The 121,680-nt window shown below is 34.5% G+C and overlaps 19 protein-coding genes across 26 annotated transcripts; 8 read left to right on the forward strand and 11 right to left on the reverse strand.

Moving 5' to 3' along the window:
* The first annotated feature begins 3,200 nt into the window (after nt 1-3,200).
* LOC117914006 (bZIP transcription factor 53-like) lies at nt 3,201-4,179 on the forward strand. Its single transcript, XM_034829154.1, has one exon. It carries the CDS (start codon nt 3,531-3,533, stop codon nt 3,993-3,995), a length of 465 nt encoding a protein of 154 aa, XP_034685045.1. The 5' UTR covers nt 3,201-3,530; the 3' UTR covers nt 3,996-4,179.
* Nucleotides 4,180-6,188: 2,009 nt separating this feature from the next.
* LOC117914109 (probable bifunctional TENA-E protein) lies at nt 6,189-8,611 on the reverse strand. Its single transcript, XM_034829303.1, has 3 exons — nt 8,363-8,611; nt 7,778-7,995; nt 6,189-6,773 (listed from the first exon to the last, which is right to left on the reverse strand). The coding sequence occupies exons 1-3, from the start codon at nt 8,495-8,497 to the stop codon at nt 6,458-6,460; spliced, it is 669 nt and encodes a 222-aa protein (XP_034685194.1). The 5' UTR covers nt 8,498-8,611; the 3' UTR covers nt 6,189-6,457.
* Nucleotides 8,612-10,740: 2,129 nt separating this feature from the next.
* LOC117914394 (ubiquitin-conjugating enzyme E2 32) lies at nt 10,741-14,488 on the forward strand. Of its 2 annotated transcripts, none has more exons than XM_034829732.1 (5): nt 10,741-10,940; nt 12,368-12,556; nt 12,750-12,834; nt 13,667-13,830; nt 13,908-14,488. In XM_034829732.1, the coding sequence occupies exons 1-5, from the start codon at nt 10,830-10,832 to the stop codon at nt 14,307-14,309; spliced, it is 951 nt and encodes a 316-aa protein (XP_034685623.1). In that variant the 5' UTR covers nt 10,741-10,829; the 3' UTR covers nt 14,310-14,488. The 2 variants fall into 2 exon arrangements, with proteins under 2 accessions (XP_034685623.1, XP_034685624.1); XM_034829733.1 differs by having other exon boundaries at nt 10,743-10,940; nt 12,368-12,499; nt 13,908-14,481.
* Nucleotides 14,489-14,622: 134 nt separating this feature from the next.
* LOC117914392 (cysteine-rich receptor-like protein kinase 2) lies at nt 14,623-17,983 on the forward strand. Of its 3 annotated transcripts, none has more exons than XM_034829729.1 (7): nt 14,623-15,927; nt 16,181-16,294; nt 16,386-16,525; nt 16,613-16,823; nt 16,897-17,131; nt 17,220-17,373; nt 17,459-17,983. In XM_034829729.1, the coding sequence occupies exons 1-7, from the start codon at nt 15,075-15,077 to the stop codon at nt 17,789-17,791; spliced, it is 2,040 nt and encodes a 679-aa protein (XP_034685620.1). In that variant the 5' UTR covers nt 14,623-15,074; the 3' UTR covers nt 17,792-17,983. The 3 variants fall into 3 exon arrangements, with proteins under 3 accessions (XP_034685620.1, XP_034685621.1, XP_034685622.1); XM_034829730.1 differs by having other exon boundaries at nt 16,181-16,282; XM_034829731.1 differs by lacking the exon at nt 16,181-16,294.
* Nucleotides 17,984-21,535: 3,552 nt separating this feature from the next.
* On the reverse strand, nt 21,536-27,167 carry LOC117913847. Its single transcript, XM_034828921.1, has 7 exons — nt 26,941-27,167; nt 24,151-24,762; nt 22,926-23,481; nt 22,694-22,794; nt 22,226-22,312; nt 21,991-22,118; nt 21,536-21,875 (listed from the first exon to the last, which is right to left on the reverse strand). The coding sequence occupies exons 2-7, from the start codon at nt 24,661-24,663 to the stop codon at nt 21,731-21,733; spliced, it is 1,530 nt and encodes a 509-aa protein (XP_034684812.1). The 5' UTR covers nt 24,664-24,762; nt 26,941-27,167; the 3' UTR covers nt 21,536-21,730.
* A 3,505-nt stretch (nt 27,168-30,672) lies between these two features.
* Nucleotides 30,673-31,497, reverse strand: LOC117914436 (pectinesterase inhibitor 10-like). Its single transcript, XM_034829782.1, has one exon. It carries the CDS (start codon nt 31,495-31,497, stop codon nt 30,673-30,675), a length of 825 nt encoding a protein of 274 aa, XP_034685673.1.
* Nucleotides 31,498-33,915: 2,418 nt separating this feature from the next.
* On the reverse strand, nt 33,916-36,027 carry LOC117915095 (universal stress protein PHOS32). Its single transcript, XM_034830661.1, has 4 exons — nt 35,742-36,027; nt 35,153-35,260; nt 34,834-34,954; nt 33,916-34,273 (listed from the first exon to the last, which is right to left on the reverse strand). The coding sequence occupies exons 1-4, from the start codon at nt 35,917-35,919 to the stop codon at nt 34,183-34,185; spliced, it is 498 nt and encodes a 165-aa protein (XP_034686552.1). The 5' UTR covers nt 35,920-36,027; the 3' UTR covers nt 33,916-34,182.
* Nucleotides 36,028-36,634: 607 nt separating this feature from the next.
* LOC117915094 (UPF0481 protein At3g47200-like) lies at nt 36,635-39,512 on the reverse strand. Its single transcript, XM_034830660.1, has 2 exons — nt 39,258-39,512; nt 36,635-38,144 (listed from the first exon to the last, which is right to left on the reverse strand). Exon 2 carries the CDS (start codon nt 38,108-38,110, stop codon nt 36,833-36,835), a length of 1,278 nt encoding a protein of 425 aa, XP_034686551.1. The 5' UTR covers nt 38,111-38,144; nt 39,258-39,512; the 3' UTR covers nt 36,635-36,832.
* Nucleotides 39,513-42,653: 3,141 nt separating this feature from the next.
* LOC117914660 (aldehyde dehydrogenase 22A1) lies at nt 42,654-51,875 on the forward strand. Of its 2 annotated transcripts, none has more exons than XM_034830085.1 (14): nt 42,654-42,945; nt 43,381-43,421; nt 44,671-44,766; nt 45,294-45,421; nt 46,339-46,461; nt 47,102-47,255; nt 48,141-48,244; nt 48,326-48,404; nt 49,692-49,787; nt 49,954-50,091; nt 50,425-50,640; nt 50,899-51,090; nt 51,207-51,350; nt 51,446-51,875. In XM_034830085.1, exons 1-14 carry the CDS (start codon nt 42,834-42,836, stop codon nt 51,602-51,604), a joined length of 1,782 nt encoding a protein of 593 aa, XP_034685976.1. In that variant the 5' UTR covers nt 42,654-42,833; the 3' UTR covers nt 51,605-51,875. The 2 variants fall into 2 exon arrangements, with proteins under 2 accessions (XP_034685976.1, XP_034685977.1); XM_034830086.1 differs by lacking the exon at nt 42,654-42,945 and adding an exon at nt 43,074-43,254.
* Nucleotides 51,876-51,995: 120 nt separating this feature from the next.
* LOC117914659 lies at nt 51,996-60,570 on the reverse strand. Its single transcript, XM_034830084.1, has 13 exons — nt 60,056-60,570; nt 59,479-59,665; nt 58,804-58,876; nt 57,936-58,083; nt 56,938-57,047; nt 56,538-56,678; nt 56,321-56,462; nt 56,111-56,254; nt 55,217-55,377; nt 55,029-55,103; nt 54,624-54,759; nt 53,493-53,759; nt 51,996-52,416 (listed from the first exon to the last, which is right to left on the reverse strand). Exons 1-13 carry the CDS (start codon nt 60,329-60,331, stop codon nt 52,261-52,263), a joined length of 2,016 nt encoding a protein of 671 aa, XP_034685975.1. The 5' UTR covers nt 60,332-60,570; the 3' UTR covers nt 51,996-52,260.
* Nucleotides 60,571-61,388: 818 nt separating this feature from the next.
* Nucleotides 61,389-65,859, reverse strand: LOC117915112 (peptidyl-prolyl cis-trans isomerase CYP21-4). Its single transcript, XM_034830682.1, has 9 exons — nt 65,657-65,859; nt 64,996-65,056; nt 64,686-64,887; nt 64,144-64,183; nt 63,874-63,924; nt 63,284-63,369; nt 62,903-63,040; nt 62,650-62,800; nt 61,389-61,881 (listed from the first exon to the last, which is right to left on the reverse strand). Exons 3-9 carry the CDS (start codon nt 64,835-64,837, stop codon nt 61,795-61,797), a joined length of 705 nt encoding a protein of 234 aa, XP_034686573.1. The 5' UTR covers nt 64,838-64,887; nt 64,996-65,056; nt 65,657-65,859; the 3' UTR covers nt 61,389-61,794.
* A 6,556-nt stretch (nt 65,860-72,415) lies between these two features.
* On the forward strand, nt 72,416-73,807 carry LOC117914111. Its single transcript, XM_034829306.1, has 3 exons — nt 72,416-72,645; nt 72,991-73,035; nt 73,125-73,807. The coding sequence occupies exons 1-3, from the start codon at nt 72,547-72,549 to the stop codon at nt 73,422-73,424; spliced, it is 444 nt and encodes a 147-aa protein (XP_034685197.1). The 5' UTR covers nt 72,416-72,546; the 3' UTR covers nt 73,425-73,807.
* A 2,694-nt stretch (nt 73,808-76,501) lies between these two features.
* On the forward strand, nt 76,502-78,508 carry LOC117915045 (probable N-acetyltransferase HLS1-like). Its single transcript, XM_034830596.1, has 3 exons — nt 76,502-76,754; nt 76,920-77,053; nt 77,356-78,508. Exons 1-3 carry the CDS (start codon nt 76,569-76,571, stop codon nt 78,245-78,247), a joined length of 1,212 nt encoding a protein of 403 aa, XP_034686487.1. The 5' UTR covers nt 76,502-76,568; the 3' UTR covers nt 78,248-78,508.
* Nucleotides 78,509-80,658: 2,150 nt separating this feature from the next.
* LOC117915370 (protein high chlorophyll fluorescent 107) lies at nt 80,659-85,635 on the reverse strand. Of its 2 annotated transcripts, none has more exons than XM_034830933.1 (8): nt 85,093-85,633; nt 84,867-85,010; nt 83,174-83,479; nt 82,998-83,057; nt 82,524-82,769; nt 82,119-82,229; nt 81,538-81,714; nt 80,659-81,369 (listed from the first exon to the last, which is right to left on the reverse strand). In XM_034830933.1, the coding sequence occupies exons 1-8, from the start codon at nt 85,600-85,602 to the stop codon at nt 80,968-80,970; spliced, it is 1,956 nt and encodes a 651-aa protein (XP_034686824.1). In that variant the 5' UTR covers nt 85,603-85,633; the 3' UTR covers nt 80,659-80,967. The 2 variants fall into 2 exon arrangements, with proteins under 2 accessions (XP_034686824.1, XP_034686825.1); XM_034830934.1 differs by having other exon boundaries at nt 81,340-81,431; nt 85,093-85,635.
* Nucleotides 85,636-86,385: 750 nt separating this feature from the next.
* Nucleotides 86,386-97,067, reverse strand: LOC117914131 (FIP1[III]-like protein). 2 transcript variants are annotated; one of them, XM_034829337.1, is made up of 9 exons: nt 96,473-97,067; nt 95,195-95,412; nt 94,754-94,880; nt 94,297-94,374; nt 94,099-94,203; nt 93,848-93,949; nt 93,577-93,761; nt 90,591-92,724; nt 86,386-87,379 (listed from the first exon to the last, which is right to left on the reverse strand). In XM_034829337.1, the coding sequence occupies exons 1-9, from the start codon at nt 96,884-96,886 to the stop codon at nt 86,828-86,830; spliced, it is 3,915 nt and encodes a 1,304-aa protein (XP_034685228.1). In that variant the 5' UTR covers nt 96,887-97,067; the 3' UTR covers nt 86,386-86,827. The 2 variants fall into 2 exon arrangements, with proteins under 2 accessions (XP_034685228.1, XP_034685229.1); XM_034829338.1 differs by lacking the exons at nt 94,754-94,880; nt 96,473-97,067 and having other exon boundaries at nt 95,195-95,276.
* A 1,443-nt stretch (nt 97,068-98,510) lies between these two features.
* On the reverse strand, nt 98,511-99,949 carry LOC117915007 (LEAF RUST 10 DISEASE-RESISTANCE LOCUS RECEPTOR-LIKE PROTEIN KINASE-like 1.2). The gene is made up of 3 exons (XM_034830547.1): nt 99,184-99,949; nt 98,864-98,908; nt 98,511-98,762 (listed from the first exon to the last, which is right to left on the reverse strand). The coding sequence occupies exons 1-3, from the start codon at nt 99,932-99,934 to the stop codon at nt 98,662-98,664; spliced, it is 897 nt and encodes a 298-aa protein (XP_034686438.1). The 5' UTR covers nt 99,935-99,949; the 3' UTR covers nt 98,511-98,661.
* Nucleotides 99,950-104,656: 4,707 nt separating this feature from the next.
* On the forward strand, nt 104,657-105,897 carry LOC117915363 (TPD1 protein homolog 1-like). The gene is made up of 3 exons (XM_034830927.1): nt 104,657-104,969; nt 105,096-105,209; nt 105,335-105,897. The coding sequence occupies exons 1-3, from the start codon at nt 104,891-104,893 to the stop codon at nt 105,634-105,636; spliced, it is 495 nt and encodes a 164-aa protein (XP_034686818.1). The 5' UTR covers nt 104,657-104,890; the 3' UTR covers nt 105,637-105,897.
* A 1,154-nt stretch (nt 105,898-107,051) lies between these two features.
* LOC117914258 (receptor-like protein kinase ANXUR1) lies at nt 107,052-110,094 on the reverse strand. The gene has a single exon (XM_034829511.1). It carries the CDS (start codon nt 109,743-109,745, stop codon nt 107,166-107,168), a length of 2,580 nt encoding a protein of 859 aa, XP_034685402.1. The 5' UTR covers nt 109,746-110,094; the 3' UTR covers nt 107,052-107,165.
* Nucleotides 110,095-111,042: 948 nt separating this feature from the next.
* On the forward strand, nt 111,043-113,739 carry LOC117914953. Of its 2 annotated transcripts, XM_034830481.1 has the most exons (9): nt 111,043-111,133; nt 111,208-111,353; nt 111,446-111,493; nt 111,570-111,716; nt 112,408-112,544; nt 112,632-112,701; nt 112,859-112,949; nt 113,050-113,119; nt 113,247-113,739. In XM_034830481.1, exons 2-8 carry the CDS (start codon nt 111,335-111,337, stop codon nt 113,075-113,077), a joined length of 540 nt encoding a protein of 179 aa, XP_034686372.1. In that variant the 5' UTR covers nt 111,043-111,133; nt 111,208-111,334; the 3' UTR covers nt 113,078-113,119; nt 113,247-113,739. The 2 variants fall into 2 exon arrangements, with proteins under 2 accessions (XP_034686372.1, XP_034686373.1); XM_034830482.1 differs by lacking the exons at nt 111,446-111,493; nt 113,247-113,739 and having other exon boundaries at nt 113,054-113,206.
* Nucleotides 113,740-121,680: the final 7,941 nt, after the last annotated feature.

The following is a 121,680-nucleotide window of genomic DNA, read 5'->3' on the forward strand; positions in this document are numbered from 1 at the left end:
AGTAATCGTGCCCAACAGATGCTGATGCATGCATGTAGACACTGAGCAACAGCCATTGTATATGAATTAATGTTAGGCTGTAGTCCATTGTTCTAAAAGAGTTTTAGGTCAAGAGCCGGCCACCAAGTCTACCTCCAACACTTGGTTCCCGTCCTGATCCGGCGGCCTAGTTTAAAATAAGAAATATTATGAAGCAAATAAATTAAATATTCATGGTGTGTGGTCGAGTTGATTTGATCATCTACTTATCATATATGGAGATCACACACGAAAAATTCTCAACATGTATGTTTTACCATGGCAAATTTTACAATTTTTTTTATTTAAATACGAGGTAAATTATTTTTTTTTTATATAGAAATTTTTAGTTTTTAAAATAAAAAATAAAAAATGTTAATTGTTATTTCAAATGACTTCTTACATGACTTTAAATAAAAATAAAATATAAGCATATGAAAAAAAATTAGTTTACTTTTATTTTGTCTTTTTTTTTTCTTAAGTCTTTTTTTTTGGACTTCCTCAATCATTTTAACATTAAAAAAAATTGTAATATACCTTTAGTAATAAACCCGTCTCCTATTCCATATATCCAAGTATAAAAAAGATATATCTATATCTATTAATTTAAATTATATACATATTTTTAATAACTTAAATTCAGAATTCAACTAATATCGATTCAATACGAAACCTTATTATATTAAAATTTTGTGATAAATCTTTATAATAATCCGTTATATAACGTACCAAATAAAATTATGACATATATCTAACCATCTTAATCAATTTTTTATATTTTAACCATATTATTTGTACCATTAATCATAATTTTCTATACTCCACATGTAATTGAGCCGTGGACGACACTAGGCCACAGGCCATAGTTCCAATTTACTTTGCTTAAAGAAGCAAATAATTTAACATAACATTTTCCGTAAGTTCTCAAGACCTAATAATTCTTATAGCCGCTAGAATCAAAAGGCAATCAACACTATGGCTTAGCGTAGACGTAAACTACCTTCCATCTCATTAAAAAAACAAAAGACAAAAAGCAAAACAAAACGACGTCGCTATTAGCTTTTAGATGGCCGTCTAATACGATAAATATAATTATAGAAGTTATATTCAGAGTGATGGCAACATGTCCCCCTCCTAGTCCTTTAATCGAAGACAAAGGAAAAAGGCGAAGCACAAGTTGAACACTAGACAACAGTGGGAGATAAAGACAACTATGGAATACGTGACGGACCAGACTTTGAAATTCCAAGGTTTCTATATATATATCTGTAAATGGTGGCGAGGCGACAAGTTGATGTCAGATGTCAATTCGTCTATGTCTATCCTTGTTCTGAATTAATTACATAGTCGGTATTGAATTGATCTGGACTTCTCTTTATGGGATGCATTTTTTTCCCTCTTCCTTTATTTTTGTCTGTCTGAGTGATAAGTTGACACTGAATAAGAAGTGTGGAGCCTACTTCAAAACTTAAAGGCCTGTTTGGTGACCTATTCGAAAACAGTTTAGGAGAAAATAAGAGGTGTTTGATACCTGCTTTTAAAAATAGTTTTTTGTTATTAGACGGCCAGCTTTGGGCCGTTTGGGGACCTATGAAAACAATTTTAGAGAAAATAAGGGTATGCTTGAAAATTATTTTTGAGAATAAATTTTTGTTATCTAAAATAAAAAATACAAAAAAATACATTTAAGAATCAAAAATTATTTTTTATTTTTAAATGATATATTTTAATTATTTTTTATTGTTTATTTTTTTATATCTTTTTTACTTGTTTTTTAAGGATTGTTTTAAGAACTAATTATACAAACACGTAAAATAATTAAAAATAAAATATTAGATAAATAAATTATTTTTTAAAAATATTAAAAATAGATTAAAAATATTTTAAGTTTTCAAACAAACTTTTGTTTTATAAAATTTAAAGAATAATTTTCAAAAACTATTTTTAAAATTCATTTTTTAGAATTATTTTCTAAAACAATAATTAAACAAGCTCTATAATTAAAAATAAAAAATTATAATTTAAATTGGAAACCACATTTAACAATTTTTTAATAAACAAGAACTTTTTGAGAATTTATTATGAGAATAATTAATTTGAATGATTATTTAAAAAAATAATTATATAAATATAAGGAATAATTAAAAATAAAATGGTGTATGTAAAAGTTAATTTTTAAAAATAAGTTGATAGCATTTTAAATAAATAGAAAGTTCACAAACAAACTTTAATTTAAAAAAATAATTTTTAAAGTAAAAACCTATTTGAAAATTTAGAATATTTTTAATTCATTTTCAATATTTTCAACAATTTTTTAGATATTTTCATATTTATATAATTATTTTTCCTTAAAAACAAATAGAAACAATATAATATAATTGAAATATATTATAATGGGTCTGGAATATTTTCTAGACTTCTCTTATGGTTTGATTTTTCCTTTATTTTTATGTATTTGAGATATGATGAAGTGCAAACGTTGTTGCAAAAAGTGTACAATGAAAATTCTATATAGAGTGAATTGCTTCCTTGTCTAGTCAATATAAATATTTGAAGTATTTATTTCTATAAAACTGTTAATGCATGGTTAGCATGAATTTTTCTATTTTAATTAAATCATCTTCAAGTTTCCACTACAAAGTATTTTAATCATTTTTTTTAAATCTATTATTTAAATTATTCTCTAAAATTTTAAAAACAATTTTCAAAAACATATAAAGAAACAAAGTGTTTTGAAACCGCTACTAGTAAAGGAAGCCAACCCTTTAAAAGGGAGAAAATATCTTAATATATTTATAAATAAGAAATTAGAGTAATTAAGAGGAATATAATATTAAAGGAATGGCAAATGAAATACTAAATAAAGAAGGAATATAAATTTTATTTTATTTTGTTGAAAAGGAAGTCACGAATATCCAAAACTGGTGTTTTTTTTTTCTTTTCATATTTATCCAAACAGTAAAAATAAAAACAAAAATAAGAAAAGAATCTACAAATGTCAAAGATTTAGCAAATTTGCCACATTTTTCTTATGAAGTTCTCTTACTTTCTTTAATTTCAATTGGAAATAATATTTTATTTGGTAAGTCCACTCACTAAGAAGTTTCCTTGAAAGATTCAAGATTTTAGGGTGTCCACCAAACCATTGGATATCTGGAAGGCCTTATCCTCTATAAAGAGCATATTTCAGAACTCCCAAAACTTCCCCACCTCTCTTCTGGTTTCACCCTGTTCAATCATCAGTTTCGTTTCTGTTTTTCCTTTTTTTTTTGTTTTCTGTTTTTGATTGGTTTCTAAGCTTCTGATCATGAATCCACGTCTGTAGGACTGTGATATGAACTACACAATCCTCCTGCGTCGGTTTCTTCTCCTCCCGTCCTTCTCTGTGATGTTTCTTTACTGGTTCTACACATTTTCAGTATTGTGATTTGTTTCGTTTCATTTCGTTTCGTGCTTCTGTAAATTCTAAACGCGGCGTTTTGATTGATCTGAGATTCTGAAACATTGAGAAAATGTTGTCTGCGCAATACGGAAGCGCAGGGTTGAAAGAGAACTCACCGTGCGGAGCGGTTGATGAGAAGAAGAGGAAGAGGATGATCTCGAACCGAGAGTCCGCAAGGCGGTCGAGGATGAGGAAGCAGCAGCATTTGGACGATCTGATAAAGCGCAAGAGTGAATTGGAGAATCAAAGGCTTGAGATCAAACGAAGGATCGATATGTACCAGAAACTGTGGGAAGCGACTGTGGGGGAGAACAATGCGTTGGAGGCTCTCAAGGAAGAACTCACCAAAGAATTGGAGTCCGCCAAATCTTGTGTCAGTGATTTCAATGCGATTGAGAGGTTGGAGACGAATTTCGCTGGAAATCGGATGCTGAAGCCATTGATGGATGTCTCTGGAGCTCGAGAGATTGTTCTACAACCATGGCAGCTTGGGCGCTCATCACAGCCGATCGCTGCTACCATGTTTCAGTTTTAGTACTGACTTAATTTACCGAATCGGTTTAATTTTTAGATTTCTCTCTTAATCCGACTGACTTCAGTGAATTGGTTTCAGTGAATTGCAGATATCCTCTGCAATCTGCTTCTTCACTGAATTTTGTCTGTACCCGAGTTATAACTTATAACTGGTTTTACAATAAAGCAAAAATCACAATCATCAACTCCTTCTTCCAATTCGAAGATTACACATGCGATTAATTGGTTGGTATATTTACCACCCACTGACACACTTGCACTCTTATATCAAGAAGCCACTGTTAGAAGTTTGTTTTGAAGGGTGAGTATGCTTGTAAAAATATACTTTTTCGGTACCCTAATCCATTATCGATTGAATATATACAAAGTGAAATTGTGATGTGAACATGAGTATATAAAGATAAAATTAAAGTTAAAGGTAATATGAAAAATATGATCAAGATAACGAAGAGAGAAGAACATTAAAAAGAGAATTTTATTTTGTTATCTTTGTAATAGCGTATAGATTATATATTTTGATTAAGTTGTGCTATGTTTTAGTGGGGAGTTTGATTTTCTTGTTTTCTTTATGCGTCTTGTATTTCCATCCCACCATGTTTTGTTTGGCACCTTTGATCATATTTTACTTGTATATATAAAAAAAAGAAATTAAAATCCCAATCTCAATATACACACACGGGTTTGACTATATTTTCGAAAAGGCACTGCCAAGGATGTCATATGCTCACACCTTAATCCCATTGTTTTTTGCTTGCTTTATGCGTGGTCTTATTACCACTAGTCTTTATTGAATGCTTTATGATGTGATCTCATTGATTTTTTACTTTAATTTTATTTACATATTTGCTTATATTCTTATTCAATATCTAAATTTTATAAATTTGGATCATGATGTTAATATCATATCACTACCATAAAATTTTCATATATATATATAAGGATTATCTTTTGAAATGCCCAAAAATCCTTATTGGTTCGGATTAAAGTCATTAATACAACTATAAATACAAAAACTATTTTCTTTTCCATGACACAAGTCTCAAGGAAGGTTTAACAATAAAGCAAAAACCACAATCATCAACTCCTTCTTTGAAGATTACATATGCGATTAATTGGTTGGTATATTTACCACCCACTTACACACTTGCACTCTTATATCAAAAAGCCACTGTTAGAAGTTTGTTTTGAAGGGAGAGTATGCTTGTAAAAATATACTTTTTCGGTACCCTAATCCATTATCGATTGAACATATACATAGTGAGATTGTGATGTGAACATGGGTATATAAAGATAATTAAAGTTAAAGGTAGTATGAAAAATATGATCAAGATACCGAAGAAAGAAGAACATTAAAAAGAGAATTTTATTTTGTTCTTTTTGTAATAGTGTGTAGTGTATTGATAGTATATTTTGATTAAGTTGTGCTATGTTTTAGTGGGGAGTTTGGTTTTCTTATTTTCTTTATGCCTCTTGTATTTCCATTCCACCATGTTTTGTTTGGCACCTTTAATCATATTCTACTTGCATATGTAAAAATAAGAAAATAAAACCCCAATCTCAATATATACACACGGGTTTGACTATATTTTAGAAAAAGGCACCACCAATCCCATTGGTTTTTTGCTTTATACGTGGTCTTATTACCACTGGACTGTATGGAATGCTTTATGATGTGATCTCATTGATTTTTTGCTTTAATTTATTTAGTTGTATCAAATCCATACTTGTTCATATTCTTATTCAATATCTAAATTTTATCGTACATTTTTTTACCAGAATTGCCGATTTTAGTCTCATATCACTACCATAATTTTTTCATATATATATATATATATATATTACTTTTGAAATGCCCAAGAATCCTTATTGGTTATACTTTAAGTCATTAATAGAACTATGAGTACAAAAACTATTTTTTTTCCTCAGCACAAGAGTCTTGAGGAGGGTTATATATATATATATTATATATCCTCAGTGATGATAGTCCAGCCAAGTCCTCTCCTCTGGTTCGTGAGATTGAAGTTTCAGTGATTTGGGGAGGAAAAAGAATGAACAAATCCCAGTGGAGATTGACCAGAGAAGTCATCACAATAGGATGCATAGAGATTCTTCAACAAATTTCCAAATTCCTTGAATCAATCAAGGGCATAGAAAGCTCCTCAAATTCTGATAAGAGATTAAGGAGTTCAAATCATACCCTTTAATATATCACACCAATCACCATTATTCAAGTCAATAAGATATAATACTTGATGAATCCTTTTTTATATCAGAAGCCATCCAACATGTAAAACTACTCCCTTTCATACACAAAGTCATAAACATGCCATTTTCATCAGCAGTTAAAAGAACTTCACTGCAAAAGCTCACTACGGAGAGACTAGAGGCAAGCATATATATATATACTTAAGAGCACAAGTGCAATCGGATCTATACCATGTCTTTGGCACAAAGACAAAGTACTCAGGTTTTGCCTTGACTCATGTTCCAAAATTCAACTTCAAGTTCGAGAATCTGTAGTAAAGCCACTTCAGCTCTTGCTACTACATCTGGCGGGGCCTTCCCTAGATGCCTGTTTGCAATGTTTTGGAGAGAACGACAATATTGACCGAAGCCATCGTTGCCCCATCTTTGGCAAGTCTCTTTTAGTTCAGGGGGAGTTTTGGAGCCATCTTGCAAGCAGAGGGCAAAGCCCTCTTGATAAACAGCTTCAATGGCCCAAAAGGCTGTGATGGCTACTGTGTACTCGACCTGCGGGCTCATCAGGCTCTCCAGAAATCTGTAGCACCGTGCATACCATTCAATGACCTAAATTGTAGTAGTCAAGCATGTGTTGAACAAATTTCTAATGGTGGATACAATTCTTTCCAGTGGTTTGCTTCATATGTTTGTTTTGGAGAACAAAGTGACCATGAACATGTTATCCTAAGCTTTCAAGCTCAACTCAATTCTTCTCTTTTAAGCTCCTAAATGTTATGCATTTGATTTTTAAGAAGGCGCCTACATCATAAATCTATTTTTTATTTTTCTTTATTTTTTTCTTTCTTTCTATCTTTCCTTTCTTATTCTATTTTCCTTAGACTATGTTTAGTTCTGAAAAACTTGATAGAAAATATAAGAGAAAGAAAATAGGGAGAAAAAATCGAAGGAAATAAAAAATGAAAGAAAAATAAAAAATAAATTTAAAGTCAATAAATTATTTTTATATACTTCTTCAAACTTATTGCATTTATTTTTTTCTATTATATAAAGATTAAATAATTTTAAAATACATAAATTTAAAACTAATTTTAATTATATTTTATTTTCTTTTGTATTTTAGAAAACTATTTTTCTTAATATTTTTTTTCTTTCCTTACTTTCCATTAACCAAACCTTATACATTTGATTCTTAAGAAGCACGGGTGCTCACATCTTAAATCTGTTTTTTATTTTCCTTTATTTGTTCTTTCTTTCTACTTTTCCTCTCTATTTAATTTTCTGAAAACCAAGTATAGCCTAAGAAGAACTCCCATAGTAACAGAGGAATCAACCAGTTCATACCTATTAGACCAGTTACAGTATGGAACATTCTCAATTGATTATTCTATTAAATGAGAGAATGTTTGTAGACCTTTCAACTCTTCAAAGACAAAAATAAACATGTATGAGAAACAGACATTCACAGCAATCACCATAATTCCATAGATCAGAGAGTAAATACCTCCAAAGTAAGGAAATTCAAAATACTGAAAGCTACATAAGATTGATATCCAGGTGTAGTGTTATGTCAAGAATTTGTACCTGCAATACTCCTGGTTGACCTTCTGAGGAACAATGGTAGATAGCTCAAGTCCCCACTTAGAGGCTTCTTTCTTGAACCAAGCAATCTCATCATTCAGAGAAGCCATACCACCCAATATGACTTCCATATCAGAACTATTATCCGACTCCTTACAAGCTTTAAGCAACACACTTGCGGAAAATGGAACAAATGCCCTAACAAATATGTAATCTTGTCCCTGCATTTCGAATTGTCCACGAGGTCAGTGTTCAATTTCTGGGTTAGGGTTTAGGTTGGTCTAATTACTCATCAGGCCCAAAATTGTTTCTGATACGATAAAATTGATGAAGGGAAAATCAATGAGAAAGAATATGAATCTCTATTGTTTGGTTGAAGGGAAAATGTGATAGAAAGTACAACCGAATACAAAATGATGGAAATTTATTCACTTCGAATCTCCCCACGGAATTTGGAAAAGAAGAGGGAAAAAGAAATTGTCGGAACAGATTCAAAATATGAATTCATCGGAATGAGACGTTGCAGTGACCTGAAATTTCTTAAACCCCAAATCCAGAAAAGCAATTACAGAGTAAAAGCGAGAATACCAGCCATCGCTTGAAGGATGAGAAGTCGATGGTTCCATCGCGAATGCTGAGAATCAAAGGGTGTTTGGTAGCGCGGATGTAAAGCATACGGTGCTTCCTCAGCCATGTCTCTATCACTCCGCCGCCTACCTCCATTTTCTTCGCCTATGTTCCTCTCACTTTCTCTTCAGCGCCAGCTCTCTGGAAATGGCGGCACAGGCTTTGAGGCTCACGCCTCTTTTCTAAGCTCAGACGTGGGCAGCATGCAAAATGAACGATTGGGGACTCCGAGATTCCGTTAAAAATAACCCATTTACCCGAACAAAAATATACGCTTTATCTTTCATTTAAAAAAAAAAAAATCAAATTAAAAAATTGCTTATCAAAACTATGATTTCAATACATATTTAAAAATAAAATTTGAAATTTTGATTTTTATATTTATATTAAGCCTATATTTGAGTAAAAAGTCAAACAAACTTTTTAACTTGAAAAAAAAATTTAAGTAAATTTTGTTTTTTAATTAAATAGAAAAAATTAAAATATTTAGTTGAATGGAAAAAAAATCAAAATATTTAGTTTTTTTTATTCAATTAAAAGTAACGTGTGTTGTTATCAACCAATATAATTAAAGAAAATTTATTATCAATGAATTCGATTTTATTATATTGATTGATATCAACATATTATTTTTATTTGAATAAAAAAAACTAAATATTTTGATATTTTTTATTTAGGTAAAAAATAAATACCACATTAATTTTCATATATTTTGAAATTATTGTTTAAATTATAAAATTAATTGATTTAAGAAAATAAAAAGATTTCATGTTTGTAAATCTAATCTCATCCATTTTTATTTAAAATACCCTTTAATATATTGATTATTTATATGTGTGTTTAACAAAAAAAGTTATTTCACAAGAGAAACGGAAAAATATGTTAAAAAATGTTTAATTTGTACGTTTATCATATTATCATAAATTCAATCGGTATAAACAATTGGAGAACCATGGTACTATACTTTGATGCTTATGCCGTACAACACCAAGAATAGTAGTTATACTATTGATATGTAGAATGTATCGAGCATGCATTGATTTGATTATACAAAAGGGATTTGGGTTTGCAGGTCTTAAGACAAGAAATCTAGTGATATTTTATCATTTCTTAACGACTCATTCAAGGGTTGGATCCAAAAGGCAGTGAAAGGGCCACAATCGATTTGAACTATTTTACGGAATTTCCGGTCAGAATCTGCTAAGAACTTCAGCCAATAATCAAACAGAAAAGATAAAAATAAAAACCAGTCTGTTTGACTGTTGAGAAAAACTAGAAATAGAAAATACACTAGAAAATTTTCAACCTTTGTATTATTCATTTTTGGGTTACGGAAAAAGAAAACAAAAACAAAAACCCACATTCAGTTACATCTATTCAATAGTGGATCCAAGAAAGAGGAATAAACGTACAGAGATATTTCAACAAGAATTATAAAGCATGAAGCTTGCTGATCACACTTAACACGTAATATTCAAATTTTAATCTCTTTTCTCTTTTTTTTTTTTTTTCAGTTTCTTAGCAACCAAACAAGGTGGTGAAAAGCAGGAAAGAGTTAAAGAAGAAAAATGACCCGGAAGCTGACATAAGTCACATAATTGATGATACAGACTCTTGTTTATTAATTTACAGAAAAAAAAATTATAAAGCTTTGAGAATGACCTTGGTTTTGTCTGCACATTGCATTTCTTCAACCCCGGTTCCCCTTTCTACAGTTCGTTCATGTTATTCTGGACGTGTTTCGCTGAGATGGGCCGGGCCCATCACAGGTCTAATGGGCTCAACTGATGTTGACCCATACCATGACAACTTGGGCGAGTTGGGTTCATAGTTGACCCAAGCATAACCAAATATGAAGCGCAATTGGCACACCATCCCAACCAACACAGCCCGATTTAACCCCCCCAACTGTTGAATCCAAGTCTCTCTCTCTATATATATAGATAAATTAAGTTGGACGAATCGAGTTGGGTTAGTTGAGCCTGAAACTCTTTTACAGTTCGTCCAAATTGACCTTCAGTTTCGCTGTGGTAGGCTGGTTCCTCAGTGGCCCAATGGGCTTCAACATCTCCCAATAGTAGGACTAACACGCGTTTCCTACACAATCAACCACTGGGCCCAAGGTCGGGCCCAACCCGTCAAAATGATTTCTGAGTCAATGCGGTGACTTAGTAAGTCACCGTTTGCTAAAAACCCAGAGGGAAAAAGTTACGGCCAAATCAACCCATTCCATGAACGCCACGTTGCAATTGGTACTTCGGATGACGTGTCAAGTCAATAACCGAGGTCGTGGTGTCGGGACTCCAGCGCTGTCCATAAAGCTCCTCGCTTTCCCCTCATTTCATTCCCGTATCTTATTGTGTGTGATCACTCACACATTCGCGCGCTGCGATTGAGCTGATCGGACGGCGGGGAACGGGTCATCGCCATGGCAGAGGACAAGTACAATCTGAAGAACCCAGGCGTGAAGAGAATTTTACAGGAAGTGAAGGAGATGCAATCGAATCCTTCCGATGATTTCATGAGCCTCCCTCTTGAGGTTCGCTTCCCAAACCCTAACTTCGATTTCGAAATTTTAAGATCTTTTCTTCTTCTGCTTCAATTTGGATAGAAATCATAGTTCTTTTGGCTGATTCTGCAACGACCCATTTTAAATTAGGGTTCCGTGATTTTATTTTGGTTATTTTAGGTATTTAGGAATAAGCCGCAATTGCTTGATTTTGTTTAATTTTATTCTGTGATTTATGCTTTTCATTAGCTATGCTTTCCTTTTATTTTCGTTGAGTCTTAGATATAAAAATGGACTGGTGGCTTCTTCCTAAATACCTAAAATAACCAAAAATAAAATCAAAATAAAATCACGGAACCCTAATTTAAAATGGGTCGTTGCAGTTTCTTTACTTTGTTTGATTTGGGGTGTTGAGTGGTTGTTGGTAGATGGGAAATGTGGAGTGTTTGGTTTTGATTTTTTATTTCGATGTGGCACGCAATTAGGGTTTTGATTCTTTGATTTCAACTCATTTATGTCGAAATCTGTGTTATTATATTTTTTTATTTATGAATTTGCCTAAATTTTAGATTACCAATTTTGCAATTCAACACAAATTTGTGAAGAAGCAAGAACGACGAAATCAATGAGACTGATATCTGGATTAGTATGAATTTTTGTGTTTAGTTGATGAGGGAGGATAAAAATTAAGGACATTGGGAGATTCAAAATGAGACTGCTTGAAGTCCCAGTTACTAGATCTAGGTTTAGATTTTCCCAGGCTGAGAATAGGGATTTATGTAACTAAACAAGCTGGGTGGAGACTGAGTGTTCATGTTGCTGACTGCGAATTGGTGGGATCAAGGGCTTTGTTGAGTGAGATGAGTTGATTTCTATGCAAATAAAATCATGGACTTGGTATTTTGATTGGATTCCATTGCAATGTGTATGAACATTTCATAAAACACCTGAATATCATGTATCAAACTTGTGAATACATTCTGTGGTAATGACTTTAACACGAATTAGTTTTTTTTAGAATGGATAAAGCGGTGACAAGGTTCTGATCTCTATTAATGATTCTGCTCTGTCTCTCAAAATCAACAACCATGCCAACTCTCATATATCACAAAATCCCTTGAAAACTTACCTGTAATCTCTAAAACTCTAATTCTCCCTAAATTTTCCACGTAACTACTCCAATCTCTTTTAATTGTGGGTGCACATATGCTGTGTACTGCCATCTTTAGTGTGTGTATCCTCACAAAGGGGAGCTTGATCTCTTTTGAGTGATTGCAGCTTGATGATCAATTGTGTGTTTCTTTTTGTTAGTTGATTTTACTCTTAATGGAAAGTTTTCATGATAGGGAACCATGTTTAATTGTTGAAATTTTTGTTTTGAATGTGAATTAATTTGATGCGCATAATATGATTATGTTCAATGTCTCTAATTGTATGCTTTTGGTTTATGTTTTCAGGAGAATATATTTGAATGGCAATTTGCAATCAGGGGACCCAGTGATACTGAATTTGAGGGAGGCATCTATCATGGACGGATCCAGTTGCCTGCAGAATATCCGTTTCAGCCTCCTTCATTTATGTTGTTGACCGTAAAATATCTTACCTTAGAAAACTCTATCATATTAACTTGCTTTTTCTTTGTTTTGGTACGTTCATATGTCATACTATTTATTTTTCTCTTAATATATTGCTATTTACCTATCAAAAAAATATTATATTATTTATTAATTTTTAGGATTGTATATGGGGTTTGGTTTGGTTTGTAAATTTTCATTTATATTTCACTTGAAACTTTACATTGTTGAGATTTTCTAATCAAGTTTTCCTGCCTTGTTTCAGCCAAATGGTCGTTTTGAAACCCAAACCAAGATATGTTTAAGCATATCAAATCATCATCCTGAGCACTGGCAGCCATCATGGAGCGGTAAATTCTTCTATTTCTCTTAATGCTTTCTGGTGACTAAAAATTATGTCTTGACATCATAGTATAACCATGATTTTGATTGGGGAGAACTATTGCCATGTTGCCTTCTTGGTTATTTAATGCAGCTGATTAAGGGTTTTTTATTTGAGAAACTACTAAAGCAATCAAAACAGCACAAATTGTACACATGTGAAGCAGGGTTGCCAAATGCATTCCTTTACTTGGATTGTGCTTTGGGCTTGGCTGTTCATGCTTGTTTAGGATTTTTGACTTGCTATAATCCTGTCCTGAGTTTTGGGAAACAACTGTCCCAGCTTTAAGTCACATAGGGCCTGTCTGGTCTCAATTTATGGTCCCTTCTTTTTGTGGATGGAAGCGAACACAGTTTGATAAACTTTGGAGTGGGCCAGTCTCAAAGAAGCCTTGTAATATCTTAGTGCCTCCACTTTTTAATGGTTTTGCCAACAGTTGGAACACATTTTTGTTCTTTTTTATTTACTATGGGGCCAGGAACTGAATAAATTATTATTTGGAATTATACTTGAAGAGAACAGCTGTAGTTTAATTGATTAGACGGAAAACTTTGAAACTAGTACCAGGACCTGTTCATGCTTTTGTTGTTTAGGGAAATAGGCTGCTTCTAGTCTTCTATCCTCTTGGAAAGCATGGGCAGGTCTTTGAAAAACTCCAGTTACTTAGCAAAGCTGTTAATTGTCATGATAAAATGAGCTTTGTATGCATCTAAGCATCTTTCATGATCATCTTCGGACTGGGTACTTGTAGTTTAATATGTAAGTCTGCTGTATGTGCTGTGTTGTGTTGTTGTTGGCAGTTCGGACTGCTTTGGTAGCATTAATTGCATTCATGCCTACCAGCCCAAATGGTGCATTGGGTTCATTAGATTATAAGAAGGAAGAGAGGCATGCTCTGGCCATCAAATCTCGTGAAGCAGCTCCAAAATTTGGGACTCCCGAACGTCAGAAGCTCATTGATGAGGTATGTTTTCACTTTTCACAATAATTCCTAAGTTATAGCATGTAAACCTTGCAATAAAAAATTCTTCAACAATGCAGATTCATGAATATATGTTAAGCAAGTCACCCCCAGTTCCTCAGCTCAACTCTTCGCAGGCTCCTGAAGAACCCTCCACCAACAGGGAGGGCGAAGGACAGACGAATCCTCCAAATGGCAGTGCCATAGCTGCTGCAGATGAGCTTTCAGATCCAAGAGTGGCTGACAGGATAGTTGAGGAGGAACCACCACAGGTTCCCTTGAATGCTAATCCCAGCCCTGTATCAAGACAGGCTTCAGCAGAGCGACTGCTGCAGAAGCCCGAGCCAAGGGTTCAAAGGCAGGCTGATGATCGCTTGCTTACATGGGCTGCCGTTGGACTTACCATTGCAATTATGGTTCTTCTGCTGAAGAAGTTTTTGAAATCCAGTGGGCATGGTGCCGTTTTCATGGATGAGTCCTAGTCTCCTAGATGCCATGTGGATTGTGAATGTTGGCTTGATGTTTCATGAAGCATATACAGACTCATAGTTTCTATGAAGTTTTTCATCCAACTGGGAACAACTTGTAGTATATTACCCAAGATTTTTCCTAATGATGGTAATAATAATAATATAAGCCGTAACCTTGTATGTTTCTTGCATTATTGAATAAAGACCTTCTATGGATGTTACAGGAAAACCCCTCTACCTCTTTATGTAAAGGTCAAACTCCTGTCGTCACAAACTGTCTGTAGTTCTCATTCTTTTCTCTAGTTTTTAGTAATGGAAGACACCAGGATCCCAATTTAGAAATTAATATTCAAATGACACCCAGCAATAAACTCAACCATTAGCCAACAACATTGACTACAGCCCAACAGAAACGTGTCCTCTCTTCCTTTTGAAAGTCGTATCATTTTCAAGTTCTCATTTTTGAAAATGAGAATTTTCTTGATGTGTTCACTTGAATCGCCATCCTTCGCCTCTCATCCAATTCCTGATCAACGCTCATTCAATTCATGGTGGCAGGTGGTCGGTATTGGGTGCTGTCTCTCTCTCTCTCTCTCTCTCTCTCTATAATGAAGGGAAAAATTGATGGGTGCTCCACCAATAAAACCAGCCAAAAAGAAATAAGAAAATGAGGCAATGAGACGAGGCTGAGAAAACAATATTTTGAAATTACAGTTGATGAAAAAGGCGAGGTGGCCCCCATCATTAGCCTCCAAAGTCATCTAACCTTCCCAGAGGATGTTTGAAAAAAAGAGGCTAAGACACGGAGCATATTTCATTCTACCCAAAAGCCTGAACTCCATTCTCATCCACTTTCTCAGACCATCTCCACAAATGGTCTCATCCATCTCCACCTTGGTCCTCCTCCTTGCCACCATTTCTTCGGTCACTGCCGCCACCGCAAATGACAATTACACCACCCTGCTCAGCCTCAACTGCAACGGTACTAGAGCTGTCAATACCCAATCATTCGATGTGAATTTTGTGGATGCCATGGAAATTATATCTCAGGAAATTGCCAGCTCCGGTTTTGGCATGGCGGAATCCGGTGAAAACGCTACGGACAAGGCTTATGGGCTCGGACAGTGCCTGAATTACCTCTCTAATGTAGATTGCAGGCTCTGTTATTCACAGAGTAGGGTCCAGCTTCCACTTTGCTTGCCATCAACTTCTGCCCGGGTTTACCTTAATGGTTGCTTCCTAAGGTATGGAAACTACAACTTCTCTGAAGAAGCCGTGGATGATTTGGATTCTGTGGCTTGTGGGTCTTCGGGGAATGTAACAGAGGTTGGATTCAGAGACGGGGCTAATGGGCTGATTCAGAATTTGACAAATGGTGCTTATGAAGATAAAGACTATTACAAAGAAGGGAATGCTACGATTTCTTTGGATGTCAAAATTTATGGAGTTGCTCAATGTTGGAAATCTCTGAATAGAAGTGGGTGCAGAGATTGTCTGGAAAAAGCAAGAGAGAAAATAGTTGGTTGTTTTCCTGCTTCTGAGGGAGCAGCTTTGAATGCTGGGTGTGTTGTTAGGTATTCAATGAATCCATTTTATGTGGCATCCTCACCCAGCAGTGGTTCTTCTTCAGGTAATTGATCGATTCTGGTCCTCAAATGAATCCATCTTCATTTGCTGTAATGCTTCCTCTTGATTTTACTTTGTCACCCCAAGTTGGGATTGGTTTATTTTCAGAGTAAGTTAAACAAGTGACCAGAAATTAAACCCAAGACTGAACAGCATGTTGCATTTATGGTTGTGGATAATACCCAGATAGGGTTTACAAAGACGGAATGATCTTTGACTCTAGGCTGAAACTGGTTGTGCCTTTTGTTTGGTTTCAGCAACTCGTCGTCGTGTGCTGGTTGCAACGTTATCGATTATTGCTGCAGTTTTGGTTATAGGGGCAGCTATTCTTTGGGGAAGAAGGCGACCTCCTACCAATGGTGATAGTGAAAGTAATTTTTACCAAGCAATTGAATGGGTTATACTGTTTATTGAGCAAAGGGTGCATTTGATTTCTTCCATTAACAAATCTCTTTCTTGCAGACCCTGATGGCAGCTCAGAAATCCTCAGATTGATTTCAGAATCCCATCTCAGTTTCAAGTATGATGACCTGAGAAAAGCAACAAAGGACTTTGATCTGGGAAACAAGATAGGCCAAGGGGGATATGGTTCAGTTTATAAGGTACAAATGCAATTGAAAACAAATTATCCTACACTTACGCTACATATTTATCATTTGAAACATAAGATTGAGGTGTGATTGATTCAGGGAACCCTACCTGATGGGAGGGAAATTGCGGTCAAGAGACTCTTCATCAATACAACACAATGGCTGGATCAGTTCTTCAATGAAGTAAATCTAATCAGCCAGGTTCAACACAAAAACCTTGTTAAACTTCTTGGCTGCAGTGTAGAAGGCCCTGAGAGCCTCTTGGTCTATGAATACCTCTGCAACACCAGCCTTGATCGCTTTCTATTCGGTACCTATTGATCTGTGAATTCACTATCTTTTTGAACTTAGTGTAGAGCCTCTTGATCTAACACTTCAATCAGATTCATTTAGGAAGAAAGCTTTGGATTGGGGGAAGAGGTCCGATATCCTTGTTGGTACAGCAGAAGGACTAGCTTACCTCCATGAAGCTTCTGAGGTCAGGATCATTCATAGAGATATCAAAGCTAGTAATATTCTTCTAGATGAAAGGCTGAAGCCAAAAATCGCAGATTTTGGGCTTGCAAGGTACTTTGCTGAGGGTCAGAGTCATCTCAGCACGGGTTTAGCCGGAACTCTGTAAGAACCTACAAACCCTTCTTCAGTTTCACCATCCAGATGGATATTTTCAATGACCCATTTCTGTAACTATGTTCTTTCTTAACAGGGGTTACATGGCTCCTGAATACGTCGTTCATGGGCAGTTAACAGAGAAGGCCGATGTCTACAGCTATGGAATACTTGTTCTGGAAGTACTCACAGGCAAGAAAAGTAATAGTTCCGTATCATCGTCTACTGAAAGCCAATCCCTCATTTCCCAGGTTCTAATTCACTCCCCTTCAGAATAGTATAGGAAAAAACCGTTTAGCAAGCGATCTTAATTTGATTTTGATTCTTTTGTGACAGGTATGGGGCCATTTCAATACGAAAACACTGATTCAAGTACTTGATCTTGATCTTCAAGACCAGTGTTCTGAAAAAGAAGCTATAAATGTGTTCCAAATAGGACTGCTCTGCACACAAGCATCCCCTAATCTTCGGCCACCAATGTGGAAGGTAGTTGAGATGCTGACAAGTAAATCTAAAGATCTTCCATCCCCCACACAGCCTCCTTTTGTAAACGTCAAGGGTATTGAACTCAGGAGCAGCGGCTCTGAGAGCTCGATGAAGGGCTCATCATCTTCAAAGTTCCCGGTTTCGATGAACCGGATGTCAATGAGTATTATGCAAGGAAGATGATCTTGAATAGGCAGCAGAATCCTAACTACAGATCTTGAGGCAATTGCCCTTTGAATTGGGGTTGGTTTTTGGCATACAGGAGAGAAAAAAGGCAGGTATTCCCTTTTTTACCACCTGTTTTGAGCAGCTGGGTACGAAACTACTAATAGCCAATTAATAATCAGATTCATTCATAGTTGAGTTTACTTGTCACACCTTGGTGGCGTTTGTGTGATATCCATGGTGCCCTCACTTGTATATAAGTTGTCAAACTTGTACAGGTATAAGAGTTCATTTGATAGTGATTTTAAAAAACACTTCTAACATTTCTAACACTTTGAAAAAAAATTTCTTTCATGTATTAGATTAAAAATATTTCCTAAAATCACTTTCAAATGCACTCTTAACTATAATAAGTTATCACTTATAAGTGTCAAGTGCCAAAAAATTTGAGTTGTCACTTATAACGGAAATTTTTTTTTTTTTTTAATGTATTAGATTAGAAATACTTCTTAAAATCACTTTCAAATACACTCTAACTGTAATAACTTATCACTTATAAGTGTTAAGTGTCAAAAAATTTGAGTTGTCACTTATAACGGGGAAAATAGTGTGGACTTGTGCCCTGATTTGATGGATTATGAGGTGCTTGAGTGATATAACTTGTTTGTATTTAAGTGCAATGAATCATTTCTTAATAAGGATCGAGACCTTTTCCTTCAAAAACTTCATACATTCCCACATGTGATGACTTGTGTGGGTATTGTAATGGATTATGTGGCATGACTTGTGTAAATATTGTAATGAGTAGTTGAGTGTTAAGTGGAAAACCATACGTTTAAGTTTAATGGAGATGTGAGTTGTTCTCTCAAAACCCTTTTACCCAATTAGAGTGCCCGAACCAAGGCTTTTTCTCCCAAATATGAGACATCATATTTGCCCTTAAACTTACCATCACATAGAGTCACAACCTATGTAGACGTTGTGCAACAAAGCGTAATGAGTTGTCGGGTGTTAGACTTCTCTCGAAGAAGTGAGATTCACCCTCAAACCTACCATCACACAAAGTCACAACTTATGTTGACCTACAATGAACTGTAATGAGTTAAGTGTTAAGACCTTTTCTCCAAAAGATGTAAGACAATGCATTTATCCCTAATTTAATCATCACAAATAGTCACAGCCAATGTAGACCTCATGTGCCCTTATGGTTTGGCACATGATGTATATGACTTTAAAATACTTTCACATATATTATATCAAAACCCTTAAGGCTATGTTTGGTTCCCAGAAAATTTGAGGGAAAATGCGAGGGAAAGAAAATACAAAGGAAAAGTAGAAGGAAAGAAAAAGTGAAGAAAAATAAAAAAAATAGATTAAAAGTTAATAAATTATTTTTTTTGTTACTTCAAACTCATTTTATTTATTTTAACTCATCAATATAAATATTAAATAATTTAAAAATACATAAATTTTTAATTAGTTTTAATTATATTTGATTTTCTTTAATATTTTTCATAGGACAACCAAACATGAGAAAATCATTTTCCTTAGCATTTTTTTTCTTTCCTTTGTACTTTCTGGGAACCAAACATAGCCTAAAAGTATTATGAACTTCTTCTTGATGTGGGATCTAACTTTCGCCCTCTATACAAACACATTATTCTTGTTGTATAGTTCATAGAGTTCATAAATCGTCCAAACTTGCATATTTTTTATTAAGCAGGTGTTTGATAAGCTAATTTTATAACTTAAAATAACTTGATAACTTAATTTAAATCATTAAATAAATTAAGTGTATTGGGTAATATATCTTAACAGTATGAGTTAAAGTAAAAAACAAAATAAATAAAAACAATTAGCTTATTGTTAAATCCATGTCTTCATTTTACCTTTTTACTCTATTTGCTTTAGTTACCTCCATGATTTCTTTTACTACATCATAACTTTCATTATTACTCGACCTCTTTTACTTTACTTATAATTTATGAGAATAAATATATTAATTTGATAATTTAAAATAAATTTTAAGTTAATTTTATCAAACAAGTGATAAGTTTTAAATCAACAACTTAATTATATTTTAATTTAAAATCAACTTAAATCATTAAATAATAAGTATTTAAGTTTTACCAAACATTCCCTAAAAATTGGCTTTAACATCAATCTTTACAACCTGTATAAATATATTAATATATTATCCACTTTGAACCAATGGTCCTCACAACCATAAAACATGTACACCTAAAACAACATTAATTCCAACAATAAGCACATATAGAGTAATGAGCTTTCCTCGAAAGGCCTTAGATGACGGGAAGGGTGTTAAAAACCCTTCCTAATGCTTGGAAGTGTATTTCTATAAAAATTAGGGGTTTAATGAATTTTTAAAAATTATTTTCATTTTGATAAATAATTCTTTCAAAATACATATTTTTTTTTTAGGATTTATATCCAAAGACTTCATAATTTTCTTTAAATCAGAATCACTTCCAAATGGACTCTTGGGAGGAAATAGCACGTTGATCTGCTGCAAATTCCATCTTAGATGGTGTTTGTTTTTTTGGCTTTTTACTGAAAACTATTTAGTTTTAGAATTTAGGTTGTTTGTTTTTTTACTTTTTTATAACTTATTATAAACTTTTTACTAAATAGAAAAAGCCAAAATATGTAGCTTTTTCTAAATAAAAAAAATAATACAATGGTTTTTTTTATTTTTTAATATTTAATAGAAATAAAATACTACAAAAACAAACAATCTAATATTTAATACTATTAAGTATTAAAGTTCTATTTAGAATTAAGTGAAAAAACAAACACCGCCTTAGTCTAAAACCACATTCTTAAGTCAATCATGATGTGCAGTCAATTCATTAATGTATTAATTATTGTTCTTGGTTATCAAAGTCCAATCCTCTCCTCTAATAATGATGCAAGAAAAAACCCCAGATTAGCCTCCCATAAAGCCCATTGTATTTAGAAAAATCTTGAAAAAAAAATTGACTTTCTGTTCCAAGCTTCATCATTCATTCCTCCGATCCTTCGACGGATTCCATCTATATTCTTGAACTGAGCTCACCAGGGTTGAATAATGCATCCAACTTTCTAGTCAAAGAAATACATAGTTTAGAAGGAGGGGAGGCCAATTCTGGTAGTCTAGAATGAGGGGAGGCCAATTCTGGCTTGTCAACAAGTTTGGCAAGCTTTTTGACGTCTTCTTCCCAAAATACTTTTCTAGAGGTCCTTCCCTGGACCGCATGCTCAATCTGATATCATGACTGCGGAGGGCTTGTCAACCAGGAACCTCCAAGAGTGTCATTGGACCTAATCATGTTTTCTACTCAAACCAATCTAATGACTTGACATCCTCAACAAAAACAACCAAAAATATCCTAAATTTTCAAAACAGATTCTTATAAAAACTATTTTCGGTCAACAGTATTCCAAATGCATTTTCAAAGTAAAAAAAAAAAACAATTTTCTCTTCTAGAAAACAGAAAACCGTTTTCACAAACAGCAACCAAGTAGGCCCATTAGTTTTGTTTTCACATTCTACTTCTTGTAGGGTTTGAAAGAGGTTTTATTTTGTTTGGCTAGGGACTAATGTGGGTGGATAATATGGCATGGAACCGCGTTTGTCTGGGCAATATAACAATGATTCATAACAAAGACGATGCCATAGTCCAACTCATGGCTAGGAAAAAAAGGGCGTTTTCAAACCTCTTTGAGGGAGACTAGGCTAATCACTTCACAGAAAGCATCACCTACAGCAATAAAGATTCTATTTGGAATCATCAATAAAGAGAATGCAAGAATACCTTTTCGACTTTCAATAGCCTGAATATCTTTTCGATTTTCAAATGATGAATACCTTCTTGGGAACAAATTAAGAGGTCTTTCTGGCATTCTCAAGTTACATGATGTATTGACAACAATCTGCAGATTAGCTTTGGAGGCACATTAGCAGGCAAGTAAAGGCCACACCTGTTCATGTATAGCCTTGTAACAGCGTAAGCTGCAGAGTGGAAGATTTGACTTGGAATCCCGATACTTGTATGCATTTGTACAATTTGGACCCACACATTTTTCACGTGGTGGTGGATAACTGATAATTCACACAATAAATTGCAAAGAATTCATCAAGACTCATACATGTATGATGAATTGCAGAGAATTCAAATGGTGTATTTGAATGGCAAGAAAAATATATGGATTCATACCTGGAGGGGACATGGTTGAATATATTAGGGAGACCAATATCTTCAGAAAATGTAACGGTTGTTCCAGTGGGACCCATGGTCCATCTGATGGTGTTGGATGCGAGTGCCACAGCGTTGGCAGCTCTCCCCTGCACATAAAAAAAAAAAAAAAAGGAAAACAAAACAAAATCAGAATGATGCTCAAAAGTTAGAAGCATGGGATATATCCACGACAATAATCACTTCTCTGGAACACCTGTGCTAATTCATCCCGCAGCTTCTTCTTCTCTTCCCTTTTCTTTCTAGCAGAATCTTGACCAAGTATTTTTCTGATTGCCCCAGCCTACAAAATAGAGAAATATAAGATTGTTTTCCCAAAAGCTATTTTTGGTTCTTAGAAAATACTAGAGAAAGAAAAAAATGGCAAGAAAAATTATTTTCCCAAGTCTGGTTTTACTATGGAAAATAGTAAAGAAAATAAAACATAATTAAAATTAGTTAAAAACTTACATATTTTTAAATCTTTATACAAAAGATTTAAAATAAATGAAATGGGTTTGAAATATCATATAAAAATAACTTACTGATTTTAATTTTTTTTAAAAAATTTCTTTCCTTTTACTTTTTCTCTGTATTTTCTTTCCTTTGTATTTTTCAGGAACCAAACATAATCTAAATGTCACCAAGAAAACTAATGAAAATAAAAGATGAAATAGTGGCATACCTCAGCCTCCCTAGCTGCCTTTTCTGACTGTATCCTACGTCTCTGAGCAGCCTCTGCTTTCTTCAGTTGCTGCTCCACTTCAGAGAGTTTCTCCTTTTGTTCTATTATCAAGCAATCAACAATTTAGAAAAATGTATAGCTAGATACAGGCACACATGCATATGCACAAGTTATCAAAATGGTAATCTCCAAAATGAATATGAAACAAAAAAAAAAAGGAAAAAAAACTTACTTTTGGATGAGGCAGGAGGCAAACCATTTGGTAGCTCAACAAGTCCTGCATCAGATCCTGAAAACGTATCTTTTCCAAATAGAAGGGCTTGTCTACGTGTTGTGAAAGTCATCTCCTTTCTTCCTTCTACAAGTGAGTCAAGAGATTCCTTTCTTGGCCTTTTCCTTTTAGCTTCAGGTTCATCATCTGATGTTAGTTCTTCATCTTCCATGTAGTCTCTATCTTCATATACTTTCCCTGATCTAGACTTCTTTTTACCATCTTTACCCAACCTTGGCGAATTATAAGCACCAATGTCATCTTTATCTTCCCCTTGATGATCTCCAGCAACCTTGGAGGCATTGAGCTTACCAAGGTATCGGATTTCCTCATCTTCATCATCATCATTAAATCCCACGTCCAACATGCGTCTCTTAGGAACCCGCTTACTCTTACGAACTGGCTCAGACTTGTGTGTTCCATTCACAGAAACACTTCTGGAGAAATCCTTCCAAGGGACCCCTTGCAAGCCTTTCCCCTTATCTAGAGCACTGGATTGGCTGCTATCAATGTTATCCTGCATCATTCATATTTATACAGAAGCTTCAGCATACTTGAAGAATTTATTATGTGATGACAATCACAGCACAATAAAGGTCATTATATAAAAAACATTAGCATTGTACCATCTTTCCCATGCAAATGGACGGAAGGACTCATTTATTATATAGGGAAAAAATTAAGTTTAAAAAAAATGTATTGAGACCAGCCCTGTATAGCACATATTTTTGGCAGCCCAGAATCCTTCCTGCTGCCAAAGTGCTTTCCAGTGTGTTTGACCACTTCTAGGCAAAAAAAAAGTGAAGGTAGAGTTAAGATGCTTTAGCACAGGAGATAGGGAGACAAGGTTTTGGAGCTTAAAAATGTTTTTCCTTTTTGGATGGTAACCTCTTCTCTGCATAGCTTTTCTCAAAAAAATAAATAGATAATAAAATATAAAAAAAATTTAAAAAGTCAAATAAAATCAAATAAGCACTTCACTAGAAGCTGCAGCAGGCCCACTCTTCCAAGAAGCCAAGGCAAGCGAGTTAATTAAGAGTATTTAAAAGAGTTTCCTTACCATAGTTGTAGAGCTCAAAAGCGTATATGTTAGAAATTGGATTGGTTGCATGACCATTATATTTTTTTTTTACAAGCTTTATAGAACTAGAACCATTCCATCCACATAATCATCTACAAAAAGTACCTGAAAACTCAGCTTCAGATGGGGCTGGCGAGCATCTGAAGAACGTGAGGTTTTTGTGGCAAAAGAGCCATCACTGAAGGCAAACTCTGATGCAGCATTGGTGTGAATTGTTCGAGTAACACCACCAAGCTTGAGCTTTACCTTTTTCAGCTTGTTCTCGCTTCCTATTCCATCAGAAACAACAGTTGACTCCCTTGAATTCCAATTATCACCATTCCTTCCTCGGCCTAAATGGGCACCATCATTACCCACTTTAAAATCTGACCCATTTTTCAAATGATCATTTCTCTCAAATGAATTGATATCTCCAAATCCTCCGTTGTCCTTCCTGCTCCTTTTAGGGGCAGTTTCACCTTCACTCCTGTTTAAAGGTGGTGTCAAGGACAATGGGAAAAGATTACTGCTCTCTGGAAATGTTTGTGACTCAGGGCGTGGCCGTCGAGATATGCTGCTCCTCTTCCTCCTTATAGTGCAGCCTGCAACAGTGAACCCAGAACCTCCAAAACATTCCATTGCTATACAAAATCTAACAGCAGGTTTGGAGCACCGATGCTTCTCAAGAATCAGAAATTGAGGGGATCACACTCAATAAACCCCATAACTGCAGCAGACCTGTAACGTTACACAAAGAAGCAATGGAACCAGCAATAATTTATAACCATCAGTCCCCATGTGTAAACCGGGCCATTATTAATCCCATAGCACCATAAATTGTGTAAACAACTATGAAAAGCAACCCAGTAAAATGGCCTGAAATTCACAAAAATGCTCCATGGGATGTAATTTTATGCTTACATCAAACAGTTATGTTTTGGTGATCCACTGGGCAAAACTAGAAAAGCAAAGGAATTAAATTTTTTTAATCTTGGATTTTTCATAATTTGGGACCAAAGAAAACAAAAACCCACTCAAAGGAGCCTAAAAATATTACACAATTAGTGGGTTTAACCAGCTCATCATTTGTAAGCATATGAACAAAAATGTACAAAACTTCATTTCTTCAGTTTTTCAGGCAATCAAACTGATAGTTAAGAAAAAATATATAAGTTGAATTCGAGAAATGTAACTATTAGGAGAATAAGTTAAGAGTAATAAACAGACCCCTCCCCATCCAAAATGCAATAATAAAATAAATTAAATTGAAATAAAACCAAGTGCACCAACCATACAAAGATATTGTTAACTTTAGTGATAGGCAAATCACCAAACCGTGCTTGTTTCCCCAGAAAATAGAAATTTCTACTTTTGGGGGGACACTTTGAGGAAAATCCAAACACTGGCTATAAAAGCTATTTCTAAAAGAGAGGAAAAAGCTTTATAGAGATAGGATAGGAAAAAGGAGTATGTTTCATAAAGAGTCATTTCCCTCTTGTTTCCTTGGTTCTGCTCTAACTTTTGGTGTAAACTCCAAAAACTTATTATGGGTTGGATGATTTTATCATGGTGCTGCAAGTGCACAAGGGACGTGTTGAAGGTAAGGTTGCCAATGGAGCAATGGTAGACGATCCTACAATTGGAGATGGATTTCTTGGCACTCAGGGAGGTAAGTTCTTGTGTTCTGCTCGTATCTCCCCACTAATTAGGCTTCTTTTTTTTCATGGTGATTGTTAGAATGCACAATACAAATTGTGGACCCAAATCTTACAAGTTTAAGCTTTAAGAAAAATTACTTGTTCAACATGATATCAAAGTCTTATCTGATGGGAGGTCATGTGTTCAAACTTCACGATCGTATGTTTATAAAAAATAGAGGGTGCATGAGGAAGGGTGCAGGAATGCATGATATACATTGTGGCCCAAATCCTACAAGCTTAAGCTTTTAGGAAAACTGGTTATTCAACGGTGATGTAACCTTGAAAAGGATGAACCATGTAAATTGCAAGTTTTGTTATTATGTAAATAGATTTGTTTACTTTTTTCCTAATTTCCTTAGTTTCACTCAGCAGATTCTAGGATACTTTTGCAGGTTGCAAAAACCCAATGCCTTGAAAACAGGAATGCCCAGATGGATTGCATGAACCTTCAATTAGGTAATAAGTTTTATAGCCCCGAAAATACTTATCGAGAAAAAAAATAAAATAAGCCCCGAAAACCATTTTCTTGCAAAAATAACCATATTTCAGCTGATCAACTGCCAGTCCACTTGACCAATTCTTGTTTTAAGAAATCCGACATATTTTTGAGTTCACAACAAAATCTCCGTGCAAAAGGATTCTTGTTCTAAGTCTAAAATTTTAGTATTGAGGTCAAGCTTGGACCATCACCCAACTGGGTCGAACCAGTGAAACAGGCGAGCCATGAACCATCCACTTCCACATTGCTATGCTTAAGAACTAGTTTTGTTTGAACACTCCATTTCCAGCAACTAGGCTCAACTTGGCAGGGCTTTCAGCGTGATAGAAGTTAATGCAAAGCACAAAACTAGAACTAAATTGCCAACCTCAAACCACAAATGACAACACATTACATCAACAAAATAACAAATAAATAAACTAATAATTTAAAAAGGTAAAACACCACTCATCATTCATCAATCCAAACAAGGAAAATTAATGAAAGCAGAAAAAGGATTAAATCGAGAGCCATCAACTAGCTTACAGAAACACAAAAAAGTCACAAACCCCAACATGCAAAACCAACTCAAACTCAAAAAATAAAATAAAATAACCAAACAAACAAAAGAGCAAAACCCACAAAAACCAGGAGACCCACCACATTTCAAAACTTCACCAAAATTATCATACCCATAACAGAGGAAAGAAAAAACAGAGATAAGGAGACTAGCATTACCTTGCCCAACAGGTCCAGAACCCTACGCCGCCGCAAAAAGAAGTTTCTAGAAGCAATATTGGGGTGAAAGAGAAAAGGGGTTTGAAGCTGGGTGTGTAGCATGGAAGCTAGGGTTAGAGTTTGAGGCTGAGTTTGGGCACTATGTGCCTGGTTTTGATAATGGTAAAGGTCATTTCTCATTTTCTCAATACCCATCTCCATTTATCCCTTTTGTATTAGTTTTTTTTTTTTTCTTTTCTTTTCTTTTTTCCTTCTTATTTATTATTCTTCCCTGTAAGAGTGACTCTGAGAGAGAAACCCACTTGTATGTTGCAGGGGTATATATCTAGAATTTTCCTATATCTAATATACTTGCAGGTCAACATACCAAGATATTGACATGCGTCACGTACCCATGCCTCTTTCTTAGTTCTCTACTTTCAATTATAATCGTTAATTTCATTGAGGGTGTTGAGATGTGAATTCTTATAGGCCACAACAGTACAGTGATTTCCATCAGGAAAACCAAAAAAAAAAAAAAAAAAAATGGAATGGGGTTGGAGGATTCATTTGTTTTCCTTTTGTAATTTAAACTGGGGTTTGAGAATTAATTTTTAAAATAAAAATATGGAATATTGTTGGAAAGGATGAATAACTTTAAATTTTTTAGTGCAACACTGAAAATTTTTGGATTATTTTTCAAAATAAAACAAAACTTCAGAGGTGACATTGATTTTTTCAAGAGCAATATTTTTCATATGTTTTGAAAATGTTTAATTTTTTATTTTTAATTTTGATTGTATTGTATTAAACCTTGACCAAGGTTACAATTTTTTTTAATTTATTTTTTTAGTTTAGTGTTTCAATAAAAAGTGATGCTAAAAATATTTTTAAACTTGCTCCTAAGTTTATAAAAGAAATTATATTAAACTTAATGTACAAGTAAATAGTTTTGGTCATTATATTATTATTATTATTATTAAAAAAAAATGAAAGAAAAACGAGTTGTATGACTTGTGTAATAAAATGTGTTCCGTTTTTGGTAAATTAAGGGTATTTTGTGATTATGATTTAAAAGTATTTTCAACATTTATAATATTTAGGTAAAAATTTTGAAGTGTTAAAAAAGTTAGATTTTTCAACAATAAAAGTGATTTTTTATATGTTTAAAAGTGTTTCTTAAAATTTGTCAAATACTTATTTTTTAAGGTTAAAAATATTTTCTATAATTACTGTCAAACAAATTTTAAGAATGCCTTTGAAAGTAATTCTAAAAAGCGTTTGTGGCATTTATAATGCTTAAATGATAAAAAAAATTAAATATTAAAAGTATTAAAAATATTTCATAAAATCACTATCAAATGGATTCTAATAATGTTTTTGACAATTATTTAAGAAGTGATTATAACTTTTGTAATACTTGAAATTTTTTATCTTTTAAATATTAAAAATATTAAAAATATTTTTTAAAATCACTACCAAACATATTTTAAGTGAGTTTGCAGTCAAGATAGTGCTATATAATATATTTTATTTTTTTGTTTAAAAGAGTGGTAAAAAATTATTATAAAAGTGATGCTTAAATCATTTATTCTTTATTCAAATAAACATTTTAATTATTTTTATATATACATAGACAAATTTTAATTAAATTAATCGAGAAAACAAGTTATATGCATTCAACAGAGGGATTGAACTCAATGTTGGTTATTTTCCAAAAAAAATAATAATAATAATAATTTAAAGCAAATTGAGAAGAATATGATTATTAGCAAATAAGCAAAAATAAGATATTGAGAGAAATGCAAACTCTTTCAACAAGGAAAGAAAAATAATTTAGCGGTTGAATGCAATGAGTTTCATCTCCATAAATGCTATTAAATACTTTAATGTATGGTTTTTCAGCTTCAAGTCTCCAAAACCATCAAAAAGGGTCTGAATGATCAAGTAATTTATAGTTCTTATGATTTTGAGTCATTAGGATAAGTTTGAGTTTTGAAAAGTACTAATTAAAATATTTTTTTTTTAAATATATATTTTTTCATATTTGGATGTCATGAAAAGTGTGAGAAAAAAATAGAAAAAAATTACAAGAAATAAATTAAAAATGAATTTAAACTCAATAAATTATTTTTCTTTGGTTTTTTTTTAAATTCATTTTACTTACTAACTCTTTTATATAAAGTTTTAAAGGTTTGAAAATCCATAATTTTTTATTAATTAAAATTATATTTTATTTTCTTTAGTACTTTTTATATGATAAACTGAACATAAAAAAATACATTTCCCTCAATGCTTCATTTTACTTACATTTGGTTTACTATGAAAATTATGATAAAAAATAAAAATATAATTAAAATTAATTAAAAACTCATATATTTTCAAATCATTGATCATTATATAAAAGAGTTAAAAGAAGTAAAATAAGTTTAAAGTAACATAAAAATAATTTATTATCTTTAAATATAATTTTTTATTTTTACTTTTTACTTTTTATTACCTTTTAACTTTTTTTCTTTCTATTTTTTTTTTTCATATTTTTCCTCAAATTTGTTGGGAGCCAAATATAACCTAACCTTTTTTTTTTCCTTTCCTCGATACTTTTCAATAACCAAAGCCTAAGAAAATGAAAATGAAAATTGATAGGATTTCCTCCCCGTAACCAATAATTTAATCTTTTTCCTCAATTTTTTCATAGACGAACTAAATAGAAGTTTTTTTTATCTTTCTTTTTTATTTTTTATTTTCTCAAACTTTCTTAAAACCAAACATAACATTAAGAATATAATATTTAGCTTGATTTTTTAAGTTATTTTACAAATCACTTAAATGTACGTTCAGATAATTTAATACCATCAAAGGAAATAATATCTTTTGAGTAGAAAATAGCTTAAGCCCTTCATTGGTCTACCACTCAGAGTAGGTGCCAAAGCGGTTCACCTTCTATAATAATCACCATTAATTAAAAAAAAAATTGTTTTAAAAAGGTAATTATAGATCTAAATATTTGCAATTACCTTTAATTATTTTTTAAGAATTTGTATCCTACCAAAAAAATTAAGGTAAATAAATCCTATTCCTACCAAGTATCACCTTAATCAAAGAGATATCTCTTATATTTTTTCCCACTCAATGATATTATCTTAAATATTTTAGTCATGTATGATTTATTAAGCAAAAAAAAAAAAAAAAAATGGTTTTTTTATATTTAATTTTACCGTGAAAAATATAAAATAATTAAGATTTATCTAAAATTTATATTTTTAAAATTATTTAATCTTTAGATAATAGAGGTGAATAAGTAGAATGAGTTTGAGAAAATATATAAAAATAATTTATTAAGTTTAAAACTATTTTTTTATCTTTTCTTTTTTTCTTTTCGTAGTTTCAACTTAGTGTTTAAATAATAATTGTTTTGAATACCGGACATTATCCACTATTTTGGACAGAGAAGAATTTCCCTTTTTTCATTCGGAATTATGATACAAAGCACTCTTATTCCTAGTAATCTCTCATTCTCCTAATGCAAAGCGAAGACGTTTTCATACACAGCAAGCAGAACCCCCCCCCCCCCCCCCCCCAAAAAAAAGAACAGACTTGCGAGAATTTATAAATATGATACAATATAACAGGCTAGAAGCCCAGATCCCAAACCTCAAACAGACCAAAATCAAAACCCAGAAAGCAAAGCGATCAAGAAATAGATACACAGAGAGTCTGAAATGGCAGGAAGAACCCATGTAAAATCTCCAATCAAGTGGCCAATGAAGCAATGGCCAGGCAATTGCTAGCCATCTGTCGAAGCTTGACTTCGTAGTGGAGCATCGGAGAACTCTTTCCCGGAAAGAGATCCTGGCAATCCGAAGCATCAGTCACCACTGCGCTCAGCATGCTATTAACTGCCCCAAAGTCACGAATGCCCAGGGCATCATTTGCTGCTTGCAGATTATCCAAAGCGTCACTGTAACTATCCTGGCAGTCGCTGAGGTTAGAGGCCGTGGTGGGGTTAGTGGAGGGCGCTTCCGCAATCTTCTGGGCCGTGTTCAGCGACAACTGGGCGTGTTGGGTGCAAGCCTTTATCGCAACATAAAGCATGGAAACGGGGTCGCTGTGTCCATCGAATAAAGGAGCTAGCGAGGAGAGGCAGAGATCGGAGTAATCGGTCTTCTTGCATATGTGGTTGAGGGCTCCATCCGAAGGGTCCGTCTTGCTGTCCAGAAAGGGTTTGAATGTGTTGGAGACGAATCCGGGTCCTCTCCCCATCAAACCAGTGTCGAACAACATCGTCCCGTCCGGAGAATCGGAGGGGGGATCTGACGGTGGTGGTGGCTGTGACGACGATGACGATGATGATGACGATGACGGCGACGAAGACTTGGGTGGCGGAGATGACGCTGACTTGGTCGGCGGCGAAGACGGCACCGGCTGCGGCTGTGGAGAGACCTCTGGAACTTGGTCTGGAGAATCCGCCTGTTTTGAGGCATGGCGAGGAACGCAGACGGATTCCGCATGGTTGAGCAAGAAGATGAGAGAAAAAAATGAGAAGATGAGGAGTGACTGATTGATCTTAAGCTCCATTATTTTATTTTGTGTTGGTTAATTAATTAAGGAGTAGAAGAGAGAAGAAAAAAATCGAGGGAATTACAGAGATATATTATGGGGAAGGTGATGAAAGGAGTTACAAGAGGGAGTGTTTGGGAGTCATCCAAGGAAAGAGGAGGAGGCGCGAGGATTAATAGCCGTTGTTTCTTCCACTTTTCTTGCATTTGTTCGCGGAGTGTGATAATGGTCTGGTTTTCTCCTCCGTTTCAACCTTTCCATCATCTTGGACTCGGTAAACGACATTTTAAATCGGTCAAAATGCTGTTAACTGACTCGCACTTCTATTTATAAATAAATACATAAAAACAAATAACACACGTTCTTTTTTTTTTTTTTTTTAATTTAAAATTCCACATTTTACTCCCAAACTTATTAAAAATCAATACTCTTCCTCTCTTTACATTAACAAACCATCCATAAAATTATAAAAAAATTGATATTTTTGGTACTCTAATTCAAATATTAGTTTGATATTAAGTAAAATCAATTTTAAAATAGTCATTTTATCATGGAATTTTTCATATTTTTTCAAAATATAGTAACTATTTGTTTTGATTTTTTATTTAAGAGAACATGAGGATGCAAGGATATATAAGATGTTTTCAAATAAGTCGGAACTTAAGAGTTAGTTTTAAAATCAATTTTTAATTATTTTTAAAAATTACAAAACTTAAATATAAAAAAAATAATTTTCGTAACCTATTTTATAGGTTATAAAAGTTCTAAAAGTATTCTTCATATTTTAATTATTTCTATATCTTATGAAAAACATTGAGAACCCTCAAATTTATTCTAAAAAATAATATGATTTTCAAAATAAATTCTTTAAAAATTGATTTGAACCAACAATTTGTCAAACATGGTTTCTAAGTTTAAAAAATGGAAAAAGGGTCCCAAACATGTTCTTAGTTTTTAATAATTTTTCAAAAATATTTCTTAATTATTTTAAAAATAAAATTCAATATAGAAATTCAAATGGATATGAAAAACATTTTTTCGATATCCTCTTCATAAATATATGATAAACTAATATATACAATATAAAAGTGCTCTACATATTCTTAATTGTTTTTTATAACACTTTATAAAAAAAACACTCTAAAATGTGTTAGATTTACGCTAAAAACTCATTTCCATTTTTGAACAAATCCTTCAAATGCTATTTTTAATTCAAAATTTATTAAAAACTATTTTAAAATTGAAAGATTATTCAAGATGAATACAAGTTTGTATATAAGAACAATTTCACCTAGATCAAGTCGATATTAGTTTAAAACTTTAAATTGGATCATTTGTATTCACTTGTGGAAGGATAACGAGTTTTGAAAACTTAGTTGGATGATATGTGATCTATCATCTATGTTTCGGTTTAGATGTTAAGGCTTTATTTGGTAATTATTTTTTAAAACAGTTCTAAAAAAATAATTTTTAAGAATAGTTTTTAAAAACTGTTCTATAATGTTTTATTAAATAAAAGTCTATTTAAGAATCTAAAATTGTTTTTAATATTTTTAAATATGTTTAAAAAATAATTTTTATGTTTATAACTTTATTTTTAATCATTATATATACTTGTATAATTATTCTTTAAAACAACTCTAAAAATACAACTGAAAACAATTAAAAAAAATTATTTGAAAACACCCTATTTTATATTTTTTGATAATAAAAAATAAAAAGAAAACCGTGTTTTTCAGTTTTTTTTATATTTTATTTTAAAAAACAAAAAACTGTTTTTCAAAACAATTGTCAAACCTAAACCTTTTCTATTTGTTTACTCGAATGCATCTCATTGTAGTAAAATTTGGCTAATTTAATAATAAATATCATTTCCTGATATGCTTTGTCATTCCCCCTTCTATCGTAGACTTAGTTGACGGCAATAGTTTTGAAAAACATTAATAAATCATTTTGAAAAATTAAAAATTTCAATATAAAAAATAGCTTTTGTGTTTTATTTTATATTTCAATTTTTTAGTTTCCGAAGGAACTAAATCATAACCCAGATTAGAGAGGTTGATAAGTACACTAGAAGATCACACTTCGACCTTGATTAAGGCATCATTTGGAAGTTCGGTTTTGGGAAAAACAGGAGTGACATGCTAATACTTAAAATCGTTTAAAATACCTTTTTCTCAAAAAGAAAAATTATTTTCAAATACTAATTAATTTTTTATATACTTGTTTCGTTTTCTAGTAAAACTACCAGCGACGGGCATAAATGCACTTCTAAGACGATGACTCCCAATCAGCCCTCTTAAGTTAAAAGCATATCACTCCAAACAGCCCCCAAATATGATAAAAGACAAAAGTCATGTGCAGTGTTGGGGTGGAAATGCAAGACAACACAACATGCAATTTCTTTGTCTTTGGATAAGCACGGCTTCCCCAATATCAGATCGAAGCCAATCTTGATTGGCATCAAAAGCTGGAAAAATATTCATTCCCTCTGAGAATATAACGCCACCATGGGCGATGGTTCAGCATACACAAACCTAATCCACATATAGAATGACGCATTCCCACTTCAACATTAATTAAAGTTGCAAACAACGAGATTTATTTAACAATCACCCATTCTACTGGATCCATGGGGATCCACTTCATTCAATCAAACACCATGCCACTTATTTCCAAGGTTCACTCTGAAGACACTAACCTTCATTTTCCACTTTCTTCCGCATTCTTCACCACTGTAACTGGACAAGAACCATTATTCACCACATAGTTGCTAACACTGCCCAATATTGCCCTGCAAAGAGTACAAAGAAAAGAATCATCAGCAGACAGTCGGTTCGGAAAGTTGATATTCATTCCAGCTTTTGCTGTGTTTCAACTTCACTTCAATAAATGCTTTTTATATAAGTTTTCAAACTCATTTCACTTTTTTCTTTCCCTAAACCAAACATAACCTATAAGTTTCCGGGATTTCCCTGAAGTTCTAGCTTATGAGTTATGAGTTTACTTGGTTTCCAAGCCAAGGCTTGAGCCAGAAAATTGCCCACATGATGAGTGCCATTTTCGGATGTTGAACACGGTGGAGAAGTTTCCAACCAAGTTTTTCAAGAGAGGTTTACTGGGTTTAAGCTGGCAATCACATGGACTCAAAGTCAATGAGACCCCAAATAAATCCTTGAAAAAAGAAAAACCAAGACTATGAACAACAAGCAAAACCCGACACCAATTCAGCATTGCAAATCCAGGAATCTAATAGCAGTATTGATTCTGTTGAAAGCAGGGTGTAATCAGCATTGCAAAGCCAGAAATTTAATAGTAGTATTGAAAGTGGGTATGATCGTGATCAAATCCTACCTCTTGATCTTGCCCAGCCCTCTGTTTCCAATGACAAGGCAACTTAGAGGAATATTGTCAATTGCTTCGCATATCTTCTCCCGAGCATCGCCCCAGTATACCTTCATCAGCACCACAATATCTTTCTGCTCATACGATTTACTTTAGTTCAGAATCTCAGCTCTTTTTTTTTTTTCTTTACCCAATCCATTTAGACCCAAGAAAGATCAAGGAAAAAGAAAAGTGGTGAAAATCCTTTCTTTTCCCTCATTTTCCCTGAGATCCAAACACAACTTTACAAAACTCTGAAAGGCATAGATCTTAAGAAGAAAATTTACATCTTTCTGCCTGGCAACACAATTGACAATGTCCAGCGTTTCTGCGTCGGGTTTCACCCCATACTTCTTCGATATAATCGGGTCAGAAAACTCACTCAAAGGAATTAATGCTGCCAAATCGATCAAACACATAATCAGCCAGAAAAAACACAATCTACATTACTAGATTGAGATCTAAGTATGAACATGACCTTTGGCTACTTAATCACTATCAAAAAGTTGTCAAATATCCATTTAGGTTCTTGTCATATCCTTCTTTGTACATGTTAATTCATTATAATCAAATGGTCATTTCTGAACTTCAGAAAAGAGAAGAGGGGAAAAAAAACTTTCTTTGGATCCAAACAGTAAAGTGACTGGGGATAAGCTTAACCTAGCACAATCAGATAGATGTCTACTTTAGATTAACCAAAACTCAGAGAATTTTCCATCTGTAAAAATAAAAAATAAAAGACAAAACCTAAACAGAAGGCAAAATAAAACAAAACAAATCAAAATCCGCTTCAATCTGAAAGTCTGCAAGCGTAGATCTTAAAAGCATAACCGAAATAGAAAACGAAGCGCGTAAGGAAAAGAAGGAAAGGAACGTACGAGAACCAGTGGTTTCCCAGAGCTGCATCTCGCCCTCTTCGTAGTGTCCTTCAGGGAGGACGCTAAGGATGATAAGGTGATCCCCGTCGCGGACAACGTTGTCCAAGGCCCATTTCAGGGCTTTCTTGCTGCATGCAGAGAAATCTACTGCCACCCCAACTCTTCTATCTACCTCCATTTTCTCTCCCTTTCTCTCTTCCCAAACACCCTCTTAGGAAATAAAAAGCGGTGCGAGAAACAGACGAAAGCTCTCTTGGCGAAGATGAGGATGAGAACAGAGACTGAGTTGATACTCACGAGGACCGCGATGTTAACGTGCAACAGATCAATTCTGATCGTACGATCGACCGCCTGATGATCGTCCAACGGTGGATGATCGTAATGTTGTGTCTGCCATATCAGTTGTCGGTCCCACCCATTATATAGCGGAGTGTTGAACTTTCTGTGTCTTTGCGTTGATGCCCCCCTTTTTTTTGCATATTGCAACCAGGCCCCTTTTTAATTCTAATTTTAAGGCATGTCAACTCCCAAGTCTTTTCGTGGAGGGAGCTACCATTTTTCCTTATTTTCTTATCATAAATAATTGAAACTTTAGTGGTTTATATATTTTTCAAAAAAGGTAATAGTCAAATGGGCTATCACAAATTCCGTCATCATTGAGTTTGAAATCTGTTCCGAAGACTTTTACGTGGAGCAAGTGGGCAGTAAAAGAACCGGAATTTGGATGAGTTTGAACGTTGAAGCAGCAAATGAAGCCACCAGTTCTGTCCTTTGACACCTCTCTTTCATTATTTAACATTATTTCCAGAACATTAGAGACCAACTTGTGTAGAGATTCTTTCTACAAAATGACCAAACCACATCCAATGTACAGTTGCTTTCAATACAAAGAATTGAAGTATGAAAGAATAGTTTATTGACACCCTCAGCTCATACTTTTGTGGGAACAAATGAGAGGTGAAGAAAGGAATCTCTGAATTTTTTCTAGGCAACCAATCAGCCCTTCAAATGAGTACAAAAAGGGGAAAAAAAATTACTCTGAAGAGTAAAACTGGTTAGAAAGGAAAGGAAAGAATGGCTGAATTTACTTTTTATTTTTGAAAACATGAGGGAAGGGTGAACCAAGTTGCACTCTTATATTCATTCACTTGTTCACATAGCCCGTCAAAATAGAACTGGTTCATTTCCACCTCCTTGGACAGCTTCTTGAACAGCTCAGAAATGTCATTATCTTTCTCCAAACTACTGATGAGGATCTTCTTTTGCCTCAGAAATTTTGCGTCTTTGGGTGAACTGATGAGCTTACTCAAGAGAAAAACATAAGACGTTACGTGCACAAAATTATCGCAATTACACTCCTCCCCAGCAATGAGATTCCTGAAGAGAGTCTCGGTATACTGATGAATTTTCACCTCCGGGATGGACAGAAGCCCATTTTCAAACGCTATGTCCAGTACGACTCCTTCGTTGACCTTCCTCAACTTGATTCCAGACTCATGGAGCTTCGAAGCACTTTTCAGCTTTTCTCTCGCCGGAAGCTGATCTTTCTGTGGTTCGCTTGGTTGCTTTTCTGGCTTCGGTTTCTCAGCAGCGGGATGCACTTCTGAGAATGTGGGGAGGAAGCAGTTGTGGATCAAGTCCAGTAGGTGGTTGCCTTCTTGGCTGAACTTATCCTGAGTAGCTTTCTTGTTTCCGGGGATTATGGTCCTGAAGAAATGGAAAGCAAGCCCATTGAGAGACTTGGACTGCTGAGGGGTGGGTACAAGATCGAACAACCGCTGAAGAACAAAGAGAGGGTATTGGTTTTCCAATAGGATCATGTCACACCTCAGAGTACGGAATCTTTCGTGTAAGGTGAAAATGGGGTCCCCCCTCTTTCTCAAACTCCTGTGAGCATACTTGAGGAAGAGCTCAATGATGAAGCAGCCATCGACTAGCATCATCTTCACGAATTCGTCGCAGCTGAGATTGATGCTCTCTTTCTTTGCGTAGCAGTTTCTTGCTTTGAGCTCACACTCTCTGAGGGCATTCACGCAGATGGCCAACCTGGCTTCCAGGTTCGGTTTTCGACTAAGGAGGGCATGCAGGTACCGCCATTTATGATCTTCCATGTCTTTCAATTCTTCTCTTCCATGGTGGAAAGGGCCAATGGAAATCAGTTCAGGGTAGTAGGCCTTTTTGTTTTCCTGGACAAGTCTCTCCTGGACTCTGCAGATACAATGGGGAAAGACTGTGTCCATTTTTTTTTTTATGGTAGATACTAGTTCATCATGTACTTGAATGATTTCTTCTCCTGGTCTTTTACTGCTTTCCATCTCTGTATTGGTCTTACCGCTTTCCATCTCTGATTTGATCTCGAACACGATCATATTGATCAAAGCTGAATCAAGGAACTGGCAGACCCTGCATACGGTTGCATCTTTCTATTAAATTTTTCTCAGTGTATATCATCAAATGCTCCCACTTTTAGTTTAGGCGCCTTTGCCTTTATTTTTAGCATAAGGAACAGGAGTTTGAAAATTAAAAATGCAGCTACATCAAACAAGGATGAAATGATTAAAAAAAAAAAAAAAAAACCTATTATCAGCAATAATAGTTGATCTCTTCCCTGCTGTAAAAAAAAACTAGTCATTTTCTAAAGAAAGGCCACAGGGAGATCCAACAAGAAGGAATCCCACATCCTGACTTTTGAGGGCAAGTGATTATGATAGAAATCAGATACTCATTGTGATGTTGGCCCTAAAGTGATAAATATCTAGGTAGATAGATGAGATAATCATTAGAAATAATATCAAACCCGACCCCCCAACTTTACGTGAATATTTTGAATAGCGGTTTACTCTTATGAGATACACGTAGGTGATATCTTACACGGTAGAGGAGAAAAAATCTCGGTGTTATACAAGTATGATTTCTTCTTAATTCTATAAACTCATTTTAAAATTATGAGTCTCTTTAGATTTAAAGTGGATAATATTTATACTGTTGAATATAAATCATTATAAATGATATCACAGTTAATCCCTAACCCTGATATGGGGATATGTTTAACTCCGTAAAAAGTGTTTATTTGTTTGGCTTCTTAATCTCGTAGGACACAATAAGGATATTATGTTGTATGAGGAGTGTTTATAATATTTCACATTGGATAAAGGAAAAAGTTTTCGATACTATATAAGTATGAGCTTCTCTCAATCATGTAGAAACTTTTTAAAATCGTGAGAATCATTTCGTGTTTAGAACTGATAATAACTATACGATTGAGTGTGAATTGTTACAATCTACATATAAAATGATTGTAATATTACGTGCATTTAAAAAAAAAATTCTTCAATAAATAAATTTTAATACTTTATATAAGAATTCCCTTGAATGGTAGACATTATGTTATATATATCTACATTTTTCTAAGATACTATGCGAACGACAACCTAGAAAAATAGGTTACCTCCTGTTCATACCTGTCAAACAACCAAACAAAATAAAAACAAGGAAAGAGATTTCAAGCCTGCTTACCTGAATGGGCTTTGATCAATGTATCAAATACAAAAGTATTCGCACCAGGTCGAGCCAATGCCAGAGTATCAGTTACAATGGAATTGGATGGGAGCTTAAACAAGCAACTTTGGCCCGAATCTTCGCAGCCATTTCAGACTTAAATAATCAGAAGAAGAGAGAGAATCTGAGGTGACTTGGTGAAATTGGTAAGAGAAGCTTAACAATTAATACAACCTACACAAAAATGAAGTAACCAAGAAACCCTTCCACATTGCAGTTTATCATGAAGCCCTGACAAAAAGCATATCTTTGTTCAAAGTAAAGCAAAATTGGTTACTTGAAAGAGAATTTAAGAACTAACGATACCAAAGCTACCGTTCCTAACGTGAAACAATATTTGGACTGGGTCCAACGCTCATTATTCTTAGCTTCTCAAAGGCTTGAGATGTGATCAATCTCAGCAGCCCATGGGACCATTAATATTTGTTGCTGCAACTGTAGGCGGTATCACAAGCCCTGCAAGCAAAGCTGGGAAACATGTGGCTTTGCTCCAAAAAGGAGAAAATCTCAGCAGTAACTAAGTACAGCTTTGAATAAAGAGATCATCAGTGCGAACGCCCACGATGGTTTAAAGAATTTATGCTGTGGATGTGCTCATCAGCGCCTGATCCTGAGATGTAGATCATCCAAGACACATTAGCATGACGTACTCCTCCTGTTTGAACCGGGGTTTGAAATCAAACTTCTCCTCAAGAGGATAGATGGGGCGATTAAGGTGAGATACAATGTAGATCCAACTTTCTATTCACTCGTGGATCCGGGCGGTTCAGGGGACCACCACGGCTCTCTCTTCTCGAGAATCCATACATCTCTTATTAGTGTATGGACGACTATCTCTATTTAGGTTCGACCTTAATGGGAAAATAAAATGGAGCACCTAGCCCCATATTCAAGTACTTGAAATGGGCTGCTTTTGGACACTGAGGTTTAGTTTATGACAATTATTGAGCAGTTATGTTTATGTAAAGAGTATAATATGAATCCTTAAATCTTATAAGTTGAACATTAATTATTTCTGTTTTAACATTAACATTTTTTTATAGAGCTTAGTTTCAAGAAAATAAGGTTAATATAGAAGTCTGATCATCTGGTTGGAAAACTAGGTGTTTTTATTTAGAAATTAACATGAATTCCTTTAGATAAATATAATGTATTTTTTTTCCCCTAATGAGGGTATATGTTTGTTTTTTTAACTTTTTATTGAAAGTAATTTACTTTTAAATTTTAATTTGTTTGTTTTTTTAATTTTTCATAATTTATTATAAATTTTTGGTTAAATAGAAAAAGTCAAAATATTTAATTTTTTTTAAATAAAAAAAGTAACATATTGATTTTTTTTTTAATTTTGAGTGTTTAATAGAAATAAAATATTAGAAATAAACAAACAACTTAACATTTAACACTATTAAGCATTGAAATTTTATTTAAAATTAAGTAAAAAAAAACAACTTAGACATTAGATAACTATTTAAACAACTTAAAAAAAAATACCTTTAAAAGTGTTTTTCTTAAGACAATATTTTAAAACTCTGTTCCGAAAACAAATTATTTTTTAGAACAAATTCAACACACTTTAAAAGAAACAAAAATTTAAACAGAGAAAATAATAAAAAATATGAAAAATATTTTGACAAAATGAATGGGAAATATTGTTTTTCATATTTGACCTCCTAATCGTAATATTATTCTTATAAACAATTTCTAAAAGCGTTCCTTGCAAGAATCGCATTCATGGGTGTTTTTTAGAAGTGTACTTGGTTGGAAATGAATGAGTGAAAGAGAACTTGATTCACATTTGCGAGAGAGCTTACAATGACTTCAACATTCCATACAATCCTTTCATCTCAAAAGGATTTAGTACTGCCATATCATTACACAAAGGGTCATTAGAAATAAATATCGGAGTTTAGGCATAACCTTCAATATCTGGCATCATGATATGTGGTCTAAAAGTTCATTCTACCGGTGAAACAAAAACTATGGATTTGTTTGGGAATTGTTTTTAAAAACAATATTTTGAAAACATCTTTTAATTATGATTTTTTTTTATTATTTTTACATGTTTTTTAAGGACTGTTTTAAGAAATAATTATATAAATATATAAAATAATTAAAAATAAAATATCATATATAAAAATTATTTTTAAAACATGTTTAAATATATTAAAAATATTTTAAGTTTTCAAACAAACTTTTTGTTTTATAAAATCATATAACGGTTTTTTAAAATTGTTTTCTATAATTATTTCGTATAGAGCTACCAAACGTACCTTATACCTTTTAAAGTCCATTTAACATAGTTTTTTTTTTTTTTAAGAAATATTTAATTAGAAATATAAGATATTTCCTAAATAAGAAGGATAATTCTTACTTTTTAAAATATTAAGAGTATGTTCGGGAGGGTTTATACTCCAAATATTTTTAATGAAAGTGTTTTTAAGATAATCATGTATGAAATATTTTTTAAAAAAAACATTATAAGTGATTTTTCAAACTTTTAAAATGGTTTCCTAAATTTTGTCAAATAATTAATACTATTTCAAAAACATATTTTAGGCTAAAAGTGTTTTACATACAGATAAAAATACATTTTATTACTTTTTTTTTATAACTACTTGGAATTAAAAGAAAAAGGAAAAGAAAAAAATTAAGGTAAGTGTGAAAAATACGTTCTTAAAATAATTTTAAGCAAAAAAAATTATTTAAAAATTAAAATATAAAGGAAAAGTTTTTAAAATTTATTTTTTGGTAAGCTTATTTTATACTTATATTAAATAGAAAAGTTCTCAAAATATTTATCATATTTTCAATTATTTCACACAATATTTTATAAAAATACTTTAATATTATTCCAAATGAGTTGTTAACGGTACTTTTTATTTTAGAAATCGGATTTAAATTACGGCTTTCCTATAGCATTTATGGAACAAACACTTAAACTTTGTACATTTACTTGAGGATGAAAAAACAAAAAATAATAAAAAAATAAAAAATGTTGAATTTCAAATACTTTTCTTATGTTTTATATTTTATTTAAATTAAAATAAAAAGCAAATATATTACACCAAATCTTACGGGGAGAGAGTGTGAAATTAACCACATTATTTTTATGGTTTGGGAATTATTTTATTTTGATTTTTAAACGTAAGGCCGTAAGGGACAAAATTTAACTAACATGACAAGTCAGCATTTGCTCAACCGCATCGCTGATCCAGACACCGCGCGTCAAGTTACTGGCTGCAGCGGGGATAAAAGTTCAAAGCAAAATGACCCTTGGGCAGCTTTAATTTACCGTGCCAGTCAAAATATGCCATCTAAGGCCCCTGTTCACTTTAATTTTTGCCATTAAAGAAGAAAAAGCAGAGAGAGCGAATTTTTGTTGTTCCTGTTTCGGTCGTTTTCTTTGTTTTCTTTACACGCTCACTCTTCCGAGCATTTTTTCTGAGAATGTGGTGTTGCGATCCTTCGAAACCCTAGGGGTTGGGTTGGGGTCGGTTCTCTGAGATCGAGGGTGAGACAGAGTCTGCAAATAGAATGGCGTTCTGGTGGCCTTTGCTCGTTCTCGGATTTGCTTTCGCTCTCTGTAGATTCCTCTTGATGCTCATTCCGCCCAATGTACCTTCCATTGATGTAGACGCTTCTGATGGTACCGATCTCTATGTGGCTCCGTGTATTTATATGTTATTTTTGTTTATTAATTTGTTTAGATTTCTAGTTTTTACTTTTGTTTGGTTGCCGAGAAAGCCGAGAGAAAGGAAAGAAAATCAGATTTGAAATCTTAGGTTTTTTTTTTTCTCGGTCCGATGTTTTTCTGTTGCGATTTTGCTGCTGATTGATTGCCGACGAAATTGAGGAAAAGGAGGGGAAATTTTGAGTGAGTTGGTTTTCTGGTGTTTTAGTTTCTTGAAAGTGAGAAGCTGAACTGACGAGCAGTGGAGGTTTTCTTTGGCCCTAAGTAATGAAAAATCTAAGATTCGAAGTTTTGATTTCTCTCCGTTTCCTGCGTTTTCTCGGAGATTAAATGAAGTTTTCTTCTTCTTGTGATTTTGATGACGGTTTACTGTGCTTTTAATTTTAACAGTGTTGGACGATGGAAAGACCAAGGGGAACTCTTACATCTATGTGAGTTTCTTAAGTGTTTGCTTGTTCTGATTTGATTTTTTTTGGTGAGTTTCTCCTGCAATTCAAACCATTTTTGCATTTTGGTCTCTTTATTATTTTCCTTGGAAAGTGATCTCTACCTATTCAGTGTCATGCTATGTAATATCTTCCAAAATCATGAGCACTTGTGCTGTCTTTTATTCAAAGAGGCTATTCCGCAAGATTTTTAGAGCACAAAGTATTACTCTTTTTCTTATTTTACAAGAGATACAGAAATGTGACAAAAAAATGTATGGTTAAAGGTTCTACAGTAGTGTTCTTGAACTCTCAAACTTGAACTCAATCTCGGTTAATGCTTCTAAATTACCATAATTTACTCCTGCCGTTTAGTCATCAAATGGAAATTGAATTGCTCTATTAGATATTACAAAGCATATGAAAATATAATTTCATATGGAAATTGAATTTCTCCATTAGATTTTACAAAGCATATGAAAGTATAATTCCATCTTCATGAGGAATTAAAGGAAATCGAATCCATTGCACAAACTGATGGTTTGGGATCAGTTTTAGGATTCCATGAGTGGTATTGTTTCATGTGAACATCCAAACATGTTCCAAGTATATTAGTCTATTTATTACCTATAAAAAAAAGTATATTACTCTGTTTATCATTTTTTCAAGTTGTATGTCACAAGGAGTCTTTGTTAAAGGGAGGTAGATCTTAAATGTGGCCATGAATGCTAACATAATTTTTGAGAACAAGAAAGTTTCCAAAAGAAGGGTGTAATTCTAAAAGTGCTCTCAGAAAGCCAACAATCATATTAACTGTGACTTTCTTAATTACACTCTTTATTGGGAAGGTTATGGGGTAAAATGGAGGAGCTGGGTTAAAGGGTGTCCATCTTCTGTCGGTTTTGTGGTTTTGATTGATGGGCAGTCTCAAAAGTGGAAAATGCATCTAGGGAGCTTGATAGGAGGATCCATTGACTCCTTTTCCTTTACCTTGTTCATGGATGAGCTTTGTTATGGTGGTTAGGAGAGTGGACAGTTTAGGTCTAATAGAGGGTTTTGGACATGGGAGGTGGTGGGGGGGTTTGCTCTTCTACTTGGTTTGTTGCATCATGATTCTCTTTTTCTGTTGTCATTATTTAATTCTTGAAAAATACCTCTTCCTTCTTTTATATATATATTAGGTGTGTGGTTAAACCGTATGAGTCCAAAACATTTGGTTGCTTACTTGTTATTTGGGATTGGGATTCCTATGCAGGTACCTTCAAGGGGAAGGACACCTGAGAAAGTTCAGTGTTATGAGCCTGCAACGATGAAATACTTGGGATTCTGCCCTGCTTTGCGACCTGATGAGGTTAGTGATGCTATGTGTGTAATCACTGGGACTGGTTGGTATCCATTACTGAGTCACTTTACTCTTGCTGTCTCATGATGAATTCTAAATGGGAGGGGTTTGTATTCTGTTCTATGTGGGACAACTAGGCTCAATTTGCACCTAGGTGATCCTTGATTGGTCACTTGCTATTTTCTCTTTCATTTCCCTTGTTTCCATCATTTTTTTTAATATGATCAGGTGTGAGTCCATATGCTTGTGGTTAACATATAGAACGACCTGGTAAACTTTCTAGGAACATTGAACATTCAGTGTAAGAATTCTGGGGCATGATTGTTGTTATTATGGTTTGCAGTGTAACAACACGTGTATTTGCTTACCTCAAATGTGGTGCAGTTGTTCTTATTTGGTTCCTTTCATCTTTTTCATTGGAATTCCATTTCCCAAGTAGTTCACAGCTATATTAGATATGAAGAGATCCCAAATCCCAATGATGTATGGCATTTTGTTGATTACATTGCTGCCACTGACTAAATAAATTTTCTCAGGTAAGAGAACATGTGGCACAGGCAAGGAAGGCTCAGAAAATATGGGCTCGGAGTAGCTTCAAGCAAAGACGACAATTTCTACGGATACTTCTCAAATATATTATCGAACATCAAGAGCTTATATGCGAGTAAGGACTACATTATATTTATATGGATGGAGGATTAATTAGTAATTGTCAACTTTTGAAATGTAGATTAAAAATTTTAGGATGCCATACAAGGACAAGATATTATCCCAATAACACAGTGAAGCTGGACATAGTTTTTCTTTGGTATGGAAAAATGTTTGATTACATTTTTATGTTTAAGAAACTTTTATCAATTTGTGCAGAAAGGTTTTCACAGAAGTGCAAAAATTTAGGGTTCTTAAAAACAAAATATTAAGATTCTTCCCATTTGTTGTGTGATGGATCTTCTATAATGAATTCTCCGCTTCCAATAAAAAACAAATTGTTGTATGATAGATGTATACTAACTAATTCGGAAGAATTTTTTAAGGAATGTATATAAGGCTAGGCATGATTTGTTGTATAGAATGTTTGCTAGTCAAGATGTGAGGTTGAGACAATGGTCACTTGCAACAATAAAAAATGATATGCTACAAGGTCAAGGGGAAGGCCAGAAGGGGCATGGTTGAGGTAGTAACAAAATATATAATTACTTATAACTGACTTGAATATTGCTTAAGAAGGGATGGATTGGTTGAAAAACATACATATAGTCCTTGAAGAATTGGGATAAGGTTTGGCTGAACTACATGCTATCGATTTTGACAAATTCCAACATCTTAATGGCATAGCTTAGACTTGAGAGGTTGATGGGAATCTTATTACAGTCAAATGACATGTGTTGTGCTGGAGTTATTTGTTCAAATGCCATTTAAGAGGTAAATGTATCATTAGTATTTCAAGGGACATGGAGGATTGCTAGGATTGCATTTCTTGGAGTTCTATGTTTAGGAATATTTTATTTTGTTTCTTTCATTTCTTGCTTAATGATTGGTTAAGTTTTGTTTTATGTCCTAATTCCTGAGTCATTTTGTTAGGATCTCATCACGTGATACTGGAAAAACAATGGTTGATGCTTCTTTGGGAGAAATAATGACAACTTGTGAGAAGATCACCTGGCTTCTTTCAGAGGGTGAGAGGTGGTTAAAGCCTGAATACCGGTACCTCCTACCATCTTTTCCAATAGGTTTTTCCACACACTTGCCAATATTACATGACTCTGGTGATGTTGAATTAGGTTTGGTTTCGGTTGATGGGCCCATGAAATAAATGTATTTCAATTCCAACATGTACATCATAATGTTGCACTGCATCTGTTTATGATTACGCTATTGTTGTATCTCCTGTATCAATGTGCCTGATTCTTGAAGCTTAATTTTCCCTTCCATCTTCAGTTTCAACATTGTAGGAACCACCCTGACAGATTAGCTCAAGGCATGCACAATTACTACTGTATGCATACTAATTTCTGTTGTATGGAATCTGAATAACTTCTGAGTATCTTGTGTCTATCTAGAATCATTTCTATTGACTTCTTAAGTGTTGCTTTTTTAGTATTATACATAAAAAAGTTGGCATTATTTTCAGAGTTTTTCATTATAAGTGCATGATTTAGTCACAAACAACTAGGTTGGATTAATATTCAGAATTTTTATCTTCAAGAAAATAGTATCTGTTTGTTTTAAGGAATTTGGCATTGGGGAATTGAGGAATTTGACGACTTTTACTAGAGTAATGTTCACCCACAGAAAGATCTAACGAAAAAGTTGGTACTATTATTGTTATTATGATGAATCTCAGGTCTACTGGAAGGTCAATGCTTCACAAGACAGCCAAAGTGGAATTTCATCCCCTTGGTGTGATTGGTGCCATTGTCTCATGGAACTATCCATTTCATAATATCTTTAACCCAATGCTGGCAGCAGTCTTTTCAGGAAATGGTGTTGTGATAAAGGTATTTAAACTTTGCCATACCTGCACTATACTTATTATGTTGGGAATGCATACTATATCCTGGTATATGTTAAATTTATATTCAATATCAATAGTTGAATTTGCAAATTTGGGCAAATTTTCTTCCATTGGTAGATTTATGAATATATTATCTGAATGCTTGTTTCAATTTATATTGGAAGTAAAGAAATTGAAGCATTTCCTAGAAATCCATTTGATCTCTGCTACTACTTAACCTTGCTAAGTCCCATAGTGCATGCATTGTGATTGCTTGATTGACACAAAACTTTGGGAATATGGATAGACATGTATCAACATGCCCAGTTTTAGAAACTTGCCTAAAAGGAGTGACCAACATTCTACTACTATTCTCAAATTTCTATTGGGCACCTTTCTTACTTGCCCAGTTATGTCGATGCTTGCAATGTAGTGAATTACTCATATAAGCTATGATTATAGAAACTTCAGTTGATCCTGAGAAATTATGAAAAATTTGAAATGGATAATTTAACCAAGGACCCAAAAATCAGATAATACTATCAGACTAGTGAATTTTCTTAAACAACTTCCTGTTCCCAACATGTTTTCTTGACCTTGATGAATCAATGGATGCTTTTCTTATCAAGTTCTGTGAAATGCTGACATAATATTTTGTCACATTCTGCATTGCGATCACCTTTGTAACAAAGTCTTTCCTTTTTATGTTAAACATCTGCTTTTGTTGGAGAGTAACACCAGCAACTCTGTCTAGGACTCAAGTTTCAATTTTAGTGAGATGCTGTTTGATACCTCATAATTAGATATTGTGATGCTGGTCTTTGTGTATTATGTTTGGTCCTGGAGTTCAATTGCTAATATGACAGGAAATCACATGCTTTTAATGTAGGTTTCAGAACATGCTAGTTGGTCTGGATGTTTCTATTTGCGAATAATCCAGGCAGCCCTGGCTGCTGTTGGAGCTCCTGAAAATCTGGTTGATGTAATAACAGGGTATGCATTTGTGGATAGGATTCATGTTCACTTCCTAGGTTTGTGTTGATTTTTCTAATTCAATTGAGCTTTTCTCACCAGGTTTGCTGAAACAGGAGAAGCACTAGTGTCTTCAGTTGACAAGATCATATTTGTTGGATCACCTGGTGTGGGTAAAACGGTATGACTTTCCCATGGCTGGTTTTTCCATTTTCCTTTTCCTGAATAGGAATGTCATTTCGATATTATTACACGGCAGTGGCTCACAATTACTTAAGGGTATGTTTACTTGATTTAGAAGAATTGAAAGAAAGGGAGTCATTCCTTTTCCTTCAATTCCTTCGTTTACTTCAACTTTGGAATGGAAAGTTTGTATGGGCCCATTCGCTCATCCTCCTCCATGAATTGGATTCCCCAAATTTGAGGAATAAAATTTTATGAATAGATTGTCTAATTTGCCCTTGTTCCTCTAACATGTAATAATTATTATGCCCCCAATATAGGAATGCATTATTCATACTATAGTTATTTTTTATGCGACTAGTAATATTTATTAATAAAAAGAGAGGTAAATTAATTGAATGTCTTTAATTTTATAAATAGGAGAATTTTTTTACCCAAAAAAATTAATAAATTCAGGAAATAAGTTTTATTCTTATGCTCAATCGTTTGACATGTCTTTTTGCTTCACAATTATAGATCTAAAATAAACTGGATAAGGTTATTAAGTTAAAATTATACATACCATAAATACAAAAGTTTTTCGTACCCAAAATCTATTTAATCAAACTACTTTATAAAGGAAAAATGCAATAAGTGTAAGAAGTGAATTTTATTTCTTCTACATCCATTTATTTAAGGTGTCTTTTTATCTCTATAGTGATAAATGTAAAAAAAAATAAAAATCCAAGGGCATTATAGTAAATTACATATTCCATTCCATTTCCTTCACTATTAGTAAACGCTTCAAAGGAATCAGTTTCATTCTCATTCCCTTTCCCTTTCCTAATAGTTTTGTAAAGCACTTAAAATAATTTCTGATTCCGATTCCTTTTATTCCCTTTCTTTCCTACTCTAATTCTCTTTCTTGAAAAGTTTAGTAAACATGCCATAAGTACATTAAGCTGTTTGGTAAAGCTGTTATCCAGAAGTATTGATGATCTGTTTTATAATTTGTTTTTACCGAGAGAAGTTTATTTAATTTGAATACTTTATTTCCAATCTCTAACTAAATGTTACTTTTGCTGAAGTAACCTTGTACATAAAAAGATGTGCCTGGTGTTTGAAGGACTTTATAAGGAATGGTTGGAATTCTTTTCCATCCTTTTTGTATATTCTTCTTTCTCAAAAAATTTCCCATTAAAAGAACAAAAACATCTGTGACTTCATTGCTGTTTCTGCTGATATATTAAAGAACTCACTGCTTCCAAGCCTTGCTCATGCACTGGCATGTTTGCTTTTATTGCAGATAATGAGAAATGCTTCTGATACACTGATCCCAGTAACACTTGAGCTTGGTGGAAAAGATGCATTTATTGTGTGTGAAGATGTAGACGTGCCTCATGTATGAATCCTTCACCTTCCATGTACCAATTACTAATTTCTTGTAGGTTTGGCCATTTTCTTTGACAGTTGAGTTTGCAATTTAATATTCTTGAACCTTTGAAAATGAAACTTGTATTTTTTTATTTTCATTGTTTGTTAATGGGATCTTATTTTGCTCCATATAGGTTGCACAAATTGCTGTTAGGGCTGCACTTCAATCTAGTGGACAGAACTGTGCTGGGGCTGAGAGATTTTATGTTCATCAGGACATTTATTCTAAATTTGTTGCTGAAGTAGTCCGAATTGTAAAATCCGTTACTGCTGTAAGTATGTCCTGTCTGGCATGTTTTATGTGACTATGTGAGATAAACTGTATATCTTTTTTTACATGTAAGGGATACCATTAATACTAAACCGGTAAATACTTTACACACTTGTATAGGAAACAAAGGACAGAAACATATATTTATCCTTGTAAGTACCTAATATTCTCCTAAATTAAGTCTTTGTCAATAGAATTAGGCTCTCTCAGGTCTGCTGTGATAATTTGGTATGTCTACTACCATATGACCATTAACTAAAATATGTCTATGATTGACTAATTGGCATGGTCTGAGCCATGCCCAATCAAATTATTAACATACAATCTTGTGCAGGGCCCTCCACTTTCCGGAAAGTATGACATGGGAGCCATATGTATGCAAGAGCATTCTGAAAAGCTTCAAAACCTTGTTAATGAAGCATTAGACAAAGGAGCAGAATTTGCTGGTCGTGGAAGTTTTGGCAATTTAGGTGAAGATGCAGTGGATCAATTCTTTCCTCCCACTGTGCTTGTAAATGTAAACCACTCAATGCAGTTGATGCAAGAAGAGGTATTCAATTATCCATTAAATGAATGAGATTGCCTTTGGATTTTCCACAAAATGAAAACCATTTCCCTCCATTTCGACCACATATTTTGTTACATGTGGTGGTACTAACATATTCTTGCTGACCCCACTCTGAAAGATACATTTATCTTTACATGCTATGGAAAGCAAAAAAGGATGTGATTTATATCCCTGGGATGTAGCCCTTAATCTTCTACTAGTTCAGTGGACTAGCACTTACTGAGCGTGGTTTACCTGCAGGCATTTGGACCCATATTACCTATAATGAAATTTAGCTCTGATGAAGAGGTTGTCAAACTTGCAAATGATTCAAGATATGGGCTTGGGTGTGCAGTGTTTTCTGGCAGTCAGCGCCGCGCCAAAGCAATTGCCTCTCAGATACACTGTGGAATGGCTGCCATCAATGACTTTGCATCAACTTACATGTGCCAGGTATAATCTATATGTTCAAGTAGTATCATTGAGTGTCATATAATACATTCTTGAAATACAATCATGGGTAATCCCATTGAGGCCCATTGTACTAACTGTGCCTTTTGTTCTTCCAGTCTTTGCCATTTGGAGGTGTCAAAGACAGTGGATTTGGAAGATTTGCTGGCATAGAAGGATTGCGAGCTTGCTGTCTCGTAAAATCGGTTGTGGAGGACAGGTGGTGGCCATTCATCAAAACTAAGATTCCCAAGCCTATTCAGGTGAGCTTTTAAAGATCCCAATCTTAATCCATCCTAAAAGCCTTAAAAGAGTTCTTAATGACTGATTGATTGTCTGTGCTGTATGCCAATGGTAGTATCCTGTAGCGGACAATGGTTTTGAGTTCCAGGAGTCACTTGTAGAGGCGCTTTATGGCTTGAATGTGTGGGATCGTTTACGAGCATTGGTCCATGTCCTAAAGATGCTTACAGAACAGAACACCCCTAGCAACAGCACCAAGAGAAAAAATGACTGAGCATGAGGCCCAAGAGTCAAGACTAAATCACATCTAGGGTTTTTGACTCACTATTTAGTCATCCTAATGGACTGTTATTCTCAACTTTGTGCTTGATTTTTGTCAATTACCAGGGATTACATCATCTTCATCTGAAGGCATCCAGGCTGAAGGTGCTCATGCTGCATAACCTTTGAATCCTCTTGCACAAGGAAACCTTCAATGTGAATGAATGAGGAAAATAATTAAGAATTTTTTATTAAATGGACATAGGTAGTTGTTTATTTTCGTTTCCCGAAGCTTTTCAACTTCTGTGAGGTGGTAGAAGCAAAGCATATTTAAGATAAGAAAAAAAAAGTATCAAAATGCGATTCTATAAAAAGCCCAAAGAAGTTTCTTTGTGAACACGGTGTGGGAAAATTATGCAGAGCTTTGTATCTTTTCCCTTCCTGAGCAGGCTCTACAACTCGACTACTACAAACATTTTATGGGAATGGGAAGGCTCATAACATTTATGCACACGATATACTCAGCCATTAAAAGGTAAAAACATTTTTTTTTCCTCTTAGATACCCATAATACAAAATTGCACAACAATTCATGATTTTTTTTTTTTTAAATCATGGAGTTGCCTCTAGTTTGCAGGTCTTTTTTTTTCGACCTTGTACATTTAAATATCATTCACACTTCAGTGCTCTAGTAATCTCCCAGGAAACCCCTTCATTTTCTAAAGTTGGATCCTCACCGGCTCCATAACCCTGCCTCTTGCAATTCAGTATTGCAACCATGAACCTTTCACTCTCAAGGGAAGAAGGATACATTACTTGCTCTTCCTGGTACCAAAAAAAGAAAAAGGAAATAGAAAAAGGAGAGTAATCAGTATTATTCTAATGAAACATAGCCTATTAATAGATTGTGTACTCACCGCACCACAGAAAACTAATGGGATCGAAACTCTCAGGGTATAATAAATTGGGTATTGAGATATGCAACAGATCTATAAAATTATGCATATAACTAGTCATGAAAGCATGATGACATTGAGGCTTTTATTGCACGATATTTGAACATAGAAGAACCCATAAATTACTGGGAGAAAGAAGTGCAATTGTTTGACCTCAACATTTTAATATCATCACAACAGATCTTCCATAGCATCAACATTGATAGACAACAAACTTATATCATTCATAGTCTCACCGGATTCTCAGCAATCAATTACAAAAAATCATCAAACCAGTTTTATTAATATTTTTTCCTCGTTTCGAATCTATGTGCCCCTTGACACCACTGTCAGATTGAGAGAGAAAACTAATATGGTGTATGGAAAGCGTGAATGCAAATGTTCTATTGCATGCATGTTTCAACCCAGAGGATTTATGAAATATAGAAACTTAATTGCAACATCAGTAGTAAGCCTGTGGTTGGATTGATTTTTTTAAGTAGCCAACAGCAATTTTTTTAAGCCCAAGAAAATCTCTTCATGAGATTAGAGAATTAGTTGTCAGTAACAGTCATTACAGAGTTGGTGATGCTAAGAAACCAAGCCCCCTAGCCTCTTAAATGCATTAGCGTTGCTCCCCAACAAAAATGGGGACGTAAATGGAGTAGGGTGGGAAGAGGTCAGGGAAGGCTCCCTGTTACTATTCCTGTTTGTAAAATTAATTCTCCTCCCCGTCTGTCTTAGACTAAGCCAATGGAAACAGAATCTCTATTAGTGGAATAATTTCTACATCCCCAACAGGGAATCCTGGTTAGTGGATTAATAATAATAATAGTCCCGATTATTACCCATCCCACCCCCCATTACTGATGGGTTTTTTAGGCCATCCCTAAACAAAAAACCATTAACACTCCCCTTAAAAGAGTTGAGGAAAGAAACATAGATTATTGAGTTGGGGCACAATACCTCTGAAAGCTCGTTGAATTCATCGGGAGAAATTTGCAGCAACTCTGTTGCAGTTTGACCAGTACACCATGCAAAAATTTTTGTGCTCTCATCTGCGATGGTTATTTTCAAATGGAAAGTGCGCATCACTTCAGCATCACAATTACAATGACAAAAGTTGCATTTCAACCCACAAGGTGTCTCGTTAGCAAAATGGCCACAAACAGCATGTGAAAATCTCGTATTCACATTACAGTGCTCAATTTGGTCAAGCCAAACCCGACATATCTGCAAAGATGTTTAAGAAAAATTATTAGGGAGGAGAATAGATTCTCCAATATTAAGAGGTTTCCAATTCATGCACAGAAGCTAAAAGGACATCAAAATATATACATCATGATTTTTGACACTCAATTTAAAAAAGATCATTCAAACAGTGGGAAAATATAATATTTGCCATGGCTGTGATCTAAAGATCAGTTACTAAACAACGTGGAGTTTATATCATGCACAGTGTTTTTCCTTTTTCTAGATACTATCTTTTATACCTTCTGGGAATCCAACCTAAAACCTCCCCCATCCCGACCCCAATCCCTTGCAGCTTGAGCAAGGTCTTAAGGGCTCTGCCAAAGTGCCACGCCAGGAATTTATCGGACCATGCCAAGATCTTCTGCATTTTCTCTTTCAATTTGCATTTATCCCACCTTCTATGTGATTGCTTTCATTTTATGCAGTCTGATTTATCCACTTTTCAACGAGTCTTCCAAGAAAATATAAGCGGATAAGAGTGAGCAAATACTATAGAATATCACAAAACCCTCGACACCTGGAAACCCAGAGATCCTACCCTAGTTTAAAGGCTTCTATTAGTAAAGCATTGTGTGAAACAGTTTCAGTAACAATCAATAAAACAAATTTCAGAAGACATGTAAATCCAAAAATTTTATCAACAAGTGTAATCATTTTCATGTACTACTGACTTGTATTAAAATGGTGAATTGTTCGTGATCAAATAACAAGCAACAACACTATAGATTAATGCCAGACAACAATGAAATGGAAGCTGAAAGAACAAGAGGCATGCGGAAATATCATTTAAAAGTTCATTCATGAATCACGTATCAAAGCCACAAGTCCATAAGAAATCCATACATGTGTCCGACTACTCTGGATGGATAGATCAGAGAGGTAGGATAACTGATGGAGACAAGATGAGTTCAGTAATGCTGGCAAGCAACTCAGGTTGACAAAAGAAGATCTGTCGCTCTCGAACCATAAAACTTCAACACTGTCAAGAGAAATAATCAACCACTGCTGCATGATCAAATCATCTAATGGCATATTGGGAAGAGAATAATTATCCAAAATAAGCTTCAGCCTGCTAAAGCCTGGGGAACAAGTCTACACTTTCAAGCCGTGTGATGGGAAAAGCAACATAATTTTGTGTAGAAAACAGCTATATTTCAAGTCAGAAATATGGAACTAGTTCTAAGTGAGCTAAAAATTATATATAATACATTGAAGAAGAAAAGTGACAGCAATACGGAAGATGCTCACAGCTTTTCTTTCGTCATAGAGCATGTCAAGCCAGATATATAAATAGTGTGACCAAGGCCTAATCTTCCCAATGACCTGAGAAATGTATATTAAAAAGAAAGAGTATATGTGAAAAAGCATCTTAGGTTTATAGTCATGAAGAGAATGAATGCATTAGCTCTATGAAGGACACAGCTCAGTATCACTACCAAGATTTGGAAAAATGTAGCTTTGCCCAAATAGCACCAGTTGTGTCTTCAATTCTCAAAGAGAAAATAGCTTCTGCAGTATTTCTTTCTCGAAAGATGTCTGTAACAATACCATAGAGGCTGACACTAGTCATCTTGTCACGTAGATCGGTTACAAATGACTGCAATACTTTGAACATGTTAAGAAAAGTTAATGATGAACTAATGCTGCTTAAAAACAATCATAAATATAATTTATAGTGCAGAAAAAACTACACATAAAAGAAATGGTTCTAATCCCAAGAATTGGGACTTGATGCAAGAAATAAAGGAACACCAGAGATTGAGTTAGAATTTAAGTAACACCCCATCAATGGCAAGCAATAAAAACCCTTAGCTGCTTGATCTCTTATTTAGCATCCATAAATATGAAAATCACTTTAGGTAGAGAGAATAGAGTCAGTAAACACATTGGGTTATTTGCATGACAACCAAAAACATTGTCTTTGAAGTGCCAAAGAATTCTAAAATAATTTTGAAGGTCAACATAGTGACTTGAAGATGGCCAGTACATTCCTGACTGAAGATGGCCGAACATTGCTAGTAATTGTATTTCAAGAGAGGAAACTCCATGCAACGATGACATGAACTAAGAATAGGAGATTACTAAATGACAACAAAAGGGATGGGATTGCCTAACAGCGGCAGGGCAAAAAACAATAAATTTTAGATATCGCATAAGGAACATGTGTTCATTGTATCCAGGTAGCACAAGGAGTTTGTGAAACAGCATGAAATTAAATATAATGCATCTCTCATGAAAACATGCTAATGAACCCTAAGAAAAAATCAAAGGAGCAGTAAATCCAAATGGCTTCTGAAAGAATAATAAGTATTTAAAGATGGAAAGCTCACTTGAAAAGGGTAATTACTGAAGTCAATTGACCCCTGAGAATCACAGGGTAGGGTCACTTGAGAAACTTTAGGGCCCTGACTTGGATCAAATGTGCTTGGCAGCCTGGATCCTTGATACCGATTTGGTGTCAATGAAATGCTTACCTGAGTAGCAACAGAGTCAACTCCATACACTAAGTTACAAAGTTTTCCATCATAAAAATGACTTACTTGTTCCTCCTGCTGAATGAAAGGCACCAAATATATTTGTGTTGCACTACCATATTCAAGACAGAGTTCCCCGCATGCTTCAATTACACTATCTACAGAACTTGCAATGAATGGTCTGTCCAATGCGAGCATGCTTCCAACACTGGAAAGAAATTGCATTATAGATACAAATGGTGAAAAAACAGTGTTAAAGAAGCTACTTAGTACAAGGGTTCACCTCAAAAGATTGGCAAGGAGAACCTGCTCACCCCATAAGAGAAACTTCAATTTGACACCATCATTATCAACAAGAGTAATTTGTTTCCTCTGTATGCTACCAAACTTTCCCTGAGTTTCCAGTGATCCAATAGATTCAATCCTGCACATAAAATGGGAACAATGAAAGAGTAAAGAACATCTGACAGAGATGACCTAACTCCACTGATGTTGGAAGGAGAAACTTTATGGGGATCTAAATATACTTGTACCAAATCTCAAGCTTTCTTTAGCTATGAACTTCCATGATGCATACACATTAAGTATAATAATTTCATTCTATGCAAATCATCTTGATAAGCAATCTATCATTATAGGTTTTTTTTGTAATGTAGTATTTGCATCCTCTGGTTATATCTTACCTTGCATACAGTGAGTAAAATGCACCCTTGCTCACTGCATCAAGAGTAATGGAAGAGAAAGAATCTGAACAAAACTGAGCTCCTAGAAGCATTGCATCATCATCTTGATCCTACATTAAAAAGAAAATGCAGTCACAAAAGCAGAAAGAGGACAACTGCATCGTCCTCTTCTCCCCCCACCCCAAAAAGAAAAAGAAAAAGAAAGGAACAAGAAAAAACATAAATGATTATGCCATCACTTGCTATTGGAATGCAAACAACACATCACAGCATACATAACGAAAAGAATAATCTAAACTACAAGGACCACGTTCTATGGTCAATCTTAAGCTTACAACTCATGCTTGACCCAATACCACAATTAATATATGTTCAAGTCATGCCCCTTGAACTTCTTAAAGAGACACTTCTCAATCCCAAAGAAATGTTATAAGAATTCAATGAAAATCCTTATGCACAAGGTATTTTCTTAAAAAAGGATGGCACAGCAAAACATAGCTTAATTCTGTTAGCTAGACCTTTAATATAGTTTAACTATAAATTGCCTAGAACTTCTAAAAAGTGACAAACTTTGGGATATATCCTAATGATGCTCATCACTGATTCTAATTTCTACTAGAATAAGAAACCTCAGAATAAAATTGCTTGATTAATTCTGAACTGGTGCATTAAATATCTAAATAAACTCAACACTGATAACAACTGAGAAAAAAACAACTTATGAACCAAAAAAATGCTGTTAATCCAATAAAGCAATGGACTGTTGGAGACCCACTGTAATGCTATTGAACTAATTCTGAGCTGCCTGTTGATGTAGAACATCAGTGGCACCATTGGCTTCTTATTTTAGAGCATCCAAAAAGGATGCTTTACTTTTCCTCAAAAGCTATGTCTTTTTATGATGAGAGATTTGCACCTGGAGATTCCTATGAGAACTAGTGGTATCATGAAAAGAACATGATGAGAATAACAGGTCAGAAAAAACTTTAAACAGTTACCTCATCTAAGAGCATTACAAGATATTCTGTTGGCAGAAGTCGTGGACAACCAGATCCTTCAGAGGCAGTTCGAAGATAACATCCAGTAAGGGAAATTTCTCTTCCTCTCTTTAGAATCCCATTATTAGTATCTACCAAGTCATAGTATCTGGCATAGACAAAATGTTACAGATCTCAGTTATGTCATGAAACTTTAAAGTTCATCCAAAACTCTATTTCTCTCTGTCACACACACATGGATTCAAGGGGAGAGGAGAGGGGGCAAAACGGTACATGAAAGGACATGAAGGAAATCTCTCTCTCAAACACACACCCACACTGTGAATGCACTAGAATCAGGGAAGAGGAGAGGCTAAGAAAAATAATCCAGGAGTCGATATGCAAGGATGTAAAGAGAAGCTTCAAGATAAAAATAAAAAATAAAAAAAATAAAAAAATAAAAACCACGGTATAAAGGTGTATGCTTAAAAACATTGCATTTTAATGCAAAAGAAATTTAGAGACATTTTTAGATTTACACTAGAGCTCACCAAAAGGTTCTTATCACAACATTCTCAATTGGGTTGGGCATTGGTTGGTCTGACAACAAATCCAGTCAAACAAAGAAAAAAAGGAACAAGATGATGTCAGTGTAAGAGTTCTAAATTCCTCACTAATGATACGAAGAAAAGTCCACCTACAATAACCACAAATCTTATGCAATATGTGCTATACAAACAACTGTATGTGCAAAAGCATGCGTACTCCAAAGAATGAAGTAGGGAAGCATCTTATAACACACCCACTGTCAGAAATCATCATCACATGTGTTGTAGTTCTGAGGCAAAGTAAACAGCCAATCAGATTAAATCACAGTAGTACAGTTTACCTGCGATGGAGATAGAGATCAATTGTATTGGAGCTCCAAAAATCCCCCAACCTAAGCATGTATATGTTAGTACCTAAAGAAGGAAAAAAAAAACATTAACAACAAGACTGATAATATTTTATGAAAGAAATAACAGTTAAATGTCACAACACAGTTACATGAAAGAATGTCTAGATCTTAAAACCACAATCACTAGATAGAATTGGTGTGAAGTACATTCCTTTGGATTAGTCATCCATAAAATTAGTATAAGTTTTGGGGCCAGAAATTTATAATCGTACTAAGCTAAATGGAAAATTCAGAAAGCACACGATTTACTACAGTATATAGTTATGTTGAATTTAATTGTTGGCATATTGCAGAAACAAACTACTGATGTACCTCGATATAATTTTCAATACAAGGATGTGAAAAGATAGGAATGAGACAATTCTACTGTTCTATTAAAATGTTGAATTCATTACATGGAGATGAAAGCAAAAGTAGATAGTGTTTCATTGCACAGAATTAGAATTGATTTGGAATTTCACTTGACAGAATTTGAAAATCTAACTTTTAATAGGAATTGTTTTGGTGAACTTTAAGGTATATCAGACATGCCAAATTCATTTGCTTATAAAGCAATCAAAGACACCATTAGTAATAACAATGACTAAATCTCAAATCATAGAGCACCTGGTAGAAGGAAAGCATCAACAATAACAGCTTCCAAAACACTGCTCAAAGAGAGGAAACTTTTTTCATATATTGAATCAATGCTGACAGTATTTGGAAGCTTTTTTCTCCCATGTTTCTTTTTCAACTGATTAATGCATTCTGGCCTTTTTCTTGGAGCACGAGCCCTGTGTTGCTCATTCCAAGCCTGCAGAGAGAAATCAACAGCCAAAGGAATTAACCACTCTTTACCAACGAGGAAAATGAAGAAAAGGCTAGAGTTATGAGGAGCATGTGTTCGTCGATCTAACACAGAATTTACATAAAACAATAGTCAATTAAGGGACATCATAGCATAAACATGTAAAAGCACGATACTACATTTGGCTGGAAAGGACACATTAAAAAAAAAAAAAAAATCAAATCCAAGATTTCCATTATATATAAGCAGAGAAAGCAAAGCATCCACACGACTAGCTCTAGCGCAATCATATATTGTTTCCTTCAATTCTCGGAAATATAAACAACAAAAACACAACACTCAAAAAATTATACATTGCTCCGGTTAGGTTTTCTCGGAAACCAATCAGAAGCGTACCTGAGAGAGTTCGGAGAGTAGGATAGCAGAGGTGACTCCGCTTGAATAAGCAATACATGTTTTCAGAATCCGACAAGCAATCCAGCTCCATCCTGGTCCTGTAGTCTCTTCTCTGTTTCCGTTTGAATCACAACCTTCTTCCTCCGGCAAAAGCACCGATCTCGCATAATCGATGAATCCAAGAAATGGATCTTCTTCCTGATCTTGTTCTACTTCCATTATTGAATCTACATCTACTATGTGAGTATTGAACTTCTGATTCTCAAAAGAAGTCATTGCGACCGCGGATTCGCAGTTGAAGAAATTAGAATCCCTGTTTCCCCTCCGGCCGAAATACTGTCACCATCTGCTTCGGTCTTGTAGTGGCGCTTTGTTTTAGCGGGAAACTTTGTTGCTGCTGGGCCGCTCCAAATTTGTGGGTTTTATTTTGAGCGGGCTGGGCTGGGCTGGATTAGGTTAAAGAGTGAGCCGGATCTCAATTACATTGGGCTCAGTTTGGATTGGTAATCAACGAATAGGGAAAAAAAAAATCCAAATTTTCTTTTTTGACTTGATGTAAAAAAAAGTAGTAAAAATCAAATATGATGGAAAATTCAAATTTTAATATATTTTCGAATTCTTCATTAATTTTAAGAATTATGAAATAAAAATCTGTCGATTTAAAAGTTCTTTTTTTCCCTCTCATTTTCTCGTTTCTTTCATTTTTCTTTTAAACTTTTGCACACCTCAAAGAGCTAAAAAAAAACAAAAAAACAAAAATGCTATATACCATCCACCTTTTGTTTATTTATTTATATATTTTTTATATTTTTTAATAAAATACAAAATTCTGATAAGGAACTCAAATTCGAATTTTTCTCCATAAGAGCAATATACATTTACATATAATATAAAATTAAAATTAAAAAATATTTTTCATGTTCTCAACCAGTACCCAAAACCTTCTCCAAAAATTAATTGATAACTTAAAAAAAAAAAACACTTATTGTTTATCTTTATTAAACGTGTTTTCTAAATTAAAAAGTTGTTTTTTATTTTTAAAAATAGAAAATTATTTCTAAGAACAGTTTGAAATTAACCCATCATATTAATCATCTTTTTACCAACACTTTCAGTTTTTAGCTTCTGCTACAAAAGAAGTGGAGTAAGAGTACAGCACACAAATCTCTTTCCGCATCTTAGCTGGGATTAAGGACATGAAACTGCTTCCAAAATCGGAACATTAGTCTATGAGTAACCTGTGCTATAAATAAAATAATGAAATTCATAATATAATTATTACTATATTGTTGCTCAATGATTCATCCAGGCCCATTGGAATACACTCCAAAAGTTTTATCAGAACCAGGAAGATAAAGAATTTCTTTCAAATTTCTATCACAGAAAGATAATAAAACATGAAATTCTAGGCACAAATGCACTAGCCGACTCTAGCAGGTAATAGAATGAAACAGAATAATCATCATACATTTCAACAGACGCGTCTATGAAACTAACCAAATGGTATCTCTTGTACCTCCAGATCTCTGCCCTGTAAAATAAACTTCAACAACACACTTTCCCCTCCTCTTGGACAACCCAAAAAAGGAAGAAAGAAAAGAAAAGCAAAACCGTGAACAAGAGAGGAAAAAAAAAAAAAAATTTGAGGCACCATGACAAACTCAATTATAAAAATTCTGGTGAGCAGTTTCTCTTCTGGGTGCCATGACATTAAAAATTTTACACCAGCTTGGAATAGCTCAAGCTTCACGTTTGAGAGTCACGTTGATGATCCCTATACGAGATTTAGGTCGGTAGTGTTCATCTGTATCCACCTCTTCAATTTCCTGAATGACATCATTGTAGACATAAGGTCCCCACAGTAAGAACCTTTGGATTCCAAATGTTCCTTTTAAGCAATATAACAATTACATGCAACAAGAAGGCACTAATGATCTCATGATTAACCACCCAGGTCCAGTTCAAAGCTAATCCTTGCCGTATGGCAAAACCACCTACTGATAAACTCCATTAATAAGGCACTAATGATCTCATTTGTTAAGGTTCAACCACTAAGGCCCAGTTCAAAGCTAATCATTGCCATATGGCATCACCACCTGCTGATAAACTGCATTAATGATACATTGCATTGTATAACACTTTTTTTTTCTTGATAACTGAGAAACATTCCATGGTCAAACCTTTTGAACTCTCTATAGGGACCCAAACCTCAGAGTGCTAACCGCGTCTGCTACAATCAGCACTGGATAATCCAGGAGGTTCAATTAGTGGGAGGAATTGAACCCAGGACCATGGGTCTCTACCACACATCCTGACATTCATGCTAATCAACTAGGCACTTTGATGGGCATAACACTTCTCGTAATTAGCTGTTATTTCTTTTTTTCTACATTTATAGTTTCTCTCCCCATATTGGTGCTTTGTAATGGACTCTTTGTCCTGTCATCGTACTTGTTATTTCCTCTATAATATACATGTACATATAAAGAATATAATTTTTGGAATAATTCAGATAAGTTGTAGTTAATCCATCACCAAAACACTCACCCCAGGGGGGGAAAAACAGAAAAAGAAAAAGAAACTACAAGACTTACCTGCACAACGTCCTCCCCCTTGATGACCCGTCCAAATACAATAAGCTTGTCATTCAGATCTGGTATTGGTGCAGTAGTGATAAACAGCTCAAATTTCTTGCGATCTTGTTTAGTCTTTGAAGTTCCAAGCATAAATGCCTCATGCTTAGGACTGGGTGTTCACAAGAAAGAGTTAGCAGCAGTTAGTCTATTGAATCATGACCAAATCAGCAAATACCACTAACAAGTACAAAATAGATTCAGGCTAGAAAACCTTAAAGGAAGGTGTCCATGAGGCTTCCCTTTTGATGTCCAATCTTCAGCAGCTCCAATTCCTTGGGAATGACCTCCTTGAATCACATAGTTCTTTATCACGTGATGGAAAGGCATCCCTTTGAAGTAACCCTTTTGACTGCAAAACCAGTCTATCCTTCAGAATGTATTATAAGATTGCAAAGTGATGCTAACGGAGCAAGTCAATATTTAGAGATCTATATGATCCTCCAAAATCAAGAGGTTTGAGGAACGAAGTTCAATTAAGACCTTGTAATTGTCAATCAGCTATTACAGCCTTGACAACCCATTAATAGTGCTACCACAGTTTGTCAGCTTCATGAAACATCAATAGATGAAAGCAGCGCATACAAATACTCACCACAAGTCAAGGAATTTGTCCACAATCTCAGGAGAACCATCCTTGTAAAGCTCCACAGTTATATAACCTTTTGATGTATTTAGGATCTACACAAAAACCAAGGAGATATCTGTTTTACCAACTATGAACTACCAACTAGATCAGGATGATATGATCAAGAGAAGATTAATCAATCAATTGTATAAGTTTCTTGGAGAACAGGGATCCATCATCATAATTCCAGAACCAAGCTTAACAGTATAAAATCTCTAAAGCTTAGATTGACTTCAAAGAGAATAGAATCCTTACAAATCCAATGTGGGCACCAAATTTTTCATTGTTTATTTAACAGAGTGATTAATTATATTGAAGTCATAATAGATCCATTATTTATACAGTCAAACAAGAAAGATCTACCACCACTCATGATGCAAATACATATAGTTCTAGAATTTGTCACTGTATAAAAGCAAATAACTTCATTTTCTTGCCATCACCATTACCTCCATACAACCAACTATAATATGCAACATCTAGCTCCAGAAAGATATACATTCATGCCACATAACAAGGGAAGCGGATCAATCCAACCAATGTTTGAAGAAACTTACAGCATATCCGGGAAGGTCGAACCTTTTTGAATCTACAAAACCATCATTCTCCTAGACCAGACAAAGGAATAAGCTCAGTTAGATCTAGATGCATTTACCTAGAACTATTGCTAAATCAGAAAATTATAGAAACAACCAAGTAAAGACAGGGATCTTAACAACCAACTGGATCATCAAAAGACTAAAGGAAAATAATGGAACAGTGTAGTTTATGTCTATTTTATTTTATATTTTTATTTAAAAAGACATTTTAAATTCCTGAATAAGTACCTCAACATTTGATACCCCACTCTGAAACTGGTTCCTCGACCTGCATGAAAATCGGAATAGTTTAGAACTTAAAGTGGAATCTAAACAACAGAATCATTTTTCACAGACCAATATGGAGATTTTTATTCTTTTTTTTTTCTTATGCTATGTTTGGTTCTTAGAAAGTACTAAGGAAAGGAAGAAAATGCCAAGGAAAATGATTTTCTTATGTTCAATTGTCATGTAAAAAAGTGATGGAAAAAATTACTAAAGAAAAAAAGGAGGGAAAATGCAAAAACACTTTCCTCCCCATTTTCCTTAAACAAAGGTAAAGAAAACTTGGAAAAAGTGTATTCCTCAATAATTTAATCTTACTTCTATTAACTGTACCATAGACATTCAAACAAGAGAAAAATTTTATAAATTTTGCTTACCTTTTCCTTTCCTTATAATTTTCATTTCTATTTTCTTCCCCTTGGGAATCAAACATAGCATTAATTTTGCTCATAGAAAAGCTAAATAGACACAATACCAGGTACCAAATGAGTAAGACGATAACAAACCTATTAGACCAATGCCTATAAGTAGCAAATAGGGAAAATACAACCAACACAACGACTAGGTTGCAAAATATAATTGTAGTGATACTGATACGTGTCGGGCCCTTCTTCTTTTTGCTTTGCAGTAACAAAGCCTGAGGTTTTATCCTTGCCATTCCGGGCAACCTAAACTGTAATGCAAACTCTTTTTATGCCCAATAAAAGCCTGCAAATTAAGCACAAAACCAAATGCTAAGTCCAAATACATGTATAGAAAAGCCCAAAGAAAAATTCACCATAGACTTAAAGAAGCTAAAATGAAAAATAAGCACACCTTGATTCCACCTCTAATTAGATTTCAATAGCTGAAAACTCCTCAGTCAACCACCTGAAACCTGCAAATAGGCTACCAAAATAAATAACTGAAAGCAAACATGCTGTAGTTTCCTTCTCAATTTCAGCACAGAAAATCTTGCCAATGAATTACAGACAGCATCAGCAGTGTGGACATCCAATTCTATTACTTCAATAACTATCCAATTGCTCATATACTTCATTTCACCACAGAATAACCAAAAGAAAACTCTAAAAGAGAAAATGAAATATGGAAGAAACTAGGATAAACTGCTACTGAATACAAAAGAATTTCTCAATATCGTCTAGTTATGGAAATTTCTAAGGAACCTAATATTTCGCTAATATAAATCAGAAATAAAAAATCTTAATCAAAACATCGACCAATTGTAGAAATCAAAGCAACGCAACGCCTCCAGATCCACAAATTTCACAAACTCTTCACCACACAATTCACAGTTCCAATATCCAATAATTCACACAAATACAGATGTGCAGTCAAATTCAATTTAAAACTTAATTCACATATTCATACAGATCCGAAACCCTAGCAGTTCGTGAAGAATCAAAACAAACAAATACTCATACACCAAACCCTAGAAACCACGAATTAGAGAAATACTTGATCTGCTTCAACTCACCTGTGATTAGATCGTGCCGTGACTGTCCTGCTACCACCGTTGATGGTAGAATCTCCGGTCGGGAAGAGGTACAAATGGCTGGTTCGTTGAGACGCTTTACGAGGGATTAGGTGACGATGTTTTTCAAACTCGTTCATAGTGGTCCACTTCGACCCTACTGTTTGTTAATGGACCCCACCACAGCAGATCAGTGGCCGCAGTCTGATGGACGGTCGTGACCAATTAAGCAGGTTGATTTTGACGGTTCTCGATTGCTTGCGGTCTACTCAATATACACCTTGTTCCCGTCCAAATTTTGAATCTCCTTGGTGAGTTCCATACTATTCTCGATAGTGGGACCCACCAAACGTGTATGATCCAACGGTTCTCAATTTCTCTCCCGTGGGCCATCAGCGAATCTTGGCGGTAAATTGAGTCGCCAGTGTGGGGAATTGTTCCTCTACGGTTCAGAACTCTCCAATCCTGCGGGCCATCGCCGCATCAGTCACATGACTCATATCATTACCCTCGATATTTTGCCATGTCATGATATCAATGAGGATAAGGAGGCAACAACTTATTTCACATCTCCTGTCTTTCGAATAAATGTTTTACCAATAATAAGAAAAATTATTAATTTTCAAGTTACTTCCAAGAATTGCTTCATGCTGTAAGGTTTGATTAGAAATAATTACATATGGATACGTTTGGGAATGTTTTCAAAAATAAATCTGAAAAATTAGTTCTTGAAAATAATTCTCAATTATTTGAGAGCATTTTTTATATTTTGAATTATTATTTAGAAGATTTTTTTAAATAATAATAATAATAATAATAAATATTTTAAATAAATTTGAATAAATTCTATTAAAAATTTGAAAATAAATTTTAATAGGGTAGTTGAGCGCCACAAATACCTCTGGACTTGTTTAGGAATGTTTTAAAAATTAGTTTTTAAAAACTCTTTTAGATTGTTTTTGGAAATAAAATTTTGTTTGTGAGGTCAAATATAAAATACTTATTTTTATTGGACGCAATCCCTGAATTGTGAGAACAAGTACAATGCCCTCTGCAAAATGGCTAATAATTTGCTCACTTGCTCTCAGAATTCCAAGTTCCATTGCAACATCCTCAACGAATTTTCACCATTTTGTTTAACCAGCTATCTAACAATGCTCAATATCAAATCGTTGGATCAGCCAATGACGTATGTCATACCATACTTCTATGCAGGCGATTTCAAGAAGTCCTCCAAATCCCAAACTCTGAAATACAATTTTTATTTTCCTCCTATAGCTTATCAACAATGAGGTTATTTCCAGTAACCGGTAAGATTTATAGAAAATACATTTACAGAAGTCATTTTAATTGGTCATCGTAAACAGTTGGTGTACAAAACATATATGTTGAGCAATACAGTAAATGAAAATATTAGTATATGAACGTGACATCCCATATCGGATAGGGAGGAAAGTTTATAACGCTATATAAGTATGGACTCCTCGTAACCCTGTAAACGTATTTTAAAGCCGTGAGGGCTCCTTTGGGTCTAAAACGGACTATATCTACACGGTTGGAAGCGAGTCGTTATGAATGGTATCAAAACCGATCCCCGACCTCAATGTGAGGTTTATTTAGCCTCGTAAGAGTATTTGTCTGTTTAGCCCCACAATCCCATGGGACACAACGAGGACATATAAGTATAGACTTCTCTTAACCATGTTGGGAGCGGGTCGTTACAAATGGTATCAAAGTTGATCCACAACCTCGGTGTGGGGTTTGTTTGTTGTATCTACATGGGAGATGGGGGGGGGGGGGGGGGGGGGGGGGGGGGGGGGGGGGGGGGGGGGGGGGGGGGGGGGGGGGGGGGGGGGGGGGGGGGGGGGAGGGGTTTGGGGTTTGTGACATCCCACATCGGATATGGGGGAAAGTTCCTGGTGCCATATAAGTATGGACTCCTTGTAACCCTGTAAATGCATTTTAAAGCCGTGAGGGCCTCTTTGGGTTCAAAGCGAACAATATCTACATGATTGAGAGCGGGTCGTTATAAAAGTATTCGTTGATGTACGAGGAAATCAATTAGAAGGCGGATATTATAAAAATTGATTTCACATACATTTCCTTTCTCCCACTAGCGCCCCTTGATCTCTTATGCTCCTTCGGTGGTCTTGAGGGTTTAGCTATTCCACTTGCTTCCAAACATTTCACCATTGTTTACTTTATATAATAATTTAATATATAAAACTAAACAAAAATGGGAAAATGGGGAGGGTATGGGGTCACAATCTAATCTCACATCAAATTTGAAATTGATAAAGATAAAACATAAAGCAAATTTCTAACTCACCCAACCAAACAAATGACACAATTCAATCACATTAAGTAGTCATATAAGAAGTATTCCTTTCAAAATAGAGACACATCATAATGATCATGAAGTAGCTAGGTAGTTATGCAAATTAATACAAATTGTTTCATCACTAATAAACATCAAAGCTTAGAAAGAATATCCGCACATCAACAATAATCAAATTGGATTTTGTAGGTTGCACAATTCCATTAAGCCTTGTTATATCGAAAACAATATGTCGTATGCTTTGAAATGAATTGTAATTCTATATGGATTTACAAGGTCGATCAAGAGATTGTTTCGTTGTAGAGGGTTCATGCATACAATTTGATACTATTATTAGACTCATTTCTATCTTGGTTTACAAACTACATGTCATAAGTAATCGATGTTCAAATGAAACTAGAGTATGTTTGTTCATGCATTGGAAGTTTACAACAAACATCAATGTTTTCATAAATATCTTGCTCCATCATTCGAATAATTGCACATGCATGATCAAAAGGAAATTCTAACATTTGTAGAGCTTTGCATGTGCATCTTCTCAGCCCTAAGTCAACATTAAGGTAAAATATTCAAATGAAAACCTTAACACTCATACCTAAATTAGGGTAGGCAACATAACTCTCAATCTTTACGATCTTTATTAGTAATTTTCCTTTATTTTGGACCAATTTCTCCATTCATTTCTTAATTTCATTTTTGTGCTTAAACAACATATTAAACCCTTGGTCCATATGCTTGATGAAAAAGGAGCACACCATATGACGCCATTCAGCTTGCACCCATGCATTAAAACTCATTGTCAGAACCAATGTCATTTTATTCTATAACATACTTAGGAACTCAAACTTTGCCCAATGTTGGTGGTTGTTTTTCTCATCCCATTTTGTCAAGCTAGGATTAAAAATCCTTAAGTTGAATATTGCAGCATCACAATCACAATACAATCTTACATATGTGATTGTATCAAACATTTTGAGGGCATTCTCCTTCTCTTTGTGTTTTTCTTAGTTAAAGCAGGAACTAAAACTCTCTTTCATATGCCTATGGCAATGGACATGATTCTCATCGTCAACCACCATTGAAACGCAACATAATGGGCCTAGATGCCTATTAGAAATAATGACAACATCTCTATGACCAATAATATCCTTCACTTTCAACAAATAGTATAGTCATTCTTCATGATTTTTAGGTCAAATAAAATAGGTTGTTACCTACGTCATATGTTGAGGTAGATAATAACACACCTCTATATGGCCCACTCATATGAGTATAACTAATTGTTAGAATGAGATGACGATCTTTTTTAACACATCCACTTATTGAATAAGTCACAAATAGTCTCATGAAACTCTTATCAATTAAACGCACTCTGTCAATGTCCCTAGATTTGCTTCAATTGATCTGTCATAGCTATGACAAAAGCTTAAATGAATCTTTTAGCATACTAGATATTCTTTTTATTAACCTTTTCCTTGTAGTTCTATGATTGAGAATATGTCAACTCCATTCCATATTGTTGCATGAAAGTTTTGCAAAATTGCCAAGGCAAATAATTTGGATTGCTCCTAAGTCCTAATAACGTCACCAATTACAAGTATTGCTCAACCAATTTTAACCATTTGACATAGGCAACTTCATCTATAGGATTATTATGTTCCTTATGAAATACATGTATTTGAATCGCTTACAATCTTGAGCATTGTACACATAGTAACTTTCTATGGGTAACCTTATATAACATAACATACGCTAATCCACTCCCTAGTATTGTTGATGTATTTGTATCAAAATTGGTTTACCATTAATATCAAGTATATTACATCCCTTTGCTTGTTTGCCCGTTACCTAATATCATCGAATCAAATCTTGTTGATTGTAGTGGACCAACATTCGACTTAACACATCTTTTGGAAAATTCGATCAATTGAATTGCATTCTCCTCATGTATCCCATTTCCTATGACTAAGGCAAGTGTTGATCCAACAACTAGTTCAAAAACCTTGCAACATACATAACATGTCACCATAGTTTCTTCTTTGTTTTTAGGTTCAACATAATTAAATAAAGTAAGGAACTAAGAACTTACTATTTTTCATCTAGTCAACTATTTTCATGGTGGGGTGATATATAAATTTGTGCAAATACATCACTATATTGACACAAGTTTAAAAATAATTTGATAGCACGTAAGTAGCAAAGAGGCAAATGGATCAAATTTCAAAGTATATTGAATTACTATTCACTTGCATTCAAATTCATTTTCTAATAGACTTTGATTACAAAGTCCTCCAATAATACACTTTTGTTTACCGATACACCATCACACTAACCTCTTTTATAATCCACACTACCATCCACCTCCTTATTCGTCAGTCCATCCTTGAAATGGATGTAGTATTAAATCTCACTTTCTTCCTCATATACAAAAATTACAACAATTTTTCCTTATTTTCACAACTTATAATAGTTATCATCATTTCAACCAAATTAGTGACTGTTAAGGATAAAAGTATCAGAAGTCATCAAAATATTGATAATTTGATTTTATGGAAAATTTTGGAAATATCGGACAAAATTTTGGAAAAATAAATATTGAGAAAAAGAAGTTAATCAAAACATATAAAAATATTGGAAAAAACTCCAAAAAAAAAAAAAAAAACATGATAAAACAAATAATAAAAATACATTAGAGTTATTTTATTGAAAAAAAAAAACAATACATGTATGATAAATTTTGTGAAAGTATGTAATAACATAATGCGCCCTAATAACAAAATATGAATTTTGAAAGTATATATCCAATGTTAACATAAAGTTAAATTTTTAAAACTAATTTTTAAATAAAATAATATATGCATAAAAAAAACTAATAGCATTAATCAAGTATATAAATTGATATTAATGTCAAACATTAATATAAATAAAATATGTTATATTTTAGTATTTAAAATTAAAACATATTTTATTTATTCAATAGCTGAAATTTTACCAAAAAATATCTATATTAAAAAATCTAACTTAAAATTATTCAAATTTCTATTACTCAATCTATATTTATTTAATTTTCTATTAAAATTGTTTTAATATTTTAGTGATTTTCTATTAGTTTATATTTTTAATATTGAAAAATAAATATAAAAAATATAATTATAATTTTTAAGATAAAATTTAATGTAATAAATATGAAAAAACGAAACAAAACAAAACAAAAGGATAATATAAAGTAAAAGATTATTAAAAAAAAATGGCCTTCCATTTATGATGAGATTGTAAGAAATGTGACTCCACTTTCCTAATCAATCCGAAAATCCTAAATGAATGGATAAGGAAACACATACCCTAAAATTACATAAACGAACCATTTCTTCAAAACTACTTTAAATAAGTTTAATCAATCGAAATTCGAAAAACAAGAAGAGGAAAATGGAAATCTGTAACAATGCATTTAATGGAAAAGAATCCAAATTGTAAACCCCTAATCGAACATTTGAGCATTCATCACCAACATTAAGGAATGATATCCAATTTCCAGAAATTAGACATCAAGACAAATAACAACACTTTGAGGTAATGACTTACATAAAAGGTGGGAATTACAACCAGAATCTTAACGTTGGTGATTCTTCCTCGTCATCTTGCCTTTTCTAATCTTCACCACAGACGATCAAGATTAATGGCCGAGCGAAAAAAGTTAGGCCTGGACATAGGGATCGAGGGGAGGGGGTTATTTTATTCTCTCTTTTTTAAAAAAAAATAATAATAATAATAACTGGGCTGTTTCGAAGAGAAGTTGGGTTACCATATGCTCAGAATTTCCAAAATAGGGGCCCTTTTCCCCGAAGTTTAAGTTGGACTAATGTGATAGGTATGTGGGACTGGGCTTATCGTCTGACAAAATACGGGCTTGGGCCTCTTTACTTTCGTAGATAAAATTAAATTAAATTTTTGTCCACGTAATTTACTAAAAATGGTAACAAAATACATCAAATATCAGATCAAACGTACGAAAAAGGAAGACGTGGCCTGTGGTTGTAGCATTTGGAGACACCCCCACACTCCCCGTTCTCAGCGGTGGTACAAGCAGTTAGCGCACGGAGGGCAGAGGAGGCTCCACCACCCAACATCATAGCATTTGGAGACACCCCCCACTCCCCCCCACGCAGCTGTGGTACAAGAAGTTAGCACGGAGGCAGACTGCAGAGGAGGCTCCACCACCCAACATCATGGCATTTGCGGTACAAGTGGGGCTACGACTTGTTATACTTATACCCTTCACTCCCCCATATTTTTCCAAAATTTTGTATTATTATTGGATGATCCCCACCAAATCATTCTCTTTTGGAGATGATGTGCCACCGTTTCATTGGTTGCTTGCTTACCATGCCTTTGAAGTGGGTCCCGAAAGGGGTAATTTGGTCATTTCGTAAAGACGGGAAAATACTTGGAGCCGGATTGAGGATTGGGAGTGGGGGTAGAGCTACAGTGTTTACTGGAGCGAAAATTTTGAGGATAGTACACTGTGCACAGTGGATCTAAGGGTGTGAAAGTGAAAATGCGGAAGAAGACGGGGGCGAAGATTCAGCTTCATGACTATGAAGTTTTCCTCGAGAATCCTTACCGATTAGACTTCACTAACGACCATCTTAACCAGGTCTCTGTTTCTTTTTCCCTCCATCCTATTCTTGGTGGCGCGTTTGGTTCCTGAGAAAAAAAATGAACACGGGAAAATAAAATATACTATTTGGATATTATATTGAAAAACAGTTGAATGAGGCCAAAGTTTTTGTATTTGGAATACAGTTGAGTATGGATTTTGAAATGAGAAATGCTTTTCCTCTCTTCTTTCTCTGGATCCAAACAGACCGGAAGATTGTTTTCCTAATCAGTGTTACTTTTTCATTGCGATATGAAGCTTTTCAAGCAGATGTCCTCCATGTTTGGAGATTGTTTAATATTTTATTTAAATTTTACTGAACATTATTTTTCGTTTATGAAGATTATCCAAATGCACGGATTCATCAAACTACACAAGCGTCGCAAGGTAAGACTCAAGAGCGCTCTAAGCTTCGCTTAATCGCTTTCATGTTTCTTTTTCCTTTTATTATTTTGAGAAAATCTCTTTGGTCACAGGAGGAACTTTTGGAAGCATTGAGCACCATAGATCTGATGCATCCACCAAGATCCACTCTCAACGAGGGATCATCGCCGTACGATTCGTCCCTCACCATCGATGAAGTGAACAAAGACCTGGAAGCTCTCGAATGGCAGGAGTGCCCCGTTCAATCCCTCCAAACCCTCGGTCCATCCATACCGACCATCGACGGCGCCGGAAATGACGTGTCCCCGGCCTTCAAGATCACCGTAAAAAAGCCAAGAACGAAGAGGAGAAGGACGAGGCGCATAAGCGATCTGAGCCGTGGATTTGCGTGAGGGTGATCGAATTTGAATGATTGAATCTCATCCGTTGATGAGAAAGGGAGTGTGTCTTTTAGTGTTTTTGTCGTGTGCGCCAGCTCTGTACAAGGAGAGTGGGCAGCTTTTTGGTAGGGGGGAGCGCACATCTCATGCCGCATCGAACGGTGGCAGTGAGATACTCTATGATTATGTAGAGCAGAGGTGGGGCACAGGGGGACGTGGATCCTCTCCATTAGTTTTCTGTCCATATTTGTATATTGAGTCAAAGGGCTTTGGATTTACTACCCACCTTGACAATACCTTTCACTGCAATAGTAGGCCATCTTCTAGACCCTGTGCAAAAAGTTCATAGCACCCAAACAAATAAATACAATTACTTGTAAGCTTTTTATTTGGAACTATTGGGATATATGTATATATTATTCTTTACCTGTGGAAGCTAGTAAAAAGAGGGAATATGATTAAAACTAACAAAATATCTAGGAATCCATATCCTTTATATTCCTCAAAATCAATAGTGTGTTTAGAATATTTCTATTTAAAGTATTTTTACAGTAAAGCCTCCCTCCTAGGATCATTTAAAAATATTATAAATAATTTTAAAAATTTTTTTAAATATTTTTAAATTTTATCAAAACACCTATTATAATAAAAACATTTTTTAAAAATACTTTCAAAGATGCTTAGAGTTATGGGAACATCATCTAAGGTTAAAGACTCTAATTAAACCAAGAATGCATTTCGGAGTGATTTTAAAAAATATTTATAATAATTTTAACATTTGAATGATAAAAATTTTGAAATATTAAAAGTGATTAATTTATAAAATTATTACCAAACGGGTTCTAAAGTTCATACAAATAACTCCTTATGATGTTGATAATAAAATTAAATTTTCAAATACTTGCTCTGATTCTTTTGGTGACGTTGATGGTAAATTTTTATTTCTAATTTTTTGAACTTCAAATAAATTAAAATGCTTTACTCATTTATGAAATCACAAAATGAGTTTTTTAAATGAAAGATTTACTTTTTGGCGTCACTAAGAAAAACCAAGTGAATAATAATTTAAAAAAGAAAAACAATATTATTATTATTATTTGGGGCTAGAAAGCCCCTTTCGAACTTTAGAAAGCCCAATGGTAATACTACTATTATGCAGACTAAGCCGTTGAGGTATGCCAAATGGCACTTTTTTAAAGAAAGTGGCAAGAAGGCGAAGAAAATTTCTGCAGTATTTTAGGTTTGGGAGGAAAAGTGTTTCTTAATCTTGCATGGATAAAGCATTCTTATGAGAAATCTGATTAATGCAGACACATTCTCTTCTTCAAATTTCCGAAGCCACTAACCCTATTTTAAAGAAGTCCATGTAGTGCAGAGCAACCTTTGGTCAGCAACCTTTGGTTCGGAGATCTTGAGAGGAAACCAAGAAAATCACATGGAAAGATACCATTCTTTCCGAGAATTAAATGGGCAACGATTTTTCATGTTTTTCAACCGAACATAAATTAAAAGCCCCAACTGATCATTTCCCAGTTGAAACATAGCCCTAAATAATTTTACAGAAGTTTCCCAGTCTTCAAGGAACTGGTTTTTTTTTTTTTTTCTTTTGATGGTGAAAAATGGAGCACCGAAACAATAATTTGTGGGAGCAGCAGCAGAAGAACTTTGGACAGTTGATTCAAGCATTTGTAGTTTCCGAAAAAATCGAAAAGAGAAAAAGAAAAAAGAAAAAAGAAAATCCAACAATCTGGAGTGTCCCATAATGCATCGTAATCCAAATCTTTGGCACTCAGATACTAACAGCGTTGAAAGGGGCGGCACAAGGCGGATGTTTGCGGTTAGGGTTGAAGGACAAAAAAAACAATTATAAAGCAGAAGACTACTTTCTCAGGAACAGCTAGGATGTGATTGAAAACTCAAATCAACTCCAACTAAGAATACCTGAATGATTGATATATATTCCAATTCCTGCACAACCCTCTCCACATCCTCATCCCTCTCTCTCTCTAACTTTGGACTCAGTTCACTACCAGTAGTAGTGGTTGCCACACATATCAATAAAACTGGTATCAGAGAATAAAATAAAAATAAACAACAAATACAAATGATCAAATGAATGAATGATTCAATCCCCATGGTACTGCTGCACCAATCTTGGCCGACATAGTTGCTTTCAACATCTTTCCAAGTCTTGATTCTTTTTTTTCTTTTTTTCTTTTTTTCTGCCTCAAAAGCGAATCCGGCAGAACGATTTCCATGTGAATCCAATGCTCCTAATCACATTTGATGTATCCTTATCTGCAGCCATTGTTTTTGTTTCTTGGGTGATCATTTAATAATCAAATCATAATGTATCATCATGCTTTTGTTCTTCAAAGTATTTAGGCATTTTGCTTCATCTAAATCATCTGATGAAACCAGGAAAAGACTGAAAATTATGGAAAAAAAATTGTAATATGAATTGGGACATTTATAAGGCCATGGACTAATATATATATATACACACACACTTCATGTCTCATTTACACTTTGTTCACAAAAAGACAATTCAAGGTATGTGGACATGGTTTTATAAGAGGAAAACACCAAGAGAGGTGTAATTGGGTTAGAAAAAAGTCGCTTCGATCGATTTTATCATGTGATATGAAAATTCGAGAAGATTAAGATCGGTTGGAGGGCCCAAGAAAGACTCTATGTCATGGATAAGATATGCAAAATGATTATACAAGTTTACTGAATATCACTTCCAAGACAACAATGGTTGTTCCATTCACCTCAATTAAGTATATATATAAAAAACAAAAATACTTTTAAAGAGTAAATTCCAAGCTTTCACTCAAAGAGAAGAGTAAAGAAAACTGACCTGAAACAAAGTTTACCATGAATGATACAGTGGGGTGGAATATGATTACTCGGGGTTCAAAAAGAGGAAGCAAACAAAAGGAAGACATTGAGAATTCAGAAGTAGAATTTTTTTAAAAGAAAAAAGAAAAAAAGAAGAAAAAAAATAGCTAGTACGTATATATAGGATCACTGATTGGAGGTTGGGTATGGCAGCTAGCTCATTCAAGAAAGATTCAGTCCTCAAACATTAGCTTCCCTCCTCAGATCCGGTAACCAATATCTCCTGTTTCTTTAGAGGAAAAGAAAAGAAAAATGGTTGACAACATTCATGAGAACAAGGTCCAAATAAGGGAATTCAATGAAGAAACAGACATTGAAGCAGTGGAGAAGCTTGAGAAGAACTGTGAGATAGGGTATAAAAAGGGGATCTCCATATTTACTAGCATGATGGGTGACCCTTTATGTAGAATTAGGCTCTACCCTGTTCATGTTATGCTGGTAGGTGAGGGCTATACATACATATATTCCATATTATATTAACTCATTTCTCTTGCTTCCAATAAATTTTAATCACATTCCCACCCTTTGTCCCAATCTCCATGACCATCTGTAGTCCTAACATACTGCAGATTGCTCATATATATGCTTGAAAATGACCTACAGGTTGCTCAGCTGCTCGAAAATGGGGAGCTTGTCGGTGCAGTTCGAGGATGTATCAAGCGTGTGGGGACTGGTTTTGGGGGAACAGATGTGACGATGGGATGCATCCTGGGCCTTCGAGTCTCTCCTAGGCACAGGTACACTTTTCTTTAATTTGATCCTCCTCCCATTCACACAAATTTCCTCTACTCCTACTCCTCAACAGTATAAGAAACTAGTGATGAAGATGATCATGGGGTATGCATCTCTTCCAAAACTAAAATCATAGGCCAAATTTTAAAGAAGAATGGTGGGATAGAGGGTTGTTGCATACCTTGTATACATCCATCAAACCCTTCCAAAACCTAGCTATATATCACACAATTATGTATATATAGTAGTTAAGGATATTGATGTTGGGATTGAGTTAAAGTTTATGTATCTTATCTGGTATATATAGGAGGATGGGCATTGGATTAGGGCTTGTTAAATCAGCAGAGGAATGGATAGAGAGAAATGGAGCACAGTATGCTTTCCTAGCAACCGAGGAGAACAATGTGGCCTCCACCAATCTCTTCACTCTCAAATGCAACTATGTAAAGTTTAGCTCATTAGTCATATATGTTCAACCAATTAATGATCACCTTGCTGAGGAAGTAGATGTATCCAGAGACATAAAAATCGAGAAGTTGCATATCGAGCAGGCCATTTCCCTCTACAAGAACAGCCTGAAACAAAGAGAGATATACCCAACAGACATTGAGGCCATCTTGAAGGAGAAGCTGAGTATGGGCACCTGGGTGTGTTTCTTCAGAGAGGAAGGATGGGTAGGTTTGCAGAAGAAAGAAGAGAAGGAAGGGGAAATCATGGGTACAGCTCCAAGCTCTTGGGCAATCTTCAGCATATGGAATACCTCTGAGGCATACAAGCTTCAAATAAGGAGGTCAAATCTATTGAAAATATTCCATGCAAGTGTGAGCCATGCAATGGAGAGAATCCTGCCATGCCTGAAACTTCCATTCATGAGTATGAGTACTGAGTCCCATAAAAAACCCTTTGGGTTTCTGTTCCTGTATGGGATCCATGGAGAAGGAGAGAGGGTTGGGGAGCTGATGAAAGGAGTATGGAGGTTTGCGTCTAGAATGGCTGAGAATGTGAAGGACTGCAGTGTGATGATGACTGAGCTAGGAGGGTCTGATCCTCTCAGAGCCCATGTTCCTCAGGGCTCCTCCATGTCATGCATCAATGATCTCTGGTACTTAAAGAGGCTGAACGCCCCCGTGAGTGATGAGGATGAATTGACAGCGATGAGACCTGTGGGGAATGTGTTTGTTGATCCAAGAGATTTTTAGGGTCCATACTTCATCAAAAGCCCTAATGCTATAATAATAAGCATATATATAATCTATATAATTGCATGTATGCTATTGATCATATAACCACATATCCACATTATTATTGTTTGTATTTTTCGTGATTTTATGATCCTTTAGCTTTATATCTTCCTACTCAAAATGAACATCATGCTCTCAATCCTGGTGCCACGCGTGTTCTCGAAGATCCAGGCCAATTTTTTGGTGGATCTTGTGAGTGAAGTAAGATGAAAAAATTTTGAAATGAGTTTGATGATCCACGATTATAAGTGTGTGGTCTTAATGTGGTAGGATAACATCTTGAGTATTTGTAAATCTCAACTTTGTTCTTGAACGATAAGTATATTATCTTTTTTATAAGCTAAATTTTGTTTTAGTGTATTCATGTTTTATTTGGTAAACTTGAAATATTAACCAGTTCTAAGTTCAAACAACATATCTAAAAAAATATCCTTAATCTACAAGTTTTTAGATTGCTATTTTAAAAAATAAAACAAAATAAAATCAATAGGACATTGTCATTAGACAAATATTGGCACTCATTGAATGTTGAAATTTCTCGTCAATAACTAAAAAATACAAAAAATCCTAAAAGAAAAAGTAATATTCTCTCCCTAAACATTTCAAGTTAAAGAAAATCTAAAAGCACGTTTTTCTCTGTTTTAAAGGTATATTTTACTCTACTAAGCTTAGACACAGTATATCTCAATTGATATTACTCTTTTTTTGCAATTGGGTTATTTTATAAATCAAGTTCCTCTCAAAAGTCGTCTCTATATCATAAAAAAATAATCGGTCAAATGATATTGATTTTAATGTCTAAACGTCTTTGGTTAGACCCTTTACTCAAAGAGTACTCTTATAGTTAAAAAAATGCCGCTCATAAAATATTAATATTCTTTTACCATATATTCCAACACCAATTATAAAAAATAAAAAATAAATAAAAAAGAAGAAAAGAGGATGTTTTTATAAGTTTCGACATAAGGCATAAAAGAGGTAAAAAAGAGTGGTCCTTTTGTAGTAGTGAGCTTGCTTTATATTTTTTGTCCATGGAATTTACCATATACATCCATTCTTTCTTCCTCATCTGCAAGTTACTTTTAATGGTTAAATGTGGGAAATTCCTCTTGATAGAGCCATTGTAAAACGAAACTAATTTCAATTTATGAAGCCTTTTTCAGGCTTTATATGGTGAGGCCAAGCAGCTAATTATGATATTATTTTGTCACGTTTCAATTTATGGAGATAGGCAAATGAAAGTGCAGGGTTGGTCACATGGCTTCCCAAAAGCTTCGGGTACCAAGAGAATATCCCTGTCTAAATAGTATTCATCATTAACATTCCTGTCGCATCATGACAACAAAACCTATAAACCTATAAGCTCCATCTAGGATATCCAAGGGTGCCCTAGTGCCTTCAGAATTAGCCCATTTTCGCTCTTTCAGGTGTTCAATTTATGAAAAAATAATGACATTTTTATATTAAAAAAATTCAGAAATATTAAAATTAATTTATAGAAATAAGTCCATTGTACCATCCAAAGTGCCAAATAGAGGTTGAAAATGAGGTTAACTTTTGGGAAGTTTAGTGACACTTAGGCAAAAGAGTCCTTGAATAGATTGATGAAGTTTTTGCCAATTTTATTTCATTTGTAATGTTATGTTTAATTTCTAAAAATTACGAAAGAAAGAAAGAAATAAACTATTTAAAAAATAGTTTAATTTGAATATCATGAAAAAAAATATATTGAAGGGAAACCGTTGAAAGTTTTATTCAATAAAAGTAAAATAAATTTACGACAAATACATTTTTCGATAGTTTAATTTTCTTATCCCTTGACCTTTTCATATACAATCAAATAAAAAAATTTATAAATTTTTCTTCTTTTTTCCTTTTTTTATATTTTTTCTTTCCATTTTTTCCTTTACACTTTCTACAATGAATCATATGTTTAGGTAATGTTTAGTTTTCGAAAACCATTAAGGAAAGCAAAAAAAAATTAGAAAAATATTATTTTAGGTTAGGCTCAATTACAAAAATGTGAAAACAAAAATATAATTAAAATTTTATATATTTTAAAATTATTTAATCATTAAAGAAATTATGTTAGACGAGTTTAAAGAAAAATATAAAAATAATTTATTAACTTTAAGTCTATTTTTTATTTTGCTAAGCTTTTTTCTCTCTCTCTATGTTCTTTTTCTCATATTTTCCTAAAAAATCTATTTCCTTTCTCTCATATTTTCCCTTAAAATTTTTGGGGAACAAACATGGCCTAATGGCTTTTATGGTATTTGCTTAGAATTCATTAAAGTTCGTGTCTAAGTCTTTACACAAATATGGGCACTGCCACAATCACTTGTAAAAATTGAAGGGGCTAAAGAATATACGGAAGTATTAAAATATTATGTCTTCTCTAAAGAAGTGTTGTTCTGATTCTCTTCTGAAAAGGGACAGTTTACAAAGATCCGATTGTGCACTGGAATCGTAGTATACAGATTCTGCTTTTAACTTTAAAGGTAGTATAACAGAAGTAGATTTGTAATCACTGTATACAGATTCTGCTTTTAACTTTAGTACACAGGTACTATACAGAAAAAGTAATGCTGTTTCAGCCTTTGTAGTTTGGCTAGAATGTGAGGATGTGGCTTGAGTTTGAGCCAGACACAAGTTTCAATAACCCCATACGGAACTGATTAAACTCTGGATTGTGTCACTGCTGTCGTGGTTCGGCTCTGAGTGTTCTCTAATCTCTTTATCCTTCTTGGAAGTTTAACTCGTCTTGGAACAGTAGTCTCATGTGTTTGCATTTGAACATCAAGATTTGATGGATCAAGGGATAATTTCTCCCTGATGAAGGCGTCCAGGTTGAAGCCATTTTCACTTGCTGTGTCGTTGCTATCTGGATTTCCAGAGGAAGGGCCAGGGCCAGGGCCAGATGAGTCTTCGTTAGCTCCTGGTATGTTTCGTGAGGAATCAGGGATTCTGTAGTATGAGTTTTGGTCCAGGTTCAATAGTCTCTTTATGCTGTCTAGAGCTGGATCAATGATGTCCAAGAACCCCATAACCCATGAAGCATCATCCACGACTTCTGTGCGCTGTGGCAGATTAAAAGTGTGTTATCTTTAGAAAGCCTTCTCATTGTTTATTTGTTTGGTTCCTAAGAAGACAGAAGAAAGGGAAGATTATTCTTGGAACCTCACAAATCTTAGAATGGGTTGTTTGTGGGGTTCCAATTTTATTTTTCTCCCTCTATTTTCACTGACCTGCTGGAAATAGAGGTCACGAATTTCCTCAGCACGAACAGCATTTCCTTGGTTTTCTTCAAATGAGGCCCATGTCATCCATGTTATGTAACTCTGGGAATTTATATTTAGGGAGGATCTGAATAATCTCCGAGCTGCTGAAAGATTACCAGCTCTCTCTTCTAAAACACCCCAAGCCTGCAATGCATTGACACAAAAAACATAAATTGTAGATTGAATTTGCAAAAGATCAACTTGCCACAAAATTAATATTAATCTCTGCTATAAAAGAAATGCTTGCTATTGGCCACTAATGTCCTATTTTGGTGAAAGAATTGACAGGCCGCCCTTTTTTGAAAAAGATATATTCTGGGAAGGGTTTCCCCATCTACTTCTGTCAAGCATTGAAATAGATATACTGACTACCGAACTATGATTAATACTAAATAATGAACACTAAGTTCCAGTTTAAACTAATTGCTAATCACTAATAGAAGGGGAAGAAAATGAAACGGTGCTCAGAACTTTTGTTGATTAATTGGAACTAAACTGAGAAAAATGAGAACTACAAATTTTTAACAGGGATTACATTTGGTGTTTACCTGAAGACAACGAGCAGCACTTTCAGTAGTTGAGTCAATGGACAGTGCTCTTTGATACATTTCCCTTGCTGTGGCTATGTTTCCTTCTTTCCACTCCATCCATCCCCAAGCCTAAACAGCCATTAATTTCAATCAGTTTTCCAGTGAATTCACACACATTCCTCCACACATACACAGAGACATTCCCCAAACTTCTAAAATACACAGTATATGAGGTAATTCTCAATCAGGGTCATTGGAGTTGAGAACTTTTTTTTTTTTAAAGCTGTTAAGATCAGATATTTAGACTCATGATTTGCATAATTTGCTAAAATTTCAGCTTGAAAATAAAGAAAATAGAACAAGAAACTGCATTGAGTTTTGTTTAAGTGGAATAGATCTGCAAGACATGGAAAGGATTCTTACAATCCATACTGGCTGATGCCTTGGATCCAATTCGGATGCTCTCCTGAACAGCACTCGAGAAAGATTTGCAGTTGAATATTTGTATTCCAGTAAAGCAAGGGACTGAAGGAGAACAGGATCCCTTCGATTTACTGCATGGCCTATCTTTAAAAGTTTCCTTCCCACGTCAGCATTGCCCAGATTAGCTTCAAAAACTCCCCATACATGCCATGCAAACCTATTCTTGGGGCTTGCCTGGACTGCTTTCTGCAAATTTAAAAGGAATAAAAGCATGTATCATACAATGATGGTATACATTACAAACACTAGACAAAAGAAAAAGGAAAAAAGATAAACATGATTCAGAAGTAATGACTGAAGAACTACATTGGATAACATAATGACCAGCTCATCTTGCTATACTCTGGCTTCTCATTCTGTCACAAGGAAATAATAGTGATGGGTAATTCATGATCATGGTAATAGAAAGGTCACCTCAAATAGTTGCCTTGCAGTATGGTTGTTTTCCTGTTGCATCTCCAATTGTGCCCATGCCTGTATTAGAACAGTTCAGTGGATGCAAGAGCAAAGGCTACATCAAAATCATAGTCATGAAACAGAAAGTATTCCTCAGTACATATAGGTCTGAGTATAGGATGATTAAGACTTACAAGCCAACTGGCACAGCTCTTGGAATTGCACTTGGTGGCCTGCTTGAACAAATACCGAGCCTGCTCATGCCGATTTGCTTTAGCTTCAAGCAATGCAAGTGTTTGGTATATGTACTCATTTCCACCACCATATTTAAGACCTTTAGCAAGAAGATGCCTTGCCTTCTTTATATTCCCCTGTTTTAACTCTAAAACTGCCCACCCATGCCAGGCAGCAACATGCCTCTTATCAGCAACTGTGGCAGCATCAAACAAATCTCTTGCTCTCCTAATGTTCCCCATCTTATTTTCCAGCACAGCCCAGCACTGTTGCAAAGAAACATGTTCGATTAAAGATTCAATGTTAAAGAGAGTTTTTTTTCTTAGTTAACTTTTATTATTACTACTGTTCATAGTGGATATTTGCAATTAGAGGGGCCTCAACCATTTACAATAGTTCCTTCAAATTCAGGTTCATTACCAATCTTCCTAGCTTGTACTGAAGATGGAAAGGCAATGGAATTAACAACCAAACTATATATACAAAGTAGCTAATATCAATCATTACAGGATTCAAAACTCCAAAATGATCACCTTGAAGAGTATTGACATCAATAGGAGAAGCTAATGGCACTAATCCCACAAAGTAGGATTCATTAAAGGCCTAATATCCCACCAATAAATCATTATTGTGGGGGCTTTCTCCCATGTGTACCTCCACGTGTCTGTCCACATGGCATCGTCCCAGCTGGACCACGTACCACGTGTCACTTCTTTCATCACTGTTCGGACAACCTTCAAGGCATCCAGAGACATCCTATTCGGACCCTTTGTGTCACTGAGCAGACCACACTTCCTTGAAAGCCCCAATCCTCTCGAGTGTATAAGGATTTGGTTGTCTGACACTGGAATGACTGATGGGATCCTTCCCATTCTAACGTCTACATCAACGGACTGTCAAGTCCAATCCCATACCTTCAACACGTTGAAGGGACGGTGAGATGTATCATGACACACCGTCTAACATAGCCCCCAACCGTCCTGCAGTGGTGATGATTACCCTGTCACTACTACCTAGTCATCATTATAAGAGCCAGCTCAGCACCATTGTGCACTCCCCCTGCGAACACTATAAAAACCGTACTGAGAGGACACTGTGAGTTCTCTCATCTACACTCTCTCTCTAAGGGTTTCTATTCATTCCAAAGTCTGACTTGGGCTTCGGAGGATGTGTCCGGACAACCCGGACATCTTCAGGGAAGCAGAGAGCCCAGATTCCAGCATCTGAACAGGAGCTTTCGCTGCCACTGCCAAAGGGAGGAATCCATCCTCGGTTGACTTGGTATCAACAATTATCACATCATGGCAATGAATGAAAGTCACTAGTAGTAAAAAGGGCTCGCAATTTAGTGGCACCTACTCAAGCCATTTGCTGTTATTTCCGATTCCGGCACTAATCAAATATCAAAGCCATAAACCTAATTCACTGGAAGTTTCCAGTATTATAAAGGGTTTCCAATTTGAATTTAGTAGCACTGACTGAAGCCATCCGTTTGGTATTTCAGATTCTGGGACTCAATCTTCTCATAAAGCAAAATTTGAAAAATGCAAATGTATAAATCAAAAACTGCTACAACAGAGTTGGCGTAGAATATATTACAAGGAGCGTAAATTGCAATTTTTGCTCAAATTTTATTGCAAAAATGAGACTAACCTGCCAGATGTAAGGATTTTCACCTTGAGTAGCCTGACAGCCTTTCTCATACACAGCTCTAGCTTCCGAAGTTTTCGACTGTTTGCTCAGGATCTTCCCTAAAGCCACATACGGCCGTCCATCTTCTGGCCAATAGTATATACACTTGAAAAACAATTGAAAAAATCTCAATATCATCAACACTACCAAACGAACAAGGACGAAACAGGAGATCGAGCACTAGTACCTTCTGCAGAATCTTCTCCGCTTCTTCAAACTGATAATTCCTCGCCAAAACCTTGGCTCTATACAACGCTAAGTCCAAATTCACCAAAAGCGGCCTCTCCTCAGAGCTCAACTCCGCTCTCTGCGGCTCAAACATTGGCAACTTCTTCGCAAATTCAGCAAGTCCGGCATCGATCGGCGAGGAAGAGAACGTGTCCTCATCCACATCATCTCCGTCGCTGGACTCATCATCGTCTCCGGAATATTCCTTCATCGGACGGCGGACCGTAAGAACTTCCGGCGGCGACTGCGGCTCTGATCCGAAGCCGGAGGAATGAGGCTTTTGCTCGAGGAGTGGGGAGGAGGAGTCCTTGGAGGCGCATGGAGGAAGGGTGAGAGGTGAGAGTGAGGAGTGGAGGGGTACAATTGGTACTTTAAAGGAAAATTTGGAGGAGCTAGGGTTTTGAGCAGGAGAGTAAAGAGAGAAGTTGGACGGAGAAGAGGAAGAAGAGAGCTTCAGCTTGAGATGCATTTTCTCCGTTTAACTGATAAAATTGTACGTCGTACATGGGAAGTGCTAGGCGGGCTTTTAGTTGGGGAGAACCAGTCTTAGTGCAATTACTGGAATGCCCTTGGCCTTAATAATAATTCCAAATTCAATTTTTTTTTTCTTTGTAATTTCTATTTCTTGAGTTTTAATAATATAATCATTTCTTGCAGATGAAGCTCTTTTTGTATTTCTATTTCATCTAATCCTTTATATATATATATATATAGATAAAAAATTTATTATTTTTATTTTTATTTTAATCTTTTATTTATTTTTAATTTTTTATATTTTTCATTCTTACCATCAATTTCATTCTTTCCATTAAATTTTTTATATGGTTTCCCTTTTTAATGTTTTTTACTTGTCAAAATTGAGATAAAGAGAGAAGGGCATTTCAGTCATTAAAAAAAAGCTGGACTGAGCATAACTGCATGAGAGACGTTTCTTTCAAACGACGAGGGTGCTTTGGTAATTGTAAAGCTGAGATCTAACTGGTGGAAGATCCGCCACGTCAGTCACACTTTTGGGTGGCTTAGCACTTTCAATCTACACACCAGATTTTTTTATAGCACGTGGAAGCGGCTGGTTGGACCATTTTTTCATGGATAAAGACTATATTTCACTACACTATCTATGGTAAAAGCGCCCTACGACGTCGTTTTGACTCGACCAAAACAACATTACCATAAGCCCAACTTTGAGGACTGTAAAGAAAAGACCCCACATAAATCCAAATACACAATAGAATTAATAATAGACAACAAATGGATCGAAGAGAACTTCCAAACTACATTCACTCTCCAAGCTTAGAAGCTTATGGAATTGAAATCCCATATAGAGATAATCAGCTACAAACCAATTTTCTAGTCTTACAAGCAAATAAAGAATAGCTTACAGCCCTTTTAATACAGAGCTAGAACAACAGGGGATTGTGAACTTTTTGTTTTTCTCAATATTATGAGGCGCAGTGAGAACTTTATTACATACAGAAGATGTGGAGAGTTCTGAGAAACAGACCTCTTTGATTTTTGTGGAAAAATGAAAACTCAACGAACCTGCGCCCAATGTGTTTCGGTTTCTCAGTTCTGTTGTTTGTTATAACCAGCCTGCTTCCAGTCCCATTCAGATTGTTGGTGGGGATGAGGCCATCTTTCCCATTTCCAACAAAAAATGAGGCATAAGGATGTAGCTATGGTTTTTGGGATTCTCAGCTGCCATTCCATCGCCTCTTTCGCAGTGGCCTTTGTTGCATGGTTTCAGCCATCTCAACTATTGGATCAACTTGAGGCTTTGGAATCTTGTCTGGCTCCTTTTTCAGAGTGATGGGCTCCTTAAACCGCTCCTGTCGTTTCTCCATCTTTGCTAGCGTCTGGAGAATCCGTTGGTTGTCGCATTCTGCAACAACCTTATTCCCATTTGCAGCATTTGCATTGCCCAATCTTCTTTTCACATTTCTGGATGGTGTTATACTTTCAGAAGCATATTTTGTTTCCACTGAGTCATCCTTGTTCATTTCTTCTGGTATGATCTGACCCTCCTCGATATCCAAAGCTTCATCATGCTCTGTAACCAGAAACTTATCAAGACATTTCTCATTATTCCAGTTGCTTTCACTTTTGAGGTCAGGTTGGATGATCTTCCCTCTCTGAGGTCCATTGACATCCTTGAGAATTCCCTGATCCTCATCAATCTTCCAATCCATGTTTTCAAACCTGTCATGGTGCACTGCACTTCTGGCTTCAGAGCGTCTTCCAGAGGACTGCAGAGTATATTGTCATGAAGAAATGTCAACATTAATAATATATGAGACACTGAAAAAATGTGATTGAAGTAGGAAAAAAACCAACTAATTCAAGAAACATGAACTGATAGTGACTTTCAGATGCTTGTACACAAGCACTAGAATGCATAATAAAAAATCCTTTAAGCATGTCAAATCATAAGTATGATGAACTGTTCAACAAAATAGAGGAGGAATTCATATGTTCTTCAAGGGTAACCAATGACTAAAAATATAGCTTACAAAAGAACAATAACAGAATTAGAATATTAGTGAATTTTATAAAGGAGGCTCTCCTATCTGCTACTGATTCCACCATCCAAATGTAGAATGGTTGAAGAATAATATCTTAAATGCCAATTAAACAGGGATCATCCTCCTGAGTTTCTGAAGGAGATATCCGCTCATCAGAGGAAACAAACTGAAAAGAAGCCAGAGATCCCCTGGCCAGAATTTGATATCATCATCCTGAGACAGCCCTGAAGAATGCCTTTGCCAAGTACCCACCAACTTCAGTTATCTTACATATGATTGCACCTGTCCTTCCAAAGGAAAATGAACACCTCCAGCTCCCAATCAAGAAATTCTATAGTGGAACTCAGGTTCCATTAACCACCTGCCTCTCGCCCAACTCCAAATATCCGATCCCATGAACCCATTAGAATGCTTTAAAAACAAGTCATTGAATCACCAACCCCTAGAGGTCAAATTATTTAACTACAACTGATGGAAAAATCATAGCTACAATGCATGCATACATTCTCAAAACTCAAGAGGTACTTAGTAGGAGCCAAGGCAAAACTCTCAATCCTGCAGCATAACAAATAAAGAGAGAAATTTTGAACAAATTACATTAACCAACAATAATCAAACTAGGAACCTACTCCTGCTGACAACTAATCCAATATCTTCAGTATAACGTATGATGTGTTTCATCCTTACTACAGAGAAGTAGCTCCAGAGAAGACTCAAAAGCATCAAGGAAAAAAAAAGGATATTGATTACTAGCTTCAAAACAATAACAGCAGACAAACTATCACCCCAAAATTCTCCTAGCAGCTAAAATTTGAAGGAGAAAGTCACTCTTCCCCTCAAATTTCTCAAAATCAAAGATAACAAAGAAATCACTACCAAGGAGAGACATGATAAAGGAGATTTCTAGTGAATATATATTAGGTAACTTAGATGTAATGTAACATGGAATACCAACAAAGCTGCATGATTCAGTCCACATATCTTAGCTCAATGTAGTCATTAGGAAACATTAGTTCAGGAAATGAAGGAAAAAAAATTCTACTGCAATTCACATGTGCCACATTTAATTCATTTCATGGCAATATATGAAATGGAAAAGAAAATAGGTGAAGAGAACTACAAGACAACCGAAGGAAAAACTGTCAAGAAAACTATATTCTAACCATAAAAAATCTGATTATTTAAAAATTAAACAATTTGAAATTAAGTAGAATGCCACTAAATCTCCAGCGAAGTGGACTTGTGGGACACGTTTTGAGAATACTCAGCCTTGCTCCTGGCCATTAAGGCAGAAGCAACACACTCCAAGACCCCAAATCATTGGAAAATGTACCCAGTAAATCTGACACAATTTGATTTTGGACATTATACATTAGGGTTTTGCATAGATCCAAAGGGATGTGATCAATCCATCCAAAAGTAAACCGTTCCAGAATTTGTTTCACTGCTAGATTCAAAATGGACAAGCAACAAACAAGCATAGCAGAAAATTTTAAACTACTATTCATTATTTGCCTGAAAGATATAATTTTGCAAGATCCCCAACAGCAACTAGCATCTCCAAGTAGAAGAGTTTAGACTCTGCCTTTCCAGTATGCACTGCCTGCACTTCTGTAGTGGCCCACCTGGCACTTTTAGTAGCCTATCTTGTCAACCAAGAAAAACTACCTCTATCTCCAAATAGGGGGATCAGATCTCATGGAATAAATGCTTTAAAATTAGGTAAGGATATATAAAGATTAAGTGCAAGCGCATGAGCATATTAAATTAGAGAAGAACGGTAAATACTTGTATACAAGGTACAAACATCTAATACAATCCCATGGTTAAACAACTCAGCACATTGTAATACCAAGCTCAAATGATGCTGAAAAATTCCCAGAGAGAGAGAGAGAGAGTCTGTTGACGATTAGAATATGGTTGGTTGAAAGTAGGACTTTGTTAGACTGGCTAGGGTTTCAAATGGCCGAGGAAGAAAAGTTAGCTATTTTCTTCTGAAAACTTAAAAAATAAACTGGAGATGAAAACTATAGTTAACAGGAAGTCTTATCTCTTTTATTTTTAATCAGGGAGTATAGTTACCTATATCAACGTTCGTGTGTTGCAGACCTGATGGTGGTAAGAATTTTTCTAGAAGCCATTTTCCTAATCTTGTGTTCCCAAATTCCAGCAAAACCAAATTGACTAGTTCAACCTAAATAGATGTATAGACAATAACCAATTACATTATTTGAACACACGGCCCCACAGACAGATTAGAACAAATAAAATAAAAAAGCATAAAAAAACTGTTAGAACATAAACTTAAACATAAATATGTGTGATCACAGGGTCTCTTTAACATCTAAGCAAATTCTTAGCAAGGATAAAGGTAATCAAGTGTAAAGCATCTTTTCCATAAATGATTTTGATCAAAGCTATGAATGAAAAAAAAAATCTACAACCAAAAGAAAAAAAGAATTCAGTGGAAAGTTGAAACAAGTCAACCTTCCAACAAATGCTTTTAACAGAGATATTCCACCTCAAGACCTAAACTGAGGTTCCAAGGAATAATTGCATGTTAAAAGGTGGGAGAACCACTTCAGTAGCTAGAAAAAATCAGTTATAAGTTGCAGAAAAAATAATATAAGAACACCTATAAAGAAACTTTTTATTTCTTCACACATTTCAGACACTGAACATGGGATGATCTCTTCTGTAACCTAGATACTACTACTGAAAGTAAAGCACACAAAGACATAGTGGAAATGAAAAAAAGCTTCGGAAGGCAGATTACAAGGAAAAAGAAAAGAGAACATACAGGATATAAGGAGTTCCAGACAAACATGCAATAAGATAGCATTAACAAAAATGAAAACTTGCTCAGCATATGTAGAGCATTCACATATACAAGTACAGTGGTACAAGGTTTTAACCTCGGTTTCCCCAACTTTACCTTTCCTTCCCCTACAATCAAGTCAACCGATGCCCTGCTCCTCAAGACTGTCTGTTCATGATTACCTTGACCAAGAACATTAGAACTTCTATTAATAAAATCATCACTTCTTCCTTCTCTTATCCTTTTGTATCTTTGCTGCTGTGATTTCTTGTTATGTACAAGCATCCCAACATGGGCAGATCCATATTTAGTATGAATCCTTGTGTGCCCAGAAGTCCTTTCATAGGAAAGTGATGCCTCCTCATTATACAAATTTTCATCTAGATGACTGGAGATTAATTCCTTCTCAGTCCAGTGCAATGCTTCATATTGCCGTCTTGATCTTCGTCTCCCTATGTGAACCTGATCGTCAGGACCAATGATACTGTCTTTAGTGTTATAGGCATCATTATCATTGCCAAACCAGTCACTTTCTCTATGTCCTTGAGGACATATTTGTCTCCTATCTCTCCCATGTCTTTCAGTTAATCTTGAATCATTCACATCATTTCTTCCATTGGCTGTATGAGGTTCTCTGTAAGACCGAGAAGACAAAGACTGATGATCCACATGTCTTCCATATTCATCCTCGACCCCAATAGACCAGGAACTATCCAAATCCAAATGACCGTCCTCATATCTCTTCCTTCTCCCATATAAATTTACTTTTCTCCCAGTACTTGGCACGTGTCTTCCATATTTTTCAGCCAAAGAATTCCTCTCCTTGCACATGAATGGAACAGATCTTGTGATTTTTTCTTGTGCAACATCATCTGTATTTTTACATTGAAACAAATCATCATCATTATCAGGTCCTTCTTGGAATTGGAGTTTGTCATTTTTCTTTCTCCGTCTTGTATCCCTTTCTTTGTCTGAGTAGGAGTACTTCAAAACCAACCGCCTGGACTCTCTATGAGTGAGAGTATCTATGTCCTCTATACTGACGTTCCTTTCACGATGATACCAATCTCTTTCCATCATTTTGTTGCCCGCTCTGGTTATTCTTTTTTCAAAAATATATTTGTTTCTGAAATGTGGATACATCTCGTCTCTAAAGCTCCGATGATCTTTCCAATGAGGATTTTCAGCACACGCAGTTTGGACATGATTGTCAGCAAACTTTTCACTGCAGTAATTGAAGGAAAGTTCTGTTTCCCTATAATATGAGAAACCTTTTTGATCATAAGAATCAAAATCATGCAGTTGTTCCTTCCGTCTGCGGCGACTAGCAAATGAGTGACCCTTATCACTAAGCCCCTCAGTCTCAGACACGGGGAAGATATCATTATCATAAGAACCAAAATCATACAGCCTTTCCTTCCTTCCCTGACGTACAACAGAGGAATGAGCCCTACTGTGCATGCCCTCTACGTCAGACATGGGGGAGAAATCACCATCATAAGATCCCAAATCACACAACCTCTCCTTCCGTCGCCTACGGCCTGCTGATAAGTAATGCTTATAATGCAAGCCTTCTGAATTGGACATGGGGGAGACATCATCATCATGAGAACCAAAATCATGCAGCCTTTCCTTCTGTCTGCCATTACCAACTGATGAATGATTCCTATCATACAGGCTATCTACTGTCTTAGACATTGGGGAGGCAACATCATTACCACTGCGGATTGCCATCTTATCCACACTGCAAGCGCTGGAATCACGATGCTTCCATGCCTCCTGAACAGGACTTCTATTTCTAAAAGAATCTTTATGATCAATTGGTTTTGTTTTGCCAACTTTGTTTTTAGAGCTCTTGTGGAGATAATACTCAGATTTGATCAACTCTGGTCGGTCAGTTAGTAAATTTGATGATGGCTTTCTTCTAGCATTCTGATTCTTTTCTGGATCAATATAACCACCATCTTGGGATGCTTCAGAATGACTTCCACGACGGGATGAGCTAGGGCTGTGACTAACCTGTTCATCGAGTGATAATTCTGTTTCCATCATGCATGGATCTGTATTGCATGTATTCCTTCCAACCATTTCCTTTGAGTTATTAAGTGCATCCACCACTTCAGAAATTCCTTCAGGCACACAAGCATTCATATTTTGAGAGCAATGTCTGTCACCATCAGGAATCTTTCCAGTTCCAACATTATCAGAATCCACAGACACTGGATTAGATGCAGTTGATAGTTTGGAAGACCTAATCATATAAGAAAAAATCATAGTCACCTCATCAGTTGCTTCAAACAAAATCCAGAAACAAACAAAAAATTCCAACTTCTTCTGACATATTTGAATACTTATTGAGATCCAATGCAGCAAGAAGGTAAAGCCATTAATCATCAGTCATAATTGAAACTTAATCTGAAACATAATAGGAACAACAAATACTTCAAATGATTTGGAAAATGCAGTGTGGTAAAAAATCAAATGATAAATTTCTGTGAAAGAAAAAAAGCACCAAAGACCTAGCAATGCTATTTCAAGAAGGATCCTTAGCCACTTGGGCTTCAAACAAGAGAATAACATCCAAAATAGAAAGAAGCAACACAAAGAATGACAGAAGGTATTAAAAATGCTCCACCATGAGTAGTTGAGTTCTGCATGTAAGAATGCTGTACTGAACAACCCACAATTGTTTTGCAAAAGCTATGTTTCATGGACATTTCTAAAAGAGTGGATCACACAAGGCAGATGCTAATTTTAGATATATTATGATGTGGTACTTCTACATTTCTTTGCAAGCATGAATTGAGCACCAACATCGTGCATAAAGTATGTATTTCCACCTATAAAAGCACCAAGTGAGCAACAAATATTTTTAAGCTTGTTTAACCACCTCATCCACATATATGATTTGACCATAAGAAGTAACATTATCATGTTTAAGGATTCAAAACTATTCAATCTACTTCCCTGTCCTACCTCGTCTCAGATATCGACAACTACACCCCACCAATGAAACACCAGAAGACACAGAGACAGCACAACAACTACTATAAAGGACAAATTAATCCAAAATTATGTCGCCTACGTTCAATATAATTCAAACCTCTTCAGAACAGAAGACCTGTCTAATGTGACATTTTTCTCCAGACACGGCTTGTTTCCATTGCCACTACCATAACAGTGAATATCTTTGTTATCACCCACTTTAAAATCCCCATTTTCTGAGGATTCATCTTCAGTGCTATCTATATTGTCTATTTCATCATCCACAGAGTCCTGCACAGCAATCTGCCAAAAAGCATGCCATAAGTGACAAAACAAGTGAAAGCAATTCTCGTGTAAGCATTAGAACAAATTCAAGGTTGGCAGCCCACATGTATCACAACACCAGAATCTCGATGACGTGGACGCCGTACATCCATAGATGGTTGACGTTCACCTGTGCTACCTTCAACCTGAATAGCTCTGCCTTTTGGCTGAAACAATCAAAACAGAGTTACCTGATAATTATTCTAAACAACTTAATTTGACAATGTTTCATTGAACTGAAATGTAAGAAAACAAGTATAAATATAACAAGTAAAATAAGGGAGGGAGAAAAAGCCACTTCCTAATTTACACATACCAGTTCCAACCTGTCAGTACTTTTTGAAGTAGGAGAAACTATACTTCCCTGTTTGCAGACAGGTTCTTGGCCATCTTTCTCATGCTCAAGTCCACCTTCTTCAGTCTATTTTAACATAAGCAGAAAACAAGCACTCAAAATAGTATTACAACTGGTCAGCTCCTATCAAGAGTCTACTGCAATGATTTAAACACTCACCTGATTAGGTTTTGAAGAGTGATACACTGGGTACACTGGGGTCTGGTTCAGTATGTGCATCTTCTTTCGATATTGTTCCTGTTACCCAACTTAGGTTAAGGCTTCTGTTTATGAGAAGAGATGTCAAAGGAAACAAACATAAATGCAGAATGACCTTTTTTTCTTTTTAATAGGTAAATTTTTGTCCCCAATGGAATTTGAACCCAGAAACTCCCAGACATCCTCCCCAACCCTTTACCACTTGAGCTAGGCCCCATAAATCCAGAATGACCATAAGCCCAAACCCACCAACATCATAGAAGCAAAATCACTACGTAATTCAGCAAACCAGCCCCACCAGCCAGAATTCATATAATTTATGACAGAAACAACTTTAGGATTTATTGAAGGGGCACTAAAAATAGATCATACATTAAAATTGTTTCAGAAGCACATATGCCAAGGTGAACTCATTTACCAGGGAGTTACAATAATTTTTCCAAGTTTCTTCATTGAAACCAAAATTGAAGAAATCAGTTAAATCTACTCCAGGATGCCTCCAGGGCTTCTGCTCAAATGTATCGATATTAACATCTAGAATAGTCCTGAACAAAAACAGGGAAGTGCCTATTAATTGAGATCATTAAACAAGGAAGAAGGTTAACAGAAAGAATTAGTTACCAGCCAGTCATCCTCACTACAATGCCAAAACTAAGTTTCATAATCATAACGAATTCACATTTTTTGTAAATAATTATAAAAAGAATTCACAAGGCATTTACTCTTGTCACTACATAATACATGGTCCATATAATATTAATTTGCCTTTTTAATAGACACATTCACATGCATGCACCACTGATAAACCGTGAAAAAATCAAATTTACACATAAATAAGATGATAGCCACATTTACTTACCTATACCAGGGAAGTGAGAAACCATATCCACCTTGAGCTACTAGTGGAGCAGCTCTGGTGTGAGTTGAAGCAATTTCAACTGAGCTTGATCCCTTATGTTGGTTGCTTCCATTTTCCTCCCAATCACCTCTAGCCAACATTGAAGAGAAGGAAGCAACCTTTGCAGTCCCATTGGCTTTTGCGTTACTTGGAAACACTGTTGAGTGAGACCGTATGTACTGCACAATGCACAAAAGCCCTTTAAGCTCTACAGTCAGGAAATATTAAATAACATAAAGAGTGAATCTATCTCTTAATTCAAAATTGAGTACATTCTTAAACTATCGTGTCCTAAGACATTATATATATCCACAACACCAAATGAAACCATTACAATTGTGAATTGTCATATATGGCAGCAGTTACCCAATTTTTCCTACAACCTTGTCTTTAAACTTAACCAAAGAAAGAATGAAATCGATCTTTAGAAGGAAATGTCTAGCATTTAGAAAGCAATTTGACAGCTTAATATAGAGATATCACTATATCAACCACCAAGAAATAGAAACAAAACCATTTTTCAAAAGACCTGAAATTAGAGATATCACATGATCACCTCAAAACATATAGACTATGTTTGGTTCCCGGAAAGTGACAAGGAAAGAAAGAATATGATTTTCACACGTTTGGCTTTCCTATAAAAAACATAAAAGAAAATCAAATACAATTAGAATTGGTTGGAAACTTATATATTTGTAAATTGTTTAATATTTATATGAGATAAAATAAATTAAATGAGTTTGAAGTAGATTTAAATCTATTTTTTATTTTCCCTCCCTCTTTCTTTCCTTCCAAGTTTTTCCTTTATTTTTCCTTTATTTTCTTTCCCTCGCATTTCGTGGAACCAAACATAGCCATAGCCTTCATCATTTTCAAATACCCTAAAATCCTTTCAATTTCCAAACAAGGGCTAATTCAAAAACAGAAACTCACACATTTCCAGTAAATACATTCAACCACTGCATATAACTAATTTCAGCTACAATCAAATCAAATAAACTTAAAACACAATTCACGGAACACAATTCAAATTTCTAAAACACCTAGCATACTGTAAAACGTCGTTCTCATTATCACCAATCGGACGCAGAAGGAAGGATTGAAAAGATTCAATAGATTTCGTTTTATCTCCGGTCGATCAATCGGCTTCTCTTTAAAGGGTTTGCAAAAAACAAGATTCAATCGGTTTTTCTTCTTAGAGGGGTCTTACTGATGACATAGCAAAGCCATGCCCACTACCTTGTATTGTGAAAACTGCAAATGATAACCACTCTTCGCTCCATTTCCTCTCTCACCACCTGCAAAACCCTGCTCCATTCCATCGCCATCCTCACCATCACTCACTCCCAGAACCCCAACACCACTCCGGACCGGAAACCTCTGGCCGTCCTCATCATTCAAGACAATGTTAAAATCATCTTCACTATCACTTCCATTATCCACCACATTCGACTCCTCGTTCTCACTTTTCCGACTCGAACCGGCGTCTCCGATATCGAGCTCCTTCGAACCCGAACCGGAGGCGAAATCCTCTGCTTTGTGGGTGTCATTTTCGTAGAATCTTACGAAGTTTGGCGCACCATTGGTTGCTGAGCTGGCTTGAATTTCGACGTCCGCGTATAAGTCGCCGAAATCATCACCATCGTCTTCCATTGTGGATAAGCCCTAGGGTTTTGCCTCATCAATCGTCATAGGCATTCAACCATTTGGGATGAGGGGTTAAAAAAAAAAAGAATCTCACGTTAAATAGGAGGGTTTTGTTAGGGTCTATTACTGTATTACATACCGAAAAACCCTAAATATCTAAAACCCTAGCCCAGACCGAACAAAACGAGTCGGTGGAGCTCTCCGACTTCAGCCTCGTGGCTTTGTTTTACATAAGAGTGTGGTTGTCTACACTAGTCCGCCCGTCATAAGTTGGGCTTGGGCTTTATATGTAGATGGGCCTTTGAGCCCAATCAGATTTACCCATTGTGCATGTTTAGTGATGTAAATAGATTACGTTTTACTGTGATTCGGAAATATTCTTGGTTTTTTTAACACTTGAAAATTTTTATTTTTCAAATATTAAAAATACTTTTAAAAATCACTATCAAATGCATTTTTAATGTGGTAACCCATCAAGACTTTTTGACCCAAGCGGGCCAAGCCTTTGGTGGAACTTTGATTCCTAGAAGGGTAAAAAGTTCTCAAAAGATTAAGACATTTGCTTATTTTCATAAATGGGTAAAAATGTATTTTCACAAGTAGGTAAAAAGTACTTTGAGGGTTTGTATTTAATTTATACATAGACTGGTGGCCTTATAAACAAATAATTAAAAAAATTCCAAAAATATCCATGATTCAATCTTACCAAAATATCACATAAAAATTAGGATAAAATATTATAAAACAAAAATGATCAAAACTAATAAAATTTTTTAAAAATGGTAAAATAAGTAATAATGTATATATTAAAATTATTTTATTGCAGAAAACGATATACTTATGATATAAGTTACAAATTTTAATAATAAAGTGTAGAAATTAAAATTTTATTTGGTATTAAATGGTTATTTATTAAATTTTGATGTATTATATAAAAGAATGATAATATATTTTGTATGGATGATCATATTTTTATTTAAAAATATTAATAATTTTATTTATAAATTTATATCCCTTTTATATTTAAATACTATATATCAAATCTAAAATAGATTTATTAATAATATTATTATCATGGTTTTTATATTTTTAAATATGTATTTGAAAATAAGATAGTTAAAATTAATATTATTTTATAAATGGGTAATTACTTTCAAAAAATAGAAATTAAATTGAGATGAAATGAAAGTATATGATTGATTTTTGTAATTTGTCCTCGGAATAATTATATTTGTTAAATTCTTTGATTATAACTATAAGATATACGAGCAAGATTTCTACTGTAATAATAATTGTTTGTAGGAAACAATTTTATTTTTTTTCATAATGAGAAATTAATCGGATATAATTTTCAATTAGTGGGTCTTTTAGGCTATGTATGGCTTCGAAAAATTTAAGAAAAAATACAAAAGAAAGAAAAAAAAGAAAAAAAAAAGAGTGAAGAAAAATAAAATAAATAAATTTAAAAATATATAAAATTTAAATTAATTATAATTATATTTTATTTTATTTTATATTTTTTACTGTAAAAACAAACATACAAAAACCATTCTCCTTAATATTTTCCCAAAACCAAAAATAGCCTTAATATTAGCAATCAACAAAGAAAAACACTTTATATCTACTAGTGTGATAAAAATAAAATCATTTCCTTGGAATTTATGAACATATTTCACAAACTTTTATCAAATTACAAAGTGACTTAATCAGAAATTACTAAATTAGACATGGTTCAAGTCTATGGCCCTTCATCAAATTACATGTCAATTGAGAAGATTGTTCTATTTGACAGGACCAACTGGTTTGTATAAGCCAATTTTCCTTCTCTGGATGAAATAAAAAAATGTTGCTGCTACCATTAAACCTCCAAACACCACTGTGCCTGCAAGAAAAATGCATAAACAATTGTTGCCATAAAATACATTAAGTAATTGTCTCCAGCACAGTATGCTATAAAAAAAAATGGCTTAGCAAAATACTCACCAATGGCAGCGAAATTTGGCTGGAGAATATTGATTGGAACCACACCTGTCAATTTGTACATCCAACACGATTACTTTAAGGTGAGGAAAGTAAAATAATTTCACAATAATTTTTTATTTAATAAATATTAATCGTTTTTTTTATCACATTCAATAAAAAAATATTACAAAAGTAAAAATAACAATAAAAAATATAAAAGAAAATTGAGCAGTGAAAGTGTCAAGTGGCTGCGAGTATTACACTCGCGAGAAAATAAGTATAGGTCTAGCTTCAGATATGAAAAAGGAGGGATCTGGAATAAGGCTATCTATATTCCATACCGTTATCGTGACAGTTAGATGAACGGCGGCCGCCGGAGCAAACGCAGAAGAAATTCCGGTGAAGATCGCCACCGCCGTATCCACAGAATCCGCCACTGTCTTCACACGAACGACAACCACCGTCAGACCTCCACGTTAGCTCGAACCCTTCTCGTATGCCTCTACCAAAATCATCAACCAAATCTCCACCAACCGACTTCTCAATCACCGGCACAGTCGCAGTCGTTTCACAGTACCCACTCCAGTCGAACTCCGGCACTGCTCCCACCATAAACACATAAGAGCGCTTCGTCCCATGCCGAAGACACTCCATAGACGGCAGTGAAGGTGGATAAAGCGTGCAGTTATAGAAGAAACGCAGCATGTTATTACGTGCAGTGTAGCTGAAAGCGGAAGAGTTGTCCAATGTAACACCATGAGGTGCCCGGGGACAACTCCCATTGTTTATATCGACGTAGCGGAGGGTAAGCGTATTTTCAGAGTAATTGATCTTCATGATGCTGTAGGCATCGCCGGAGAGGCGGAGAACAGGGCCACCGCCATCGCCACCGCAGGAGATCCCGAAGCCCGGGTATCCACAGTGCTCCGACGGTTGATCTTGGTGCCAAAATGGGTAGCGGAAGACGCCGCCGCCGCCGCAACTGAAATAAGGACGTGCAGTGATAGGTGGTTTAATGGAATGGCCATCGAATCCATTGATGGAGGTGTGAAGAAGGGTGATGTAGAGAAAGAGATGAAAGAGAGAGGCCATGACTGAAGATGCCGATTTTTTAGGGTTTCATGCATGTATATTCTTCGTTAGTGAACGTTATATTATTTATTTGATTATTTTAATATATATATATATATATATATATATTTGGTTTGTTAATTAATGTACCCGACAGTCCAAAAAAAACAGAAGTCAACGAAGTAAGTAGGAAGATGATTGAGATGGAAGCATATTTGGAATAAATCATTTCTTAATAAGCAGTTGTTATGGATTGAAATTATGAAATAAACTTTTTCAACACGTGTCTCCTGATCCCAATATGTCACTGAGTGGCAGCTCACCAACTTGGTTCCAATTGAAAATCAACTTAATTAATATAATCTTGGATTATAATTTTTTTTATCTTGTGAATAATAGGTGGCAAGCAAGTTAGTTAGGTTGGATTGAGATTCAACCCGATGTTTAACTCTACGTGTTTAACTTAACCTTAATTTAGTTAGACTCGAGTTAGAGGAGTTATCCCGAAGAAGAGTCTTGGGCTTTGTTTGGATTTTAAAAAAAAAATTTTAACCTTTTTATCAAAACTTAATACATCAATTTTCAGGTAGTAATGAAAAAAATAATTATTTTCATGAAGAATAAAATTATATACACCATTATTAATTTGACACTAATGTTTTTAAGATTATTTGAAAACATGTACACTAAAATATGAATTTTTTAAGTGTCATTTTTTTAAAATTTTCAAATTTTATTCCCTTATTTGTTTATAATTGAGATTTATTTGAAAATTATTCTTAAAAATACTTTTTGGGTCGTAAAATTAAAACAAAGTAGAGTATTTTTAGTTGTAGTATTTTATCAAATAATTTAAAATATAGAATATAGTTTGAAAAGCTTCCCATCATAGAAGATTCTGCTGTATTTTTGTAAATGAAGTAATGGGAGAAATGTTTTTAAATATTTTTTTGAAATAAGATTTTATTCCTAAAATAACTAAAATTATTTTTAAAAACTGTCCACACCAAACGCGCCCTTAATTTCACACAAGGCGCCGCGCATTGTCACCTTCCCGCCCGCTTCATTGTCGCAGCCAATGAAGCTGCCCTTGTCGGTTCCTTGCGCACCCAAACCTCCTCAAATCGCGGACCAACTGGCCACTGTCGACCATCCGCCGCTGCATTTAATCCCGGCTCCGTTTCCTTTTTTCTATTTCAGGTAAAACCACAGGTGCCTTGTTTCTTCCAGACACACGCAACTGTGAAGTGTTCCATCACGCCTTGTAATTCCTCCCCGTTGACCATTCCACCCTTCACTTTTCCTTTCATGCATGGAATTTTTAGGGGCCGTCGGTCTATTACCATAATAGAAAGATATTGTCATGTCAACCTGCGGTAAGCGGCCGGAATTTCGTACGACGGTTTCATCTGAGCACTCTGATGCTGGTGTCTCTTGCTTGTCACCGGCCCCGGAACCGGCAATAGCAGGTGGCAGTACAGATGGCCTTAAGTCCCGAGGGTAAGTCAGGAATCATGGTACGGATTTAATCCTTTATCCACGTGACGTGGCACGTGGGGGAAAGCATGATGGAATGATTCTTGATCTCCCTGTAGTAAAATTTATGATGAATTACAATATATTAAGTTTACTATTCAGAGTATTTGAAGTGATTTTGGAAAGAGTTTTTAATATTTTTAATATTTAAATGATAAATTTTTTAAAATATTATAAATATTAAAAAAATTTCTAAAATCATTATTAAATTTTTATTTTTGATATTTTATATTGATTATTTTAATTTTATTTATATATTGATCTTATATTTTTATCTCTTCATTCAATAATATAAATTTGATAGTATATTTTTAAAAGTAAGACATTTAAATTTTTTTAATACAAGAAAACAATTTGTTAATAAACTTATTTTCATTCTTAAATAAGCTTCTATATATCTCCTTAAGAGCATGTTCAAAACCTTATAATAATATCCGAAAATAAGAAATCCATAACATCTATCATTTATTTTCGTCGTTAGGTATTTTATTAGAAAGTAATAAAAATTGAAAATAAACTTCGTAGGAATGATAAAAATGCATATTTTTCAAGTACCCATTTCATCCCATGTTTTATATAACAAGTCTAGGAACTAATACGATACATGAGTTAGAAATAGATTTAAGATTTTTTCTTTTAAAATCTCAAATTGAGTTGTGATAATATTAGCCTCTCGTATCATGTATCATTTCAATTACATGTATAATTAAATAAAAAGATGATTTAATCCGATTCATTTTTATCATTTTTTATATATTAAATAAAAATTACTTTTTCATAAAATAAATAATAAAAATTTATGATATTTATTTATTTATAAATTATACTATTTTTAATATAGTTAAAATATTAAATAAAAGATTAACCAAGAATGGTGATCCTATATAATTTTTTTTTTTGAAATGAGGATGAAATAAGTGTTAATTCATCCTACTCTTGGTATGACAAATTTTAGTGAAATATAAATTAATTTGTTACAAAAGTAAAAAAAAAAAATGCTTTTATTAATTTTGATATGAAGTATTTTTTTTTTATTTAATTCTAATAGTTATTCTTTGGGTGATAACATTTCCCACATTAGAAAATCCATATTCTCCCGAACTCTTTATTCCTCGTAAATAATTTTACTTTCCAAAAAGGTTAGAGACATGGTGTCAGTAGATTTTCCACTTGGACGGACACAACATATGCTCTGACCCAATGGTGAAGTGCTTTAAGCTCCGGCCCCTAGCCCCCAGCCCCTGTGGTGGCCACTAAAGGACTAACTACACAGCCATACAAGCCAGTACCACTCAGCTCAGGTGCACCATAAAACAGCCTTGATTCAGAGCTCAGACCCACCTCCACCTATCCCTTCTGCTGCATTCAGGCTACCTATAGCTTGCCTCCTCGCTTGTTCTCATTTTCTTTTATATATTTTTCATGGTACATTAGCCGAGGAGTGTGATTAATTCAAGCTTTCTGCAGCTCTTCATCACCTCTCTGTCACATGGTTCCATAAACAGCCACTCATCTGATAGCTCTCCCTTTCATCATCCTTCTTATATAAAACCCTAAGTTGCTATATACTTATAAACTGCATGAAAAAAAAAAAAAGGGTGCTTCTATTTGATAGTCTGGAATCTGTGATAACAGAGTGGAAAACTCCTAGAAAAGACAAAGGTGTGTGATCTATATGAAGAAAAGACGCGTTTGCAGTAACTGTTTTTTTTTTTTTTTGAGGAAGAGACAAGGTTGGCTTTCACACTGTTTCTTCCACGAACCTCCTCTCTCTCCCCACTCAGAGCTTTGGTTAGGCAAATCTGAATGTGATTAAAGTAGAGAAATTCACGAATATGGGCAAGGAAACATGTGTTTATGGGGTGGGTCGACTCGGGGTTTTTACCAGTTTGGAGATGAGTGTAGGGACATAGGCTTTGGTCAGAAATAGGAACAAAAAAAAGAAATATGGGATCTTAAAAGGGATCGTTTTGAAAGGATAGGAAGGCTATTAATCCTATAAGTTGCTCCATATGGGCTGGTTGTTCAGGGCATTACGGTACTGGCAGTGCTTCTCTGCACACTTCTTCTTACAGCTCAGGGAGAGTCATGGACTTTTGTCCTCTCTCCCTCTCACCATGCTGCCTGCTATCTGGAGCCTAGACCAAGACAGAGATAGGGTCGCTCGCTTCATTACCTGTAGGGAGGGAGAGATTGTGAGAGAAGACTCAGAAGAGAGAGAAAGAGAGGGGGAAGAGAGAGAGATTGTTGGGAAATTGGAATTAAGGAAGAATGAGTCCGAGTCGAGCGTGTGAATTGACCGACAAATGGCATCACTCCTATTATACAGCAGGGATGTGATGTTACGTGACCCAACCTATTCTTTCTTTTGCTTTCTGTCCATCCTTTCGGTTTTGTGTTGAAGACAGACGCGTGAAATTTTTCTTACTTACAATTAATCAGTTTAGTGTATATATATATATTTGACTAAAAATAAGTTTTTGTGAATTTATTTTAAAATAAGTTGTTTATAAAATGAATTTATGGGTTTATCAAGTAATTTTTGCAAAAATATTTTTAAAAATAATTGAAAATATGATCATCACATTTGAAAATTTTATATATATATATTAGAAAATACTTTGAACATAATATAAAAGAAAAAGGTGGAGAAAACTAGTGTTAGACAAAAAAAAATTATTTAAAAATCAAGTATTTTGACCAAATTTTAAAAATTATTTAAAAACTTTGAAGAATCATTTGATATTATATTTGAATCATTTGGTATGTTTCTGAAAATCACTTTTTTATTATAAATTAAAAAAAAAAACACTATCAATATAGATATTTAATTTATATAAAAAAAAGTTTGTAATTTAAAAGTAAGTTGAATATGAAAATAAAAAATATACATATTATTTTTTGTATAAGTCATTATTTTATATTTATGTTTAATAAAATTTTTATGAACTCTCAAACAAAAAGTTATGTCCAAAGAACCCTTGAAAACGAAAGGCAGATTACAGGGGGAAATGGGCTTTTGCTCATTTGCATTAAATGGCTGCTGCCTTTGTTTTGCCTAGGCAAAGAAGAAAAGTATGGCTAAAGAGGATGGACGAGAATGCTAAGATATGAAAATTGGTGTGTGGTCCTAAGCCATTTGAAGCCACCTCTCTCTCTCTCTCTCTCTCTTTCTCTCTCCCTTCCTTCCTCCCTCTTTTATGTACTTTGTAGTGTTTTGTTTAAAAGGGGCCATCACATCTTTGCGTATCATCACGGACTCACTCACCAACCCTACCAAAACTGAAAATCCTCACCATTCTCTTATTCCCTCTCTCTTTTAGATTGATGTGTAACAGCCAGTGGATTGACTGAAGCAGGAGAAAGGCACAAGAGGCAGCCAGCCAAAAACTACCAGACTCAGAGAACAATTCCATCTTCAAGACTCAGAAAAACCCCATCATGACCTCCAGTCAAATGTTCTTCTTCTGCTTGATTTTGCTCATCATTATAGTTATCTGCAGTGTTGGACTCCATCTGGGTACTGCTCAAAGAAAACTTCTCAGATCTTCTTGTCCAATTCTTTCCTTTCTTCCAACCTTGTTTGTATGTGGGAACTGACAAACAAGCCTCTCATGTACAAGTGTTTTATCTTCTTTGGCTGCAGATTCTTCAAGCATGTCTCTGCATTCAGTGCATGGAGATGACAACCAGAACTCCACAGCAGCAGTGATCAAACCAGCCCAAGTGTACTCAAACTACAGAAAGCTTCTGCTCCATGGTAAAAAGATCCAATCTCAATGCATGTATTTCTCTTTAGTTCTATAAGTTTTTTCAGTCCTCCTTCCAAATGGGGTTGTGTTAATTTCCTTCCTTGATCTTTTTCTTAACTTGTTTTTTCATTAGGGACATGCACAAACAGAGATATCAGCATCTCACAGAGCAGAGACTCATCTTCTGGGATTCCACAGTACATAGTTCAGATTGTGAATACATGTGTTTCTGGATGTGCTCCTTCAGATATCCATCTCCATTGTGGCTGGTTTGCCTCTGCAAGAATAGTAAACCCAAGAATCTTCAAGAGGCTCTTCTATGATGACTGCTTGGTGAATGGAGGAAAGCCTTTAAAGACCAGTCAGATCATCAGATTCACTTACTCAAACTCCTTCATGTACCCACTTGCATTCAAGTCTGCCAAGTTTTGCTGATGAGCTCAAATAAATTCAAATGAAAAATAAGACCACAAGGAATTGCACCACCATAACCACAGAGATCCATCAGAACCCAAATGTCAGAACCCAAGCAGAGGAACAAGCATGGTCTCAGCTTTTTCCACAGCCTAGTACATAGCCCACTCAGCCTATATCTCTTTGCTTTAATTTTTTTTTTTCTTTTTCGAAACCCAGTTTGAGTTTCTTTTCTCTATTGATGTTTTTTCTTTGATAAATATATAACTTTGTGGTTGTGAATACTGTTTCATCATCTCCACATACATATATTAAGAGAATTTTATTATTCTGGAATTTGTATTTCCCGAGTCAAAAGCTACTGTTTAGAGGGCTGCATGGCGCATGGAAGGTCTGAAACTCGGTGCTTCTTTTGCAGAACGTGTGCCCTCAGTGCACTCTCTTTGCCTTTGCCAACTCACACTAAGGAAAAAAAGAAAAAAGAAAAGAGAAAGATGAATTATTAGTTCTCTTTTACTCTTATTTTCTCTTTCTTTTTTTCTCTCCTCTTCTTTCTTTATTTCCTCCATGGTTGAAGATGTCTGGTCCCTTTTGCTAAGGATGATTGGAGCAATCCAGAGAGTATCAGCAGAGGCTGGATTGTGATGAGAAAATGACAAAAGAGAAAAGTTGCATCAGTAAAGAAGAAAAAAGCTGTCAAAAGGTGGTTTCTCACCTCTCTCTCTCTCTCTCTCTCTCTCTCTCTCTCTCTATATATATATATATATATACGAGATGGAAAAGGGGGGGGTTACATGTTAGCATCAAAGCTCACAGCTCGAGAACAGTAGACCTGAGAGAACAACAAGACCAGAGGAGAATAGTCCTGGTTGTGGAAATATGTTGAGCATCATTGAAGGGGTTTTGGAAACTCCCTTTGCATTTATAGAGGGGTTTTGAAATTGGCCTCTCTGCCTTCTAGTTGGGAATGAACAAAGTGATCTACCACAGAAGGTATTATGCTGTAAGCATCCTTGTAAATATATAGTGGTGGAAGTCAGAGAAAATTTAGGTGTTCTAGAGCTGGCCCATATCTTTCTCTTTTTGTTTCTTTGATATATGACTTTTGATCATATAATTGAAGAAAATGTATTTTCCTTTCATGGTTTGTTTGGTCAAAAATTTCCATTTTGGCATTAGCATTGAAGCCCACATGGTTAGGAATTCAGACTATGTTTTTGAGAGGGTAGGCCTAAAGTCACCTTTTCCGATTATAACCTAGAGTCTCTCTGATTATTTGAGCAATTCTACTAACCAGTAGTGGATTTGTAGACTATTTTCCTCTGTTGGTCAACTAGAGCCAATTCAGAGTACAGTAAATTCTTAGCTTCACTGAGAAATGATTGAAGAACAACCCAAATGAAATTTAAAGAAAAAATTGTTAGGTAGAACTTAAGGATACACCTTCACAGAGATGTTGAATCCCTTGACACAAGTTTTTATGGGTTTTCTTAACATTTTGATCAAAATTTAAAGGTGTTACAATGAGATAGAACAAGCATAATTTACCCTCATCTCCCTTTTGGGTTCACCATGTGTGAGAACACTTCACTTGTGCTTAAGTCCTCAGTATCCTCACTAACTGCACTCTCCTCATCAATGCTCAACATGCTTCTATGCATTGCATTGATGTCGGCATTCACCTTCTCTACATCAATTTTTGCTCCTTGGGGTTTCTCCTGCAATTGGAGGGCAAACTCAAGGTTCCAGAGTACGTCGCCCATTGAAGGTCGCTCAAGGCCATGATCAGACAGGCACTTCTCGGCAGTCTCTGCAAATTTCATCAAGCACTCAGGAGTGATATTTCCCTTAAGATGGGGATCGATGATTTCCTCGAGAATTCCCTTCTTTTGGCATTGTAGCGCCCAATCTGCAAGACTAACTTGTTCCTTAGGAAGGCTGGGATTGAGGGCTGGCCTTGCACACAATGCCTCAAAAAGTACTACCCCAAAGGAGTAAACATCAGATTTTTCTGTCAATTGTTGTCTCCGGAAGTACTCAGGATCCAAGTACCCAAAGCTGCCCTTAACCACTGTACTAACATGAGTTTGATTGAGTTCAGGGCCTGTTTTTGAGAGCCCAAAATCTGAAACTTTTGCTACCCATTTCTCATCTAGAAGAATGTTCGTAGTCTTCACATCCCTGTGAATGATAGTGTACTTGGCCCCAGTGTGAAGATAGTGAAGTCCCCTGGCAGCTCCAATACAAATTTCCAACCTCTGCTTCCATGACAATTGAGGTTTATCGCTCTTATAAAGATGCTCCCTCAGAGTCCCATTGGCCATGTAATCATAAACCAGAATCATCTCATTATCTTCTTCACAATAACCAATAAGAGAGACTAAATGCCTATGTCTCAGCTTTGAAAGCATCTCAATTTCAGTCTGGAACTCATGAACACCTTGCTCTGAAGAAGGGTTTGATCTTTTAATTGCAACTTTTGTGCTCCCATCCACAACCCCTTTATAAACCTTCCCAAATCCTCCAACCCCAATTACCTGTGACTCGTCAAAGTTCTTGGTACCATGCCTCATTTCTGCCAACGTGAAATGCCGACAAAGAGCTGCCGCCATGGAAGACAAGTGGCTACTGGCAGTGCTCTTGCCTGAGAGAGTAGACTTGCTTGCTGTTGTGCCAGAGCTGCCATGAACTGGCAACCACCCACTTGTCCTGGAACCACTTCTGTCAAGCATTTTCTTCCTTCGGAAAGCTATAACAGCAACAACTGCAACAACGACCACCAGCCCTGCAGCTCCTCCAGCAATCCCACCTATGACTTGAGCATTGTCACTAGACTCTGGTGAGGCGAAATTCCTCGTCTCCTCAGCCTTAACCAGCATGGGTGATGGCACAGGATTTGGACCTGCTAAATTCCCATTTGAGTCGTTAAGCTTAAAGATCTCCAATCCATTGAGAATTGCATCATAGAATTCAGGCTTCATTGATACAGATGGGTGTAATGCCACCCATAGTTGTTCATCACCATGTTCATCTTTAACATATACAGCAAAATCCTTGTAAACCGGCCCTCCCTCTGATCCAGCCCAAGCAATCAAATCAGCAGCTGGCTGTGCTGTTTGGTTGTTAACATAAATATCAAACACCCTCTGGTTGATCTTGGAAAGCAGAAACTCACAGAAATGAAACCTGACAATGTATGTGAAATTGGCATCAACCTGAAACACCCATGTCAGATTATAATTCTGATTGATCTTTGGGTCTGGACCCATTGTTCTTGCTGTTCTGTACACATCAACTGGGGCAATATATTCAGGCACATCCGAAGGATATTGAATGGTAACATTGCTATCAGCTTCAGAAGTGACCCCAAAGGCAGCCCCATACAGATATGGGGAATCATCATACCATGTCCGGCTTTGCCCAGAGTCATTATTGGCTGCAATGTACTGTCCACCAACATTCAACCGATACATGGTCTGCAATGAAGAGCCGGCAGCATCCATGGACTGGTCGGAGTACCCAACCATAGTTGCGGATCCAAATATATCCGGCATGGAAATTACTTCAATCCCATTGATAAAAGCATACGATCCATTGTGATTTGGAGAAGGCTTGAATGTGATATTGAGATGGCCAGATTCCAGGGGCATGAGAGAGAAGTCTTTGATGATATAAGCCTGTGTGAGAGCTTGGGCTGTGGTGGAGGCACTGAAATTGTTAAGGAGAGTGAAGCCACCGGCAGTGACCGAGAAAAAGCTGTCGGAAGCATTGAGAGCACTGTAAAAAGATGGGTAAAAATGGAGTCTGACCCAGAGGCGATTCTTAGGAGAAATAGAGAATTGGTAGGTGGATTCTGATGTGAAAATCCTAGCAGACATGTAAGGAACGGGAGAAGGCAGCGAAGGGTCTTGGAGTTGTGCTGTGGCCGAAATGGATTTCCCTGAGGAAGCCAGAAACTTAGTGTCCGGAACCCACTTCCGCCCATCAGCATCAGCGCCACCGCTGGAATCCCCACAACTCAAGATAAACGAAACAGAGTTCGATTCAGAGCTGCCGCTCAGTACATGAACGGGGTTGAAGACGAAAGAGAAGAAAACGAGACAAAACAACAAATGGGAAAGAAGATTCATAGCTAAAGAAAAAACCTCTTTGAAGATAACAGGCTGAGAATCAATGCAGAACAAGATTTTCCAAGGAAATTAACAGAGCAACAAGAAAAACAGAGGAACAAAAAACGGAAGAAATTTTTTTTTCTGCACGCTTAAAATTTTTTCCCGAGATGCAAATGCCTTAAAATGAATTCCTCTTAACCGTGTTTGGTCTGAATGAAAACGCGAAAACTGAAAAACTTACCTGGAAATTTCAAAGACATAGGGGTCAAGATGATGATAGGATTTGTTAGAAATTTTGGATTAAGGTTTTGGTTGACGTTAGGATAGGAGGTGGTTAGGGAGGAATGGAGGAGGGAAACGTCAAAAGGGACATGCATTGATTAGTTCTGTAACAGATCTTCCTTTAAGAAAGGAAGGAAGGAAGACACCAACTCATCCTCAGGCGTTTCTTTAGCTCTTCCTCCTTAAGTCTTCTTTGTTTCTCCCATGGTCACTGTCTAAGTCAAATTCCCACACCAATGCAAAATATATCAAATTGAAGAAAAAGACGAACAAAAATAATAAAATTTATTAAAGCATTTTTATATGCTTTTTTTAAATATCTTTGATTTCATTTTTTTTTAGGGTGAAAGAGAAGGAAAAAAAATTGACCTAAATTTGATTTAAATCTCAATAACTTTAAATGTTATTAATATTTTTAAATTTAAGTTTATTTGTTTATTATTAATTTTTTAATTTAAGTGTTAGGTAATTTGTTTTTGTTAAATAACTTAACGCGGTTAAAAACTAGTAATTTGAAAGAAAAAAAAAGAAAGTAATTTCACATATTTTAAAATATTAAAATTTATTATAATAATAAAAACTTTATAATGATTAATTGTATAATTAGTTAAAAAAATTAGTATGTTTAACTTGTCGATGATTTGCAATTTTTTCTCAATGAACTCTAAGAACAAAAGATCCTGAATTTTAATATGTTTGATAATTAAAAATTGGAACACATATTTTTATTTTTAAAAATATAAAAATATAATATTTTTAGAATATGTTTTAATTATTTTGACATGTTTTCTCATAGCAATGTTAAAATATGATTATATAAATATGAAAAATGATTAAAGTAAAACGATTTCAAATAAATATTATTTTTAAAAAATATTTAAAAATATAAAAATAGATTAATGACATTTCAATATCGAAACTAAACTTGGGCTTTATAAAATGTTATAAAATAGTTTTTAAAAACAATTCTTAAAAATTATTTTTCTGTTTTTTAAAAACATGTGAGTTGAGTGAGCCTGTGAGGGTAAGTCCTGCCTAATAGGATAATCCTCTCTTCTTGGGCTTCTTGTCTGTTATGGCTTTAAGCTTCTGCTTCAAAGCTTCACTCAACCAACAGCTACAAGGTGACTTCCCCGTAACTTCATTTTCCTCTCCTCTGCTCTCTCTGTCTCTTATCTGTCTGTGGTTTTCATTACAGTGAAGGTGAATTCTAGCAACAACAAATGTCTGCAAAAAATCAAAAACCTCACAAAAACCCTCACAGTTCCTTCAATTTTCTCCTCCCCACACGAATCTCTCCAAAAGGGGAACTGGGTTAAGCTTATATGTGGTGCCAGCTTCGAGGTACGAGAAAGGTCTAAAACCCCAATAGCAAAAACACCCACTCTTCTTATTCCCTTTTCTCCCAAACTAACATCTCTATTTCTCTCTCAAAGATGTGGTTGATATCAGAAATCTCTCTCAAGTTTACACTCTTGCAGGAGGTGAACAACTTGTAAACAAGTTTACACTCTTCAAGTTTACACTCTTGAATTATTTGTTTTGGATGAATGGTTACAGTTGATTGCATTGACTGTGCTGCGGACGCTTCGGTAGTGAGCGCTGTGAATGAAGGAATTGAGGCGGCTAGAGAGATTGTGCCGTTTCGAAGACCTTGGGTAATGATCAGTGTTAACGATAATGAAGATCTTCATTTTCGCAAAGCCGGTAAATGCCCCCATTCCTTCTTTACTAGATATTGATAAAACAGTATAATTTGCTTGCAATCAGCATTGTAAATTGAATTCATGCAGTACATTGCCAGTACCATCTCTCAGACAAATTCTCTTACTTGTATCGGAATTATACATGTAACCATGTACCCCCAAATGTGTAAATATTGTCCACTGCCCAAGGGTTTGACACATTTTTAAAAGTTGTCTGCCGTGGGATATCACAATCAACTCATGATAACGACCCATTCTCATAGTTTATAACGATCTGGTACCATTTGTAATGATCTATAAGTCCCACATCGGGATTGAGAATCAATTCTAATACAATTTATAATGACTTGCTCCCAATCATAAGTATTATCTACTATGTACCCAAGATGCCCTTACAATTTTAAAATGCATCAACATGACATATATAGTGTTAGAAACATTTTTTCATATCTGATATGAGATATTACAATGCATATTGTTGTGGCTTCTTTTGGATTTCTGTCGGATTGTGGTTGAATGCAAAATTGAGAACAGTTTATAATGCTTAGTTGCCCTAATCTAGCCAGGAACCATATGAAATATGTTATGAACTTATCTTATAGAAATGTGGTAACATGTCCTTTAGCATTTGATCATCTCCCATATGAGTTGTTTGCTTTGTTCTGAGCTAACTTTGAGTATTACTTTATCAGAATTTGATCCAGCAGACTGTCCTCCAGACTGTTCAAGGCCATGTGAGGTGGTTTGTCCTGCTAATGCAATTTCACTGGTGGAAGGGAAATCAACAGTAGAACTTCCCCACAGTACAAGATCACCTGGAGCATTGAAGGTCTTTTTGTGTGGTTTATTTTATTAATCTTCCAAACACCATTCATTGTTTCCCATGTTCAATATCAAAGTTGATACTGGTATGCAGGGTGGAGTTATAACCAAATGCTGCTATGGCTGTGGCCGGTGCTTTCCTGTTTGCCCATATGATAAAATAAGTGAGTTGTGTTCACTTCTGTTCTGCTATTTTCTTCACTTCTCCTTTCTTATTCCCTTCTTCTGTCTAAGGTGCACGTGGCTACATTGAATTCATATATTTTCCTGCTCTTGTTGCTTTTGGAATTAGTTGGATAATATTTGGTTGAGTTGATATAGGTGTGGTTACATATGTAAGAAATGCAACTGCCACAGCTGAACTTCTTAAGGGAGACAACGTTGACGCTGTAGAGATACATACAAGTGGAAGGTATCCCCAGTAAAATACGATGGAAGATGCCTTTATGTTCTTGAAATTAATCCACATCTTACCCTGCTTGAATCTTTTGGTCACACATTTTTGTATTTAGGCAGAGTGCTTTCTTTAGAGAACTTTGAAATCGTTTGGGAGATGCAATTAGGTATCTGAGGCTGGTAGCAGTAAGTATGGAACCTTTCCCTATTGTTGAAATATGTAATTGAATGATCATATAGTTATCATTAAGCCATTAATTATGGATCAGCCCATATCGAGTTTCTTGGACACTATGATCCTTTCTTGGTCCAGGTTAGCTTACCTGATATCGGGGATTCCACAATATCTTCAATGAACACAATGTACTCTATCATGGAACTGCAGTTGGATTGCTACAACTTATGGCAGTTGAGCCCATGTTGCTTCAAGCTTTCAATCATAATATAACTTGTTGGATTCAAATGATATCATCATAGAAATTAAATTCAGTTTTAATGATCCCATATATGTACACAATATAATCTACAAAACCCACAGTTGGATGGCCGCCCAATGAGTGGAGACATTGGTTGAGGTGCCACCAGGGAAACGATTGCATTTGCAGTTCGTCTGGCTGCTGCAAAAAGATAGACCTCATGGTTTGTGTAGAGGATCGCCATGTTTATTGAGAATGCATGTTAAGTTTGTATGATTCGCCCGGTTTACATCTTCTTTTCCCCGTAGGTTTTCTCCAATTGGCCGGTGGCACTAATGCTCACACAGTTGATGGGTTGAAGAAAGAGGGGCTTTTCCAGACAACATCCGTGCCCAGTACTTCTTTATCCTGCTCCTTCCATATTTCATTTTGCTCTCTTCTTGCATTATATCACTTTCCTATTCTAATCATCTCTTTTTTCAGGGAACTCAAAGGATGAAACACTGATGCACTATTCACCTTGATTGGCTCAAGCTTTAATTGTTGGGGTTGCTTACGTTGGATATGCTCACAAGGTCAGTCTTCAAGTTTCTTGAATTATCAATGTAATATCCTAAATCGGATTGTGGGGATTGTGATATCACATATTGGATAGGAAAAAAAAATCCTGATAGTATATATGTGTAGACCCATCTTAACCGTAGACGCGATTGAAGTCTTTTGGAGTCCAAAGTGAACAGGTCATTACAATCAATATTAAGCAGTCACAGAGGCACTTGCTTTAGTTGGAACCGTCAAGTCTTATGACCCCTCTCTCATTACCTCCCGGATGTAACAAACTGTGTTATTGAAATGTAAGACGAATTTAAACTTTCTAATAAAATTTTTGCGACCGTATATGCTCAGAGGGATGCGCCAGGCCCTTTCAGTAGTGCAAAGCAGGGGCGACGGTTGAGGCCCACGGTAGCGAGCTATAGTACATGAACGTAGCCCAATAAAAATTAATTTAATATCATGTGGGCCGGTGGCCCACATGCCTTCCAGTGTACCTGGGTTCTCCTTATATATCGCTATTCATTTTCCCGTCCCTGTCACAAATCGATGTGGTACTGAACATGGGAATCACCATCTACAGAACTTTAGCTCGGGTTCACGTGAGTGATGGACCATTGTGGGGCTCAATTCACGTGGAATTTCATCCGACTACGCTTTCAGTTTATGCTGATTTCTGGATTTTCAAATGCAAGCCCAGTCTTCTGCTAAGGAATATTTTGCTAAGCCCGTTACATAGGATGGGTTGGAGTCTCTAGGAGACATTTCCATAACAGCTGTTAAAAATAGTTTTTAATTATTTTTTAGAATAAAATTTTATTTGATAACTCAAACATGAAAAGCGGTTATTTTAATTATTTTTCGTGTAGCTATTATTGATTCATGTATAATGCAAGAAAATTTAAAATATTTTTATATTTTTAATTATTACATAGAATAATCTATAAAGAATAAAAATAAATAAAAATAAACACTTTAAAAAAAAAAAAAAAGTGGGATTTGATTCATTGATATTAAAATATATGAAAAAAAATCTCAAAATTTTAAAATTAGTATTATCTTCATCTATTTAAAAATAATTTGAAATATATATATTTTTTAATGAGTTATCTAATTATTCTCATAAATACCTCTTTACCTATTATATCATACAAATTAATTGACAACTAGACTTGTCCATATAGATGTTTCTCTTTATTTTAGATATTTTATTATTATTATTATTATTATTATTATTATTATTATTATCATTATTTTATTTTAATATTTTATTATTTGGGATTTTTTTTCTCTATAAATATTATAAAGTAAGAATTTAAAAAAAAATATATTATAGTATTAATAAGTTAAAAATAAATTCATATGTCTAGTAATAAATAAACCAATAATAAATTTATATTTATTATATAATATTAATAATTGTTTAATATAATAGATAATAGAATTTGTTGTAAGAGTTTTTTAGATATAAAATGTTTTCCTTGTTGTACTTTGATATATGGTATAAAAATAAATAAATAATATTTTATATTAAATAAATTAATCATAATTAAAATAATTATATATTATTAATTTTATTATTTATTATTTAATAAACAACCTAATTACTTTTGAATTGGTAATTATAATTAAATAAGATTTGTTTGACAATATTTCCTCTTAAAATTTTAGAAAATAAAAAAATATATTAATCCTATTTAAATAGGATTTTTTTTTACATAATATTTTCAAAACTTTTAGGAAACTAAAATAAGAATTGTACAAGGGGTTTGTTTATAGAGAAAAAAATCTCAAATAATAAAATAATAATAATAGTTAAAAGGAATGGAAACATTCGTATGGAGAGGTCTAGTTGTCAATCGATTTAAATCACATGGCAAATAAAATGACATTTTTGAGAATAATTGGATAATTCATTAAAAAGTGTTTGTGTCTTAAATTATTTTTAAATATATGAAGGTAATATTAATTTAAAATTTTTGGTTTTTTCCATATATTTCCATATTAGTGAATCAAATCTCACTTTTCCTTTTAAAAAAATTGTTCTTAAATTTTCTTCATTTTGGTTAAAAGTTTATAAAACTTGTTTCTGAATTCAAAAATTATATTGAAAACTGTTTTAAATTTTTTTTATTTAATACAAATTGCAAAGAGGGGGTTGAACCATAAATTTGCCCTCAAACCAAGCTTTAATATCACAGGATTTGCGCTCAATATGCATATTATACTCTTAGCAAAGCTTATCCATAATATGGATTAACTTTCTTTTATTTAGTATGCTAAAAAAAATTAAAATTTGAAACCAGTTCGAGGGTTGACCAAAAAAATAATTTTCAAACACTAAAACTCTTTCATCATAAAATGTTTTATATTATAATTATGATATATGCCAAAAGGTATCTTCACTGTAGAGAATAATAATTGCCCCAAGGCAAAGCCCACCCACCTCCAAAGACCGGAGTTAGAATTTATAATGGCAGCGACATTTCCTACATTTCCGCACGTGCTTCACATTTTGGCCTGGGTCGGATGACCACTAATCTAAAACAGTTCGAAGCTTATATCAATGAAACTACCTAATCAATGTAACATGGATGATGTATAAGCTTTGTTTTGATAAGTGCTTTTACAAAAATAGTTTTTAACAATTATAAATTTGATTTCTATATTTTAAAAATACATTTTTAAATTTCAAGAAGATTATTGTAATTTTTTAATTAATAAAATTTGTAAAAGCTTTCTACTAAATTTTATTGAAAAAAAAAATTAAAAGGAAAGTAGACACTACTGAAAGTCTGAGCTGAAAATGCTCAGACATCAAACATCAATCAGAGTGGGTCTGAGCTTGAATCTGTGGATGAAAATGAAATGCGTGGAATTTTGAACTAATTCCTTTGGCCATTAATTTCCTCATGGCATTCATCTCTTGCAAGTTGCAACCAAACAATCAATGATATGATGCTGAGCAGGTTTCCATTTTACTTCATCTGTCCATGCACATGATATCACACAGTACTTCAACTCATCCCGATTAATGAAACCACCCCCCGCTCAACAAAAGTATTAATTAAAACTTTTAAAATTCAAAGTACTTCACTTAATTTGTCAAGACATTTATGATACATGAACTTCACATTTATTATAATTATTGACATTGAAAATTTAAATCAAAATTTTGGGTTTAACCATTACAATTATTATATATAATGATAGTATAATTTGTTATTTAAATTTATCATTTAAAATAAAAATACTTGTAAAAACATTTTCAAAATATCATTTCTTGTTTTTTTCCACATTTTTTTATTTTTATTCTAATTTTTAATTTTATTAAGAAAAAAAAATAAGTTTTATAATTATATGATGATTTTTTTCATATATATATATATGTTAGAAATATTAGGCTAATCCAACCTATGGTAATCACCCTATAGGGGGGTGAATAGGGTGATGGTCTCTTTTTGCTAATTTAAAACTAAGTGAATGTAAGAGACAATTATATGCAAGTATATAATAAGCAATATAATGACAATTGCATATAAATTAAAGAGAAAGGAATAGAGAATGCAAACACAAGAGTTTATAGTGGTTCGGCGCAACCCGGCCTACATCCACTTTTCTCTAACTTCAATCCCGAGCTTGAAGTTTCACTAATTCAAGGCTTCCAAACCAAGTCTTCAAGCAATACAATTGGATTATGGTTCCAATTCATCCTCTTGGACTTTTGGCTCCAAGCACCCTTTACACTTCTCAAGAGATACCACACTCTTGAGAAACTTCCTCTCAAATGTTTACAAATAAAATGATCTCACAAAAATCCTAGCACAAGAACTTTAAGCTCAAATGATATAAGAAAATTAGGATTGAAATGTGCACAAAAGATATGCAAGTTTTATAATAATGGTGCACTCAAAAACACTATTCCAATGCTCAAATATAATCAAGAAAGGTTTGGGAAGGTTAAGCTTTTTAAACAATGAAAATTAGAGCCTTTTTATAAAAGAGAAAATCCAAACTAGCCGTTTGGGGGTTCGACCGGTCGAGATAGGAATCGATCGGTTGACTAGCCGTTAGCATTAAATGCTTAGCAGGTGACCATTGGGCCTCAACCGGACCTCGACTGGGAAGAGAATTACCTCAATCGGGAAGAGAAGGTCACTGGGAGAGAGAGAAACTTTTGGGCCTCCCTCGACCGGTGGTCGACCAAACAAGCACAACTGGTCGACCAGTTCCTCAACCGGTTGAGCCATCTTTTGGTTCAACAACCATATTTTTCAACTTAAAACCTTTTTAAAACAAGTTTAAAAAACGTTTAACACAAAGTTTTAGTTAAAAACACGAAATCATTCAATCCTTAAGATATTTAAAACAAAATAACTATTAGATGATTTTGGTGCATAAGTAAAGAATGTAATGCATGAAAATCCTAGTACACCAACAACCTTACAAAGAGATCTAATGAAACTTGGGTCTTGAAAAGCACTTCTCTTTGAAGTGGTCTTCTTCTTCATGATTTCTCATTGACTTGATTTGTCTTTATGATTGCTACTTTGGAAATCGTATTGCCTAATCACACTTGAAATATAATCATTAGTTTTAAACCTTGTTTTGTTATCATTAAAATCAAGATTAACAAAACCTTGGTTTCACAATATATTAATTTTAAATTGATAAAGTATGTTTTTATATTAAATTCAAGGAAGATAAAATGTTTAATTTTTCATTTAGATTAATGTTTAATCATTTTTTTTATTTTTTATAATATAATAATTTTTAAAAATTCATATGATTTTTTTTTCCCTTTACATAGTGTTTTTTTTTTCTTAATTTTCATGTATAATTTTTTTTTCTCAATGCATCGAGTGAATGATGTTAATACATTTGATATGTTGAATATTAATAAAATATAGGTACAACATAAATTCATTATACTTATAATACAAATACGCTATCGTTACAATATATTACAACATAATTTAATTTATTTTTGTTTAATTTTTTCACGTGCTATATTACCCAATGAATAATTGTGAGATATTTCATTTAATAGTTGTGTGTTAATCAATTAAATATTCATATATTATTCAATTGATGAGTGCTCGTAAAAAATAATTATTCATTTTATTATAATAATAAAGTTTTTAATTATATGTTTCATATATAAAATTATATAATAACCTTATGATATGATTTTTATTTATGAGATATTAAAAATTATTTTTTTTACAAGGTTCTTTAAAATATCTCAATTTTTTAAAAAAAAAAATGGCAAATTTTTCAGACTTGAGAAATGTATTATTGATTACCTGTACTTATTATCATGTATGGACCCCACATCATTGACAGTCTCAAATTTATTTATCATTATGTATGAACCCCACATCATTGATAGTCTCAAAATTATTTTTAAATAATATAGAAAACATATGTAAGGATAAAATTGTCCTCTAAAAATCTTTGAGATGAGTGAACCTTCCTAGTAATTATCCCATCCAACCCACCCTATTGGGTAATTATCCCAAAAAAAAGCCAATTAATATTATTAATTGCTTATAAAGCAGTTACATACATTTTAAAAAGAAAAGGAAAAATAAAATTTTGTGATTTAAGTTTTTAACTAAGCCAAGGTGGCATTGGATGTTTTGCATCCCTAAAATAAAATTTAATTTGAAATCTTTTATTTTTTGAACAAATATAAAACAAAGATAGAAGTTTACTTATCATAGATATATAAAATAAAAATAATTTTAAAAATTTAATTTAATGTGTTTAAAAATTTAGGAACAAATAATTTTTTTAAAAAAAATTGAATTTAACCAAAATGACATATGGTACCGAAAAAACAAAAGTTAAAACGGGATTCATAATTCAATCTTGATGTCTATGAACTACCAATCCTTTACAAGACTATGTTAGTCATCAAGTCAAATTCTCATATTAGGAACAAATAATTTAAAAATAAATAAATTTAACTAAAATGACATATGATACCGACAAACAAAAGTTAAAACGGAATTCATGATTCAAACTCGATGTCTATGAACTACCAATCTCTTACAAGACTATGTTAGTCATCAAGTCAAATTATCAAATTATCATTCATCGAGCGAGTATGAAACAACACGAGTCCTTAAACAATAGGTATGATCAAATCATCCAAATCAATTAAATCAATGCATTATAAACACTCTTAAGATTTGAGCAGACCAAAATCCAAATAACATCTAAAATTTTATTCCATCTTGCATTATTTTTATTTGATTGTTCTCTCTTATTCATTACCCTTGATCAACATGACTATCAGGATCCGTCAAACCAAGCATCCCACCCATGCATGCATCGGATAAGGGAGTCCCATTCTTCTACCAACCTCCCACTTTTCAAAGAGGGTAGAACACCTACCAAGATTGAGCCCTCGGTTGCGTAAATTGTAGACCCTACCAAAACCAAACAGAGAAGCTTTAAAACGTCCAATTCCCACATGACCATCAAACCTACGATTAAAAAACTGAAAAATTGATCGCATACGTTGATACAAGAGAGATATAATTTATATGCACGTCACCGTGAATTACAATATTCCTTTCTCAAATATCCCCACCCTCCCACAGGCGGCTCCAAAACATCACATTAAAAAATAAAATACCGAGTCCAATCGTCACATGGCTCAGTCAACCCGGGTGGCTGAAGCCTGCACTTAGTCTACATGTGTGAGCTCGGTGAACTTGGGAAACACCACTAAAGTGTTTGTTTTTTTACTTGAAGCTTAATACTTAATAATGTTAAATATTATGTTATTTATTTTTGTAGCATTTTATTTTTATTAAATATTAAAAAATAAAAAAAACTAATATGTTATTTTTTTATTTAGAAAAAAATTACATATTTTAGTTTTTCCTATTTATTAAAAAGTTTATAATAAGTTATAAAAATTTAAAAAAACAAATAATTTAAATTTTAAAATTAAATTACTTTCAACAAAAAGTCAAAAAAACAAACACCACCTAAATCATACTCGTTTACTTTTTTTTTATTGTATGGACCATAATTTTTGGGCCAGCTCTTTGGCTTCCATTAATTGAAGTTTTATTTTTCTTGATCATTGTGGAAAATTTGAGTTGTGTTTGAACCAAGGAGATGAAAATGACCTTCTAAATGGTATGGTTAAATAAGTATAAAATGTTGTGGGCCTTTTAGATTTTTTTTTTCTTTCAATATTTAAAATAAAAGACACCTTTTTTTATTAATATAATAAGACGTCTTTTCAAGTAATATATTGGACATGTAGTTTTACTTATATGTAGATTGACTTTTGGGTAATTAGAAACTTTTTTTTTTTTTTTAAGTTTAAAAAAAGTTTTTGTGGATATTTGACTTAAAGTATGTTAGATGATTATTTTAAGAAATGTTTGAGAGTAATTTTATATATTGTTTTTAATATTTTTAACATTTGCATGATAAAAATTGTTAAGTATTATAAATATAAAAAATGTTTTTTATAATTACTATCAAACGGAGTCTTAGTCTTTCTAACATTTTTAATGATCAAAATTTTTAAATATTAAAAACGCTTTTTAAAATCATTGTCGAATGGGTTTTTATAAAGTGTATTTAGTAATGATTTTAGGAAATATTTCTAAATTTTTTAAGACTTAAAAAATGAAAGTATTAAAAAAATTATAAACACTTTCTAAAATTACTATCACACACAATTAAAGTTTGTTGAACAATGACTTTAGAAAACGTTTTTAATTTAATTTTTTTAAATTAGGTTTTTAA

Source organism: Vitis riparia, chromosome 5, assembly GCF_004353265.1.
Source record: "Vitis riparia cultivar Riparia Gloire de Montpellier isolate 1030 chromosome 5, EGFV_Vit.rip_1.0, whole genome shotgun sequence".
NCBI lineage: Eukaryota > Viridiplantae > Streptophyta > Magnoliopsida > Vitales > Vitaceae > Vitis > Vitis riparia.

What these genes read in the sequence shown, in the direction of transcription:
- LOC117915112 (XM_034830682.1), bottom strand. Translation starts at nt 64,837, where the DNA reads ATGGCAAGGATAAAACCTCAGGCTTTGTTACTGCAAAGCAAAAAGAAG. An exon ending in TATAGGCATTGGTCTAATAG is followed by an intron (nt 64,184 to 64,685) that starts GTTTGTTATCGT and finishes ATTTTCATGCAG; the next exon opens with GTCGAGGAACCAGTTTCAGA. An exon ending in CATGGACACCTTCCTTTAAG is followed by an intron (nt 62,801 to 62,902) that starts GTTTTCTAGCCT and finishes GTGAACACCCAG; the next exon opens with TCCTAAGCATGAGGCATTTA.
- LOC117915363 (XM_034830927.1), top strand. Translation starts at nt 104,891, where the DNA reads ATGACCTCCAGTCAAATGTTCTTCTTCTGCTTGATTTTGCTCATCATT. An exon ending in CAGTGTTGGACTCCATCTGG is followed by an intron (nt 104,970 to 105,095) that starts GTACTGCTCAAA and finishes CTTTGGCTGCAG; the next exon opens with ATTCTTCAAGCATGTCTCTG. An exon ending in CAGAAAGCTTCTGCTCCATG is followed by an intron (nt 105,210 to 105,334) that starts GTAAAAAGATCC and finishes TTTTTTCATTAG; the next exon opens with GGACATGCACAAACAGAGAT.
- LOC117914109 (XM_034829303.1), bottom strand. Translation starts at nt 8,497, where the DNA reads ATGGAGGTAGGCGGCGGAGTGATAGAGACATGGCTGAGGAAGCACCGT. An exon ending in CATCCTTCAAGCGATGGCTG is followed by an intron (nt 7,996 to 8,362) that starts GTATTCTCGCTT and finishes TTCGAAATGCAG; the next exon opens with GGACAAGATTACATATTTGT. An exon ending in GTCAACCAGGAGTATTGCAG is followed by an intron (nt 6,774 to 7,777) that starts GTACAAATTCTT and finishes ACGGTGCTACAG; the next exon opens with ATTTCTGGAGAGCCTGATGA.
- LOC117914436 (XM_034829782.1), bottom strand. Translation starts at nt 31,497, where the DNA reads ATGGAGCTTAAGATCAATCAGTCACTCCTCATCTTCTCATTTTTTTCT.
- LOC117914394 (XM_034829732.1), top strand. Translation starts at nt 10,830, where the DNA reads ATGGCAGAGGACAAGTACAATCTGAAGAACCCAGGCGTGAAGAGAATT. An exon ending in CTTGCTTTTTCTTTGTTTTG is followed by an intron (nt 12,557 to 12,749) that starts GTACGTTCATAT and finishes GCCTTGTTTCAG; the next exon opens with CCAAATGGTCGTTTTGAAAC. An exon ending in CTGGCAGCCATCATGGAGCG is followed by an intron (nt 12,835 to 13,666) that starts GTAAATTCTTCT and finishes TGTTGTTGGCAG; the next exon opens with TTCGGACTGCTTTGGTAGCA.
- LOC117915094 (XM_034830660.1), bottom strand. Translation starts at nt 38,110, where the DNA reads ATGATCGTGTTCGAGATCAAATCAGAGATGGAAAGCGGTAAGACCAAT.
- LOC117914111 (XM_034829306.1), top strand. Translation starts at nt 72,547, where the DNA reads ATGCGGAAGAAGACGGGGGCGAAGATTCAGCTTCATGACTATGAAGTT. An exon ending in CTAACGACCATCTTAACCAG is followed by an intron (nt 72,646 to 72,990) that starts GTCTCTGTTTCT and finishes TCGTTTATGAAG; the next exon opens with ATTATCCAAATGCACGGATT. An exon ending in AACTACACAAGCGTCGCAAG is followed by an intron (nt 73,036 to 73,124) that starts GTAAGACTCAAG and finishes CTTTGGTCACAG; the next exon opens with GAGGAACTTTTGGAAGCATT.
- LOC117914392 (XM_034829729.1), top strand. Translation starts at nt 15,075, where the DNA reads ATGTTTGAAAAAAAGAGGCTAAGACACGGAGCATATTTCATTCTACCC. An exon ending in GATATGGTTCAGTTTATAAG is followed by an intron (nt 16,526 to 16,612) that starts GTACAAATGCAA and finishes TGATTGATTCAG; the next exon opens with GGAACCCTACCTGATGGGAG. An exon ending in GCCAATCCCTCATTTCCCAG is followed by an intron (nt 17,374 to 17,458) that starts GTTCTAATTCAC and finishes CTTTTGTGACAG; the next exon opens with GTATGGGGCCATTTCAATAC.
- LOC117914131 (XM_034829337.1), bottom strand. Translation starts at nt 96,886, where the DNA reads ATGGAAGACGATGGTGATGATTTCGGCGACTTATACGCGGACGTCGAA. An exon ending in ATTCTGGTGTTGTGATACAT is followed by an intron (nt 93,762 to 93,847) that starts GTGGGCTGCCAA and finishes GCTTTTTGGCAG; the next exon opens with ATTGCTGTGCAGGACTCTGT. An exon ending in TGATTGTAGGGGAAGGAAAG is followed by an intron (nt 87,380 to 90,590) that starts GTAAAGTTGGGG and finishes TATACTCTGCAG; the next exon opens with TCCTCTGGAAGACGCTCTGA.
- LOC117915007 (XM_034830547.1), bottom strand. Translation starts at nt 99,934, where the DNA reads ATGGCCTCTCTCTTTCATCTCTTTCTCTACATCACCCTTCTTCACACC. An exon ending in ATCTAACTGTCACGATAACG is followed by an intron (nt 98,909 to 99,183) that starts GTATGGAATATA and finishes ACAAATTGACAG; the next exon opens with GTGTGGTTCCAATCAATATT. An exon ending in GCCAAATTTCGCTGCCATTG is followed by an intron (nt 98,763 to 98,863) that starts GTGAGTATTTTG and finishes TTTTTCTTGCAG; the next exon opens with GCACAGTGGTGTTTGGAGGT.
- LOC117915045 (XM_034830596.1), top strand. Translation starts at nt 76,569, where the DNA reads ATGGTTGACAACATTCATGAGAACAAGGTCCAAATAAGGGAATTCAAT. An exon ending in ACCCTGTTCATGTTATGCTG is followed by an intron (nt 76,755 to 76,919) that starts GTAGGTGAGGGC and finishes AATGACCTACAG; the next exon opens with GTTGCTCAGCTGCTCGAAAA. An exon ending in CGAGTCTCTCCTAGGCACAG is followed by an intron (nt 77,054 to 77,355) that starts GTACACTTTTCT and finishes TGGTATATATAG; the next exon opens with GAGGATGGGCATTGGATTAG.
- LOC117915370 (XM_034830933.1), bottom strand. Translation starts at nt 85,602, where the DNA reads ATGCATCTCAAGCTGAAGCTCTCTTCTTCCTCTTCTCCGTCCAACTTC. An exon ending in GGCATCAGCCAGTATGGATT is followed by an intron (nt 82,230 to 82,523) that starts GTAAGAATCCTT and finishes ATGGCTGTTTAG; the next exon opens with GCTTGGGGATGGATGGAGTG. An exon ending in GTGCTGCTCGTTGTCTTCAG is followed by an intron (nt 81,715 to 82,118) that starts GTAAACACCAAA and finishes AATGCATTGCAG; the next exon opens with GCTTGGGGTGTTTTAGAAGA.
- LOC117914953 (XM_034830481.1), top strand. An exon ending in GATCACCTGGAGCATTGAAG is followed by an intron (nt 112,545 to 112,631) that starts GTCTTTTTGTGT and finishes ACTGGTATGCAG; the next exon opens with GGTGGAGTTATAACCAAATG. An exon ending in TTGCCCATATGATAAAATAA is followed by an intron (nt 112,702 to 112,858) that starts GTGAGTTGTGTT and finishes GAGTTGATATAG; the next exon opens with GTGTGGTTACATATGTAAGA.
- LOC117914660 (XM_034830085.1), top strand. Translation starts at nt 42,834, where the DNA reads ATGGCGTTCTGGTGGCCTTTGCTCGTTCTCGGATTTGCTTTCGCTCTC. An exon ending in CTGGTTGATGTAATAACAGG is followed by an intron (nt 48,245 to 48,325) that starts GTATGCATTTGT and finishes TTTTCTCACCAG; the next exon opens with GTTTGCTGAAACAGGAGAAG. An exon ending in TTGTAAAATCCGTTACTGCT is followed by an intron (nt 50,092 to 50,424) that starts GTAAGTATGTCC and finishes AATCTTGTGCAG; the next exon opens with GGCCCTCCACTTTCCGGAAA.
- LOC117915095 (XM_034830661.1), bottom strand. Translation starts at nt 35,919, where the DNA reads ATGGAGGTAGATAGAAGAGTTGGGGTGGCAGTAGATTTCTCTGCATGC. An exon ending in CTGGGAAACCACTGGTTCTC is followed by an intron (nt 35,261 to 35,741) that starts GTACGTTCCTTT and finishes TCGATTTGGCAG; the next exon opens with CATTAATTCCTTTGAGTGAG. An exon ending in GGGCTGGGCAAGATCAAGAG is followed by an intron (nt 34,274 to 34,833) that starts GTAGGATTTGAT and finishes TACTCTTTGCAG; the next exon opens with GGCAATATTGGGCAGTGTTA.
- LOC117914258 (XM_034829511.1), bottom strand. Translation starts at nt 109,745, where the DNA reads ATGAATCTTCTTTCCCATTTGTTGTTTTGTCTCGTTTTCTTCTCTTTC.
- LOC117914659 (XM_034830084.1), bottom strand. Translation starts at nt 60,331, where the DNA reads ATGACTTCTTTTGAGAATCAGAAGTTCAATACTCACATAGTAGATGTA. An exon ending in TGATGCTTTCCTTCTACCAG is followed by an intron (nt 58,877 to 59,478) that starts GTGCTCTATGAT and finishes TTCCTTCTTTAG; the next exon opens with GTACTAACATATACATGCTT. An exon ending in GATCTCTATCTCCATCGCAG is followed by an intron (nt 58,084 to 58,803) that starts GTAAACTGTACT and finishes TGTCTATGCCAG; the next exon opens with ATACTATGACTTGGTAGATA.
- LOC117913847 (XM_034828921.1), bottom strand. Translation starts at nt 24,663, where the DNA reads ATGGAATGTTTTGGAGGTTCTGGGTTCACTGTTGCAGGCTGCACTATA. An exon ending in TGCGGGATGAATTAGCACAG is followed by an intron (nt 22,119 to 22,225) that starts GTGTTCCAGAGA and finishes TTTTATGTGCAG; the next exon opens with GGGAGAGCTGCCAACGCTGT. An exon ending in TTCAACCATGTCCCCTCCAG is followed by an intron (nt 21,876 to 21,990) that starts GTATGAATCCAT and finishes GTGAATTATCAG; the next exon opens with TTATCCACCACCACGTGAAA.
- LOC117914006 (XM_034829154.1), top strand. Translation starts at nt 3,531, where the DNA reads ATGTTGTCTGCGCAATACGGAAGCGCAGGGTTGAAAGAGAACTCACCG.